Source organism: Protopterus annectens, chromosome 3.part1, assembly GCF_019279795.1.
Source record: "Protopterus annectens isolate FY-2018-M chromosome 3.part1, PAN1.0, whole genome shotgun sequence".
NCBI classification, from domain to species: Eukaryota; Metazoa; Chordata; order Ceratodontiformes; family Protopteridae; genus Protopterus; species Protopterus annectens.
The window spans coordinates 1890634322-1890778500 of NC_056732.1; the positions used below are offsets into that span (position 1 = coordinate 1890634322).

Genomic DNA, 144179 nt, shown 5'->3' on the forward strand with positions numbered 1-144179 from the left:
AATAAAATCACAAGATTCATCACCAGCTCGCCTCACTGAACACACCTCTGGTCTATCTTACAGCAACTGCATTGGCTAGAAATACCTCAGCAACTAACATACACTCAACTCTCTTTAGCACACCAAGTCATCGATCAGCTTGATAAAACTGCTGTCCTACAATTATAATAATAAGAATAAGTAGTGACTCTCCATCAAATCCCTCCTACACATCACCAAATCCCTCACTAGGAGTGGTCACTTTGTCTTTTCAAAGTACATTGCCAAAAATGGAATTCTGTCCCTCAGATGATACACTCCTACCACATCTCACTTAAAAAAAAACTACTGAAAGACTACTTAGGAAACAGCTGGATCTGATCATGTTCTACTCGTGGTTGACAACTTCCACCTACTGTTTCCCTATTCTTGTTCGTTAATCCGTCAGTCTCAATATTATTTCTAATTATTGCCTCTCTCTGAATACCCAGACTTGCCCTAATTGATTACTCATGTCCTTCCTCTCACTGCCTTCTATTTCATTCTGTAGTTGTAACTTTATTCTCTGTCAGGTTCACAAGCACCATTATTCTGCAACTATTCCTAATTGTCCTATTTACGCTTTTCCTTTGTCTACTTTCTATCTTCTCAAGCTTGTCGCCTTTTCCTCAGAACCCTGTAAGTGAGATATGGTAGACTTAACTTAGAACTATCACTTCGTGCATACAGTTGATTTATCATATACCTGCAGATCTAAACCGGTTATGGACTAGTTTGCTCTGGCTCAACCCTCTACGTGTCACCCCACGCCCATGTGTGTCACCCTGCCCCATTGCATAGTATATATGAATCCGTGTTGCTGGATTTCTCCAAAAGTAGTGAAGATGAGTGATGTGGTCGCACACAAAGAGTCTTGTCTCGGCTGTGTCCTGCGGGATATTTTTGGTTTAGTTTTTTATGCTGTGAAATTATGCGGAAACTTACTGCGCTTCATTGGATGGACAGTGAGCGAAGCTGGAAAATTGATTTGTGACTGTACAACGTGTTTTCAGGATTGGTTTAATAAGTTCGTAGATGATCTTATATCTTGTTGCGGCGACTATGGAGGTAAGGAGCTATAACCTAGTATATGTTGTGTAACGCAGCCAACTAATACAGTCTGTAAAGTTTAACTACCTAAAAGGGCTACAACGTGAATTTTTACTTTGCCAAAAAAGTGAAGTTATTTTTTTCTTTGCTGTTTGTGCTATTTAGCCGCAAAACCAGGTATTACTTTAAAAGGCATTGTTTTATATTAGACAATTCGCAATCCATATAAGTAAGTGATATCAAGGAACACGCCATGTATATAGGGGAAAAATGCTTATGTTTGCCTTTATTGAATCAAACCCACATAAGGGAAAATCAAATATTGGCAGGACTACAAAAATGATGCGTGTGTATTGACACATATTTAACAAAACTATTTCAATCGTACATACAACAACAGGATGTATTTACATCTGAATTTTCATTGTTGAATGTCAGGGGAGATAGCCATTACCTTCAGGAAACACAAAGTGTTATCGTATGTGACACATGCATTTACACAATCTAAACAGTTTTTTAGTTACAGAGCAGGTAAAGTTTGACTCTTGGAGTTATATAGGTGATGCACATTTTGAGAAATGTGAACTCAAATGGCAAATTTTATTAGATTTAACTAGGTATCCTAGATTGAATTACTCTTGCTCGATATTTCTCTCTTAAAAGTAAAATGCTACAATACTTAAAGGGGTGATTTTTTAATTATAGTTTTTTTTAATTCATGTTAATTAACGGTGCATTTTAATTGACGTTTTTGATCACATAAATTAATTAATTTACATTTGTTTACCGGGAAATTCCAACTGGATACACGCAACTCCTTTTTCAGTGGAGGCCCTGGGAGAAAAGCTCCACAGAGCAATAAATGAACAGCAGAGTACATGAACAACAATTGAATATTAAGTAAATAATGTGGGAAGAAATAGCCAGTGAATTGTTATGGCTAGGCTTGTATAGGCCCTAGGGCTGATAGCCTAGTACCAACCTATGAACCTATTAACCTATACATACAATAGCAAATACATACTGCAGCAAACATTACATATACATACAATATGAACCATACTAATGAACAGATATACCAGTGTCTAGGTAGAGGCCAGGAATACAGGTAAGATGTGTATACAGACAGTACTAAGTTCAGACAGATACTTTTCTAAACTTTTACATCTATATCATATATACAAGAGACATAGAGGAGCTCTCTGATTATGTAGCCCAGGCCGGTATGACCCTGACCCTGAGCAGCATCTTACCCTCACCAAGAATGATGCCACAGTACAAAGACAAAATGATCAGCTTTAACAATTGGCTTAATTACTGGTGTCATTCTAAGGGGATCCAATGTCTCTCTGCTTGGGATGACATGCTCAACAAGCCACGCTGCTTCGCAAGGGATGGCTTGCACCTGTCACTCCTGGGCTTCCAGATATTGGCCAAGGCTCTTGCCACCCCCATAGTGCATTTTTTAGGCAAGGCTCAAAAGACAAACCCACCTCCCTAAAAAACACAAGTGGAAAAAAACTAAGGGTAATGCTGCTCAATGCCAGAAGTCTAAACCTCAAGATGCACACTCTCGAAGCCCTCCTCAGTATGGAGAACATCGATGTCTGTGCAGTGACTGAAACCTGGTTCAAGGCTCCTGACACCACCCCAGCACTACCACGTTATACCTCATATCATGTTTTCTGGCCCCAAAACTTGGACTGAAATACAAAAGGAGGGGGGTATCCATATTCATCAAAGATACCCACACCTCCAGGTTAGTGGCAATGCACGAAGCATCGGAGACCATCCAGGTGCAACTAACCATAGGCAAAACTGCCCTACAGTTTGTAGCATGCTACAGACCACCCTCTCAAACTCAGGAACCCCACTCAGCCTTCCTGAAGACACTGGAGAGTATGAATGTCTCTCCAAATACCATCATATTGGGAGACTTCAACTACCCAAACATAGACTGGGAACATTACTCAAGCCCAAACACCCTAGCCCAAGGGTTCCTAGAATTCATAAACTCAAATGCGATGGAACAACTAGTCACCACTCCCACAAGAGGAGATAATATACTAGACCTGATCATCACAAACATGGGGTCACAATGCTCCACACCAGAAGTATACCCCTCATTGGTGAGATCAGATCATAAATTAATCTCACTGGAAATCCACATCCCGCCCGCACCCCCTGCACAAAGGACCACAGCAAAGAATTTCTCAAAAGCCGACTTCACACTTCTTAAGACTGAAGTGGTATCTTTCAAGGCCCCTGGGCCAGTGGAAATCACAGCCTACACCGCTGAATCCTTTATAAACGCCTTCTACGGACACCTTCAAGAATGCATGGATCATGCAATCCCTAATAAAACCAAGACCCATTCCCCCAAAGGCAGGCGTCCTGTCTGGTGGACCCCAGCCATTAACAAACATTACAACAGGAGGAGAAAGCTACTACATGACAGAGAAAAATCCCTAAAAGGGAAGGCATCTCTGATCAGTACTAGCAAAAAACTACTTTCACTCATAAAATCATCCAAGGCCAACTTTGAGAGAAAAATCGCAAAAGACACAAAAGACAATCACAAGGCTTTCTTTAGCTATGTTAGAAACTTGGGTGGAAACTCCCAGATATGCTCAGAGTTAGTCCAAAATGACACAAAATACACTGAACCCACAGACATTGCCAGCATTCTGGCAGACAGGTTCAGTGCAAATTTCTCCGCCCCCCCCAAAAGGAGAAATATCTATCCCAGCAGAGTGTATCCTCCCTAATATCTCAGATGCCCAGGTGAGAGCCGCCCTCTCCAAAGCTAAAAACACAGCATCAATGGGACCGGACGGTGTCCTGGGCTGCGTGCTACATGAACTCCAAGAGGAACTAAACCTGCACATAAGGCTGCTGTTTAATCTTAGCCTTACTACAGGATACGTACCCAAAGAGTGGCGTACAGCAACAGTGGTCCCACTCCACAAAGGAGGTGCTTCTATGGACCATGGAAATTACTGTCCCATAAGCTTGATGAGCCTGGTCTGCAAAGCTATGGAAAGGATCATTATGGAACTCATAAACAAAGACATTGGGGACCTACAGACATTGGACCCTACCTAATTTGGCTTTGTCAAGGGCAGATCCTGCCTTTTGAACCTGGTCGACTTTTTTGAAACAGTCACTAAGGCCATTGATGAGGGTAAGGCAGTTCACACAGCCTACCTTGACCTTGCAAAAGCCTTCGACGCAATACCCCACTCGGGCATCATAGACAAGCTCACCAGCTTAAATGTAAACCCGTATGTCACAAGATGGGTTGCAAACTGGCTCAAGAACAGAGCCCACAAGGTCAGAATTGCTGGGGCCATGTCAGACTCTAAGCCAGTCACAAGCGGTGTCCCACAGGGATCAGTCCTGGGACCCCTCTTGTTCGGCATTTATTTTTCCAAGGTGCAAGCAAACATTGGAGGATTGTGGCTGACAAAGTTCGCAGAAGACTGCAAACTGGGTGCCATAATTGATACTCCAGTGGACACAAGCATCCTTCAGAAAGGGCTCATAGAAACGGATAACTGGTGCCAGAGCCATGGCCTTAAACTGAACGCCAAGAAATGTATAGTCATACCCTTTGGGAAAAACAAGGTACCCACTAATTACCACATAGGTGGTAATCAATTAAGTATGGAAGAGGTAATCAGGGACCTAGGGACTCAAGTTGACAGTAACCTCTCATTTGACACTCACATTGCCAAGGTGGTTAGGAAGACCTTCTATATTGCCCACCTTATCATGAAGGGATTCACATCTAGATCAAGAGAGGTCATTGTGCCCCTGTACTCTTCTCTTATCAGGCCCATGATTGAGTACAATGCCCCATTCGGGATGTATCTTACCCGACACCTGCAGCAGTTAGAAAGACCCCAAAAGTTCCTCACCAAGAGGATAAAGGGTCTCAAACATATGCCATATGCTGCCCGGCTGAATAAACTCCAGCTCTATTCAGTCGCATACCGCCTACTCAGAGGCGATCTATGCCTGACGTACAAGGCCATGTCCAATCCCGAATTAATGGACATGCTCCACCTCAGAAAATCCAAATCCATCAGAGCCACGAGAGCGAGAGATTTGAACCTCAACACAGAAATAAATAGGACGTGCTGGAGAGACAGATTCATAACCCAGAGGCTCCCTACACTCTGGAACAGAATCCCAGTCCATGTTAGGCAGAGACCCTCACTGACTCTATTCAAAAGAAATCTCAACGAGTGGATGGGAGATCGTAGGTTTACCCCGGGGGTCATCTCTGTGTCACTACTAGACAGAGGCAAAGTAAACTAAACCCTAAATGGGCTTAGTATTCTCATCCTAAGGGGTGGTAAAAGTCAAACACACTCTGGTTAGGCTTATAAATGCCCTAGGGCAGATAGCCTAGTACGAACCTATGAACCTATGAACAAACATTGCACTAAACTCAAGCAGATATAAAGCAGAAGTTCCACACGAAGATGAAACAAGCTAGAAGGGCTAATGGGATGGAAGGGGAAGACAGAGGAGTTAGGAGACATGACTCATTTTAAATTATTAATTTAAGACTGGTAGTAATGAGCAACACTTCTAATGAAGTTTCATTACTGGGCAGGAACAAGAGAGCTTAACTATTATGTGTATAAGTTAATAAAGAATTTGTGACTTATTTTTGGCAGTCCAGTCATTGTTTCACTGAAGTTTTTTCATCTTTCTTGTATCTTGAAGGATCACTGAATGTGGTTCTAATCCTGCTCCTGTTCACTACCATCTACACCTGCAGGTATATGCTATGCCTTCCCATGCTGCCAGTGCGACCCCCCCCCCCATACACACACAAAGGAAGGCTACCATCACTGGCTTTGGACTGCTGTATAGGTCAGCACACTTTATCTCTGCATGACGTTCAAGAATCTTAAAAGCAGAGTATGAGTGATTCTGTAGCACTAAATTGTATGATTTGCTTTACAATTAAAGTTAGTAGTGCAAGCATTTCTCACAGTGAAAAGGTAAAACACCAGCATTTAGTCATGTAATGTTAACTCCACTGTAGAATTATTAAGCCGTGCCTGTATTGTTTTATAATACAAAAAACAAGTAATCTCCGTGGTATCCCCAAAGTCTCAAAACAACCCATTAAAGTATAGTGGGTCTAAGAACAAAACAGTGTAACAAACTTCTCTGTGTGGAAGATTTTCAGTCCATATTTATTTTATTATTTATTTATTTGCAGTTGGTTTACCAGGATAGTCCATTGGGCCAAAAAGAATCCGTTTTCAATGGAGTCCTGGGGAGAAAAGCTCCGGAAAAATATAGATTACAGTAGGTATTATACATGCTTAAACATTATAAACTTTCTAGTAGACAAGTTTAAGTACAATGTACAATGATTACAATTAATTTATACAGTGTTAAAACTAAAAAGGATTATACTTAAAATCAAATTTCTAAAGTAAAATTCTACTAAAGTTATTTAAAGAGAATTCTCCATGTGAGAGGAAAAGTGTAGAGAATTCTTACACATTTTATGGCTATAGTAGGAATGTAAGAGGTATGTATAATGAGGGGGAGAAATCAACGGTGTAAGCAGGACTAGGAGGAAAAGGGGATGTTCAATGTAGTTAAGTAGGGTGGGAGCAAGAGCATTCCCACTGGGAAAGTAGATGTGAATGAAGAGATTTTTTGAACATGAAATGGTTGAAGATAGTACAGATAGATGGAGGTAGGGAGTTCCAGAGACGTGCTAAGCCATTTGAAAGAAGATGTTTGCCTGGGGGACGGGTTGGTTTATACACTTCTAGTAGATTTTGGTTGTTGGACCTTAAAAATTCTATCAGGTATGTGCATTTTGAAGACAGAAGAGAGGGAGGGACAGAGGGAGGGGTTGAAAATAAGTTTATGAGCAAGGGATAGTTGTGTATAGGTGAGCTGATGGGGTAGTTCTAGCCATTTTAGTTGTTGGAGGGAGGAGCAATGGTGGGTGTAAGACTTTTGGTTGGTAGCAAACTTGGCAATTTTATTGTAGCAGGAGGAAAGTTGTTTTTTCAGGGAGATTTCTAGATTAGTTAGTAGTGGAGCTCCATATAGAAGGGAGGGAATAAGAAAGGAAGTAGAGAGAGTGATTTTAGTGGCAGTTGTAAGGTAGAGCTTTTGTCGATAGAGCATCCCTAGTTTTTGATGGGTTTTTTTATGTTTAGTTGTAGATGGGAGTTGAATTTTAGTTGGTTATCAATTTGGACTCCAAGTAATTTGGTCTCTGTCACTAGTTCCAGTGGAATGTTATTCTCACTAGTAATAGAGAATGTGTTTATTGAGAGAGTTGAGTTTAGTAGGGGTGAAGATCATTAATTTGGTTTTAGAGGTGTTGAGTGCTAGGTGATTTGTTCTCATCCATTTTTCAATGGTTGAAAAGGCATCTTGAGTTAGCTTTATGAGAGTAGGGATAGTTGAGGCAGCGCAGATAATGGTTGAATCATCTGCATATTGGATGATATTGGAGAGAGGGATTTCTTTGTGGAAATCATTTATAAATATATTGAAGAGGAGGGAACCTAATATGGATCCTTGGGGGACACCAGTCGGGGTGTTAAGAAATGAGGAGGTTGCCTTTTTTCCATTTTACTGCTTGATATCTATTAGTTAAGTAGCTAGAGAACCAGTTCAAAGTAGAGGAAGATAGGTTAAGTTTGGTTAGAAGCAGACTATGTGATATAGTGTCAAAGGCCTTAGAGAGGTCAAGTAGAAGGGTAGAGACAGTAAGGCCAGAGTCCCTGGTTTTGTTTACAGTTTCAAGGAAGGAGAGGAGTGCTGTCATAGTGCTGCGATTTGGTCTGAATCCATGTTGTGTAGGAGAAAGTAGGTTATTATCTAAGAGATATGGTAGGAGTTGAAGTTGGATGCACTTTTCCAGGAGTTTAGAGATGGGAAATAGGATACCAATGGGGCGGAAGTTGGAAACATTGTTGTTATTGCCACCTTTATGTAAAGGTATGATGAAGGCCTTTTTCCAGATTTGGGGAACTATGTTTTCTTGAATTATATTTCTAATTAATCACTGTATATTAATCAGATCAGACAATAGTAGTAGAAGTAGCAAACGTAAACTTGTCTTAAGTCAAAATAAAACAAAACAAAATGTAATAATAGAAAATATATAATTGTACAGCATTACTAAGTATTCGAAAGTAATCCAAGCAAGGCAGGCAGTCTGTTTCCAGTCGAAAAACCTTTATTAAGTACAGAGACAAGCGATCCAAGTAAAACAAAAATAGAGTAATAATTTCCTCACAAGCTTTCTAAATATATATATATACTTTTTATCAGGCATGGGAGTGGTTTATTGTGCTGTAAAACAAAGTGTTATTGATGTACATGTTAAATTCACATCCGTTCCCCCATCAGTGTGACATTAGAGCTGGCCCTGCCCTACCTAGTAGCTGTCATAATAATGTATAGCCCTTATGTACTTTAAATAAAATTTATAATAATGTGGTACCTCTTATTTAACCAAATTATTAAGTAGATTATTAAGTCTGTGATTTTATACAAGGCAATATACTACATGGCTGGAAATATATCAACCTTAGTTCATTTGGTGATCAAAAATTATATATAAATATATACATATACATTTTGCATGTAAAAATCAGTTTCTATTTTCATAACCTATTGTTAACAAAGATCGCTTTCATCCTTCTAGACTTCTTCAGGTCTGTGTACAAGAACCCTAAAACCTGTATAATTGTATAATTAGTTAGTATTGTTATTACCATCATTTTGAATAAAGTGGAAAAAAGAACCAGAAAAAAATAAAAATAAGAAAAAATGTATGTATGATGATGGAAACAAAATATAAAGTTAAATTTCAAATGATTTAAAATGGTATTTAAAACCAATTTGTAGAAAACAATAAAATAAAATACAATTAGTCATGTAAACAATGTGACAATTTTCTAAGTTCCAGTGCACTTTTAATTGAACAGTAGTAGTTTAGTCCAGGCTTTTAAAAGAGTTCAGCTTTAATTGCCACAAGTTCATGTTTCTCCAGAATATTCGGGATGTCTCCTTCAAGATCACCCATGTCTATGCGATCCAGGATCTGGAACTTAAAACCTGTCTGTCTTTTATGAAGAGAAAGGTGTTTGGCTAGTGCATTATTTTTAGATCCAGAGCGGATTTCTGAAAGATGACATGAAATCCTTCGCTTGAGTTTATTTACAGTCTTGCCCACATAGAATGCATCACATTCATTGCACTGTGCCCTGTAAATTACTTTTTTAGTGTTACATTCGCCCCCTGCACTGGTTTTAATGATCTTCTTTAAATAAGGGCAATAAAAACTATCACCTTGCTGTATAAATATACAAAATGTACAATTAGTTTCACATCTTTTAGTGCTTTTCTCACATGGTCTAGGTTTAAATTCAACAAAACTTCTAATATTCCTGGCCTTCCTATAAACAAATGATGGGGCTTCACCTAAGATGTTAATCAGAAAAGGGTTTCCTGTGACAATGTCCCAGTTTTCTTCAGTAATATTTTTCATACTTAAATAATCCAAAGTGTATGTCAGGATGCAGCTATTTTTGCATTTGTTATTCTCTGTGGGATTACTTAACATTTTCTACTGGGGAGGTTGAGTGAAGGTGCTTCAGTCCTTTTCAGTTCTATAATGGGTTCCAGGATGTTTTTTAACATCTGACTTTCATAGTCTCTCACTAGAATCTCTAAACAATGACAAGTGAACTAATTACAGAATGTGAAACCAAAACACAGAAACAGACTGCAAGACGGTACCACAAAACTTTAATATGTTAAGCGCTTTTCATTTGTTCGAATGACAAACTTCTTCAGACATAGGAAAACCACTTGACACAGTCTTTAAATAGAAAATATGTTAATTGGTCAATAATTAAGACAACTCATTTAAAGATATAAACACATTGCCTACAAGCACCTCCCTTACAAATCAACATTATACTAAGCAAATATAAATAGATAGTAACAATAATTATAAATAATACTATACTTTAAAGATACATATAAATATTTAAACAAGATATAATATAAAAACCAATCATCTTAGCAGGCTTTTAATTTTAAGGATGCTACTAATTGAGCAACCCTCATTCAAGCCAGGTACGCTATATGCGTTCAACACAGAATGTACTGAGCCCATCTGTGAATTAACACAAGGGAACTTAGCCTTGAACAACAATCCTGTGTATTTCTAAAGACTACCTTTCTTTCCAGATTTGTGTGTGCGTGTGCGTGTGTGCGAGTGTGTGTGTGTGTGTGCATGCGAGTGTGTGTGTGTGTGTGTGTGTGTGTGTGTGTGTGTGTGTGTGTGTGTCCCTGTCTATGTGTGTTACAGAAAAAGACAGAGAAAATACTGCCTTATGTATCAGATGTGGAAATGTACTCAGAATATTTTGTTTCTACCTCAAAGTTGACTTCTGATTGAATAAACTCAATTGTGTAGTGTTTCTGCCATTTTAATTTCTACAAGTCTTTTGGGTTTCTAATACCATGATGGGAATGGACCCCATTCCTAAGTTAAGGTACGATTAAAGTTCATGAAATTATTATTGCTTCACTCTTTGATGTTAGCCAAAAGTGCTCTTCGCAGCACCTGCAATGTGCCCAGTAATTACTCCTTCTGCAATTCGTATGGTGTTACATGAAATGGTAACATATCTAAATACGATTGTAAATTCTTTTTTATAAGACCAGTTGCTCCTATTACTATTGGAACTGTTTGGGTATCTTTCTTCCACATGGCTCTCGTTTCTGCCTGCAGATCGAGTTATTTTATGACTTTGTGTCTCTCAGTACACAAGACACTGCAGTCACTGGGTGTGGTGATTTCAGTGATCAATGCTACTTTTGTCTTCTTTTCTTGGACCACTATATCCAGTTTTCTAGCATCTATCTTTTGGACTGTTGGTAATGGGTGATCCCATGTAAACATAATTTTCTATGAGTCTCTTTGGCTCATGTTTCCAGTGCTTTTCAGCCACTCCGATGCCATAGTGTTTGCACAATCTCCAGTGTAATGATCTTGCCACATTATTATGCCTTTCAGTATACAGTCCTTCTGCCATAAGAGAGTCGCAACCAGCAATAAGGTGTGTGACTGTTTCCAATTCGGTTCCACAAAACCTACATATATCTGTTTCTCCCACATGTTCAATGGACTTAGTAAACCAACGTGTATGTAGCCCACTATCTTGGGCTGTCAATATTAACCTTTCATTTCTTGATGTAAATTTGCCTCTCCTTAACCATTCCTGCATTCATTTTTGATCAACATGAGGCTGTTCCAGAAGTTTTCTATACTTGCAACTATATTTATGTTTTTTGCACATTTCTTGCCTTCTCATCTGGTCCTTCACATTATATTCTTTCTTTTGTTTTTTTAGCACATTCAGTTGCTGCCTGATTTTTATCCACTTCTGGTTTGATTTTCCAGTCCTGCTTGATGTCGATATGCTTCTGCTAAATTAAGCAGAGATGTCATCTTAGATTTATTCTCATGTTTTAAAACTTTCACCACATTTGGATCTTGTGAGGTCAGTAGATATGTGTGGATTCCCACGATTGCAGATCTATACATGTAATCAATTTCAAGGACGCCCATCCCTCCTTCGGAACGAGGAATATATAATCTTGGTATACACTGATTTTTATAAATCATTTGGTGAGCATGGAGCATCCTTCTTGTTTTAATATCCAATCTGTCCAAGACTTTTTGGGGCCAGTCAATCACTCCAAAACTGTAAGTTAGGACAGGAAGAACAAATTGATTTATAGCTTGGATCTTGTTCCTAGGTATCAGTGCTGTTTTCAGGATTAATTTAAGCCTTCTAAAGTACACCTTACTAAGCTTTATTCACACTTGTTCATGTTTTATTGCTGATGCTTCATCAATTCCCAAGTATTTATACACCCCATCTTTTCTTTTATATCACATTCTTGCCCCAAATTGATGTTTTCCTGGTGCTGCAAGTTTCCTTTTTTAAAGGTTGCTTTTGCACATTTATCAAGACCAAATGACATTCCAATATCATCTGAAAAAGTTTTGACAACCTGTAGCTGTGCTTTCAGTTCCTCATCTGATGAGCTATACAGTTTTAGCGTGAAGTGTCAAGCTATGGCGACCCCTAACCGGGATAAGCCAAAAGACACAACAGTTTCAGAATGAATCAGCAGATGTGAAGGTATAAGAGTTCAGGATTGTGGTACATGGCTGAATGTTTAAGGACATTTGTGCCTCACAGAATTTTTTTGCCCAAGTGTATTTTTTTCAGTAAACATTTTTATTAAATTATCATGTAGAGTATAGTCAATCTTACATTTATATAAATGAAAAACAAACATTGAAACCACTTTAGTTGCATACATTATGCATCATTTATTACCAATCCAGTCAGAAGCTTTGCTGCTGATATATAGATGGATGGAAAGGTCTCCTGTCAGCAAAGGGTACTGTCTTCCTGAGAATGCTTGTAGGCATTTCACAACAGAGTAATTCAGCTAATAATATATTATGTGTGCTTGCTGTCTTATAGACACTTCATAATAGGTTCATAGGTTCATAGGTGTTTACTACTCTAACAACCACAAGGACCTTTTTAAGCCTAGCCATGCATCCCAAATTTCTGACAATTTCTGATACCCTTGATAAGTGTAAGCATGGGCCTGAGAGATGTACTGTTTACAGGTTACTTGTGCCCATTAGAGACATATGTGCCAAACCAGTGTTGAATTTCCAGTTTCCCATCCAATTGTCCAAGTTCCACTTGAATTGGGTTAGGGAGGAACACTGCTTCACATGGATGGGGAGCCTGTTCCATAGATGGGGTAGTCTCTGAGATACATATCTCTACAGCAGGCCCTATTTATATCACAGGCAAGGTTTAAGTCTTTAGAACGGTTAATTCTGATGCTGTTTGTTTTGTGGATATGCATGAGGTGCATCAGAGTGGGGTCTGACTTTGCCCTGTATGCCAGGCATAAATCTCCCCTCAAAAGCCTGTAGGAGACATAATACAGGGAAAAGGCCTTGAGGCAGTCTGCATAGGACATTTTACAAATGCCCTGTATTCTTTTAGTGAGGAACATCTGTGGACATTCCAGTTGTTAGGTATGCCTGCTTAGGTACATACCAAAGGAGGCATTGTACTCAAAGATAGTGCTGATGAATGCAAAACAAAGACATGCATTTGGAGCATTTCTGCCTGGGCCTTCGCTGACAATTGGCTTCATTCTAAGTCGGACTTACCCAGTAAACATATGTTAAATAAATAAATAAATACCAAATACAGTGGAACAGTGACTTCCTTGGACTTAGATGTCATGCCTTTGTTTATGAGTTGCACAACATAGAATGATTTCCTCACCGCTGTAGACACGTGATGGTCAAAGGCTTGATTACTCTGCATGTGTGTTAATATGATAATTACTATGGATGGATGACTTCCCAAAGGAAACTATTATGCATTTCTTGGCATTTAATTTTAGTCCATTGCTCTGGCACCATTTGTTTGTCTGTGTCAGACCCTTCTAGAGAACATTTGTGTGAGATTTAATGACAACTCCTAATTTGCAATCATCTGCAAATTTAGTCAGCCAGAGACAAATGACATTGGCCTTGGCTTCTGAGAAGTAAATGCCAAAAAGGAGCGGTCCAAGGAATGATCCCTGAGGGACTTCACTTGTGATTGGCCTCTTTGTAGAGGTGGACTCTCCAATTCTAACTTCCTGGGTCCTGTTTTTGAGCCAGTTGGCTATCCAACAGGTGGCATACGTGTTTGTAGAACAAAGAATTAGCTTGTCAAGAGTAATGAAAACAGGGTTCCTATTATATAATCAAAGACACGATCCTTCAAATGCATCTTGATAGAACTTGAAAGCACGAAACAGCAAAACAGAGAGACGGCATATAAGCGTTTCCCTGGGAAAGAAATTGCTTGACCACCTCCATTACTTTGTTGTTTTTGTCACTGCAGTACAATCTTAGAGTTGGTATATTTAAGTAGGGGGATGTGGGGGGCACAGACCACCCCATCGGGGTGTGTGGGGGTGAAGCCCCCCCACTTTATGTAATGTTTTGAAGTTTTTATTTATTTATTTTTTTGTGGAACAGCGATTTTTTTCCCCTGGGAAATTGCTGTTCTATGTGTTTGGGATTGTAAGCTTTCACTTACATGGGCTTAATAAATCAGTGTTTGCCTTTTTTAAGCATTATCTGATTTTATATAGACCCAGAAAAGAGGGGAGTCGCATGAATGGCTACTGCCTCGCTAATACTAATACTGGTCTCACCGCAGCTTCACTCTGTTGGGATACAATGCTTCTTTGCTTCTTCTCTCATCAGAAGCAAAATGTTAGCACCAATCTCAAGATGAAAAGCAGACCACGGCCTGTTTGGTGATCCATAGTCTTGTCCCAGATGATGCAAGGGTCTGTAGGCTTGTAGCCTTTTCCTGGTAGAACGAGAAACCAGAGCAATTAGGACCATTAAGCACAGACACTTACTGTCCAACCAGAAGCAGTCAGAAATCAATGCAGTCTGTTCCTTTTCTCAGCAGGACCAAAATATAAGCACAGATTCCAAGCTATCACCTATAAATAGGCTCTCTGGTGATCAGCAGTCTCCAGGAAATAATGTCCCTGTACTCCTCCTCTCATCAGGAGAAAAGAGAAGTATTAATCCCAAGATACCTACTGAGAAGCAGGATGTGGGCTGTCCAGTGACTGGTGGTCTTGCCATAGATGTTTAAAGGTAAGATGAAAACAATGGTTTATCCTAAACACTGCAGTGTGCACTAAGCAGTTAGATATGAAAGTGAGCAACTTACGTTTTAGCTAAGTGGAGAGCCACTATTTTTAATAGAGCAAGATAGACTGAAAGGGGTGGGCACTTTTGTATTCTGCTACTATTGAATACAGTTTGATGGCCAATAAATTTCAATAGTTGAAGGGGAGTGATTTCACAAATTGATAATTTTGTGTTTACTTATACCAGTCAGAGAAAGGGGACAGGGAAGGAAATATATGGTCAAATTAACATAAAGGGCAGGCAACTAGAAAGACAGTGGTGTTTAAGAACACAACAGTAACAAGGTGGGAGGGTGGGAACAAATTCTCTGACTCACAAGAGACACATTTGTGGTCTCTTTTCAAGTTTTAATATGCAGTTAAAAGCAGAACACAAGTAAAGCACAATATAAAAAAAAATCACAGTATACAAATAGAAAAAGCCAATAAAATAATAAAAAGCACAAGAAATAGGTTCATAGGTAGGTACTAGGCTGTTGGCCCTAGGGCGTATATAAGCCTAGCCAAAAGGTACCCTGGCTTTTGCCAACCAAGAAAATTATTTTCCTCTCCCACTGTCGAGCAGAGCCGCAGAAGTGATCCCGGGGTGAATTTCCTATCTCCCATCCAATCATCAAGATTTTTCTTGAAGAGTGCTAATGAGGAGCTTTGTTTAATATAGATAGGTAGTTTGTTTCAGAGAATGGGAAGTCTTTGGGACAGGAATCTATCCCTCCAACATGTTCTGTTTATTGTGGTGACAAGGTTTAGGTCCCTAGAGCATGTAGCTCATAGGGATTGGGATTTCTTTAAGTGGAGCATGTCTAAAAGCTCTGGGTGTGACATAGCTTTGTGTGTTAGGCAGAGATCACCTCTGAGTAGTTGATATGCGATGGAGTAAAGCTGCAGTTTTTTGAGACGGTGTGCGTAGGACATCTGTTTGAGGCCAGTAATCCTCTTTGTGAGGCATTTCTGTGGCCTTTCCAGTTGTTGTAGATGTCTTGTGAGGTACATACCAAAAGGGGCATTGTACTCTATAATGGATCTAATGAGTGACGAGTAGAGGGGAACAATGACCTCTTTTTTCCTGGATGAGAAACCTTTAGTGATGAGGTGTGCCATGTAGAAGGATTTCCTGACTACTGTGGCGATGTGATTATCAAAGGAGAGACTCCTGTCCACCTCTGTCCCAAGGTCTCTTATTACACTTTTGGTGTTAAGTAGACTACCACCTATGTGGTTGTTCATGGGTACAGAGGTTTTACCAAAAGGGATGACAATGCACTTTTTGGCATTGAGCTTGAGGCCATGGCTTTGACACCAGGCATCTGTCTCAGTGAGGCCCTTTTGTAGGATGCCCTCATCTTTTGGAGTTTTTATTATGGCTTCATGTTTGCAGTCATCTGCGAACTTCATTAGCCAAAGACCTTCTGTATTAGCCTGTACTTCAGATAAGTAGATACCAAACAGGAGAGGACCCAGGACTGAACCCCGTAGTACTCCACTTGTCACTGGTCTGAAGTTGGATTTGGACTCTGCCACTTTCACAGTGTGGGTTCTGTCAGTGAGCCAGTTGGCAACCCATCTTGTGACATAGGGATTTATGCCTAGTATAGTGAGTTTGTCTATAATTCCAGAGTGGGGGATGGTGTTGAAAGCCTTGGTAAGATCTACATAGGCTGTGTGAACCACCTTACCCTCATCTACTGCTTTGGTGACTGCTTCAAAGAAGTCTATCAGGTTTAGGAGACATGATCTGTCTTTTACAAACCTGAACTGGGTAGGGTCCAGAGTTTGGAGATTACAAGTGTCATTGTTTATAAGTTCCATGATGATGCATTCCATAGTCTTGCAGACCAGGCTCGTTAGGCTAATGGGGTGCTAGTTTCCAGGGTCTGTGGTGGCACCCCCTTTGTGGAGTGGGGTAACCATTGCTGTGCGCCATTCAGTGGGCACATAGCCTGAGGTGAGGCTATGATTGAACATGGTACTTAGGTGGGGTGCCAGTTTGTTCTGTAGTTCATGTAGAACACAGCATGGGATGTTGTCAGGTCTCATGGATGCTGTGTTCTTGGCTTTGGATAGTGTGTTTTTTACCTGTGCAGCCATGATTACAGGAACTTTGCATTCTTCTGGTACAGAGATGGGCCCTTTTTGGGGATAACATGGGGGTAAAATTAGCACTGAACCTATCTGCCAGGATGTTGGCAATATCAGATGGTTCTGTATATTTAGTGCCATTGTGCTGTAACTCAGAGCAGATCTGAGTGTTTCCATTGAGATTATTGACATAGCTATAGAATGCTCTGTGGCTGTCTTTAGAATCAGTGGCAATTTTGTTTTCATAACTAGCTTTGGAGGATTTTATGAGGGATCTCAGCTTCTTAATGAGGCTGACCAGGGAGTTCCTCCAATCATGGGATTTTACTCTCTTTAGCAACAGTTTCTTTCTTTTGTTATAGAGTTAGTTTATGGCAGGGGACCACCAGATTGGCTTCCTTTTTTTTGAAGGATAGCATTTTGGTTCTGTTAGGGATTGCATGATCCATGTACTCATGTAAGTGCTTATAAAGTGCATTTGTGTAGGATTCAGCAGTCATACCTCTATTGTCCGTCAGCATGGGTGTCGTGAAGTTTGCCACTTCTGTCTTAAGAAGCATAAAGTTGGTTTTGGAGAAATTTTTTTGCTGTGGTTTCCCTAATGGGGGGTGAGGGAGGGATGTGGATGTCTAGTGTGATTAGCTTGTGGTCGGATCTGACCAATGAGGAATTGACCTCTGGTGTGGAATACCGGTTGTCCATGTTGGTAATAACCAGGTCTAGGATATTGCTGCTCTTTGTGGGGGGTGTGGATAAGTTGATCCAAGGCATTGGAATTTATGAATTCCAGAAAACGTTGAGCACAAGAGTTGGTACATGAGTAGTTTTCCCAGTTAATAATGGGGTAGTTGAAATCACCCATTATTAGGGTGTTGGGTTGTACCCTAATATTTTGCAGTGTATCAAGAAATGAGGACTGGGAATCCTGGAGCATAGTGGGAGATGTGGTAGCAAGCTACAGTTTGGGTGTAGTCTTGCCCAGATTTAGTTGCACTTGGACAATCTCAGATTCATTATGCTGAGTAACTAGCCTGGAGGTGTGGATATCCTTAATGAATATGGACATGCCTCTGCCTTTAGTGTTTTCATCCAGGTTAGGTGGCCAAAAGGTGTGGTATGAATTATAGCCTGGTAATGCAGTGGTACTCTCTGGAGCCTTGAACCAGGTCTCTGCCACTGCACAGATGTCGATGTTCTCCATTTTAAGGAGTGCCTTGAGTGAGTGCATTTTGAGGTTTAGACTTGTAGCATTGAGTAGCAATACCCTCAGATTCTTCTTGCTTGTACCTGTTATGGTGATGAATTTGTCATTTGAACCTTGCCTAAAAAAGGCACTATAGGGGTGGCTAGAGCCTTAGCCAGTATCCGGAATCCCAGGAGGGACAGGTGCAGGCCATCTTTGGCAAAGCATCATGGTGAAGCAAACCAACGTTACCCTCACATCAAGCTGTGGCAGAGTCTGGGTGAGCCTTTTCCAGCAAAGCTCTTAAATGTTTTATTTTTACCCCTTAAATAGAAGGTAAATGTGTTTCAGATTAGTTATGTTGATATTTTGTGTCGCCTTCTCCATCTGTGCAATGTGTACCTCAGGACTATAGCACTGAACCCTCTAACCTATAGCAATTACCAAAGCCCACCTCTCTTGATCCTGGGGCCACTGGTATAATGCAGACCTCCACTTGTATGGGAGAACCTTGATGTGATTGGGACCACTACCTCTCTCCATCTAAGATGAGCAAGCTGGTGTAAGTAGCTCACTCCCACTCTCCCCTGCCCACCTTTTTAAGCACTCAGGCCACTGTTCAATACAGGCAGTCTATGCTAGAAAGCCTGGGTTGACATGGAGCACAAATAAGCAGTCAATATTATGGACAGACATTTGTGGGTAACAATAAAAGGTTGAAGAGCTCAAGATACACCTATACAGCAAATTATAATTAAAATGCTATGTACTTGGAATTCCTCCCTTACCATCTGGTGCAGAAAGCAAATCTGCTTATGTTTTATTTTGTTGCTAAAGAGAGTGCCTTCAATTTATTAGCACTGTGGCTGCTTCTCAGGACAACTTGGGAGATAAACTATGAAAAATATCTTGTATCTGCTGTACTCCAACACACATACTTCCAATAGTAGTACAAATAGAGCTGCATTTCTATGCGAACTGTAACCACATTAGATACATGTTCCCTGAACATCTGTATTGTCATATACATTTCCCAAGTAAACAGAATTAATCTATTTCTGTAAAAATAACTTCATTGTTTACCCAGAGTGATTTGATAGTATTTGCAGAATGTTGCCAAACATTCTTCATTGCATCATTGTGGAATCATGACTATAAATGAAAAATGATCAAATGAGTGAAAAAATGCATGTCTTATTTTACAAACACGTATCTTTATTTTGTACAATATAGTTGCTAATGAAATACAATAATACATAGAGTTGCCTGTACAGATGCCATGTCCACCTTAAAAGAGCTACTAATAGTGAGGATCACAGAGTCCTTGTCATGAACCACAAACCACAAACAATAATAGAGGCCAGATGTCATCTGTATCAGGATAAAAAATAGAATGTATTTTCTTCCACTAAAAATAAACACAAGGTAATAGTCCATTTTGGCAGTATTTCCTCACAGTTGCATACTTAGAAATGCTCCTAACAATGCATAAATTCATTTCTGAATGGAAGAAGTATAAAATATTTGGTAATGTAACAGCTAAGCTGAATGCAGCACAACAGAATAAGAGGCAGGCATTTAATGAACTGGGGATGCTGTCAGGGTCCTTGTGAAGCACCAAATTGTCATTTGAGTAGACTTAAGGGTAACCTGGCCAAAAGGACACAGAATATTTATTGCTCACAGTGAAATCTTTGGCAGCATCAAGAAACCCAGTGGATTAGTCAGCTCAGTGGCATACAGGGATAGAGCCCTAACTGTGATCTAGGCAGTCTGGTTTGATTATTGGCTCAGGAGTCTGATGCACTGGCAGGGAGGGGTAGGCAGGTGCATAAGTGTTCTGTGACTATCCTCAGTAAAGCCCAGGGATGTTATTGTAAGGCAGGGTGATCAAAAGAAGGGTCAGGGTAGTGGTTGTTGCTGAGCTGTTGTGGAGGCAGGATGAAATGTATCCATTGCATGCCTACTACAGACATGACCATGCAACCACATGGGCAGAGTAACAGTTAGGTCATTTGAGGATAAACCACGTGACAGAAGGTAGATGGCAGGCTCCCCTAGGACAAATCTTAACATCAGTGCTTTCCCCAGCCTGTACTGGAGTAAGTCCAGGTGCTTAGGAAGAGGCTGGCACACCCAGTAATATGCATGGGACACTGAGGTAGATGCCATTAGTATGACTCAGGGGAGCAAAAAGACTCCAAAAAACAACAAACAAACAAACAATGAATTGTTTCTGGTTTATGTTTTTAATTCATAAAGCAAGTTTCAAGTTTGTTATGGCTTTTTCCATTAGTCAAGGAAAAGAGATTGTCATCCCCCAGTTCAGCTGCTTTTCCCTTCAACAATCACTTAGTAAAATGGTCTCTTTAAGTTTTCAGAACTTATAGGCATCATCACAGATTGAATTTTTATTTATTTATTTATTTTAAATTTGTTGACCGGGATAGTCCAACTGGATACATGTCCATTTTCAGCGGAGGCCCGGGGAGAAAAGCTCCAATATAATAATACACATTGAACATTTAGTAAATGCTAGTTTAAGCAGATTACAGTCACAAACAATACCAGCATTTAGCGCATATAGTACTTCACTTTACAAAACATAACATTATTTTCAGAATTAAACATACATAACACTGCATTCAGGTTTAAGACACACTGAGCAGCAGTTATATAGTTGACCCTTCCTGAAATGGAGTGGTAGAAAAAAGTTAGAAGTAGTTGAAGGTAAGGCACCTAAGAAGTAGAGATGTCACCAGTCGGGGTTAGTGCAAGAACATAACCAATGAGTTTTGAAGTATTTCCTGAGTTTGTTTTTGAATGGAGTTAGTGAGGGTTCTAGGGTCAAGTCATCTGGGAGTCTGTTCCATATTTTTCCAACAGAGTTGGATTTGTATGTTTGAACTAGGAGTCTAGTAGATGATCACAGTGGTTGGGTGCTGGTGTAGGGGCTGATAATATTTATTAGTGCAGGTGTATTTTCTCATTGGTAAAGAACTTTATGTGCCACTATTAGCTGGTTGAACTGCAGTAGGTTTGGCAGTTCAAGCCATCATAAGCGATTTAGGTTTTGACAGTAGTGTGTCTGGTAGGCTGTGCCAGTAGGTTTGATTCTGTAAAGAGAGATGAGTTTTTTATTAATGGTTTTGATAGTTTGATTGATATGCGCATCAAACTTGAGGTTGTTTGTGACACCCAGTACTTTAGTTTGGGCTTCTGGGGAGATGATAGTGCCATTGTTAGCAGTTATGTTAACGGCTGGCAGGGGTGCCTGCGTGTGGGTGAGAAGAGGAGCAACTTAGTTTTGTTGGGGTTTAGGATTAGATGTTGATTGGAGAGCCATTTTTCCACTGTATTGAAGGTAATTTGGGTTAATGTGAATAAAGTAGCTGATAAGGTGTCAGAACAAATCAAGGTGGAGTCATCCGCATATTAAATGCAGGTAGCATCTGGGATGACTGAATGAAGGTCGTTGATAAAGATGAAGAAAAGAAGGGGTCCTAGTTTTGAGCGCTGGGGGACTCCTAATGTGATGGGTAGGCGAGATGATAGCTTATCCTGCCATAGGGCTGCCTGTTGCCTGCCCTGCAGGTAGGATTGAAACCATTGGAGTTCATGGTTGTTTATGGAGAAGGCCTTCAAGGTATTTATAATCATTTTGTGGTCAACCATGTCAAAAGCCTTGGATAGATCTAGAATGAGTGCTGAGGATAGTTTGTTATTATTGTGGTTGTGGTTAATGACATTAGTGAAAGAGACGAGGGCAGAAGTAGTATTGTGGTGTGGCTTAAAGCCATGCTGGAATTTGGACAACAGATTTTCTTTGTGAGGTAGTACATGAGCTGTATATGTACACACTTCTCCATAATTTTAGCTAGAGGTGACAGAATAGCTACGGGTCTAAAGTTTGACAGTTCAGTGGAACTGCCTCCTTTATGGAGAGGTATGACATGGGAGATTTTCCATATAGTGGGTACAGTAGCTTCAGATATAGCTCTGATGATCAAGATAGAGATGGGGTAGGTTATGGTGTCAGCAGCCTTTTGCAGATAGTCTGCTGGGAGGAAGTCAGCAGCCAGGGTGTTGGGTCTTAATTTATTAAGTAGGGCATGAATAAGTTGAGTAGGAACAGGTTGGAAGGTAAAGTATGTTTGGGTACTGGGTGTGGCTACATTAGAATTAGAGTCATTGGGAGAGAGTTGGTTGGCTGGCTAGAGACTGGATAGTCTCTGTGAAGAAGCTGTTAAAGTTAATAGAAATGTCTACTGGGGTTTTTTGTTGGGAAAGCTGAGGGGGGTGGAGTGGCGGTTTGGCCTGGGTGGAGTAGTTTGTTTACTCCTGCCCAGAACTTTTGACGTTTGTTTTGCTGTTTTTGCAATAGATGTTAGTAGTGGTTCTTTTTGTCTAAGGTTATGGATTTTTTGGTGTCATTCCTTAGCTGTCTGAATCTTAGTTGATCAAGTGGGGCTTTTGTTTTTCGGTAGGTGGCCCATGCTTTGTTTCTGAGTGAAATTTTGGTTTTGGTATATTTAGAAAGCCATGGTGCAATATTAAATTTGGTTCTCATAGAGCAGCTGGGAGCATGGGAGTTAAGAATAGCAAGGAATTTGGTGTTAAAGTATGCTACTGCTTCATCTAGGGGGAGACTTTTTAGTACTGACCAGTTGCATGCCTTAAGTTCATTTTGAAATTTGGTGTGAATACAATTTTTGTTGTTTCTTAATGTTCTATAGGTGAGTTGGTAGGAGCGGTCTACTTTGAGCTTGATTACATAGATGAGACAGTGGTCACTTAGGTCATCAGGCAAAGTGCCTGATTTATAAGATTGAAGATGGGTATTGACAAGTATCCAGTCTAGGGTACTTTCCTTGTTGTTGGGTTTTCCTGTCCTGGTGGGGGAGGTTATGATTTGAGTAAATCCATAGAGGTTTATGTGGGTTGTGAGGGTTTTACAAGAGCAAGTGTTTCAGTCAATGTTGAAATCCGTAAGAACAATTGTTTATTGGATAACAAATATAAGAAGTCTTCTAAGGTTTCTGTGTTCCTCCCTGGGGGAATGTAGACACAAACAATGTTTACATGTTTGTTTTTGTTAATCTGTAGATTTGAGATAAGAATTTTAGCATTATTGAACTGGGGTGGTTGTTGGGTATCTATGCTGACAGATAGGGTAGACTTGTAAAGTATGGCTACCCCACCACCCTAACTGGTGGTACAGCCTAGTCAAAGCATACTATACCCTGGTGGCAGAATCTCATGGTCCTTGGTGGCAGGCTTCAGCCACATTTCTGTTAGGCATAATATAACTGGGGAATGAACAGCTAAGAGGGCATGCAGGTGCTGGGTTTTTGTTATTTATGCTCCTAATGTTTAGATGGCAGGCCTGCAGTGAGTTAGGAGGTTTGTTTGTTGGAGCTATGGTGGTAGGGGATATAGTAGGGGGATTAGGGCCAACAGGTGGGGATGGACCAGGGTTTGGATGGAGGTTGCCCTCTTTTGTGAGGTTGTAGTATATCTTGAGTATGAGTTTTAAGATTCTGAATAAAGTTTTGTAATAGTGTCTAGGGGTGGACATGGTGGTGCAGTGGTTAGCATTGCCACCTCACAGCAAGAGGTTCTCCGGTTCGATCCTCAGCTGGAGTGCCTTCTGAGCGGAGTCTGCATGTCCTTCCTGTGGTCACGTGGGTTTTCTCCAGGTGCTCCGGTGTCCTCCCACATCCCAAAGTCATGCTGTAGGTGGATTGGACACTCTAAATCGGCTTAGGTGTGCATGTGTGTGCCTTCTGTGGAAGGTTGGGCACCGGCCTGGCAACTCAACACCGTAAAACTCCACTGCCAATTATGAGCATACAGGTGATCCACTGTGACGACCCTTAACTGGAAAAAGCCAAAAGAAGAAAAATAGTGCCTAGTTTTATGACTAATGTAACTAGGTCTAGTAAGATGGTAGTGTTTAGGGGTTAAGGAGGTAAGCATGAGGGGAGTGAGTAAGGGTGCATTATTATCTGTTGTAGATGGGATGGGGGTGAGTAAGGGTGCATTATTATCTGTTGTAGATGGATGGGGGGTGAGTAAGGGTGCATTATTATCTGTTGTAGATGGGATGGGGGTGAGTAAGGGTGCATTATTATCTGTTGTAGATGGGATGGGGGTGAGTAAGGGTGCATTATTATCTGTTGTAGATGGGATGGGGTGAGTAAGGGTGCATTATTATCTGTTGTAGATGGATGGGGGTGAGTAAGGGTGCATTATTATCTGTTGTAGATGGATGGGGGTGAGTAAGGGTGCATTATTATCTGTTGTAGATGGGATGGGGGTGAGTAAGGGTGCATTATTATCTGTTGTAGATGGGATGGGGGTGAGTAAGGGCGCAGTATTATCTGTTGTAGATGGGATGGATGTTTGGAATTTAGGGTAGTGGAAACCTGGGTGATCCTGATATTCGTAGGCAGTTAGGAGATATGGGATGAGTAACAGGGGTAGGAGTAGAGTTAATAAGACTGTTTTGGGTGATAGCATACCTACTGAATGAGACTTGAAACTTAGGCAAAATGAATAGTAGAGCTGGAGGATTGATGGTATCAGGTTGAGGGTGGTGCTGTTGAGTGACAAGTTGTTACTGATTAGTTTAAAAATGTGAGGTGTAGTCAAGTACCAATAAATGTAACAGCACCAGGGGTGGGAGGTATTTGGGGGCAGGGTGGGGTGCGAAGCAAGCTGCAGGGATGAGCCAATGCCTGTACTAAGTTGTAATGGTTTAACCTGTATGAGGAAAGGGGGGGGCAGTAAGAGTGCTTAGAAGAATACCTTGATTGACTGACACCACACCAGAAGTAAGTTGAATGTAAGTGCCTACAATCCGCACTCAGCATTGTAATGTTACTTGCACTCAGCACTTTAATTTTGCTTATGTTTAGCAGGAAAGACAGACCAACAGTATACAAGTTTGAGGATTATTACAATGGTTACTTGTTCAACTGTCAGACAAGTAAGTAAAACTTTCAACAGGAATCTATGTCTTGAGTGTTAGAAAGTCAGAAAGGTATAAATTATACCTGTAAATATTAGGGTCAGAGACAAAAATGTAAGAGTCGGTGTACTTTAGTTACAGAGGAAGGAGGCAAACACTCACGTAGAAAAGAGTCCTATGGCTGACCAAAATGGTGACTCGCTTAATTACACAGCACTGTAAGAGAAAGCTTAACAAATGCTTTTATATGTGTAACCTACTCTGATTAGTTGCTGGATTGAAATGATCCTGTTTTGAGAGTCCATAAAAATCTTCATAGTATTCAGAAACATTTAGCCCTTGGCATTACAGAAAACAAAGTGATTAGCAGGTGCAAAGAGCAAGGAGGTGTTTCGGGTAGATAAGTAGCATGACCTTGCTACAGAGGGGAGATAATGTGAGCAGAGAAGCTGAAATGGGTTGAGATGAGTAGTTCTAAATCTGCATCACTGAACTTGGTATTGAAATGCAATTAAATAAAACAAAACTATGTTGTAGCCATAGCAGAAAAAGTAAAAGATTAAAATGAAACACATAAATGGCCTGCAAGTGTTATTCTTATCTTTGCTTTAAGCATTTTATTAACAAATTCCAGAGGACTTCTTGTGACTAAATTTAATTTCAAAGACTCTCCAATTAAAACTAACAAAACCAACAAGACTTACATGAAGCCATATCACTCGTCAATTAATTTCATCAGTAACATAGCCATTCTGACACAATATGGAAAAGTCCATGTGAACATTGTTAAATCTTCATAACACAACCTGCTGTACAAATAACATCTGTTTTTCCTAGACCATAGTTTCGGTTTGTGTAGTTATTTATTTGAATTTATTTACTAGGGTAAAATAGTGATCATAAGAGAACAATTTCAGTCTCAGCTCAGAAGCACAGAATACAATATAATATACATGGGGTTGTGGTATTGTATTAACTGTCGCCAACTCTCGATTCTGTGCCACACTCCTGCTTTTTTCAACACTCATGCCTGACTGTCACAGATCTTCTTTCACACAATCCATCCACCTCCTTGCTGGATGTCCTCGCTTCCTCTTACCTTCTTCCTGTCTGTCCCAAATCTCCCTCACCAGATTGTCTTCTGCTTTTCTACACATGTGCCCAAACCACCGTAATCTGTTCTCTTTGATCTTTTCTGCAATATATCTACTTTGGCTTCTGCTCTTATGTCCTCATTTCCTTGCCTGTCCCACAGTGTGCATCCTACCACCTTTCTTAGGCACTTCATTTCCATCACCTCTAGCTTCTTCAACTGTTCTGCCTTTACTGCCCAGGTTTCTGTACCATACAGCAGTACTGGTCGCACCACTGTCTTGTACACCTTACTTTTCAGCTTCTTTGGCATTCTTCTGTCATAGACTACACCTGATACTCTATGCTAGTTGACTGCAGCCTCTCTGATTCTAGCTTTGACCTCTTCAGACTAACCTTCTCCTCAACCACCCCTCCCAGATATTTGAAGCTGTTTTCCTGTTCCACTATCTTCCCATCTATCTCTAGTCTCAGTTCTTCTGATTTCTCCAATATGCTGCCTTTACCACTGTCTTACTTACCTGTGCTTAGTTTCATCCCATGTGCCTTCAGATTTGCATTCCATTCCATTCCATTCTCCTATCCTTTGAAGTTCTAGCTCAGAGCCTGCCTGTACTGCCACATCATCTGCATACAGCAGCTTTGTTGCTCTGACCCCTCCAACCTGTTTGCTGATGTAGTCCATTACCAGTATGAACAGCAGTGGGCTCAGAGCTGAACCCTGGTGTACACCAACTCCCACTGGGAACCCCTCAGTGAGGCCAAACACTGTTCGTTCTTGAGTCACTGGGTCCTTGTACATAGCCTGTACTAATTCTACCAATGTTTCTGGGACTTCAGACCACTGCAGTACTGCCCAGATCAGCTTTCTTGGGACCTTGTCATATGCTTTCTCCAAGTCTAGGAAAGCCCAGTTTGACTCTCTCCTCATCTCTAGTTTCTTCTCAAGTATCTGTCTCAATGCAAACATCGGGTCAATTGTGCGGCATCCTGATCTGAATCCAAACTGTTCATCTCCCATCTTACATTCTAGTATTCTGCGTATCCGTTTATCAATCACCCTCTCCAGAACTTTCATGCAATGTGATAGAAGTCTGATGCCTATGTACTACCCACAGTTGTGGATGTCCCCTTTGTTCTTGTACACTGGCATGAGTATGCTTATTCTCCAGTCATCTGGGATACGCCTTTCTCTCCACACTGCAATTAGAGGCAACACAAAGGAAGATCCAAACAAACTACAATATGTAAAATATTTGCAATGATGAACCATATAGTTTAGGGTGAAAACAATAAAATAGAATAAAAATGGAAGATTAAATAAAGAAGCTGAATCATTAGAGGAAAAAGATAATGACAATTAGGTTTTTTTTGGGGATTTTTTTGAGCTCTACCAGACATTTCTAGGGGGGGACATCCCGTACGGCTATCTATTGGGGGATGCTGGCTATGCACTGGAACCTTGGATGATGATACCCATCAGAAATGCACACACACCTACTGAAGAATGCCATAATGATGCACACACACACAAACTAGGAATATCATAGAGCATGTGTTTGGGCTGCTCAAGTCACAGTTCCAGTGCCTCGATATAACTGATGGAGCCCTGCAGTACTCTCCAGCCACATGTGCACACATGTTCACAGTATGTGCCATGCTACACAATATGATCCTGCAGAAACCGCTGCAGCAGGAACATCACAGGGAAGGGACATGGCCCCCCACCAGTACCAAGGTCATCACAGGGGGACTTTGAGGAGAAACCCCCTGAGCCTGTCCCTGTAGCCAGATGTAAGTGTACACAGTATGCCCTGGCCTTGGCAATGGGGCAATACATAGCACATTCACTGACATCCTAGGGACCTAGGGACTGGCACCTCACCATGTATTGCCATGTATTGTAATGCTGTGTATTGCATGCATCTAACAGAGTTAGCCCTGAAGCATTGTTCTCTGAACTGCTGCAGGCAAAAGGTAAGTCACTGTTCTTTACAACAAATGTATGGGGTACTACACTATGGTAGCATATGTATGCACCTGCCACATGTATGCAAGGGAATAGACTGGGCTACTGCGATAGCTGCAGACAGATGACAGCTATGTTGGACAACAGGAGCCATCTGCACAATACTGGCTGCCCCATAGTATGCAGTATCCTCAAGCCAGCAAAACCCACTGCACCGTGTGAGGGAATTACAAACAGCAGGGTTATAGGACAGATGCTCGACTGTCAATGCTATAGTCTCCTACCCCCAACACACCCATGTTCCCATACAACTGCAGTAACAGTATGTTTGCAAGGTAGTAACAGCAGACCACACAATCCCTGGGGTGTCCCAGTCAACCTGGTGACCTGTACCATTTCCCCAATATGCAGGGTTCTATGTGCTATGTATGTCTATGGCTGATAGTGTCAGGAAGTAACCTGCACTGTCTGGTGGCTGTTGTGGCTTAGTGGGCCAAGTACATTGCTATAGTTTCTGCTGTTCATGGTTTGAGACTGGCTGCACCTACTATTTTGCATGTGGGCTACACCTATGGTAGGAGTTCTACAGGCTGTCCATATGTCACTATTTGTTACTGCAAGAAAGCTGAATGAAGCCAGAGAAAATGGAGGAACAGGGTGCCAGAGATATGGACAATACACAGCTCTGAGTAACCTATATGGTGGCTAGTAGAACAGCAGGTTGGAATAAGGCAGTGTAGCACCAGGATGTAAAGGCTGTCACGTAACTGTGTCAGTACTTTCAACAAGTCAGTAGGCACCATCCATACCTCACAAATGTACAGAGTTTTGCAGAGTGTCCACATTTATGCCACGTATAGCTGTATTGTGTGTCCTAACATTGCAGTTTTCTGGCAAACTATTGGTAAATCAATAAAGGTTGTTGTGAGAAAATAATGACAGACAGTTGACATGCAGACTTCATACCCATCAGAAAATGCATGCTAATATAAAACCATTTCTACCAGCTGTCTAAGTTTGTAAGTGCAGTATTAAAAACATGTCCCCATGTTTGGGCCCTTGCCCCACTGTTTTATATTGCTCTGTCCAGATTTCTGGCTGTAAGAGGTTGAGAGGTATGGGCAACATGTAGCCGTATAGCAGTATAACACAAACCATCTGAGAACCAGATCAGACATATGGAGTGCATTGCTGGACATCCTGCAAAAAAGGTACAGTCAGAGGTGTGAAGTCCATAGCCCTGTGTGTTGTGTTACATCTCATACCCCAATCACAGCATACCTACAACTACATGGAGCAGAAATTGTGGACAAAGCCAGGAACTGGAGCAAGACGGCACAAAGGCCTACATATAAGAGGAAGGAGAAACTACTTGCCAGACAAGTGTAGAAAGTGTAGAATAGAACAGCTCGTGCAATAGCATAGGTTCCCTGCAGTGTATGGAGTCAGTAACCCAAATGTCTGTCAGCAGTTCCTCACATCAGTCTATAATGATCTGCCCCTGATGTAGCAAGAAATCACAGTGCTATGTAAAATGTACCAGACATATTATGCAAAACCCTGTGCAATCCAATACGCTCAGTACACACCATAGATATGGGTCAGATATTATGGACAGCACATAGCCAGGAACTCCCTCAGGCATTATATCAGGGAGGTGCTGGACTATGTAATCAGGTTCAGCAGCCAACTGGCTGTAGAAACAAAATCCTGGCCTGGACTACAGGTAGGTCTGGCCTGGAGTCTCATTGTAAGTATCGATGGTCATACTGGGCTTGCTCCTACACTTAATTAATTTCAGCCCATGTCTGAACTCACATCTGATTATAGAACTGTGATGTCCATATATCTCTGTGCATAGAGACAGCAATGTATATGAGCTGTCTCTCCCTATCCCCATCAGACATGATTACCCTTATCTATCCATATGTGGCACATATATATCTGTATCTGCTGAGTTTTATATAGATGCATGTATGTGTGTGTGTGTATATATATATATATATATATATATATATATGTATATATATATATATATGTGTGTGTGGGTGTGTAACACACACACACACACACGCATATCTATATCTATCTATATATATATATATATATATATATATATATATATATATAGAGAGAGAGAGAGATAGTCATATATATATATATATATATATATATATATATATATATATATATAGAGAGAGAGCGAGAGAGAGAGGAGAGAGAAACCCAGAAAGACATAGCATGATGATGTGCTGCAGCCACTTGTATACCAATTGTAACCAGTGGCGCATGCAATTAGTATGGTGAGTTCTATGTGTTTGTGTATATATTCCACATACAGCAGAATACACACACCCAACAGGCCTATGTCTGTGCAGTGGTCACTCATTTTATGGCCCTGTGACTAGTATCCTCCACAACAGTGACCTCCCTGTCATCAGCAGCTACTGATGTCATCCACCCCAACAGCAGTGGCAGACATTATCCAAATGCATAAGCTCTGTGGTGCTTGTGATAAGTATATAGAACTATAGTGTATACACCTAGATAGGGAGTGGTTCTAATCCTAACAACGTCAACTCAGTGAGTGTGTGCATGTGTATAAGTATATCCCATTGCAACTGTGCGTATTTCTTGCCTATGTGTGTAATGTCAATACATTTTAAAGCATGTGCCTACCTGTTAACCCCCATAGGCTTACTTTACAGGGCCTGCTGATGTCATCCACCTTAGATGCACAGTTAGATACTCTCCAGGCACATAATCTCCATGGCTCATGTGATAAGTATGTAGCATTATAACGCATACAACTAGATAGGTCAGAGTTCTAATCTCAAAACTGGCAACTGTGTGTGTGTGTGTGTGTGTGTGTGTGTGTAGTACTGTGGCTGTCATGTGTGTGATGGTTATACCATTTTGAGGGCCTGTTCCACCCTGTTAACCCCCATGGGCAACCTATTCAGGGCCACTGATGTTACTCACCTTATAAGCACAGTTAAACACTTTATAAATGCAATGGCGCCATGGCATATGCAATAAGTATGTAGTTCTATAGTGTACGTAACTAGATAGGTAGGGGTTCTAATCTCAAAACTGGCAACTCTTTGTGTGTGTGTGTGTGTGTGTGTGTGTGTGTGTGTGTGTGTGTGTGTGTATACATATCCCCTTGCAGCAGTATGGCTGTCTTGTCTGTGTTTGGGTGCAGTTTTAAGAGCCTGTGCAAACCTGTTAACCCCCTCCAGTGGCAACCTTTACAGCACCTGCAGTTGTCATCTGCCTAAATAGTAGTGTCCAACACTGTAAAAACATACAAGCTCCATGGCACATGCAATATGTATGTAGCACTATAGTATGTAAAACTTGACAGGTAAAAATTCTACTCTCAACAAGAGCAGTTTGTGTGTGTGTGTGTGTGTGTGTGTGTGTGTGTGTGTGTGTGTGTGTGTGTGTGTGTGTGTGTGTATCCCTTTGCAGCAGGATGAATGTGTTAGGGCAAACACCTGTTCCACCGTGCAGGTTGCAGTCCATTTTTGGCCAAGTGTGTCCTGTAAAAACAACTAAAACAATACATAGGTCCCAATATTGTAGGACAACAAACATTTTCTACGTGTGTAATAGTTGCATAAATCAGTCATTTTACATCAGAAACACCATAAAGTTATGAGACATAGCATAATCTAGGGAAATGCTACAAAAATAAGCTGTCATACTGGCAGACCAAGAGAAGTCCTGTCCTTTGTACTTGCCATGGGTATGGTTTGTCCTGCCAATTCCCACAATACTACAAGAAATGTCCCACATTGGGTATTTGATAAGGTGGCAACCCTACTCTGTGTTGCCTGTATGTGTGCAATATCTGTATATGTTGAGGCCCTGTGAGTAGCTGCTGCCCCTAAATAACCCATGTGTATCTAGGCATGAATGCTAACCGCCACCACCCACATTTGTAGGTACTGACTAAGGCTGTGGTGACTGTAAGTTGTGTGCTGTCTGTCATTGACCCACCAAATGATGTTAACACTCTGCAACAGAGTCTTACATTGGGTATGGACTGGTTCCAAGGTCCTGGCCTCAAGCTAAACATGGTAAACAGTACCATCATAGGATAGAGCAAGGACACAGCCCCACTGTTTCCCATGTCAACAGCAACACCATAAACACACACCCTATTTTAAGAGACCTGGGTAGTCAGGTTGATAACAATGTCTCATTCAACCATGTAGCGGCAGTGGTCAGAAAGGCCTTGTATGTGGTTCACCTCATAGTTAAAGGGAGTGCATACAGATAAAAGGTGTACATTACCTCTGTATAGTCCTCAGTCAGTAGAACAATAATTTAGTACAATGGCCCATGTAGTATGTACCTATCCAGACATCTGCACTAACTGGAAAGACCATGGTAATACCCACAAAGGTAATCCAGGCCTCCAAAACCTTTCTTGTGCAGACAGCCTCTAATCAGTAGTACCCCACTTGGTATCGGACAGAGATGAGTGTGGCATGCCTACAAAGCAATGTTGGACCCTGCCTTTCAACAGCTGCCCCATATATGTGAGTCTACCTCCGCATGCATACCAGCACAACAGGCCTGAATCTGATATGTGACATCAACAAAACCTGCTGGAGAGACAGGTTTGTCTCTCAGAGGCTGCCCTGTCTCAGGAATGCACTTCCCATACATGTCAAAGTACCATGCAGACCCTCATCAAGTGCATCCGTGATGAGTGGATGGGAAACCACAAATCTGTCCCAGGGGTCCCACCTGTGTCCCTCAATGACAGGAAACAGGTGCTGACTGATGATTTTGTTGAGGATAAACTAATGGCTAGGCTTGTAATGGACCCAGGGCCATTACTCTAGTAATCCTGTATGATCCTATGAACCTATGATCCTATTGAACTACCAGGTGATGTATCAAGAGTAACATGCTGTGTCAAGGGGTATGCATGAAAGATTATGCTGTCTTCCCCCATTGCCCCTGACACACTGCTCTACACATACACACATCGTTAACCATGCACATATACAGCAGTAGTTTGGCGATGTCACATTCCTGTGTTGCCACCATGCCATACTGAGCCCCAGTATTGACAGCATGTCCCCATGGCATACACACACACACACACAGGCATCTGTAACAGAAATAGAAAAGGTCTGGGAGACAACAGTCAGTCAGCATTACTAACACCAATGCAGCATTGTGGAACAAAGGTACATGCACTCTGATGTGTACTCATGACACATGCCAGCAGACAGCACCTTACAGAGCATAACACTACTGCACTACTAATTCTCATTAACTACTATTATCACCCTGTGCATTAAACACATATTATCATGTCCCTGCATTGATGGCATGCATGACAGGCATGTGGCACAGGTATGATATGCACAGGGTGTGTTGTGGGGGTTGCCAAAGGCCTAGGCTGCACCACACAGTTGACATCACATGTGTGTGTGTCTGGAGGGGTGATTGTCAGCTGGGCCATGGAGAGGAGCTGTGTGTGTCTGGTGGTGACCTGCATGTGACAGTGATGTGTGATTGTGGATGTACACATTCAAGCCACATGCTAGCCCTACACAAGATATGTTGGACAAGTGTGGCCTGTACATGGCAGAAAGTACAGTTCACCGAGTCCGGCCATGAACATGTGGACTGGTTCTGCCAGATGTGGCACTGGCAGGGACAGATGCAGTACTACTTGTTAACAGTGACTGTTGTCTGCTGGGTCTGTGTCCCTCATGGGACCACCCAGGACCACATGCCCATGGCCTGTCATGTTGTGGTGATGACAGCACCCTCCCTTTGGTGGTACTGCCACTATGGGAGTGTGAGTGGGCACAGCCACTTGACCTCTCAGTTTATGTTGTTTCTGACCTACATCCATGTGTCTCACACCCTACTCCAACCACATTTTCAAGCACCGACATTGCATGGTTAAGGAGTGACAGTGTCTCACCCCGCTGTCTATCCACTACATTGGCAAAATAATGCAAGCCATCACCAATGCCATAGATGGAGACATGGATGCCAGGCAGTGATGCATCCATGATCCTGAGCATCTATCTGGTGTTGCGTTCAGAGCATGCCTGTGCCACCATGATGGACTGAAGCATGCATCAGGTGATATATGCTGTGCACCACTGACAGGTCATGGATGGGCAGCAATCCTCCTTCAATCACCCCTTTCACTCCGCATTTGTGGGACCTCACCAGCTGTCTGGCTATGGCTAGTGTCTGCAGTCACAGAGGCCATATTCACCACACTCTCCTGTTTGATGCCACCTCCCTCTGACTGTCCAGTATCTGTGGCCACAGGAGACTGAGTATGTGTGGGCATGCTGACTGTGTGTGGGGACATTGGGGGAGGAAGTGGGATATCAACACATGGGACAGATTCAGACCACAGCAACCCCACCTGTGCCTCACTATGGCCCCATCTTCATCAGAATCTGATGAGACACTGATAGGTTGTGAGGGAGACAGACTCCAACCCCCTTGGTCACCTTTGAGGAACAAGATAACATGACTACATTCATTCTTGCACTATTATGTCTGCTGATCCACAGACAAACACACACACGCGTGGGCGCGCGCGCGCACACACACACACACACACACACACACCCACACACACACACACACACACACACATATAGGTGAGGTGCCACAAATGCATTTTACACAACACACCTTATTACTGAATCTATGCACAGCATAGCTTCACAGATTAGTACTAGGTTAACTGCCCTTATGGACCATTTTAAGCCTAGCCAATTACCCCATGTCAGAACCAAATCCTGCACCTTGTGTTTCTAAGGTAAGCACCTTAACCATCACGCCAACCTCCCACCACCACACAAGCAGACCACAACAGACACAGACAAGACAGGCCCTTAACAACATGCTGTGCAGCTATGTCCAGTTATTGTTGCTAGTAGTATACACCTGTAAGATAAGTGACATGTTCGTGTATGTGATAGACCTTTACCTAAAGCACAATGCACCTGTTTCCACCATAGTAATGGCCCCTTTTATAGCAGACTGCCTAGACCTTCACAGAAATATGTGCAGATATGTTACAGCTCCTGCAAATATGCTACTTATGATTACTAATGTAATGCACTGCAGTGAACACCTCCACAACTGAGCATACAAGTATTGCAGTATGGCTAAGCTTAACAGTTATGTCCATGGCAAACTGTCAGCCCGTAACATGTTTAGGGTATAGATGAGATATAACAGTTTCCCATTCACAGGCTACAGAATGATGGATCCCAGCCACATCAGTGGTATCTATGGAACTGCGGGGGAGAGGTATTGTCAGCAGACACAAATGTGGCATTGGTACAGGATACTATGTGCATATGTCAACATGGACAGTACAGACTGTGATACTACCCACATTGCTGACAATTCACAATATGTCTGCACATGTGTGCATTACAAACCCTCCTCCCAACTGCAGATTGACATCTGTGTACACATATACAGAGGCTGCCACTATGACTGCTACAGTATTAATGTGATGACCACAGGAGGCTTACCTGGAAGTTCCTCCACTGTGGAAGCTGTGCCACCCATCTCCATGATATATGGTGTGATGGATCTTTGTGAGCTGGTGGCCGAACCCAGGTTTGCCCAGAACTCCTCCATGGCCGAGAGTGGTGGTATTGTTGTAGACCCTCCACCGCTGCTAGCATGTGTCCCTTTGCCATGCATTATTTATAATGTCTGTGGACTGGTGTTGGACCTACCCATAGCTCCTTTCCTATTGCCTGACACGATTCACCAATGCCAAGAGGTCTGCCCCACAGTGCAGTGCATTGTTGCTGATTATGGCTACTCCTTGACAACAAGATCTGGTGATGGGAATCTCAGTGCATCAAGTATAACAACATTCTCTGCTTCTGAAAATGGTGGGTTCCTACATCGGTACATCACTCATGGAAGACAGGAAGAAGGGAACACATCACAGGACCACATACATTGCTGTCCATTATGTACACACCCTGCACATCCACATTTACCAGCACTAGCCACTGCTAATTCCCACATCATACCCCGCCATCTATCACCACTGTATGCATGTGGCTATCTGCAACACATTGGCAATACATCATGCATTGCCCTTCTGATCTTGCCATTTCTTGCTACTTGCTGCATGTTCTTTAAGATGTTCTACTGCATTTCCCTGTTGCACCCATTACTGCTTGTTTATAGCTTGGCTACATTGCTTGCAATGGTGTCAGCCTCCTACTTGTGTGTTAAGCACCTGGACTGTAGGTCCACTCCTTAGGTCTGCCTGGCATTCCTCCCTCAGATTCTGGAATATATGGCTGGACAATATCCTACACTTTCTCCTGCCAGTCCAGTTGATATGGGCATCCTTGCACAGTATAGCAACTGCCACATGTACATGGACAACCATCTACAAACACCAACAAGGAACACAGTTTGTCAAAGATGCAATGACATTAGGAACCTACAGTCCATGCTGTCTCCTGGTCAAGTCTGAATATTTGGCACCAAACAGGTTGTCAACACAATCAGTACACCTCACATACCACCACATCTACACAGTACACACCTACATATGCATAATCAATGGAGACCTCTGAGGCCAGGACACACACGAGCTCCACAGCCCTCCACAACAAGTGCCACACATAGCCACACACCTGTGTCCCACAGTCACGTAGGCATCACCAAAGATCTAACATATTACACATAGGAGACTACATTGTGAGACACACAGATGTGCCTCTCACCAAGCTGTATATGGGGAATTTCACACTTACTTGTCTGTCAGGTGCCAGAGCCTGCCATATCACATACACACTGCTGTCTCTGAACAACAGGTACTGCCATGAATCTGTCACAGTCCATGTTGTTGTGCCTGACTTGAGACATACCTCCCTGGACTATATGCAGTGAGACATGATTGAGCTCGGTCACTATGGGTCCCAGGCAGGTTTGTCCCTAGCCTTATGCAGCATTCCATTGTTACCCAGAATTATGGTGCAATTCAATCAGGAAACTATTTACCTTAATAATTGGCTTGCTATCTTGTGCCATTCCAGGGGAATCTATTATCTGAGACCCTGGGATGACATAATCAACAGAGCACAATGCTTTTCCAGAGATGGTCTCCATCTGTTTCAACTGGCCTTCAGGCATCTGGCAATGGCTCTTGCCATCCCATAGTGCCTTCATTAGGAAAAGTGGTGAGGGTAACACTACCAACATACAATTATCAGCACATCAAAAATTGAAGGCTATACTGCTAAAAGCTAGGAGTCTAAACATGCATGGGCAGTTCAGCATTGCCAAAACACATATTCAAACCATAGCTTAATACCAGCCCCAACATGTGACCAAGAAGCCCATTATGCCTATATGAACCTGATCAGCTGTATCAGGAGTCAGATCTGTACCTTGATCCTGGGTTACTAGAGCAAGCCAGCCATACACTGGGAGACGTATTCATGCCAGCACACACATGCTCAGAGATCCATTAACAGTGGATATGGAAACACCTTGGAGCAGCTAGGTGCTACCACATGAGGTACCACATGAGGTGAAGGTCTGTTGGAGTTGATATTAGACAAAATGGGCTACCACTGCAGCTTCCCTACATTATCATCCTCAGTGGTCAATGCAACCATAAAGCAGTGATGTTTGCAGTCACCATCTCCCACAATGCCCATCTAGCACGGGTCGGACATACATACAACCACAATGGGAATGTAGTCTCCTGATGGATGGTATACACAGCTTTGCAGCCCCCACCCACTCTGTACAAAGAGGCACCATATCCACAAATACACAAAAGTACTATACGTGCATTAGTATACATGCATGGAGTCAGGTATACCTGGAAAGGACTACATCATCCTCTGCAAGGATATGTAAACCTGTCTCGTGGGCATCTGTAATAAATAGTGTCTATAACAGGGATGACATACTGATGTTCGACGTAAAGTAGGAGCAGATGCCCAGTCTGAAGCAATGTCTTAGCCTGAACAAGCAAATAAGATCACTACTGGAATCCTACAAAGCAAACCCCAAGCTGACATTGACGACATCCACTACAGACAATCATCTCCCCTTCTTCACATATGTCTGCAACATCAAAGGAAGCACACAAATCTGCTCAGTAGTGGTGTTAAAGGACACCAGATATACAAGTGCTGTAGGTATAGCATACTTGATGCCTGACAGACTCATTGTGGGCATCACCCGCTGTCCCCCATTAGTACATCAGGACATCCGCAATACCTGCCCCCTTCCCCTTATGTGTAGGGAACAGGTCATCACTGCCATCACAAAGTCATAGTAAACTGCATTCATGGGAGTCTATCACATCACCCCCAAACATGACCCAGCAGCACCATCAGGCACTGTATTCAATCAAGGCCTGCATACTGCATCTGTCCCAACCAAGTGGAGGACACCCACTGTCACCCCTTTACACTAAGGTGGGACATCCACCAATGCGGCACATTATAGACCCATCCAGCTAACTAGACTGATCTGCAAGGCCATGGCACAGTGTATAATGAAAACACAAAACGTCCATCACCAAAGGGATGTAAATCATAAATTTATTGTGGCAACTCCAGCAAATGGTGCATTAAAGCATCATAGAGTACACCATAATACAGGCAAACCAGTTTCAGCAAAAATATGCCTTCCTCAGTACAGTAACAAAAACCAAACTAACATGATGAGCTTAAGTAATTCAACAGTCAAAAACACAGGATTGCATCCAATACACATCAAGTCTCATTGTTTGGGGATAAATTGGTTAGATGCATACCCTCTGGTCATTGCTGTGCATGTAGCCATGTATTGAAGAATAAACAATTTACCAGCAGAAACACATCTAAGGTGTATGATATTCGATGTTTTGGGAACTGTAGCACCGATTGGGTCACATGTTTAACCACTTGCTCTTGTTCTGCTTTTTATGTGGGGCAGACTTCTAGGTCACTTAGGATTTGGATATCCAAACATCTTAGTGACATTAGGAACAAAAGAGTGTCTGATTCTTTATATAAACATACTGTGACTCATACCATAAACATACTGTGACTCATACCACTGCTCAGTTTAAATTTATTATAATCAATCAGGTTATAGGTAATAGAATGAACAAGACAGGTTGGCACTCTATTTTAAATAAAAAAATAATCCAGCTGGATCATCAGGTTGGGGATTTGTTTAAACCTGATGTAAATGAACAATTCTAATCATCCAATGACAAAGCTTGTTTTTGACTAACTTTTGATTTACTTCCCTTTGGTGCTGGACATTTTGTGTTTTGAATTTCCAGGTCTTTGGGTCCATGCACCTGCCATACTTGCAGTTCATCTGCTTGGTTGGACAGTATATAATGAACCTCATTCACACATTGTTGTCCTCCACACACTCCATCACACACAGTTGGGGGTTGTCAGGGCAGGGATCATGCCTGTTACAATTGGTTGACCTCTTTGACACAGCCACCAAAGCCATGGATGAGGGGGTGACAGGGCACGCTTCCTACCTTGACCAGAACAAAGACTTTTGACAGTGTTTCCTACTTAGTCGGTGTCAACTAGGCATCAGTCCATATGTTACCAGATGTGTAACACACTGGTGCACTGATAGAACCCACCTAGTGCACATAGGGGAAGCTACCTGAAGTGGTAGACCAATAACTAGTGGTGTAACCTGGAGCTATGGTCAACAATGTTTGCAGATGACTGGATGTTGGGTGCTGTCACTGGATTCCCTAGTTATGTGGACATCTGCCAAGAGGGTCTCATGCAGATACATCACTGGTGCCAGAAACATGGCCTCAGGCCACATAACACAAAATGCAGCATCATCCCCTTTGGGGAGAGTGACATCCCCACATATTATCTCAGTACTAACAACATCTTAAGCACGTAATCAGTCAGGAGGGTTCTGTTCACATAGATTGAAGGTAACCACCATGTTGCTTCAGTTGTATGAAAAACATTCTACATGGCCCACCTCATACATAAGGGTAAGTCATCCAGGGACATAGGAGTCACGACATCCCTGTATTTTCCCTAATAAGGCCCATCAGTGAATATAATACCACTGTCATCATTTACCTTGCAAAGCATATGTAGCAGCTGGGGAGATCACAGGGGTTCACTAGCAGGGCATACCAGGGGCACACACATATACCATACACAGATTAGCCCATCCCTCTACCTAGTTTCATACAGACTCCTCAGAGGTGACCTCTGGCATACAGGGTGATCACAGACTCCACCTTTATGGGACTGCTGCACAACTGCAACTCAAGCTCCACTGTATTAACACACACACACACACACACACACACACACACACACACACGGACAGACACACACAGACACACACACACCTTCAACCTGGTGTGTGACATCAACAGGACTTGTTGGCAGGTCAGCTGTGTGTCCCACACTCACCCAGCTGTGGAATGGACAACCTGTCCACAGCAGCCAGGGTAGCTATTTACACCTTTTCAAGTAAGACCTGCATAACTGGATTGTTAACAGGGCATACACACTTGGAATACCACCTGTCTCCCTGTTGGAGTGGGGCATTGGGTGCTGACTTGCATATATATGGGTTAAACTCTGGGCTTGGCTTATGAGGGCCTCAGGGCCAGTGGGTATGTAGCCTCATACGATCCTGGGGATATCAGTAGCAGGCTGTGTTATGTGTCCAGATGGGTCAGTATTTCAAGCCGAAAATATCAAAAGTGCAGTTTCTTGAAACTGCACTATTTTAAAACTTTGTTTACTGAATCTGTGTTGCATTTATTGTGGTGTATAATTCAGTGTGTGTGCTTTCACTTTAAAGGTTGTGTGGTATGCAGGGCAATGTTCATTTCTGTGTGGAGATTCAGGTAGGTGTTTCAATTTTAGGGGATTTTAGTGTTTATGTATTAAAGTTTAGTTGCTGTGGGGAGTTGTAGAAGTAGGTTGGGGTAGGTGGGTGAGAGTGTATGTGTGTGAGTGCTGAATGTGATGATTTTTGTACATGTGTAGTGTGTGTGTCTGTGTGTGTGTGTGTGTGTGTGTGTGTGTGTGTGTGTGTGTGTGTGTGTGTGTGTTATTAGTGATTTTAAATATGACTGTCTGCAGTGGGAGTGTAAGGCAAGTTAGGGAAGGTGTGTGTTCCATTTTGTTCGGGTTAATGTGATGTCGGAGTTGGTATATATAAGTAGCAGGGATGTGGGAGTGCAGAGGGCTTTACTCCCTGCAGAAACATATGGTGGTATAGGTTTATTTTTTGTAGTGTTTGTGTTGTTTTGGAGGGAGGTTATGTATTTATTTGTGTTTTTTTAGATTCAATGTTGTTAGTGCTCATAATTGTGGTGTTTCATGTTTGTAAGAGTTTGGAATTATCGGTTTGAAATATTGAAATTCGAGATTTAAGAAGTGGATCCATCCACACCCATGACTGCCATTTACTGTGGTGTGTTCCCTACAGATGACATCCCAATACCATGTCATGCAGCCACCATCCAACAAATAAGTGAGTGGTACTACAAGTGTATGGGGACATTCCAGCAACATCTGTGCTACACAGTTACAAACAGTACTGCAATTGTTGTGTAAGTTATCATCCTTGTAGGTGTCTGACATCCACAGTACACAGATGTTTGCAAAATGTGTACATGTGCCTTATATATATATATATATATATATATATATATATATATATATATATATGTGTGTGTGTGTGTGTGTTTATGGACCCTCTGCCATACACATGTGGATGTCTGGAAAACAGTTGGATAATATGTAATGGTTGCTTGCAGACTGTGGGGAATCTGGCTATCACACACCAGACTCTTCAGAAAACAGTTATGGTACATTGATATCTGGTACTGCACTCATTCCCTTACATTGTATGCTTGAAAGTTACACTGTGCTGCTGAGTTAGAGCTTTGTCCCCCCACTACTACTGGCTATTATCTTCCATCCTGCTGCATGGGATCAACAGGTGTGCTAGCCTTAGCTCTCAGGCAATGAGATATACAGGTGTGGAGTACACAGTGACCTAGCCAGGGTATGTCAGGAACAGTCAGGGACACCTGGACAATGTTTGAACTATGCCTGTGTGACATCCACAGATTGAAAGGAGTACATCATGTAATATGCCAGTTGTATCCACCAGAACTTACTGTCATTATTGTGTAATACACAATCCAGTAGCATTTGTACGTGAGCTCACCATTGTGAGGGGACTCAGGAGCCAGAGCTGTGATCTGTGTCACAGCAGACAGAGACAAAAGGGGAGATTGTAAGTGCTGGACAGCTGACTAACAGCAACATCTCATTTCAAGTTATGTTCTGCAGACCATAGTGTTGTAGTCCCTATATCCAATGGCTACATCCCCCCATCCGCACCCCATTACATGGGGAATTCAATTACATACCTGGTATAGTGCTGTACTCCTTTGTGTGCAAAAATCCAGTGGTATATTCCTTGGATAGCGCAGTCTGTCTTCATGAAGAAAGTCACAGACCTGTTTACCATAGGCAGTGGCTTGCCTTTTGTAGGTAATGCTCATGAACAGGTGATTGCCTGTGCACCAATCTGTGGGTTGGGAGGGTGGCTTAATGGGTAAGGTGTTTGCCTTACAAGCACAAGGTGCAGGGTTTGAGTCTCACAAGTGATAATTGGCTAGGCTTACAATGGCCCACAAGGGCAGTTAGCTTAGTACTAATCTATGAATCTATGACTCGCATGTGCTAATTGTATCCAGAACAGCTAGGTTGCATTTTTATTAGCCAATGGCATGGCAACACAGTGCTATAATTAAGGCCTTCATGTCAGACTTGGCCCTTTTCCTGGCCTATGAGGAGGACATTATCAAGGTGTGGGGACTACACCATCACAGAAGGTAGGTAGAAATACTGTCCACTGTTTGGATTGACGTGGTATGTCCATAGTTTTGCATGCTATGCTTGGTCATTGTTAACAGACTTTCTGATTCTGTGGCAGTTTAATGTTTAGCAATGTGTGCTGGGGTCAGTAAGGAGACAGATGTGAGTGTCATACATCATTTTTATCTAAATATGCATGCTGCTGCAGTTGCCACTGGTCTGTCAGCTTTGTATGTTTGTAGGGGAAGGCTGTGACACAAATGCCTGTCACTTGACCGTTCCCTCCACCACCCCTTTATGTATAGATTTTGTGTGGATGCCATTTTGTAGGTGTTTGGGAGGTATGGTAGGTCTGTAGCATGTAGCTGACCTTACTGCTGCATGTGTTGTTGGCTGCAGCTGCTGCATTCTGGCCAGGAGTCATACTGGGTATTGTGAACACATTGGAGGACAGCAAGCTATATATGTCAGTGAGGAAGCAGTGACAGCTCTGTTGTCACATCATAGCCAGGGTGAGGCTACTCATAGCAATCTAGGTAAGGCATGTGCCTCTATATGTTAAGTAATAGTGCCATCCAGAGAGTGCTAGGTGACATTTAGGACACCTATTCATATTTGTGATGTGTGCCACTCTACAGGCCTTTGACGTGCTAATGCGAGTGGCAGTAACTTTAGTAGCAGCAACCAGTTCTGCTGTACATTGCAGGGCTCAGTTATTTATATGTTGTATTGACAAGCATGTACTTAACGGCAACAGACTGGAATGTAGGCCAGGACTGTGGGTGTCCAAATGTCACACATGCTAGGAATGTAACAGATAGAGCTAATGAGTCATTATTATGGCAGGTGTAGTTGCAAGACATATGTGCATGCATACAGTCTGGTACACAGGAGTCACATGAACATGCGTTTTTGGATGTTTATGACCTGTGACACTGACCTGTCTGTCATGATTTTGTAACCTCAATCTGCACTGACTTGTCAGTACTTATTATATGTAGAAGTAGTGTCTTAGTGGCAATCAGGATATGTTCCTAGAAACAGCAGTTAGTCTTTAGACCTGATTGGCCTAGTGGGCTAATGCACTATGCTGTAGTTGACAGGGTCTTGGGGCCAAAACTTGGCAATTTATTTTGCTGATGTACATCAGTGGAAATCAGGATATGTTTATTGCAATGCCACTCATTATTTAGAGTTGAGTGGCCTAGTGTGCTACTGCACTGTTCTAAAGTTGACAAAGTCCTGTGTTTGAAACTTAGGGTGAATTTTATTCTGATGTGCATTACTGGTATTCAGGATATGTTTAGAGAAACAACTGTGATTCCCCACAGCTGAGTGGTCTAGTGGGCTAATGCACTGCACAATAGTTGATAGGGTCCTGGGTTCGACACTTGGTAGGAGTGATTATTTTGCTGATGTGAATAACAATGTCAGAATGACAGAAGGTGAGTAAAGCAGTTTTAAGCGGGTCTGTGCGGCTCGGTGCACAGCACCACTTAGGTCCACTTAAACCCGTGCTAAATTCAAAAAAAGAAAAGAAAAGAAAAGAAAAAGGGGTGATAGGAAAGGGGTGAAATGGGGGCAAGCAGGGGGAAGAACAATGTGAAAAGCAGGTAGGAATGTGCAGGATGGGTGTAGGAAAGGACCATAGCTCTCCATTTCTTGTACAACAACAGCTCTGCAGGTCATTGGGAATTTTGAATTTGGAGCCTCACATCCTAGAGAGAGGGTTGTGGGCAAAATAACTATATTGATTAATTGCTATATTGATTGATTGTGGGCAGTGTACATGGGGGCAAAATGGAGAGCTAAGGGAGGGGTGATATTTTTTTCTGTGGGACAGAATCCCTTTTGTTTTTTTTTTTGTTTTTTTTTTTGTTTTTTTTAAGGAGAGAGTGGAATTTTGGGGAAGGGATACAGGTATGTGTGGGGTGGTAAGTTGAGTAGACAGCATACAGAGGAGGTGTATGACACATGAGGGGGTAAACACCTTGTATGGGGAGGGTGTTGTGGAATCAGTGAACCATGTGCCCCCAGATGACAGCAGTGGGACTGAGCTCCCCACCCTTGGGCAGTCACCACTGCACCTTCACGGCCCCGAAGGTGGCTGTGCTGAGGGCTGGGCATCTGGATCAGTGGGCCCCTCCAGCTTCACCAGTCTGCCATCAATCTGGTGTAGTTGATTGTCCAAATCATGTTAGAAAATCCTGTGCACCATCCCTGGTAGCTGCTGCAGGGTGACCAATCCCTCCCTGTGCCCACACCCAGGGAAGTATATGCCCCATTTCCTGAGATGGTTCCACCCATAGGTGGTGCAAGACCAGCAGAGAGGACAGCTCCAGGTTGGGTCCTAGATGTGCTGGGACCCAGTACTATGGCCAGTTGAGGTGGGGTAGATGGATCTGCGGGAAACAGCCTACCCACTCATGGTATGGTGTTGAGGGTGTTCAAAGTGTATAGGTTAGTCATGTGTAGAGCATTTTAACATTAGTTATAACAGCATGCAACAGTATTCCAATTAACCCAGAATAATAACATTGCATAGCATACAGAACAGAAGAATAAATGGGATAACAGTCAGTATTGTAACAGCATGCCAGTAAATGTCACAGCAAAAGGCCAACACTGGTATTTCAACAAGATATGTTAGTATGCAACCATTGTAAAATATAACAATAAAACACAATGCCAAACATTTGGTTTTGAGAAAAACATATTTGAAAATAAAACCATACCTGTAGTAGAACAATAATAGGTTATATTGTTTGCCACAGTACTGTTCTACAGACTATAATTCATACCACACCTTTCGGTCACCAAACCTGGACCAAAACGCTAAAGGCAGAGGCGTGTCCATATTCATTAAGGATATCCACACCTCCATGCTAATTGCTCAGCATAATGCATCCGAGATTATCCAAGTGTGACTAACTCTGGGCAAGACCACATTCCAAACTGTGGCTTGCTACAGATCCCCAGCATCCCCCAGGATTCCCAATCCACATTTCTTGATACACTGGAAAATATTAGGGTACAACCTAACACCCTAATAATGGGCGATTTCAACTACCCCACCATTAACTGGGAAAACTATGTACCAACTCTTTTACTCAACGTTTTCTGAAATTCATAAATTCCAGTGCCTTGGAGCAACTTATCTATACCCACACCAGGGGCAGCAATATCCTACACCTGGTCATTACCAACACAGGCAATCGGTGTTCCACACCAGAGGTCAATTCCTCATTCATCAGATCCAACCACGAGCTAATCACCCTAGACATCAACATCCAGCCCCCACCCCCATTAGGGAAACCATGGTAAAAAATTACTCCAAAGGCAACTTCATACTTCTTAAGACAGAAGTGGCAAACTTCACGACACCCATGCAGATGGACAGTAGAGGTATGACTGCTGAATCCTGCATAAAAGCACTTTATAAGCACTTACACAAGTGGATCGATAATGCAATCCCTAACAGAACCAAGATGCTATCCTCCAAAAAAAAAAGAAGCCAATCTGGTGGTTCCCTGCCATAAACAAACTCTACAATAGAAGAAAGAAACTTTTGCAAAAAAAGAGTAAAATCCCATCATTGGAGGAACTCCCTGGTCAGCCTCAGTAAAAGCTGAGATCCCTCAAAATCCTCCAAAGCTTGTTACGAAAACAAAATCACCACTGATTCTAAAGACAATTACAAAACATTCTATAGCTATGTCAAGAATCTCAATGGCAACACTCAGATCTGCTCTGAGTTACAGCACCCCTCTCTCACCCCCTAAAGGGCCTATCTCTGTACCAGAAGATTGTAAAGTTCCAGTAATCACAGCTGCACAGGTAAAAATATCACTCTCCAAAGCCAAGACACAGCATCCATGGGACTTGACAACATCCCAGGCTGCGTTCTACATGAACTACAGAATGAACTTGCACCCACCTAAGTACCATGTTCCGTCATAGCCTCACCTCAGGCTTTGTGCCCACTGAATGGTGCACAGTGATGGTTATCACACTCCACAAAGGGGGAGCGACCATGGACTTCGGCAACTACTGCCCCATTAGCCTGATGAGCCTGGTCTGCAATACTATGGAACGTATCATCATGGAACTTATAAACAATGACATTGGTAATCTCCAAACTCTGGACCCCACCCGGTCTCCTAAACCCAACTCTTTGAAGTGGCCACCAAAGCTGTAGATAAGGGTTAGGTGGTTCACACGGCTCCCTGTTATGCTGTCGCAGATGCAGGTTGTCGAATGCACCTTTGTCAAACTGAAAAGAGTGAAAAGGCAAAATAGCAGTGTGGCTTTTCAGCAAATTCTTTCCCTGGGAAAGAATTAGTTTGGCCGCTTTCACTACTTTGCCTTTTTGGCACTTTAGTGCAATTTTGCAGCTTGTATATTTAAGTAGGGGTGTGGGGGGCACAGCCCTTCATGTCAGGGGTTTGGGGGGGTAAAGCCCCCCACATTGTGTAATGTTTTACGTTTTTTTTTTCTTTTCTTGTTTTTTATTTTTGTTTTTTGTTTCGGAACAGCGATTTTTTTCCCTTGGAAAAAAATTGCTGTCTGAGGTTTCGAAGTTGTAAGCTTTCACTTACATGGGGTCGATTATGTACCGTTCAGTCTTCTGAGCATGCAATATTATAATATAGACCCGGTTCACGCAGCCTATCTAGATCTCGCCAAGGCTTTCAAAACAATCCCCCACTCTGGAATTATAGATAAACTCACTAAACTAGGAATAAATCCCTATGTCAACACAAATCTAAAGGGAATCACAGCTGCAGGAATATTTGTGCTTTGGAAATGACACTAACATTACTTTCATTACTAACATCTAATGTATTTGCATATAAATCAGTGGTGTCTGTCTGATATTGTTGAAGACCTCTTTAATAATCTGTGATTTACTTTGGAAGCAGCAGTAAGCAATAATACAGGTCTTTATGGAAGAAAACATTTCAGAAATTGTAGATGATATATTTTTGCAAAAAAATGTAAATAAACAGTTGTGTTCCTAATGAAGACAATTCTTAATACACAGAAAGGTTTGCATTGATATAGCTGTTTATTTTCATGAAATAACTTTTGTAACATGCAGCTTACATCTTTTTACAGAAAAGATAATATACCAGTATTAATTTTTTCGTACGATGGTTTATAACGAAAGGATATTAGTACGATACAACATTCATTTATGGAAAAATAAAACATTATTGTCGCATAATAGCCTGTGTTATCATCTGACTTTGCAAATTACATCTGGAAATAAAGTGGCAACCAATAACAGGTGGTGGAGCCCTTTTACAAGCCCAAAGCTTACAATATAGAAAAGGATGTAAAGCATACCTCTTAAACTCTTAGCCCAAGAATTAGGGACAAAACAAAAAATAATTAAGAGAAAAAGGCTCAAAATCAAGGACATGCTTTAAGTACTGCTCTTATAAACTTACAAAATTGTTTGAATAGCAAGTTTTATATCGACATGTATTTCCTGAAGGATATGAAGTTTGAAACTCAAAATATATGTCTTTATTTCTGCAGACCCCATGATTTGCCAGAAAGGACAAACCAAATATGATAAATAAAATCTGGACATCCTGTGAAATTCTGGAAAATTGAAAGGTATGATGCAAAACTGTCTTAAATGGCTTAGTTAATTGCCCACAGCAAAGATATCCTTGCCAATCTCAGATTTGTTTGATAGAATCAAGTTTGTTACTGTCTATGTTTACATACAAAGTAACATTAAGTTTTGTCATCATCAGTAACATTAACAATTGAAGTTTCATTCTCAGTGCTGCTAATGGTGTCATGCAATAATATTTATTTATTTTATTTATTTTATATTTGTTGACCGGGCTAGTCTAGCTGGATATATGTCCATTTTCAGTAGAGGCCCGGGGAGATAAGCTCCAAAGTTTAAAATGAATTTAGATAAAAGAAATGCATGAAAATAACAGAGTAAAAGAGAGCATTATAACTGGAGACATAGTTATAAACTGTAAAAATGCAGTAATTATAACATAAATGGTAAAATATTGTGATGAAATATTGTTACAAGTGACATTCTGAGAGAATACTAGCATCGTGTACAGTAATAGAGGGTAAAGGAGATTAAGAGGAATAATATATAAAGATAGGAAGGAGATATAGGTCTGTTGATGTAAATGAGAAGTAGACTTTGGGTTTTAAGGTATAGCTTTTAGTCAGGTGTCAAGAGCTAGAGTTAGTCAGGATTAGTACAGGGTAATATAATATATTATAATATATAATATAATATAAGGTAATATAACTACCGACAGTCCTCAAGTATCCCACCGGTTACTCTCAACATCTTCCTCTAGATCTTCAACCGACCTCCCTGCAGCCTAGAAGAGATGAAATTACAACTGCCAACATATAAAACCTAGTAAGCATGTGACCTGGTACAACTGCAGTAACATAAACTGGTAGAAAAGGTACAACTCCTCTAACTTTAGTTATTTATTCAACAATTACTTATTTCTCTGAGATCTGCACTGATATTGACACTTCCTGCTGTATCTACTGTTAAGTTTCTTTCTGATAAAATAATTTAAGGTTCCCATTAGGAATGTACAGACAAATGTGCTTTTATTACAATACTAACAAAAGATGGCAGATATGACTTCATCTAGCAATGATCACCATTGCTACGAGTTACAGAGTCATGGGTTCTCTTCCAGCATAAGGATGCTCCCTGATTAGATTCAATAGTTCTCCATGATTAAGTTGGGTTTAGTGTAGGCAGTCCTCTTTTCTCACATTTCAAAGACCTGCTGCTTAAGTCGACTGGCCAGTATCATAATGTAACTGTCTCTAGGCTTAAATGTAGAGGTTGCTATAATAATAAAAATGTTGCTATACATGTACTAGTTCTTGCAGTTTAGTAAAGATGACTAAGGCTATGAGCTACTTAGGAGCTTTATCTCATAGTTTTGAGTTTGATATCTTCAGTCTTCATTTGTCTACTAAAATGGCCAAACAGCCCATTATGTAAAATATCTAAATAACTGCTGCAGCCTCATACTGGGAAAATAAATCCCCAATTATAACTCAGATGACTCAGGTTTGATTACTGATCCTAATATTGGAAGGACCCTTGCAGGGTAGGATGAGAGTGGGCAGGTGGATGAGGGAGGTATCTGCCCACATTATTATCACCCTTGGCAAAGTGGAATTCCGTGCTAATTACAGATATTGAAAGTACTCCCCCCTAAGTTCAAACCCAGTGGTGTGAGATTTGGGAACACAGGTACATGGCAATCTGAACCTCAACCACCAAGTTTCCACAGTGGTAAAGAAAGCCTTCTATGTTGCGCATCTCATAAGTAAGAGCATCACATCGGGCTCTAAGGACATTATAGCTCCACTGTACTAGACCCGAATCAAACCATTAATACAGTACAATGCTCCCCTCTGCATGTACCTCACCAGACACCTGCAGCAGCTAGAGAGACCACAGAGGTTTCTCACCTAGATAATACAGCACCTCCAAGCCATGACTTACGTGGATAGACCTAATGCCCTGTAATCTTTATCATTTAGGCTGCTGACAGGTATTTTGTGCCTGGCCTACAGAGTGGTTTCTGACCCTGCCCTGATGGATGTGCTGCAAATCTATGAGTCAAATGGCACAACAATCACCTGCTCTAGGGATCTTAACCTAGCATGTGACATTAACAGAACATGCTGGAGAGACAGATATAGCTCCCTGAGATTCCTGCTGCTCTGGAATAAACTTCCAATTCACATTAAGCAGGGCTGCTCACTGACCCTGTTCAACCACAACCTGAACAAATGGATGGCAGACAACAAATTCACCCCCGGGGTGACACCCATGTCCTTCATGCACAGTGGTAGTCAGTGCTGATCATAGATGTGCTTTGCAAATTATTTCCATCTACCCAAAGACAACGGAGGCAACTCGGGATTAACATGGATAGGCTTGTAAGCATTCTAGTGTTGCTAGACTAGTAACCTCCTATGAACCTGTGCACCTATGTCACAAGATGGGCGGCCAACTGGCTCACTGACAGAACCCACACTGTGAAAGTAGCAGACTCCAAATCCGACTTCAGACCAGTGACAAGTGGAGTACCACAGAGTTCAGTCCTGGCTCCTCTCCTGTTTGGTATCTACTTCTCAGAAGTACAGGCTAACACAGAAGGTCTTTGGCTAACAAAGTCTGCAGATGACTGCAAACTAGTAGCCATAATCAAAACTCCTAATGATGTGGACATCCTACAAAAGGGCCTCAGTGAGACAGATGCCTGGTGTGAAAAATATGGCCTCAAGCTCAATGCCAAAAAGTGCACTGTCATTCCTTTTGGTAAAAACTCTGTACCCATGAACTATCACATAGGCGGTAGTCTACGTAACACTGAAAGTGTGATAAGAGACCTAGGGACACAGGTGGACAGTAATCTCTCCTTTGATAATCACATCACCACAGTAGTCAGGAAATCCTTCTACATGGCAAACCTCATCAAAAAAGGTTTCTCATCCAGGAAAAAAGAGGTCATTGTTCCCCTCTACTCATCACTCATCACTCATTAGACTCATTATAGAGTACAATTTCCCTTTTGGTATATACCTCACAAGGCATCTACAACAACTAGAAAGGCCACAGAAATACCTCACAAAGAGGATTACTGGCCTCAAACAGATGCCCTACGCAGACCATCTCAAAAAACTCCAGCTTTACTCCGTTGCATATCGCCTACATTCAAAGCTATGTCAAACTCAGAGCTGTTGGACATGCTTCACTCAAAGAAATCCCAATCCCTATGAGCTACACACTCTAGGTACCTAAACCTTGTCACCACAATAAAAAAGAACATGCTGGAGGCATAGATTCCTGTCCCAGAAACTTCCTATACTCTGGAACAAACTATCTGTCTTTATCAAACAAAGCTCCTCATTAGCACTGTTCAAAAAAATCTTAATGATTGGATGGGGGGCAGGAAATTCACCCCTGGCATAGCTTCTGTGGCTCTGCTCGACAGGGGCATAAGAAAATAATTTTTTGGGTGGTGAAAGGCAGGGACCTTTTTGGCTAGGCTTATGTAGGCCCTAGGGCCAATAGCCCAGTATCAACCTATGAACCTATACTCTGTAGGTCTGCCCTTACTTTATGTATACAAGTACTCTATAGCTTCTGTAGCACATACATACCTCTCAAGATATCTGCATGGGACAGTATGGGCCAAGCTTTAACATCTACAGGTACACAACTACAGGGGACTATTAAATGTCAGGGGGACATATATGACTACCAAGGTGTACTGTGCACTGTTGTTGTGTGAGTGTGCTACTGACATACTTCAACTGGATGTTGTTTCTGTGTCCAAGGGTTTTGGCAACAGTGATCACTATCCATGACAGTGTGACACTTAAGAGACATGTATCATGCACAGAACAGAGAGTTTTCACTTATCATGCCGTCCTTGGCAGGCATGGAGTTAGACTATCAGCAGACATTCACAGATGCATGAGGCATACAGCCATACCAACAATAAACAGTATTATTTGTCTTATTAAATTGAGGTGGCTGTGGTGGTACAGGAGTTAGCATTGTCACCTCAAAGAAGAGGTCCTCCAGTTCGATCCTTGGCTGGGGTGCCTTCTGTGTGGAGTTTGCATGCCCCCTTTGGTCACGTTGGTTTCCTCCGGGTGCTCCAGTTTCCTCCCACATCTCAAAGACATGCTTTAGGTGGATTAGACACTGTAAATTGGCCATAGGTGTGAGAGCATGTGGGTATGTGCCTTCTGTGGAAGGATAGGAGCTGGGCTGGCAACTCAACACCATAAAAACTCTACTGACAATCATGAGCGGACAGGTGATCCACTGTGGCAACCTGAAAAGCCGAAAGAAGAAAAAGAAGATTTGTCTTATTAACTTGGAATAGTAGTGTACTTATTGACATTTTATTTAATGACGTCTTATCACCTTGTTGAGCAATGCTGTTTACACACTGATACATCCGGACACAGAAGTTAGTATGCCATTCATACAGCTGCTACAGACATTTATTTACCTGTAAGTTCTGTGGGGAAAAATCTGTTAACAATACATAATTGTTTATATAAATATTTAGTAGTACTTGTCTGTTTCTATAAATATATAGTCATACTTGTCCCTGGATTCGAACCACAGTCTGTGTGTGACAAAATGAACAACATACATATTGCATATCAGACTGAGGTAATGAGCCACTGTTGTGAGTTGATTGACTGACTGATATGTGTCTAGAGCTCACCTGATAACAAACTGTGACCTGCTAATAGAGGCAGTGTTAAACTTTGCAGTGACACCTGAGCACACATGCATGAGATTCATGCATTACAGAGATAGTAGGTGAACTGTGCATTAATAAATGAATTGCAGGGGTAGACAATGAACCCTCTAGTGAGTGGAAATATGTGTGAGGTGAACAGACCATATTTGAGTGCCTGGTCGGCTACCTGACCCATATACAGTTGCAGATGATATATTTGCAGTCTGCAGCTATTACAATCTCATACTTGCCTGCAGCAGCATAAGTAAAATTAGGAGCTGAAATACAGTGGTTAACACAAGACAATCCTGAAATACACACTATTACACCCTGGCCATTCCTATTATAGGTTCTGATCTTAGTGCAGAGCAAATATCATCATGCATTATATTTTGTAGTACAGCTTTGCATCAACAGTTTAGCAGTGCTGTTGAAAGAGTTTCTTACCTAACCTTCAGTCACTTCAGTGTTATTATTCACATTTGTAATGAGTAGCATTTGTTATAGTGCTGTTCATGACCAATAGCACAAATACACAGATATTTGAAATAAAAGCTTTATTAGGGGAGACATCGTACAGTGAATGCTACACATATATCACTTTATTGATGTACAATTCCTATAATGAAGGTGTTGTAAGAAAGCTGTGATTCCACACATAATACATTATATACAGGAGCAGCCCTAGGTCAACTGGTGCCCTAGGCAAAAGGGCTCCACGGCGCCCCCACCACCACACTACCTGGTACCCCCATCCTGGTCTATCTACATCAAATAAATACTGGAAAAGTGCCCCTGCTAGACTGGCGCCCTAGGCGGCTGCCTAGTTGGCCTATGCCTAAGGCCGGCTATGATTATATATTTTATTTTGTTGACATTATGACTGCAGTTGAACTTTTATTTCCTTCACATTATAAATGCAATTGAAGTTTCTTTCCTTAACATTACTAATGCAGTTTATAAATCTATTTCCTTAACATTGTTAATTCAGTATAAGTCATCATAACGGTGATGCACCAGCTCACCTGTGTGGGGGATACCAGTCACACTGATGAGATCACGTGCCAGCTGGTCCCAGGCCTCTGATTTGTATTCTGACCCTTGGTACTAGCCTTGCAGCAGCCGGATCTCATGGTCTTTTATGAGGAGTTCAACCATGACCCAGGACTCCAAAATGCCCCACTGATGTGATCAGAAGTGCGTACCCTCTCCAACTCCTGCCATAGTCTCTGGCAAGATCAGACTCCCAACAGATTCTGGCTGTATTCCCACCCACTGCACATAAATAATGTGTTTTCCTGCACTTTGCTGCCATTGGACCATTTTTAAAAATGCTTAGCTTCGCTTAGTACCACACAAACCCGCTGAGCTCAACTGAGATGTGCTTAAACTGGCAGTGCTTAACAATGCTTGGCACTGCTTAGTGGTGCACAAACCTGCTTAGCTGAGCTGAGGACTGCTTAAACGGGCCCTGTTTAAACACTGCTTGGCTTTGCTTAGTAGTGCTTAGCAGAGCTTAGCTAAGGGCAAACTAGAATTTAAAAATAAATAAATTTAAATTAAATAACATTATTTTTCATTCTTGTTAGTTTACTATCATGTGTATGTGTTTTACATCTACATTTCCTGACCTTATATATTTTATTTTATTTATCTTGGTGTGTGGGATTTAAGTATTGTACACTTGTGTGTAACGGAGCTTTTCTCCTTGTGTCTGCACTGAAAATGGACTTCTCGCCCAGCTGGACTGACCCAGTTGCGAAATATCACTCACTGCATCATTTAAAAATATATAAATGTATAACATTATCACATGTAAAAACTGAATGGCCTGTGTGTGCATTTGAACCATGCAGCTACTGCACAAAGGGCAGCAGTTCTAACCATTCAGCTACATAGCCATATGACATACTGCTCTACTTTCACATATGCTCTCTATGTTTAAGCACCGCTGAACATCATAGTGCGCCATGCAAACATGCTCAGCTATGCTTAAACTTGACCTTTATATTCATAATTAAAAGCATCCAGTTTCTATTTTTAGATGTCTGGCATGTGTCCATTGCTGCATGCCATACCACACAAACACAAAAAATTAGTTAAAAAAAAAAATGTATTTAATTTTTAGATTTCAATGCCTTCAGGCAGTTTGACAGTGCAGTGGATGTATTACTCCTCTCCAGACACAGTTACATGCTCCCTACACTGATTCTGTGACTGTTACACAGCTCTCCCTCAGTAGCGGGCCTTCATTAATATGCAAGGTGCACTGCCTAGGAGGAGCCACAGACATGACCATGGTACACTCTGTGTAGGCCTTACACTGTTCTTGCACAGAGTTTATTAAATCCCCATGGAAAGTTTTTTTGTCACAGAACAAGAGTGTAGTTACATATTTTTTATTGTGTTCACAAGATAGAGATGGAGGTTTAATGAGGAGTTAAGTCATATTCCAAAATGTTTGCATGACATTCTCAGTTGGCTTAGTGGAGTGATGAAAGTTGTGTGAGGAGTTGTAAGTTTTACAGAGTTTGTCTTGTGCCAAAGAACATAATTTTAATTTTTAAGGAGTTATGTAATAGATTTTTATTATTAATCCATTTAGTAAGGAAATAGAAATCTACTTTGCGATCTTGTTGCAGTGTTCGGAGTAATTGGTTAGAGTGGAATATAACTATGATATCAGCATGGAGTTGGGGTAGATCACATTGTAGCTAAGAGAAAAAAATGGGGGAAGTAAAAACAGACCCTTGAAGTTCGAGTTTGAGAAAGGGGGATGTTGAAGTTGGAGCTGAGGAGTGGAAATTGACTTGGAAGTGACAACTTGCTTCATATTTATCAAAGCAGGCAATGGCATGAAGGCCAATCCCACTGTTGACCAGAAAGTCTGATAAGATTCAATGCTCTGGTAATTTTAATACAAATTATTTCTGTAAGCATTCTTTTGTCCATACCCAGAAGTATGTCACGTGTCAGAGTCTACAGTGATGTAGTTGTGCAGTGACCAGAACAAAAGAAATGGAGGTGATATTGGCTGATGTACTCTTAAGATTTTACATCAATTCAGTATTTTGGATATTGCATGATGATGTTAAATTAAGGCTGGATTGTCTCCTGTGGGTAGAGATTTTACTGTGACTGTTCTTCCAGATCCTGGCTTAATGGTATGTTCCAAGCAGTGACTGTGAGTGTGATGTACGGAAGTCAACAAAGCAAGGATAAAGACTACTTTGGAGGTTTACTAACATGTCTGTGAGCACGTGTGTAGTACGACTGCAGCTAGTTGAGGTTAGAGTAGGCATTCAGTTTAGGGTAGACAGCAAGAGTTTGAGTTTGTTGATGAAGAGCATAATTGTAATTTTCAAGGAGTTATGTAATGGATTTTTATTAGTCCATTTAGTAAAGGAATAGAAATGTACGTGGAGATCCTGTTGCAGTGTTGGGAGTGATTGATACAAATGTAATGTAACTGTTTTCATTCAGAATGAGATTATTTATTTATTTATTTATTTAATGTATTTATTTATTTATTTAATGTATTTATTTAATGTATTTATTTACCAGATTTGTTGACAGAAAATCTGATGGAATGGTAATTGCTGAAAGAGGGAGGGTGCGTTTCCTTTTCTGATTGGCATTTACTTTTATGATCTCCAGATGATGAACCAAGACCTCTGGCTAACCAAGTCTGAAGATGACTGCAAACTAGGAATCATTGTCAAGTCTCCCCTATGATGCCAGAAACTCTTGGAACAATAACTTGCATTTGTTACTCAGTGTACAAAAATGGCCTCAAATTAAATCTAAAAAGTACAGTATCCCCATATAGGTAAACATCCCTTTTCCCATCATACACAACAGAGAACACCCCAGACCAAAGTGAAAAAGTCATTAGACCTTACAACCTGTGTTGATAACTCCACATATGGCAATCCTCATGCAATGACAGTAGTAAAAAAAAAATCCTTTATTTAGCAAACTAATTGCCAAAATAAGTTATTGTCGTCTTATATTCAGCATTGATTTGATCAGTTATTGAACACAATGCCCCCTTTAGGATGTTCTTCACTAGACATATCAAACAGCTAGAAAGATCCCAGAGGCTCCTAATAAGATGATCATCAGTTTAAAAACCCTAAACTAGCAGAAAAGAAATGCACTGTGTCTTTATCTGTCTTATAGATTTCTGAGGGTAGATCTACACCTCAATTTTCATGCTATTAGGGCCCACTTGGTCTTGTATCTCTTATATCTCCATAAATGAAATAGACACACAAAATACCAGAACCAGGAATCTAAATTTTCAACAGCAAGTAATTAAAACGTGACAGTGTGATAGGTTCATTACAAGGTGCAGGCTCCTCAAGTCTGAAATAGAACCTCACTGCAAATCAAGCGGTGCGATACATTATCTTTCTTTATATGGAAGCTGGCAATTGGATGACTATTAAATTCATCTCTGGCTTGACTGGACTAAGATTCCTTGGAAAAAGGAGGTACGGTCTTAGCGTGGCTAGCATCAAAGGTCAAAAAACTCAGTTGCCTTGGATTACTAATGATTTTTATGATTCCTGTGATGAGATATTGGGGAGAGGTTGTTGTTAATTACCAGATCAAGTAAACTGACGTGGGATGCTTAAGGTTGTCATACTAGCTGTATGAGCTTTAGATTAGATAGAAATTCTAAGAGATCATTGTTGTATTGGACCAAGAAAAAATAAGCCTGAAGTCTCCTAATGTTATGAGATTTTTATGTTGCTTGAATAGGAGATTATGGTTTGTATAAGGCTTTCATATTTATCTAATTATGAGGGTATGTGGAGATATGCTGAGGCTAGATGAAATTATATGCTTTTTGAGCATTGTTTAATTGAGTAAGCAACAAATTAAACAGGATCTGACATGCTACTTGCTTGTGCCAGAAGATGGACTTTAAGATGAGATTTAAAGAGATACACAGGTATTTCCTCTGTTCCTGATTTGGTGTAGTCAGAAGGGGTAGGTGTATCATGGGCAAAAGGGGTACATGGATAGGTTGCCCATGACTGTGTGATTGGTACAAAGTGACCTGACATTCCTGAAAACCTCTCTATTTAAGTAATCTGGACAAAGCCAAATATAATTGGGTACAAAGCCCCAAAATCAAGGACATATTTTAAATACCACTTTTATAACTGTAGAAAGCTCCTAGAATAGGGTCTATATTACATTATCGAAAAGTGTGAATGTCGAATGGCTATAACATCTAAAGTGCCGTTAATCTAAACTGTTCTTGTGGGGGGCTGCGCCCCCCACACCCCCTGCTAATTATATATACCAACTCCAAGATTGCACTACAGTGAGGAAAGGGCAAATTTACTTACCCTCACTGTACCGTGATCCCACAAGAACAGTTTTGATGAACAGAACTTTTGCTGTTATAGCCGTTCGGCATTCACACTTTTCGATAACGTAATATAGACCCCCTAGAATAATGTGATTTGCAACAACATGCATTTTGATAAGGATATGAGACCTTAAACGAAAATGTATATGATTAGTTACTGGCTTGACTGGACTAGCATTCCTTGAAAAAAGGAGGTACGGTCCAAGGGTGGGTAGCATTCCTTAATGTTTTGAAAGAAAAGCATAAATTTTGAGGCTCAGACAAAACATATGCAGCAAAAATATGGACATTATGGACAATTCTGAGGAATTGAGAGGTATAAAATCACTGAACCCACAGACATTGCCAACATACTGGCAGACAGGTTCAGTGCAAACTTCACCCCCCTCTCCCCCCCTAAAGGAGAGATAACTATCCCAGCCGAGTGCAGCCTCCCAGACATCTCAAATGCGCAGGTGAAAGCTGCTTTCTCTAAAGCTAAAAACACAGCATCAATGGAACCGGATGGTGTCCCCGGCTGTGTGCTACACGAGCTAAATGAGGAATTAAACCCGAACATAAGGCAGCTGTTTAATCTCAGCCTTACCACAGGATACGTGCCCAAGGAGTGGCGTACGGCAACTGTGGTCCCACTCCACAAAGGCGGTGCCTCTACGGACCCTGGTAATTACTGCCCCATAAGCTTAACAAGTCTAGTCTGCAAAGCTATGGAGAGGATCATAATGGAGCTCATAAACAAAGATATAGGGGACTTGCAGACATTGGACCCGACCCAGTTTGTCTTCGTCAAGGGAAGATCATGCCTTTTGAACTTGGTCAACTTCTTCGAAACAGTCACCAAGGCCATTGATGAGGGAAAGGCAGTCTATACAGCCTACCTTGATCTTGCAAAGGCTTTCGACACAATACCCCACTCGGGTATTGTAGAAAAACTTACCAGCTTAAATGTAAACCCATATGTCACAAGATGGGTTGCAAACTGGCTTAAGGACAGAACCCACAGGGTTAGAGTTGCTGGCGCTATGTCAGACTCCAAGCCGGTCACAAGTGGTGTCCCACAGGGCTCGGTCCTTGGCTCCCTATTGTTCGGCATCTACTTCTCAGAAGTACAGGCCAACATGGGAGGACTTTGGCTGACAAAGTTTGCAGACGACTGCAAACTGGGCGCCATAGTGGAAAGTGCATCGGACACGGATATCCTTCAGAAGGGACTCACAGAAACAGATAGCTGGTGCCAGAGCCATGGCCTGAAGTTAAACGCCAAAAAATGTATAGTCATACCCTTCGGGAAAAACAAGGTAACCCCAAGCTACCATATAGGTGGCAATCCACTAAGCACAAAAGATGTTATCAGGGACCTGGGGACCCAGGTTGACAGTGGCCTTTCTTTTGACACTAACGTTGCTAAAGTGGTTAGAAAGACCTTCTACATTGCCCACCTGATCATGAAGGGATTCACATCCAAATCTAGTGAGGTCATTGTTCCCCTGTACTCTTCACTTATCAGACCAATGATCGAGTACAATGCCCCATTCGGGATGTATCTCACCCGACATCTGCAGCAATTGGAGAGACCCCAAAAGTTCCTCACCAAAAGGATAAAGGGACTCCAAAATCTGTCATATGCTGCCAGATTGAAGAAACTCCAGCTCTATTCGGTCACATACCGTCTGCTCAGAGGTGACATGTGCCTGACATACAAGGCCATGTCCAACCCGGAATTAATGGACATGCTCCACCTCAAAAAATCCAAATCCACCAAAACCATTAGAGCAAGTGACTTAAACCTTAGCACGGATATAAATAGGACATGCTGGAGGGATAGATTTATCACTCAGAGACTCCCTATGCTGTGGAATAAAATCCCGGTCCATGTGAGGCAGAGCACCTCGCTGGCTCTGTTCAAGAGAAATCTTGACCTGTGGATGGGAGATCATAGGTTTACCCTGGGAATCATCTCTGTGTCACTGCTGGTCAGAGGCACAACAAACTAATGGGCACAGTATTTTTTCATATAAGGGGTGGCGTAAGCCACAAAAATTTGGGCTAGGCTTATAAATGCCTTAGGGCAGATAGCCTAGTGTAAACCTATGAACCTATGAACCTATGAGTCAGGATAGTGTTTGGTTACTAATGCATTCATGCAGACAGTTTTGCACCTTAAGAGTAGTAATGGTAATTATAGGATTTAATTTATACTAAAGGTAATGATGGTAATTATAGGATTTAATTTATACTAAAGGTAATGATGGTAATTATAGGATTTAATTTATACTAAAGGTAATGATGGTAATTATAGGATTTAATTTATACTAAAGGTAATGATGGTAATTATAGGATTTAACTTATACATGTATTTGTGTAATATATACATGTTTCTTGGTGACCATTTGACTCTGCAAAATGTACAAGTTGTGTGTTGTGTTTTGTTGTGTGGCAGATGGGAGGTGAAGGTGGGATAATGGGAGACATTAAGGGGGTTGATGTAGAATGAAGAAAGAAACTGACTGTTTTTAAAAGGAATGCAGAGAGTGCTTTATCTCAATGAATGAAGGTATAAGACGTCCTATGGTGGGCAGTGTTGCTTGGCTAGTGGATGAAGGATGCTCATAGATGTAGCAGTGAGATAAGTTTGATGATAAGCATGTTGAAAAGTAAATAGTAAGGAGGTGTAGTATTTAAAGGAGAGACCATGATTAGTGACAGCTTTGTATACTGATTATGTGAGAGATGAGGCAGTTGTATAAAAGAAATGATTAGTCATATTATGTGAACTATAACTAGTTTAGCATAATAATATGTTACTGTAATTAGTGATGGAAAAATATCATGTGAACAGTAGATAAGAGGGCCAGGGATGTAGATAAAAGTTTTTGTGATGTTTACGAGAAAGTACTCTGCTCCATGATTAAGAGGACAGTGTACAGCATCTGAGTTAAGTGTGGGGGCTGGGATAGTAGTAGGTATTGAACAGTGAAGTTTAAAAGGGTATGGTAAATATAAATAGAAATGCTTGAAAGAAAGTTGTAAGGCAGTTGTAGTGGGCCCAATACAAGCCATGACACTGGTACAAGCAATTCTTTATTAGGGAGAGTAATCTCTAGGAAAGTGCAAATAGCTGAATAAACATAGTCTGTGTGGTATGTTTTTAAGGGGTAATGCTGATGTGGAACAATGTGTGCAAGAAGCATAGAACATAAAGGCAACGATACTGATGTGGGTAGCTGGGGAATGAGGGGTGAGAGGAGAGTGAAGTGAAGTGAGTTGACTTAAGTGTCAGGAGTCAATCGGTGCATGCATGCACTCTTCAAAAGAGCTCGAGAGTGCTGACTAAAATGTTTAGAGAATGCAAAAAAAGAAATAAAATCAATAAACAATAAGCACATAGGAGATAATGTGGATCAAGTGGAGGGGGACAGAAAACGAAGAGCACAGCAAACAGGAGAGAGGAGAAGGGTGAGGATATTTAATTTGTATGTAGTAAAATAATTAACAGACCATTGTCCCAGTGGCTTTATTTATTTGTTTACACTTTCATGACTGGGTTGGTTTCCCTTTTCACTTATCCAGTCCCTTATTTTCAGGGGAGACCTGAAGTGTCATTCATACCAAGTAGGGGAAATTTGGCTGGGTAACTAGGGAACTTCCCCTTCTTGTTTCAATACATGCAAAATGGGATCTTTGCATCCAGCTGAGCTACTACAGACTAGAGGAGCAGGCACCTCCATTCATCTTCCTCACATAAGGATGGCACACTAAAAAGTGCAGAAACCAACTCCATGCTGCAGTGTATCATCAGTGTTGGAAAAGTGGATCCAACTACTTGGTGTAGGACTAGAACCTATAGCCTTCTCCTCCAGAGACAAACTTGCTACCTGTCAAGCTGCTGAGACTTTAACAACCAGACATTACATGATTTACAGCATCCAGGAATACAGGAGATAATAATTATACAAGTTTTCAACACCTGGAGCAGTCAGTACATGCAGCATGACAAGGGAAATATATAGTGCAAACAGTAGTCCAAGCTTTAAATAACTCCATCATGCATTCAAACAGGCAGACATAAAAAAACATTATACAGAGCATAAATGTTATGATGAACAACAAATGCAGAAAATAATACTTTAAGACAAAGGGTTAGTTACATCTTTAAGGTAGTAAAACTTGTAAAAAAAAAACAGAACTAACTATAGGTAGTATTGAACAGAATGAGGAAGGGTCGTGAAATTTGTCTGGCAACGTGTGTGTGTGTGTGTGTGTGTGTGTGTGTGTGTGTGTGTGTGTGTGTGTAACATTAACCTTAAAATATTTTGTTTCTCTGCAGTCATTTTGTAGTTTTATGTCCTTGCATATTGTCTGAGAAATTAAAAAAAAAATTTGCTGAACTTGTACTTTCTGTTCCACAGACAAACAGACCCCTTTATTACCATCAGGCATTACCCCTCAGTTCCCATGTATAAAATAGTTTAGTTGCAATACATCTTCCATATGCATTACCAAAATATGGTGCAGTCTTTCTTATCCATATCCCATTCACTGACACCCATTTCACCTTACACTTACTACACATTTCACGACTTACATACAGAAATATGCTAACTGCTACTTTTTCATGGATGACATTTAAAAGACTTGGCTTGGGTAGTCAGTAAGATGTAAACTTGTTTTCTAATTTATATGCTAAATTGAATGAAATGCTACTTTGCATTTACATGTCACTGTTTATAGTTCTGTACTTCAGACATTTTGCTTCTTATACTTTGTATCTCCAGTGCTTATCATAGGGTGTGGCTGAAGTAAGGTCCATAGCGTTCCACTTGACTTGTTATCAGATGAATATGCAAACACTGTTCTGCTAAACTAGCTATCAGATGATCAGGTAAACATTGGTCCACTTAACTAATCAGATGAATACATTCCACTTAACTAGTTATCAGATTAATAGGTAAACATTGTTCCACTTAGCTAGTTATCAGATGAATAGGTTCCAATTAATATTAATAGGTAAACATTGTTCCATTTAACTAGTTATCAGATAAAGAGGTAAACATTTTCCACTAAACTAGTTATCAGAAATTAATAGGTAAACTGTTCCACTTAATTAGTCATCAGATAAAGAGGTAAACACTTTCCACTTAACTAATTATCATATGATTAGGTAAACATTTGTTCCACTAAACTATCAGATGAACAGGTAAATATCGTTCCACTTACTAGTTATCAGATGACGAGGTAAACATTGTTCCACTTAACTGGCTTGCAGATGAATAGGTTCCACTTAACTAGTTATCAGATGAACAGGTAAACATCGTTCCACAAAACTAGCTATCAAATAATCAGGTAAACATTCCACCTAACTAGTTATCATAGGTTCATAGGTGTGTACTAGGCTAATGGCCCTGGAGCCTATATAAGTCTAGCCCAAAAGATTCCCTGGGGTCGTGCTTCCCAGCGTTAGTTCCTAGTGCCCCTATCAGGCAAGGCCACTGAAGTGATCCCTAGGGTGAACTTTCTATTGCCTATCCACTCATCAAGATTTCTCTTTAAGAGGGCCAGTGAAGTGCTCTGCTTGATGTAGATGAGAAGTTTATTCCAAAGTATAAGGAGTCTCCAGGTTGGGAACCTGTCTCTCCAGCATGTTCTGTTTATTGTGGTAATGAGGTTGAGGTCCCTGAAACTTGTGGCACAGAGGGATTGGGATTTCTTTAGATGTAGTATATCTAACAGCTCTGGGTCAGACATGGCTTTGCAGGTCAAGCAGCGATTGCCTCCAAGCAAGCGATATGAGACAGAGTATATCTGGAGTTTTTTTTTTAGTCTCTCCATGTAGGGCATGTGTTTAAGGCCCAATATCCTCTCCAGTTGTTGTAGGTGTCTAGTGAGGTACATGCCAAATGGGGCATTGTATTCTATAATAGGTCTAATGAGTAGAGATGGATTATGACCTCCTCCTTTCTGGAGGAAAAACCTTTTGTTATGAGATATGCCACATAGAAGGACTTTATGACCACAGTGGTAATGTGGTTATCAAAGGAGAGACTACTGTCCACCTGTGTCGTGAGGTCTCTTATCACACCTTCAGTGTTCAGTGGACTACCGCTGATGTGGTAGTTCATGGGCACTGAGTTTTTCCTAAGGGGAATGACAATGCACTTTTTGGCATTGAGCTTTAGGTCATGGTTTTGGCAACACTCATTGGTCTCAGTGAGGCCTTTTTGTAAAATGTCTAAATCAGTTGGTGAATCAATAATGGCACCCGGTTTGCAATTATCTGTGAACTTGGTAAGCCAGAGTCCGTTTGTATTGGCTTGAACTTCAGAGAAGTAGATGCCAAACAGGAACGGACCTAGGACTGATCCCTGTGGGACTCCACTTGTAACTGGTCGGTAGCCAGATTTGGAGTCCACTATTTTGACAGTGTGGGTTCTGTCAGTGAGCCAGTTGGCAACCCATCTTATGACATTATGCCTAGCTTACTGAGTCTATCTATGATTCCTGAGTGAGGGATGGTGTTGAAGGCCTTGTTAAGATCAAGGTAGGCTGTGTGAACTGCCTTGCCTTCATCCACAGCTTTGGTGACAGACTAGAAGATGTCTATCAGGTTGAGCAGGCCTACCTTTAACAAACCCAAACTGCATTGGTTCTACTTAACTAATTATCAGATTAACAGGTAAACATATCAGATGACTAGGTAAACATTGTTCCACTAAAATTCACCACATAATCCACTAGACCAACCAACGGCAAAAGGATGACCCGATAAAAATATAAAAAATAGGTTTATTAATAACAGAATGTTAGTACTTTCATAGTGACAACCCACTTCAGACATTAAAAGCAATTGTAGCATAAAATATATCCTCCTCGCTATTAAATATTCAAATACAGTTAATCACTTAGATGCAGATCAAACAGTCCTGTTATCAGCTATACTTCAAAACTGTAATGTCACGTGAAACCAAAGTATGTAGCACAGATAACTATATAGCCATATTTATTTATTTATCATTTGTTAACTGGGAAAGTCCGACTTGGAACGTAGCCAATTTGCAGCGGAGGCAAATGCTGCAGATGTATGCCTTTGTAACATGGGAGAGAGCCGGATCACCCGAAGGATACCCACACAAGTGCTGGGAAGACATGCAAACTCCACACAGAAGGCACTCCAGATGAGAATCGAACCAGAGAACCTCTTGCAGTGAAGTGACAATGCTACCGCTGCACCACTGTACTGTCCATAGAAAAAACAGCCATAAAAGTGGTCAATAAAAACATAGTTATTTAAAACATACATTATTTAAAAAGCATTCTGAAGTACAGGTTTGACTGGGACTCTGTCATTGAGTCCTTTCCCCATATCTCTCCTCGGTCTTATAATTCACCTAGTTTCTGATGTTTCTGTATTGTTAACTATGTCCTCTCCCCGTTAATTCTGTTTGATACCCATACATTCAGGTTTTTAGTGACTGATGTTATCACCATATATAGACACATGTTTGGCCAAAGCATTCGTTAAAGTGCGTTCCTACTATTCTGTAAATGATTCCTGATCAAGGTCATACAGGCATTACATACTGCCAAATAGATCCCATTCTGCAAATCACAATTTGCTGAAGTGCTAAACTTCAATAAGGTTCCATAATCTGGATGCACAAAACAGCCTGAACAGCCTGTGGTATTTATATCTACAGAAGTTACATTTGTTACAGGGAAAGGTACAGTATCTAACATTCTGAGTGAGAATCCTTGAACTGTCTTTACAGTAACATAACATCTTTCTGAGGGACTTCTTGTTCATAAACAAAAAAAACTAGGTCTGTCCCCTACCATCATTCTAATTTCCAGATCATGTGCAAATAGTCCAGTGTTTCCTTATTATATCAGTTACCATATTAACATTGCTGGAAAAGTAAGTGGGGACACACACAAACTTCTTATTGTCGCTCATTTTCTGAATAGTGCTAATATTTTTATTTATTTAACATTTGTTGATCGGGAAAGTCCGACTAGTTTCCACAGATCCTGTTTTCAGCAGAGGCCCGGGGAGAAATGCTCCAGAAGCATGTCTTTAGAATGTGGGAGGAAACTGGAGTACCTGGAGGAAACCCACGTGAATGCAGGGAGAACATGCAAACTCCACACAGAAGGCACCCCAGCCAAGAATCGAACTGGAGAACCTATTGCTGTGAGGTGACAGCATTAACTGCTGCACCACTGCACCGCCCCATTGTGTAACAAATATGGTCTAGCTATATCCCTCCACCAAACTCAGACTTCATTAAGTGTATCATGTGTTATACTATCTGTATACACTCTTTCAACAAATCTAGTCCTCAAATGTGATAATTCATTCTGAAAATCCATCTCACCAGCAGTCGACTGAGAAACTCTCCTAACCTGTCCTTTCACAACATTTCTAAAAATATGTCTAGGATGCATGCTTATTCTATGGAGCAATGCATTCCTGTGACATTCCATTCTATAGATCTTAGGAGTTAAACCCATCATATATTTGTTAGATGTTAAGGTTCGTAGAAATTCTATCTCAACTGAGTAGTAATTCATATCAAACTTAGAATGGTAGTACTATTGTTTAATTCTCTAAAGAACACCTCTAACTCTGATATACTTCCATGTCATATCAAAAATAAGTCATCGACAAAATGTTTATAAAATGCTGCCTGATCCCATTGATCTACAAATATTTTACCTCTCCCATGTGGCCATGACCAGATTGGCATAACTATATTAGTGCTTGAGGTCCCCATGGCCACACTGTCTCTTTGTAAATATAACTGATGATCAAATAATGTTATTTTTGAGTACTAATTCCATGAATGGCATAATAAATTAACAAACTTGCATTCATATGTCCCATCACTCATCAAATATGTCTTAAACACCTATCGTGTTAGCGATGGTCATAAATATGAATATACATCCAATGTAAGTAACAAAGATTCTTCATCATTCCCCACTTCCCAATGTGAGACAAAAGCATACAAGTCATTCAAAAAATGTTTATAGAGTCCCTCAAAATATTCTGATCCTTTTCCACTACAGGTCCATCGACCAAGAGTGCCCAGATGCTGCTGGTCTAAGAGGAGGGGTAAAAGAATTTATATATTTTTGGGAGTCCAGGAATCAATGATGCATGAACCTTGAAATAATTATACAAGTCCATACTGATCTCATTTTTATGAAAACATTCATATATAACATTATCAAGTGTATAAATCATTCTATGCATATTTTCAAAACTAATAGACCAAACGATCGTTCAGCAACCCATTCATGGTATTGTAGTAATATTCCCAGTCCATGAACACAATCGGGCCACCCTTATCTGCTAGTTTAATTACAGTAGAGTTTTCCTGTTGTAAAGTCTCTTACTCTCCCTTGGACATATTTTTGTTTTATCTTGCTTCCTTAACATCTCGTGTTATGTCATTTTTACATATTTTAAGAAAAACATCCAACATATGGTGATTAGCTGGAACATATGGACTGGGCTTTCTAAACATGTTTGTATGTTCCAAAGTACTTTTTTAAAATAACATTCACAACATGACATTTCTACAGTGCTTTGGAACAAACAAATGTGTCGAGAAAGCCCAGTCCATATGTTCCAGCTAATCACTATGGGCAGGATTCGGGAAGCCTCCGTGTAAGAGTTATAAGTTAAATGGAGTGATGTCAGCATGCCATGCATATTCATGAGGGCATGCTGACTCACACCTAAGGCTAACACAGTCCGTGTAAGAAAGTAAGGGGCATGCCCGTAGGCCGAGCCCTGTAAACGGACATGCCCCCAGAAGAGTAAAAGTCCCGAAAGTAAACCCCCACGATAGAGTCCATGTAAGTGTGCATAAACACAACACAACACATGCCCCCACAGACTATGAACATAAAGTATATAAATGAACATGTTATATATTTTTTTTAAATTGTAACGATGTTTGCCTGTGAGTGCGCTCGTTTGCGCGGGTGTGCCCATAGCTTAGCCACAGTTAGCAGTCAGTGGAAAAGCATATAAGAACTACATATGCAAAGTAAGCCAAGAAGCAATAGTGTAGTGGTAGAGACATCGGCTGAAGAGCAGGCAGTCATGGTTCAAGCCCCCCCAACATTGTATTTTAATTTTAGTGAAATAAGCATGAAACAAGTCCCTGATATATATGTACACATATAAAATTATATCTTATGTCAAATGTAATGAAATGGGCCACTTATTTTGAAGAAATGTGAGATAAGAAAATAATAAAATATGACAGATGTGCCTATAGCTGAGCTACAGTTTAACAATTTGAGTGCATCTGCCCGTAAGTGAGCAGTGGTTTAACATGTGTAAAATGAGTGCCCGTAGGTGAGCAGTGGTTTAACACGCTGAAACTGTGTGCCCATAGCTGAGCTGAGCGTAATATGAGTGCTGACAGCCAAATGACGTGTAAAGCACCGTAACCCATTTGCGTGGAGCTGCGAGCCACGCCAACAAGCTAACTGACGGGCAACGTTGAGCAAGCTGTAACAAAACTGCCTTTACACAGATACACCTCCTAGCCTGTGTAGACAGTCCTAAGATATAAAAAGCAGTGTCCAGGTTCAAACCCAGGATACCATGCACCATAGTCAAGGTCCTGATCCACTAAGCAATGACAGTTGCACTTAGAAATGCAGTAAAAGTAAATATATAGCAATGAATAGAAAGAGGAGCATGACAAAGCAGGTTGTGTGAAGCTGATACAATTCCAAAATGGCCAATCACAGATAAGTGCGGGAAAAACGGCATATATAAGCCCCATAGGTGGGAATACACAGCATAACCGATTGTAGAACTAACCTGCAGCCAGAATATCAGGTGTAGGGGAAGGTAGTTGCTTTCGAGCACAAAGGTGGGGCATTGAGGAGTCCAAATATATGGTTTGGCTCCTTGTCCACAATCATGAGACCCAGCTAATGCAGGGCCAGGTCCTGTGGGGAGCATATAGGGCTGAGACGTGGGACCGGTTGGCTCATGATCTCACCAGTGCCACAGGGATATCAAGGACTGGTGAGCAGGTCCGTCACCACCATGCGGACCTGAAGAGATGCAAGCAGGACCAACTGAACCGTTGGATTCAGGAGGCCCGGCAAATGCCCAACGCCCCACTACTGAGTAAGTTACATCTAATTATTTATGTAAGAAATTAACCTAGCTGATATTATGGAGATGTGTATTCTAATATTACTTTATTTATATTACAGCTGCAGGTGTACGTTCTGCGAACCGCAAAGCCTATGGCGATAGGCTGGTGCGGTTGCGCCACCAGGCAGGTCAGTAATCCTCTCCCTGTAACTGTAAATAAATATAAAAGTATGACAGTTAGCAAAAGAGTGCAGTGTAGTCACTACATAATAAAATGTGCAAGTAACAGTGTAAGAGGGTTTGCAAGTATTGCTTGATTACAAAAGTCTGATGCAGTGTGTAATCCAAACAGACAAATGAAAAACTCTGAAATAAAGTTTGAAATAAAGATGTCCCACCTGTAATATAATAGTACATAACCTGCAGCAGTCTGAAAAGTACAGCTGCAGAAGCTGAGTAAAACACATGTGTGAAATATATTCCCGTTGGAATACAGAAACATGGCAGAAGTGAGACTGTTGGAAAGGATTGTAATAACTACAGGTAAAATATGTCAATAAAGCCTAGAATTACGTACCATCCTGAATTGTAAAAATAAAACAAGTGAGACACTGTGAGAAAGAGTTATGAATCCACCAATAAAGTAGTAATAACACCTGAATAAAGTATACTGCAGCCAGTACATAATGAAATGAATGTGATAAGCAGAACCAAACTACAAAATGTGTTGAAAATGTTACTGCAGCAGAAAAGTGAATCCCAAAATCTGGATATGTTGCTCTCAGTCTGCAATATGCAGATAGTATGGTTGTCTGAAATACCAAACATCCACAGTTGTCTATAGCTATATAAAGCAAATGTAGCAGGATGATGTAGCTGAACAAAGCCAGATATGAATGTGTATGAATAAAAATGAAAATGTATATTGAAGTAGCAGTAACATTCCTATCACCAACTTGAAGTAGTTATCACATAGGAAACTGTAGGCAGAACTGTAGTGTGTATATATCTGCAGCTATTAGAAATGTACAGCATATGTATTGGTATTTGAAGTTGCTAATTAAATTTCCTTCACCCTACCCTATAACCACATATAATCCATTCCACATGAAATTGGTATGTGCAATCACAATTAACACCCCTGGACATTTGTCCTGTTGGTTCATACATATTTGCATGCACGTTGATGCATGTGCCCTGTTCATACATCCAAACCTGATGGCCTGTTGCCATCAATCAACCCTGCATGTTGTTGTACTGTGTATTGCTGTTCAAAATATGCATGTGTTATGCTTGCTGTTCAATGGTTTTAATATCTGGGTGTTTGGTTAATGGGAATACTAATGCATGCTGTTACAACTAATTGTGAATGGTATTGTATGTTACTAACCCAAACTGTCATGACATAATGCAAAACATAGTACAGGGAAGGCGGGTTCCAGCGGACCCACCTCTCCCTCCTCAGCTGGCGAGTGCACCTGGCACAAGTGCCGAGTCCGGACCCTCCTCTGGTGGCCCTGTGCTACCTGTGGGTGGAAGCGCTGCAGGGGATGGTGCTTGTCCCCCCTCTGCAAGTGTGGCCAGAGGAGAACATCCACTCACCCTCCATAGTGCCCGGGCTGTGGTGCATAGGGAGATCCAGGAAGCTGTTCTTGGACCCCTATGCCAGCTTGAGGCTCAGGTGGCACAACTAATGGGCGTGCCTGCTGCCCAAACTACACAGCCCCCAGCACAGCCCCGTCCTGGGCTGTGAAGGCACAGTGACAACTGCCCATGGGTGGGGATATCAGTTCCACTGTTGCCATCTGTGGGCTCATGGGCTCTGGATATCCAAACATCCGTCCCCATCAATTGTGTAACCCCCGCACATGTGTCATACCCAGCCCCTGTATGCGTCTTGTTTGTCTTGTCTGTTAACCTACCCAACCTATACCGACTTCCCATACCTGACATACCACTCTCACCTGAAAAAAAAAAGGGCACTCTGTTCCCACAAAAAAATGATGCCCCATACATAGCTGCCCATTTCGCACACATGTCTGCTGGACATGGAAACTGTCAGTTACAATTGGCTGTACAACAACTATTATTGTTGTCCTTACACCTCTCTCAGGGGTGGAAGGTATCAAATGTCACACCAAATTCCAAACATATGCACAGCTGTTGCTGCTGAAGAAATGTGCAGCTATGGGCCTGTCCTACATCCCTCCTGCAAAACCCGAACTAGTTTCCCTACTGTATTACCCTCTCTGTGACCCCTTTTTCACCACTTTCCTGTCTCCCCATTTTCATTTCTTTCAAAGAAAATAGCATGGGTATGCGCATGAGTAAGCACTTTAAGCAGTTGTAAGCGGGCGTGCGCTGGTGTGCGCTTAGCTACGCGTGTGTACGTGAAGCTAAATGCCAGTGCGCATGTGTGACCTCCACGCAAACCAGCACAAACCCACTTACAACTGCTTAAAAGTGCCTTAGTCACTGTGATTGACAAGGCCTGTAGTCTGCTCAAAAGCAAAATAAAATCCCACTGTCAGTCCCGAACCCAGGAAACAGCAGTTTGCATGACTTACCACTAAGCCTTGACTGCTATACAAGAACATTGAGCTACAATAAATATATCATGCAATAGTAGGAATTAATGTAAAGGGAATATAGGATGTGTAGTACACAAAGCATGTCATGAATATTTACTGTCAAATGTAGTGGATTTCCACAATAGTAGTGTGTGAACAGAAACAGCCATGCTAGTTGGTAGCTACTAGGTAATAATGTCACTGTAGCACCTTGCAAGCCACACACATACTCACAGCAGGATAATCACTGCCCCTACCTCACAACCTCATACAGCAAGACATCTGGACTAACTAATAAGAACTGTGGAGCCAAGGCCCACAAACAGGGACACGTAAAATATTGCCCCTACAAACCTACACAGTTGCGAGAGTAACAGGTTTTGCATTAGTTAGGATTGTTTGAAGGGTACGAAGTCTGAAACTAAAATGTGTGTCACCATAGTCTGACGTGAGCCCTGAGTGAATTGCCAGGAAAAGCTGTGTTATGAGATATGTACTGAAATATGATGCAGAAATGTGGACATTCTGAAAATATCTGTACACTTGACAGGTATGACACTGCCATATTTGAATAGTTAATAGCCTAGACATAGCAACAGTGACTGAGTTACAGGGATGCCCCACAGACCCCTTGTGAAATGTACAAACAGTAGGCAGAAAGGTGCTACAACACATGCAATGGTGACTATGAAGTACTGAAAGTATGCACCACTTGCACACCAGAAATACTGTAGTGATACACATGCTCAAGATAACCCACAGTCACAACTGCAGAATACCAGACAATTTAATGTGTGTGCCCCACTGATATGTACCATTCCATGAGGCAGATAAAAGATGTACCTGAAAGTCTTTCAGGCCTGCTCAGCAGCATAATCAAATACCCTAATAAATGTCAAGGCACACACCATGGCCAGACCACACTGCATGCAGTAACCCCCTATCAAATATAGCAAGCATTCAATGGTGTGAATGTACATGGAAAATAGGAAAGCCATAGCAACACACTACAGTTAAGACACCTAGCAGGCATACAAGGAGTGACTGTAAAGGACAAATATTTAATCCATAGCAACAAATTGCAAGAGCCACTGCTATATAACAGTTACACCACAAATCCCACAGGAAAGCACACACACCCATATTAACAGTAGTAGTAGTTGTAGGTGTCAGTTTACATACACACTTAGTACAGGAAACAGGAAAAATAAATGGAGAAATGTTAATCTACAACACAGCCTGAAATATGAGAGAGATACTAACCTTTACACTCACAGAACAGTGTCTACAGCATACCAGCATGGTCCTTGCCTTAACAATCTGAAAGGGCAATGCCTATCTCACATACCTTTTTATAGCAGTGTCCTGAAATCTCAGTGAGAACTGCAAGCAGTACACAACTGGCTGCATGCAATCAGCAAATGCTGGCTAACAATTGGTGCAGAAGCCATCACATGGACATATGCAGATACCTAAAAAAGCATCCTGTACTCCCAGTCCACACATGCAATACATCCATTGCAATGTCTGCAGGCAGACAGAGAGAGAGAGAGTGGGAAAGTCATTCCACCCCAAAAAAAAAAAAAATACACTTAGTTAAAACTAAGTATACGCTGTCAGCAGTGACAGCATCATGCTGGACCAGCAGCAGCAGCAACACATGGACATAGTAATGCAATCAGCTGTGAGAAACACAGGTAATGTAAAGTAACAATTTAATAGTCTACATACTGTTTTTCCTCCATATGTGTTATTGGCCTGTATCTATATGTATATGAAGATGTGCATAGGGCAGGGGACATACAGCAACTATCATTGAAGGCACATGTGTACTGATGTATTGCAACAGGTGCCTGTTGACAAAGCCCTGGAGTGTACACCAGTGTCAGTACTGGAGTACCATACCCCATTCCAAGTCACCTACACCAGTAACCACCACAGATGTGCTTGGCTGCCCACCACTGCATGTGCAGACTCCCCATGAGTACATGTCACACATACCCCTGCTGATATACAGATATGAGACACCCTGGAGTCTCTGTAGTGTGGCAGCATATGGCATATGTTGGAGACCCTTGATCCTCTTGGTGAGGTACTACTGGGGTCTCTCCAGCTGTTGTACGTGCCGGGTGAGGTACATAGCAAATGGGCCATTGTACTCAATAATGGGCCTGATAAGGGAGGAGCATGGTGTAGAATGACCCCCTTTGCTCTGGATGTGACACCCGTCATGATAAGGTGGCTAAGGTAGAAAGTCTTTCTAACCAAGTTGTCAATGTGGGTGTCAAATGAGAGGTCACTATCGACTTAGATCCCCAGGTCTCTGTTTAAATTGTCCATACTCAGTGGGTTACTGTCTATCTGATAAGTTTTGTGTACGTTGTTTTTCCCAAAGGGGATGACTATACATTACATGCCATTCAGTGTTAGGCCATGATTCTGGCACCAGTTGTCCATTACAGTGAGGCCCGTCTGTAGGATGTGTGTGTCAGCTGGTGTATTGACTATGGTGCCTAGTATGCAGTCATCTAGGAACTTTGTCATCCACAACCCTCCCATGTTTGCTTTCACATCTGAGAAGTAAATGCCAAATGAGGGGTCCTAGGTCAGAGCCCTGTGGGATACCACTTGTGACTGGCTTTGACTCTGACATGGCTCCTGCAATTTTGACTGTATGGATTCTGTTGTTTAACCAGTTTGCTACCCAGCATGTGACATATGTATTAACATTTAACCTGATGAGCTTGTGTATGATGCCCGAGTGGGGTATTGTGTTGAAGGCCTTAAGCAAGTCCAGGTAGGCTGTATGGACTGCATTGCCCTCATCAATGGCTGTAGTGACTGATTTGATGAAGTCAACCAGGTTCAAAAGACAGGCTCAGCCCTTCACAAAGCCAAACTGGGTGGGATCAAGTGTCTGTAGGTCCCCAATGCTGCTGTATATGAGTTGCATAATGATTCTTTCCATAGCTTTGCAGACCAGGCTGGTTAAGCTTATGGTCCGGTAGTTCCCAGGGTCTGTAGAGGTGCCTCCTTTGTGGAGTGGGACCACTGTTGCTGTACGCCAGTGGTCAGGTACATATACCATAGAAAGGCTAAGGTTTAATATCATGTTTACATGCAGTTGTAGCTCCTCTTGGAGTTCATGTAGCACACATCCAGGGATACCATCAGGTCACATTGATGCTGTGTGTTCTGCTATGCTGAGGGCGGCTCTCACCTGGACATCTGAGATGACAGGGAGGTTACATTCAGCTGGTATAAGTATTTCTTTGTTTGGGGGAGAGGGAGGGGGATATTTGCACTGAACCTGTCTGCCCGAATGTAGCCAATATCTGTGGCATCAGTGAATCATATGTAGTTGTGTACTAACTCTGAGCATATCTGAGGCTTTTGGTCCATGTTTGTAACAAAACTGAAGAAGGCCTTGTAGTTATCTTTAGTGTCCTTGGCCATGTTTTACTCAGAGTAGGCCTTGGATGTTGTTATGTGAGAACTTAGCTTTTTACAAGTGCTGATCACAGATGCCTTCCCTTTATGTGATTTTGCTCTGTCTTGCAGTAGCGTCCTTCTATTGTTGCACAATTTGTCTATGGCTGGGGTCCACCAGACAGGATGCTTAACCTTTGTGCATAGGGTCTGGGTTAGAATTGTGTGTGCATGTTCCATGCATTCTTGGGGATGTCCATGGGAAGCATTCTCAAAGGGGTCAGCATTGTGTGTTGTGTCTTCCACTGGCCCAGTGGGCTGAATGGATACCATATCAGTCCTAACAGGTGTAAATCAGTATATTCACATGTATTTCAAAGTAGTCTACTGTGCTGGTGGTGGTGATGGGATATGTATATCCAGGCCAAGTAGTTTGTGTCCATATCACAGTAGTGGATGACGTTCCACATACAATACCTTGTTACGAACACCTAGAGTGAGGTGGTGCATTGGATCTGTCTCAGTGTGCTGACTGATGGGGCTTGCTACTATTTTGTATGGAATGTGGCAGGTATTGTTGCACAGTCATCGGCTGAGCACTGATATCTGGCCATGTACATGTGTATCCAACAAGAGACACACAGGTGCTACATATGGGAGTAGTATTATATCACTACAGTTGAGTATCATGTATAGTATGTGTGCCATATTTTGCTGTCATACTTTGCTGATATCCTGTTTGTGTTCTCTTTCAGGGCCATGGCACATCACAGGAATCCTGCGTACTCTGCTGCAGAAGATGAAGAGCTACACCAGAGCCTGGTGCGGGATTATGACATCCTGTTGTCCCGCACCAGCCAGAATCAGCAGGAGAGGGCTGCACTGTGGCAAGACCTTGTCCGTAGGGTAAATGATATTGGCACGCATAATAGGACATATGAGCAGGTACGACATCACTGCAGTGATTTAATCAGAAATGTCCGACAACGTGCATCAGATATCCACAGGCAACAGGTCGCCACAGGAGGTGGGGTGGCCACACATCCCCCCCCTCACCAGACTGGAGGGGCTACTCCTAAGTGTTGTGGCTCCAGCCCAGGAACATCCACAGCAGAACACATGCATTATGATGGAGGCTGGAGCCACACACCAACACGGCATGGAGTGTGCAGGTAATATTCCATATGTATACTTGACTGTTCTGTACACTGTTAGTTCATGCATGTGTAAGGTGTGTCCTTGGTATGTAGCTGTCAACATAGTATGTAAGTGTGCAGGTGTGATATTGCCAATATTACCAGCTGACATGTGAAAGGCAATTGTTGTACTACTGAACTGTATCATATGCAGTATCAATGGCACAGTTGTGCCCACTGACAGTAATCCCCTCATTTCTGCAGGTCCCTCTGGTGTTACAGCAAGGCAGCCCATCCATGCTGGTGAGTGTGTATTAACAATACCTATGATAGTTTTGATAGTGCTAGTAATAATAGTGTAACTCAGTAGTGCTCTGTGTGTATACTGCAGGGTGTGCATGTGTGCATGTGTCCACGTGTGCATGTGTGCATGTGTGCACGTGTGCATGTGTCCATGTGTGCATGTGTGCATCACCGGTAACATTGTGTAGACATCGTAAACTATGTTTCCTGTCTTCCTCCCACAGGTTCTGTTGCTGCTCTGATGTCCTGCAGCAGGGAACCTGAATCTGGTGCCACAGGTACTGATAATGATGATATCTGTGTAATGGCACAGGAAGGTGTGTCAGGGTCCGTCATTGGTCAGCCAATTGACAGTACAAAGCTGTTGACCACATCATTGCGCACAGTCATCCTGCCAGTACATCCTATGTCACCAATGTCCCTAGGTGATGGACAGGTTATAGTGGGCAGTGACCAGGGTAATGTGGTAGCTGTGGCACATGCTTCCCCACACAGCAGCCATGGGCAGGGTCCTGAGATGCTACCACACAAACAGTTGCCCATGGGTTCTCGTGGGAGCATCCATGGGCATACTGCCACTGGCAGACGTGCCCAAAGAGGTATGTCAACCTCAACTATGTTTCGGGTTGTCATGCAGGCACAGTCTCGTATGGAAATGTACACCAGACAGGGTCTGAGGGAGCTGAGAGCATGTCGCACAGCCATGACTGACAGTATGCGTGACATTGCGGGTGCTATCCATAATTTCACCGATGTCATAGACAGACGTTGTGAGGACATATTACAGCAGTTCCACAACTACACATCCATGAGCCAGGGCAATGGTGGACGGTTGTGGCGTCGACGTGGCTGTATGCCAGCAACAGCAGCAGCTGGCAGTTGGCATGGATGACAACAGGCCCGCGGCCGCCCACATAGTGCCAGCACCAGCCCCAGCAATGCTGGGTCTGTGCTGTCCTCAGACCACCCCAGGAGACCACGTGCACGTGGCTCTGGACAGTCTCAATGGGGACCTGTGTCCAGTCAACAAACACCTGCTTCTGATGACAGTACCCAGTCTGGCTTAGTACCGGATATGGACCGTAGCACCCCTGGCAGGCACAGGTACCATGTCCGTGGCCACAGACACTGATCTGTATGACCTGGCAGGTGCAGTATGTGGCTGTCCACAAACTCTGGTATATGGCAGCCATGAGGTGGAACTGTGTGCATGCATACACACATGCGAAATGTTAACAAATAGGGCTACCGCAAACACACACACACTGCATCAACAGTGCCCCACCCTGTACGTCTGTCCCTCACCAACACACATACACATACATGTCAATTGTTGGTATCAGTGGCAGACTCAGGCATACCTAGTTCACACCCTGTGCATATGATGAAACTGTGCCACCTCCTGCAATCTGTAAATCAGTGCAGGAACAGGTAAACATGGTGCTGATGCACAGGGTGACTACATAGAAGTGTAATAATAGTATCATGTTGGTAACAGTACAGTATGCTGACATGATTGTGTGTATATCCCAGCATGCCTGATGCAGTAACTGTATGACTGAATCGTTACCTACACCCATAGTAAGTACCATAGTGTATCAGCTGCACATCTTTGCATACTGGTGGTAAGGATGTCAAGAGATAGCCACATACATAGGTAGCACAGGGGAGAAGGTAATGGAAGTAGTGATACGCAATGATGGACATGTACACTAATGGTGGCATGTTGGCCACAACGGCTATGCAATGTGGATGTTTGCACATGTTGATATGTGTGCAGTACCAATTTATTTCAAATTAAATTAAATAGGTGATAACTTCTGTGTTACCATGGACATCTGAGCTGTGCATTCCTGTGTACATGTTTATAGTGCCTGCATATTTCCACTGTTACCTACTGGAAGTGGTACCCCTTCTTTGTTGTGCAATGGACTACTTCCAGCCATGCATACTGTAGCTTTGTTTGCATGCATGTTTGCTTGAGGTTCCTTGGAACACTGATACCACCTGCAATGCAGATTTACAAAGCTTCTGTGGGTTCATACTGACATCTGCATAGCTTACTATACATATGTCGATGTCTCCCTTGACAGAACATCACTGTATGTCCTGTTCGCATGTACATTGCCTGTGACACATTGCGTATGACTTACTTGGCATTTGCCCATGTGTGCAGACATACATGCCAGCGCTATAACATCAGAGGAACTACACCCACACATACTCACCTTCAGTATGTTGATCCCCATTGGCTCTATGTGTTGGTAATCACCATGGCAATAGCACTACTATGGTAGCATGTGCAAAGGTAACTTGTGAATCACCTCTATGGTCCAGTTGTGGGATATGTCAGTCATGTGTCAATGTCACAGCTGCCACATGTCTACAGTCAACACTCTCCCCTGGCCAGGAATGTACCACACATGTGTGGGATGCAAACACATAGCCAATCTGGGGACTGAGCACTCTGGACCCAGTACTGGCATACCCTGTCAGGTGGCATGACATACTACAGTGACTACAATAACAGTCTGACATAGACCTGCACTGACAGCAATCCAAACACATGAACACACTGGGGCATACTTGGAGCCTCAGAATTGCATCCTGCCTGAGCATCACTCACCTCCGCAGCTGGCACACAGGCATACGTTTAGTTGGAACCGAGCACATGCCACACATGGCACACACATCCTGTGTGCCAAACACTCACAGCCTGTAGGGCTAGACAACACACTTGCTACAGATGTGTTGGGTACCACTCTTGGCCGGTGCAGTGGTGTCCCGCTCAACAGGCTGTACAAGGTGAAGGTCACAGTGATATGCACATGGGCCACTATGGTCCACCACAGAACACATGCATACAGGTCAGTCAGAGGCATGGACACATGTGACTCAATCATTGTCCATGCCACTATGGATGACCTGTGATGTACCTCCCTGTACCACCTGATAGGGAACATAGAAGGGCTCTCTCTGCATATGGCACAGGCTGGTATGGGCCTGACCTTGGTTGTCAACATGCCCTCACCACGTATGCATCCACAATATGTAGGAAGGGTGTTCTATGTGTACATTTTGCTCACTCTCCAATGTCAGCCATAGGGTATCCAATGCCTGTCAGCGTGTGCTTACATGCTAGGGAAGCCACAATGATTTGCGAGGGGCAGCTTGCACATGTCACCCATGGGCCATTATATATTTGCGAATCCTCTTGATACACACATAGTGCCTTTTGATGCAGGGCTCAGATTACATAGCCACCTCCGCAGGTATCACATGGGATAGGACACTTACAGTAATGCTACACAACACCAGCAGTGTACGCCACAAGATGTATGCACTGGACACTGTCCTCAGCACAGTGAACTGCAGTATCTGTGCAGTAACCGATTCCTGATTCAAGGCTCACAGGTGCACCCCATCACTGCCAGGTTATACCTCATACCATGCCTGTCATCCCCTACACATGCACCACACATGAACAGGGGTGAGGTATCTCAAGGCACCACAGATACACACACCTCCAGGTTGTTGGCACAGCACAAATCATCACGGCCTATCCATGTGCAGCTAACATTGTGCTGGACTGCCTTCTGGTTCATAGCCTGGTACACACAACCCTCCCATACACAGGGAACCCACCTGTCCTCCCTGACAACACTGGGAATATGATGGTCTCTACATATGTCTTCATATGGCTGGACTGCATCCAGCCAAACATTGTGTGTGAGCATTACTGTAGCGACAACACACTAGCTGACATGTTCCTAGCACGCAGTCACTGAATTGCAGTGGAACAACATGTTACCACTCCCAAAACAGCTGGGAACATGCAGCACCTGTTCATTGACTACATGTAGACTATATGGCCCAGATGTGTATCCCTCGCTGTTAGGATGATACCATATACAACTCACACTGTATATACACATACTGCATGCAGCCCCTGCACAGTTAGACACAGTCATAATGTTATGCAGTGCAAATACCATTTAGTCACTTGAGGCACGTGTCACACATGTGAACTATTTAAGGTCACAGGTATATATGTGTATGTGGCACACACATACATGATGTGTGCATTGCCATTACTGGTTTATGCAATGTCATGCATTGTTATGCACAACAACCCACACATGTGCATTTTGTGTGACACAGACACACGTGGCATTTGTGTGTTTCCAAAACATAACAAACTGTGCTCCGACAGTAGTACGAGACCCAGTAGTGGAGCGCACTGTATGCATTACTGGGCAATTCGCCCTGTTTGGCTGTACATATAGTGTGGTAACATCACCTGTGTTTACTGGGGGAATATGCAGCATCTGGTGTATTGTAGTAGTTTCCAAAAGGAACTGTTCTCTCACACTTACAATTACACACACCCTACTATCCCCCCAGACACACACACACTTGCAGGATTTAAACCCCTATCTAATTATGTTATGACACCTGAGAGAGACGCATTAGCAGAGCGCGCTATTTGAATTGCTGGGCGGTGCACCTTCTCTGGCTGTACTTATAGGGTGCTGACATCATCAGTGTTTGGAAAGGGGAATGTGCGTCATGTTGTGTGTTCTCCTAATTGCCAAAAAGGCACTTTTCTTTCATATAGAATTACACACACACGAACTCCCCTCATCAAAACACACACTTACTAATTGCTGGATTCAAACCCCTACCTAACTATGTTATGACACTTGAGAGAGATGCATTAGCAGAGCGTGCTATTCGAATTACTGGGAGGTTCACCTTCTCCGGCTGTACTTATAGGGTGCTGACATCATCAGTGCTTGGAAAGGGGAATGTGCGTCATGTTGTGTGTTCTCGTAATTGCCAACAAGCACTTTTCTTTCATACAGAATTGCATACACATGAATTCCCTTCATCCAAATACACACTTGCTGGATTCAAACCCCTACCTAATTATGTTATGACACTTGAGAGAGGCGCATTAGCAGAGCACGCTATTTGCATTACTGGGAGATATGCCCTCTTCTGCTGTACTTAAAGGACGCTGACATCATCTCTGTTTACAAATTGCAATATGCAGCAGCTGGTGTGTTCTACTGTTTGCCAAGAGGGACAGTTCTTTCACTCTTGTAATTGCACACACACTACTACCCCCCACACACACACACTTGACGTTTTCAAACCCCTACCTAACTATGTTATGACACTAGTACAAGACGCAGTAGCGCACTATTCACATTACTGGGAGATCTGCCTTCATCTGCTGTACTTATAGGGTGCTGACATCATCTGTGTTTAGAGGGGGAATATACAGAAACTGGTGTGTTGTTGTAGTTCCCAACAGGGACAGTTCTCTCACACGTGTAATTGCACACACCTTGCAAGTATCTGTTGCTCTGAAAGTGTTTGTGGTACGTTATTGCCATAGCTTTCCCTGTCTCTATGAACAACTTGTGTACTGCGGCAGCTGTATGCATGTGAATGGGATCCAGTACTGTAGTTATGTGTCTGTTGTGATTTCACTGTGTGCAGTGGACAGATATCTGTATTGTGGGATTTCCTGTAGTAACACAAACACATGTCAGATATGTGTGTTCAACTGCTGAACTGTGAGATGGCCTATGTGTGTGAGCATGCCGATTTCACAGTTGATATGGCTTCTTGACTGACAAGTCTCATTTATCTAAGTGTGTGAGCATGCCCAGTGTGTACTTTCCAGAAGTCCTAACCTCAAGATGCACATGCTCCAAGCTCTCCTCAGTATGGAGAACATCGATATCTGTACAGTGACAGAAACCTGGTTCAAGGCTCCAGAGAGCACACCAGCACTACCAGGCTATATCTCATATCATGCTTTTTGGCCCGAAAAACCCGGACAGAAACACAAAAGGTGGGTGAGTTTCCATATTTACCAAGGATATGCACACCTCCAGGTTAGTGGCATTGCACGACGTATCGGAGACCATCCATGTGCAAATAACAGTGGGCACAACTGCATTTCAGTTTACAGCATCCTACAGTCCACCCTCTCAAAGTCAGGAATCCCACTCGGCTTTCCGGAAAACATTGGGGAACATTACAATGTCTCCCAATACCATTATATTGTGTGACTTCAACTACCCAAACATTGACTGGGAGCACTACTCAAGCCCCAGCACCTTAGCCCACAGGTTCCTGGAAATTATGAAATGAAATGTTATGGAACAAGTAGTCACCACTCCCACAAGAGGGGACAACATAGTAGACCCGATCATTACCAACATAGGGACTCTATGCTCCACACCAGACGTATATCCCTCATTGGTAAGATCAGACCATAAATTAATTCCAGTGGATGTGCACATCCCGAACCCACCCCAGCCCAGAAAACCACAGTGAAACACCTATCAAAAGCAAACATCACTTCTCATAACCGTAGTGGAATCCTTCAAGGCCCCAGGGCCAGTGTCAACTACATACCACACTGCAGAATCCTATCTGAATGCATTCTACAGACATCTCCAGGAATGCATGGATCATGCTATCAGAAACAAAACCAACACACAATCATCCAAAGGCAGGCGTCCAGTCTGGTGGACCCCTGCCATACATACACTGTACAACAGAAGGAGGAAGCTACTACATGATAGAGCAAATTCCATAATAGGGAAGGCATCTGTTATCAGTACTAGCTACATATTACAACCCCTCATAACACCCTCCAAGGCCAGCTTTGAGAGACAACTTGCACAGGGCACCAGAGGCAGTCATATGTCTTTTTTTCAGTTATGTTAGGAACCTGGGATGCAACTCCCAGACTTGTTCTGAGTTGATTCTAAATGACAAAGCATACACTGAACCCACAGACATTGCCAATATCCTGTCAGACAGGTTCAGTGCAAACTTCCCCACCCCCTCCCCCACAAATGGCCAAGTATCTTTCCCAGCAGAGGGCTCCATCCCAAACATCTGTGATGCTCAGGTGAAGGCTGCCCTCTCCAAAGCAATAAACACTGCTTCCATGGGACCAGCTGGTGTCCCGGGTTGCGTCCTACATGGACTCCAACAGGTACTAATCCCTCAAATACAATAGCTGTACAATCTCAGCCTCACTACAGGATACATGCCCACAGAATGGCATACAGCAACAGTGGTCCCACTCCACAAAGGTGTGGCCTCTACGGACCCTGGCAACTATCGCCCCATGAGCCTGACTAGCTTAGTCTGCAAGGCTATGGAGAGGATCATCATGGAGCTCATAAACAAAGACATTGGGGACCTACAGACACTACATTCTATCCAGTTCGGCTTTGTCAAGGGCAGATCATGCCTTTTGGACCGGGTTGATTTTTTTCACAACAGTCACCACAGCCATTGATGAGGGCAAAGCAGTCCATACAGCCTACCTGGACTTAGCTAAGGCCTTTGACACAATACCACACTCAGGCATCATAGATAAGCTCAGCAGAATAAATGTAAACCCATGTGTCACTAGATGGGTTGCAAACTGGCTAAAGGACAGAACCCATAAAGTCAAAATCGCAGGAGCCATGTCAGACACAAAGCCAGTCACAAGTGGTGTCCCACAGGGCTCTGTCTTTGGATCCCTGTTGTTCGGCATGTATTTCTTGGATGTTAAAGCAAACATGGGAGGGTTGTGGATAACGACATTTGCAGATGACTACAAACTAGGCGCCATAGTCGATATACCAGCTGACACTTACATCCTACGGAATGGCCTCACAGAAATGGACAACTGTTGCCAGAGTCATGGCCTTAAACTAAATGCCACTACATGTATAGTCATTCCCTTTGGGGAAAGCAAGGTACCCACAAATTATCACATCGACAGTAACCCACTGAGTACGGATAATGTAATCAGAGACCTGGGGACTCATGTCGACAGCGACCTCTCATTTGACACCCACGTTGGCAAAGTGGTTAGTAAGACATTCTACCTTGCCCACCTTATCATGGAGAAATTCACATCCAGATTAAAGGAGGTCATTGTACCCCTATACCCCTCCCTAATCAGACCCATGATAGAGTACAATGCCCCATTTGGTATGTACCTCACCCGCCACCTGCAGCAGCTGGTGAGACCACAAGAGTACCTCACCAAGAGGATCAAGGGTCTCCAACATCTGTCTTATTCTGCCAGACTAAAGAAACTCCAGCTCTATTCAGTAGCATACCACCTGCTCAGAGGTGATCTGTGCCTGACATACAACGCCATGTCCAATCAGGATCTGCTGGACATGCTCCACCTCAACAGATCCATATCCATAAGAACCACAAGAGCCACACACTTAAACCTAGGCACAAGTATGAATAAAACATGCTGGTGGAATAGATTCATAACCTAGAGGCTTCACATGCTCTGGAACAGAATCCCAGTTCATGTTGGCCAGAGCCCCTCACTGACACTCTTCAAGGGAAACCTTGATGAGTGGATGGGAGATCGTAGGTTTACCCCGGGGGTCACCTCTGTGTCACTACTAGACAGGGCCACAGTAAACTAATTCATTTATGTAAGGGGATCTTCACTGCATCACTACTAGACAGAGGCACAGTATTCTACATCTATTCTGTACCACTACACTGGGTGGTGGAAGACATATCACTATGGCTAGGCTTACAAATGCCCCAGGGCAGACAGCCTAGTACTTAACTATGTAACTATACAGTATGGATGGGGGGTCGTAGGTTTGTCCCAGGAATTACTCCCATGTCTCTCTTAGACAGAGGCACAGTAAACTAGACCTTAAAATGGCCACAGTATACTCAAATCAAGGGTTAGCATCAGCCATACAGACTCAGCCTAGGCTTATAATTCCACCAGGGCAGATAGCCTAGTATGAACCTCTGAACCTAAATGTTGGGATCTGTGGTCCACCAGATTTGTGTTTGTGTATGGACCTCATCTACATTTCACATGTATAGTTCAGTGTTGGACATCAGGTTGTGTTCTTACTGGCCAACTACTTTGCGTGTGAACCTAACTGGCATTATGCTGTGCCTGCAGGGTTGCCATGGGTTAGTTTGTATACAATTGTGTACATCCTGTTTGACTGGCCAAACTTTGTTGCTGCATAGTGTACTAGTTCAGTACTTTCACAGAGACCTGGTAGTATTATGGTGATATTCTGAGCCTTGACCCAGGTTTCTGTTGCAGTTCAGATATTACCATTCTCCATGCTGGGATGTGATTAGTCTGCATGCATCTTTGTTGGTCTGCATGGATGTTTGTGTTTCCAGCCTTGCCTATTCAAGGCACTGTGGGCGTGACAACAGCCTTTGCCAGTATCCACACAGCCAGGTGTGCTGTGTGAGTGCCATCTCTGGCAGGTGGTGAATTCTGTCTTGGCCAGCATGTCATCCCAGGCTGTCATTTTGCTATGACTTGCGGAACTACTTCTGGCAACTATTGTACTTGGTCTTGTTATCTTCATAGTGAATTACTGGGAGGTGCACCTTCTCTGGCTGCACTTATAGGGTGCTGACATCATCAGTGTTTGGAAAGGGGAATGTGCGTCATGTTGTGTGTTCTCCTAATTGCCAAAAAGGCACTTTTCTTTGATACAGAATTGCACGCACATGAACTCCCCTCATCCAAATACACACACTTGCCATTTTCTGGATTCATACCCCTACCTAACTATGTTATGACACTTGAGAGAGACGCATTAGCGGAGCACGCTATTCGAATTACTGGGAGGTTTACTTTCTCTGGCTGTACTTATAGGGTGCTGACATCATCAGTGTTTGGAAAGAGGAATGTGCGTCATGTTGTGTGTTCTCCTAATTGCCAAATAGCAGAGCGCGCTATTTGCATTATTGGGAGATCTGCCCTCTTCTGCTGTACTTAAAGGATGCTGACATCATCTCTGTTTACAGATTGCAATATGCAGCAGCTGATGTGTTCTACTGTTTGCCAAGAGGGACAGTTCTTTCACTCTTGTAATTGCACACACACTACTACCCCCCCCCACACACTTGACGTTTTCAAACCCCTACCTAGCTATGTTATGACACTAGTACAAAACGCAGTAGCAGAGCATGCTATTCACATTACTGGGAGATCTGCCCTCATCTGCTGTACTTATAGGGTGCTGACATCATCTGTGTTTAGAGGGGGAATATGCAGAAACTGGTGTGTTGTCATAGTTCCCAACAGGGACAGTTCTCTCACACGTGTAATTGCACACACTATGCAAGTATCTGTTGCTCTGAAAGTGTTTGTGGTATGTTATTGCCATAGCTTTCCCTGTCTCTATGAACAACTTGTGTACTGTGGCAGCTGTATGCATGTGAATGGGATCCAGTACTGTAGTTATGTGTCTGTTGTGATTTCACTGTGTGCAGTGGACAGATATCTGTATTGTGGGATTTCCTGTAGTAACACAAACACATGCCAGATATGTGTGTTCAACTGCTGAACTGTGAGATGGCCTATGTGTGTGAGCATGCCCAGTTCACAGTTGATATGGCTTCTTGACTGACACGTCTCATTTATCTAAGTGTGTGAGCATGCCCACTGCGTACTTTCCAGAAGTCCTAATCTCAAGATGCACATGCTCCAAGCTCTCCTCAGTATGGAGAACATCGATATCTGTGCAGTGACAGAATCCTGGTTCAAGGCTCCAGAGAGCACACCAGCACTACCAGGCTATATCTCATATCATGCTTTTTCTCCCCAAAACCCAGACAGAAACACAAAAGGTGGGTGAGTTTCTATATTTACCAAGGATATGCACACCTCCAGGTTAGTGGCATTGCACGACGTATCGGAGACCATCCATGTGCAAATAACAGTGGGCACAACTGCATTTCAGTTTACAGCATCCTACAGACCACCCTCTCAAAGTCAGGAATCCCACTCAGCCTTCTGGAAAACATTGGGGAACATTACAGTGTCTCCCAATACCATTATATTGTGAGACTTCAACTACCCAAACATTGACTGGGAGCACTACTCAAGCCCCAGCACCTTAGCCCACAGGTTCCTGGAAATTATGAAATGAAATGTTATGGAACAAGTAGTCACCACTCCCACAAGAGGGGACAACATAGTAGACCCGATCATTACCAACATAGGGACTCTATGCTCCACACCAGACGTATATCCCTCATTGGTAAGATCAGACCATAAATTAATTCAGTGGATGTGCACATCCCGAACCCACCCCAGCCCAGAAAACCACAGTGAAACACCTATCCAAAGCAAACTTATCACTTCTCATAACCGTAGTGGAATCCTTCAAGGCCCTAGGGCCAGTGTCAACTACATACCACACTGCAGAATCCTATCTGAATGCATTCTACGGACATCTCCAGGAATGCATTGATCATGCTATCACAAACAAAACCAACACACAATCATCCAAAGGCAGGCGTCCAGTCTGGTGGACCCCTGCCATACATACACTGTACAACAGAAGGAGGAAGCTACTACATGATAGAGCAAATTCCATAATAGGGAAGGCATCTGTGGTCAGTACTAGCGACATATTACAACCCCTGATAACACCCTCCAAGGCCAGCTTTTAGAGACAACTTGGACAGGGCACCAGAGACAGTCATATGTCTTTTTTCATTTATGTTAGGAACCTGGGATGCAACTCCCAGACTTGTTCTGAGTTGATTCTAAATGACAAAGCATACACTGAACCCACAGACATTGCCAATATCCTGGCAGACAGGTTCAGTGCAAACTTCCCCACCCCCTCCCCCACAAATGGCCAAGTATCTTTCCCGGCAGAGGGCTGACTCCCAAACATCTGTGATGCTCAGGTGAAGGCTGCCCTCTCCAAAGCAATAAACACTGCTTCCATGGGACCAGCTGGTGTCCCGGGTTGCATCCTACATGGACTCCAACAGGTACTAATCCCTCAAATACAATAGCTGTACAATCTCAGCCTCACTACAGGATACGTGCCCACAGAATGGCATACAGCAACAGTGGTCCCACTCCACAATGGTGTGGCATCTATGGACCCTGGCAACTATCGCCCCATGAGCCTGACTAGCTTAGTCTGCAAGGCTATGGAGAGGATCATCATCGAGCTCATAAACAAAGACATTGGGGACCTACAGACACTACATTCTATCCAGTTCGGCTTTGTCAAGGGCAGATCGTGCCTTTTGAACCAGGTTGATTTTTTCACAACAGTCACCACAGCCATTGATGAGGGCAAAGCAGTCCATACAGCCTACCTGGACTTAGCTAAGGCCTTTGACACAATACCACACTCAGGCATCATAGATAAGCTCAGCAGCATAAATGTAAACCCATGTGTCACTAGATGGGTTGCAAACTGGCTAAAGGACAGAACCCATAAAATCAAAATCGCAGGAGCCATGTCAGACACAAAGCCAGTCACAAGTGGTGTCCCACAGGGCTCTGTCCTTGGACCCCTGTTGTTCGGCATATATTTCTCGGATGTTAAAGCAAACATGGGAGGGTTGTGGATGACGATGTTTGCAGATGACTGCAAACTAGGCGCCATAGTCAATATATCAGCTGACACATACATCGTACGGAATGGCCTCACAGAAACGGACAACTGTTGCCAGAATCATGGCCTTAAACTAAATGCCACTACATGTATAGTCATCCCCTTTGGGGAAAACAAGGTACCCACAAATTATCACATCGACAGTAACCCACTGAGTACGCATAATGTAATCAGAGACCTGGGGACTCATGTCGACAGCGACCTCTCATTTGACACCCACGTTGGCAAAGTGGTTAGTAAGACATTCTACCTTGCCCACCTTATCATGGAGGAATTCACATCCAGATCAAAGGAGGTCATTGTACCCCTATACTCCTCCCTAATCAGACCCATGATAGAGTACAACGTCCCATTTGGTATGTACCTCACCTGCCACCTGCAGCAGCTGGTGAGACCACAAGAGTACCTCACCAAGAGGATCAAGGGTCTCCAACATCTGTCTTATTCTGCCAGACTAAAGAAACTCCAGCTCTATTCAGTAGCATACCACCTGGTCAGAGGTGATCTGTGCCTGACATACAACGTCATGTCCAATCAGGATCTGCTGGACATGCTCCACCTCAACAGATCCATATCCATAAGAACCACAAGAGCCACACACTTAAACCTAGGCACAAGTATGAATAGAACATGCTGGTGGAATAAATTCATATCCCAGAGGCTTCACATGCTCTGGAACAGAATCCCAGTTCATGTTGGCCAGAGCCCCTCACTGACACTCTTCAAGGGAAACCTTGAGTGGATGGGAAATCGTAGGTTTAACCCGGGGGTCACCTCTGTGTCACTACTAGACAGGGGCACAGTAAACTAATTCATTTATGTAAGGGGATTTTCACTGCATCACTACTAGACAGAGGCACAGTATTCTACATCTATTCTGTACCACTACACTGGGTGGCAGAAGACATATCACTATGGCTAGGCTTACAAATGCCCTAGGGCAGATAGCCTATTACTTAACTATGTAACTATACAGTATGGATGGGGGTTCGTAGGTTTGTCCCAGGAATTACTCCCATATCTCTATTAGACAGAGTCACAGTAAACTAGACCTTAAAATGGCTACAGTATACTCAAATCAAGGGTTAGCGTCAGCCATACAGACTCGGCCTAGGCTTATAATTCCACCAGGGCAGATAGCCTAGTATGAACATCTGAACCTATATTTTGGGATCTGTAGTCCACCAGATTTGTGTTTGTGTATGGACCTCATCTACATTTCACATGTATAGTTCAGTGTTGGACATCAGGTTGTGTTCTTACTGGCCAACTACTTTGTGTGTGAACCTAACTGGCATTATGTTGTGCCTGCAGGTTTGCCATGGGATAGTTTGCATACAATTGTCTACATCCTATTTGACTGACCAAACTTTGTTGCTGCATAGTGTACTAGTTCAGTACTTTCACAGAGACCTGGTAGTATTATGGTGATATTCTGAGCCTTGACCCAGGTTTCTGTTGCAGTTCAGATATTACCATTATCCATGCTGGGATGTGATTGGTCTGCATGCATCTTTGTTGGTCTGCATGGATGTTTGTGTTTCCAGCCTTGCCTATTCAAGGCACTGTGGGCATGACAACAGCCTTTGCCAGTATCCACACAGCCAGGTGTGCTGTGTGAGTTCCATCCCTGACAGGTGGTGCATGCTGTCTTGGCCAGCATGTCATCCCAGGCTGTCAGAAATTTGTTTTGCTGTGACTTGCGGAACTACTTTTGGTAAATATTGTACTTGGTCTTGTTATCTTCATAGTGTGGCATCGTGCTTGGTGCGGGTGGGATGTTGGCAGGGTTGTCATGCTTGCATATACTAGATGGTGTTACATGTCTTAACACATGGCAATCTTGCCTCAGGTGGTGCTGCAAGGCTGACTATGTTGGATGCATATACTACACTCCCTGTACATGTTTGGCTGCAGGTTGTGTCATGTTAGGCATCCCTTTTACTATATTTGTGGGATGGATAGGGGTATCATTCCCAAGGTTCCTACTGTGCCAGTGTATGTGCTATGCATTGCCTCTTTGCCAAGGCCAGGGCATACTGGGTACGCCTCCTTCTGCCTACTGAGGCAGGCTCAGGTTGTTCCTCCTCCAAGTCACGCTCTGCCTGTAGTGGCCTTGGCAATGGTGGGGGGCTGCTTGGGCCACCCCTATGCTGGTCCTGCTGCAGCTGTTTTTGCAGAATCATGTTATGTAGCATAGCACACACAATGGCAATTTGGGTACATGTAGTTGGTGTGTACTGCAAGGCTCCACCAGATGTGTCCAGACACCAGAAACATGACTTGAGCAACCCAAACACATGCTCTATTACATTTCGTGTTTGTGCGTGTGTCTCATTATGGTGTTCTTGTTCGGGTGTGTGTGCATTTCTGATGGGTGTCATCCGCCACGGCTCCAGTGCATATCCAGCATCCCCCACTAAGTGACCATGTGAGATGTCCCCATTGGCAAATGTCTGGTACAGCTGCATCAGATGCCAGATATGGGAATCATGGTAGCTTCTAGGGCAGCCAGCACACACATTTGTTATTATGCCCTAGGCATCACACACGACCTGGCAGTTGATGGAGGGGAAGCCCTTGCGGTTAATGTAGGCCCTACCCCACTCACCAGCCGGTGCCTTGATGTGTATATGCATGCAGTCAATTGCACCCACTACCTCTGGGTATTCCGCTATTTGCTGGAAGAGACGCATATATCTGGCCAATGCCTCACGGGAATTGGGGAAATATACATGGTCTCTGACATGTGCTGACATGGCATCCAGGAACTGGTGCCGTACCCTGGATGCTGATGCCTGTGAGATCCCCATCATATCACCAGTTGGTCTCTGGAAGGTACCTGTTGCTAGTATTCTTAGGCCAACACATACCTTGGTTTCCACTGGGATGGGTTCCCCTCTATTGGTTCTGTGTGTGAGGCGTGGCCTGCACAGCTCAACTATTTGCTGCAGGAGGTCTCTGTCCACTCTATAGTGCTCCACTATCTCCAGCTCATGTAACCCCTGGTAGGTGACCCTGGGCCTGTACACTCTTCTCCGTCTCCTCACTGTGGGTTGTCTGGCAGCATTTGCATTGTCACCACCCTCAGCAAGTTGCCTATGTCTCCTTATGACAGCTATGGCAGCCCCTAGCATTTTTTGTCTGAGTGAAGGGTTTTCAGTTTTCACTTCCAATAGCTTACTCCTGTATTGCAGTGTCTCTTGAGAGAAACATACTGCACTGCTGTTTGCAGAGTTTTAAGTGCTGGGCTGGGCTAGGATTCTACCTGTGCAATTGCCTGCTTCTAATTGTTTTCACCTGCTAGCTCCTGCAGTATTCCCTGCTAGCTTCCTACTACTTCTGTTGCTTCCTTTTTCCTTTCTGTTTCCTCCTGGTGGAGCAACACGCATACCAGCAAAGACACGCTCACAGTGGCTTTTACGTGCGCACACATGCTTCCACAGAGTAGAATCTGCTTATTCGGGTTAAAACATGCGCACACCAGCGCAAACAGTCTGAGAAGTCTGCCAACAGGCTCCCACATGCTCACTCTGCCTTACACGTGCGCACTAGCGCTTACACGCGCACACACTGCCCTCCTCGCGCCTCCTGGTGTGCACACACGCGCATGCACGCCCAGCAAGAAACTTTGGTGTAGGCAACAGTGTACACCTTCCATTTCTTGGCTTTCCCATGCTTATCTTGTGGCACACCTCTTTTCATGATGTGTGTCTGACATCTCTCACATTACACTGTCCTCCAGTACACTACATTTCTTTCTGACATTCCCCCCCCTGTGATGCCACCTATCTCTTAGTCTGTTCCTCCCCCTTATGTAACTCTTACACTACTCGGAATGTGCTCATTTCCTATGTGACAGTGGGATTCAGTATCCTAACACTCATTTACATAGGATTGCCTACTAATGCTTAGTTACATGTCTTAGACTTGGCTTCCCCCCTTAGCAACCACTACACGGTGGCCATCTTGTTTTAGATCTCCTAGTCCCTGCATTGTAAATCCATGTATTGCATAAAACCCACATTTGTGGGTTTATAACCTTCATTTTTATGTTTTATATAGCGCACCCCATTTGTGCGGGGTTGCGCTGGGTTCGTCGAAAAAAAAAATTATATTTTCTTATTTTTGCATCAGGATACCTTGACAATGGCCACATATTTAGCCATTGGCATGCTGCCTGACTCATATGCACGCTTTATTTGGAGCTGACATGGCTCCATTGTGTTATTTGCAGAAACATACTCAGTTGTCAACTGAGTACATTTCTGCAGCTAACACGTCTCTTACACAGGCTGGTTTCTGCTTCGTGAATCAGTAATATACCTCATTTAAATGCCTTTTGGCTGCAAGTGGGGTATTTAGCATATCCACACCCAGTCCGTGTAAGAGACGTTTTAGCTGGTCTCTTACACGGAGTTTCGGGCTGTTCCTGGATCGCGAGGCTTGCATGGAGTCTTACACGTCTCTTAGACTCCGTGCAAGCGTTCATGAATCCTGCTCTATGTGTTGGATGTTTTTTCTTAAAATATATGAAAATGACATACATGAGATGTTAAGGAAGCAAGATAAAAGGAAAAAGTTTGGGGATATGTCCAGGGGTGAGTGTGAAGGCTGCCAGCCTAGCTAGACAGAATTTTGTAAATAATTCTATGTCATTGTAAATATTAATATGATCCACAAGCTTGTATTTACAAATATAAGAAAACTGTGTATGTTCTGAGCTTCAAAAATGTAACCACAGTGCACCCTGCTGGAAGAAAGCTAAAGCATTATATGACTGTGTGATCTTAAGCTCAGAGACAGGATGTCTGGGCTAGCAAATTATTTCTATTGTTTTGAGGCAAGAGATAATTACTAGGTTTTACATGTAAAATGTCTATTATTGCTGTGGTTTCCTGGCAGGTGCAAGATTACAAAGATATGTTAAATTTTGATTTTCTGTTAGCCTGGGAAGTAAAGGAGAAGTGATAATAATCAGGTAATCTAAGATGAGTCAGCAGTACTGTGTATTATCAATTTAAGACTTTCTCAGAGAGAAAGACTGTCTGATCTTGACCTGACAACAACTCACTAGGCACCTTCTTTGCTCTGTAAGTAAAGTTATTTAGAACTTAGTATTTCTTAGAGTTAGATAGGAATGTAGCCAGATTAGTCTAGCTGTTTTATATGTTTCTCAGACTATCCTACGATATTGTTTACATTTTCCTGTGATTTCTGATCTCTCATGTCATTGTGTTGAAGTAATAAGTACTGTCTTGTGTTTTTATTATTAAATATTTTAAACCTTTCAATGTGGCTGTTCTGTGTAGAGATAATTTAAGATCTTGGAGTACATTGCATGTATTTGGTAATACTGTCCAAGCCACTCCAATAGTCTTGCTATTCGACACACTTACTAATTGGATGATAATAGTGCACAGTGAAATTGGACACCCTTTGGTAAGGGCCTTATTAGTAGCTGATAAATAATGGTTGGTGGCAGTGAGTTCTACCTTATAGTTTGGAGAGAAGGGGGCATAGCTGGAGAACCTGTGCCAGCCTTCCCCAGGAGTGTCTGTGTGTTTGCATATAACTCGTATCTCAGTGTTTGTGTGTATCAGCTACTTGGGGCAGGGACCAGAAGCACTGGTTGGACAGAGAGGGTGCTGGAGGTTTTAGCTTGACCACTAGACTGAGATCTGGACCCTATAGCTCTGTCAGTGGGGAGTCTTATTGGGGATCTGGAAAGAAAGGGAGAAACCAGTCCCAGGCTGACTGTGATCTCTGTGTGCTCTTAAGGGAAATTGTAAATCACTGTGCATGTACTTGTTATCCTTTCCAAGGTGCACGTCCCTCACTGGTACTAGTGGTGAGGATTGAGGCTTCTCATCACTAGCACCAGTGAGGGGAGTGCACAGGTGCTAGTGGTGAGGATTGAGACTCCTTGATTACTGGGTCAGTGCACAGGCATCACAGTGAGTATGAGGCTTTAAACAGTTTACAACAGGATATCTATATTGTAATTAAACCAGCAGATAAGGCTGGCCTGATTGTGGTCATGGACCGGGAATATTATTACAATACCACAAAGGGGGTGTTAAATGATGTCGTGATCTTTAAGATGATTAGTTTTGAAGATATGTATAGAATGTTTTCTAGATTTGATAATGTTTTATATGAATGCTTTCTCAACAATGAGATCAGTATGGACTTGTATAATTATTTCAAGGTTCATGCACCATTGATTCCTGTTATACAGGGACTCACAAAAATACATAAAAATTCTGTTACCCCGCCTCTTAGACCAATAGCATCTGGGAACTCTTGGTAGATGGTCCTCTGGTGGAAAAGAATCAGAATATTTTGAAGGACTGTCAACATTTTTTGAATGATTTGTATGTTTTTGTCTCAGATTGGGAAGTAGGGGCTGACAAAGAATTTTTGATAGATACATTGGATGCACATTCATAATTTATGACCATCCCTAACATGATAGGTGTAGAAATGTTTAAGACATATTTGATGAGTGGTGGGACAAATGAATATGTTTGTTAATTTATTATGTTCAGTCATGGAATTAGTACTTGAAAATAACATTATTTGATCATCAGTTATATTTACAAAGAGACAGTGTGGCCATGGAGACCTCTAGCATTAATAGTTATGGCAATATTGTCATGGCCACATGGAAGGGGCAAAATTTTTTTAGATCGGAGAAATGGGATCAGGTAGTATTTTATAAACATTTTGTCAATTTATTTTTGATATGGCATGGAAGTATATCAGAGTTCGAGGTGTTATTTAGAGAATTAAACGATAATACTACCATTCTAAGCTTGATATGAATTACACCCCACGAGAGTTAGATTTTTTAGATGTTAAGGTTCTTAGAGATTCTATGATAAGTTTAACTACTAAGATCTATAGAAAGGAATGTTACAGGAATTCATTGCTCCATAGAACGAGTATGCGTCAGAGACATAAATGTTGTGAAAGGTCAGGATATGAGATTTTCTTAGTTGACTGCTGGTGAGATGGATTTTATAGCTTCATAGCTGTGTACTAGGCTAATGGCCCTGGAGCCTTTACAAGCCTAGTTCAAAGAGTAACCCTGGCATCATGCCACCAGATCTTAGCAGGAGTGGCCTTAGGTCAGCTGGTGCCCTACGCAAAAGGGCTCCAAGGTGCCCCCCACCACACCACCCGGTGCCCCCATTCTGGTCTACCTATACTAAATCAGCACTGGAAAAGCACCCCTACTAGAGCGGTGCCCTAGGCGGCTGCCTAGTTGGCCTATGCCTAAGGCCGGCTATGGACCTTAGTTCCCAGTACCTCTGTCGAGTAGAGCCACTGGTGTGATCCTCGGGGGAATTTTCTATTTCCCATCCACTCATTAAGATTTCTCTTAAAGAGGGCTAGTCAGGTGCTCTGCTTGACATGTAGGAGAAGTCTGTTCCATAGCATGGGCAGTCTCTGGGTTATGAACCTGTCCCTCCAGCATGCTCTGTTGATTGTGGTAATGAGGCTGAGGTCTCTGGAGCATGTGGCATGGAGGGACTGGGATTTCTTTAGATGTAGCATTGCTAACAGAGCTGAGTCAGACATGGCTTTGTAAGTCAAGCAGAAATTGCCTCTAAGTAGTCAATATGAGACAGAGAATAGTTGGAGATTTTTTGAGTCTGTTCATATAGGACTCTGTTCATATAGGACAAGTGTTTAAGGCCTAGGATCTTCTTTGTGAGGTACTTTTGCGGCCTCTCCAGTTGTTGCAGGTGTCTAGTGAAGCACATGCCAAATGGGGCATTGAACTTGATGATTGACCTAATGAGGGAAGAGTAGAGGGAGACAGTGACCTCTTTTTTCCTGGATGCAAAACCCTTAGTAATGAGATTTGCCACATAGAAGGCCACAGTGGCAATGTGTTGATCAAATGAGAGGTTACTGTCAACCTGTGTTCCCAGATCTCTTATAACACCTTCTGTGTTCAGTGGACTACCATCAATGTGGTAATTCATGGGAACCAGTTTTTTTCCAAAGAGGATGACGACACATTTTTTGGCATTGAGCTTAAGGCCATGGTTCTGATGCCATTCGGTCTCAGTGAGGCCATTCTGTAGGATGTCAGCATCACTTAGGGAGTTAATAATAGTTCCCAACTTGCAATCATCTGCAAATTTTGTCAGCCAGAGTTCCTTCGTGCTTGCCTGGACTTCAGAGAAGTAGATACTGAACAGGAGCGGACCCAGGACTGAGCCCTGTGGGACTCCACTCATGAATAGACAGCACCCAGACTTGAGTCAGCTTCTTTCACACTGTGGGTTCTATCTGTGAGCCAGTTTACAACCCACCTAGTGATATAAGGGATGATGCCTAGCTTAGTGAGTTTTTCTGTGATTCCTGAGTGGGGAATGGTATCAAAGGCCTTGGCCAGATCAAGGTAGGCTGTATGAACCACCTTGCCTTCATCCACAGCTCTGATGACTGACTCAAAGAAGTCAACCAAGTTGAGCAGGCATGATCTACCCTTCACAAAACCAAACTGTGTAGGATCCAGAGTTTGGAGATTCCCTATAACCTTGTTTATTAGGTTTGTGATAATGCATTCCATAGCTTTGCATAGCAGACTCGTCAGACAACGGGGCGATAGTACCTAGGGTCTGTAGTCGCGCCTCCTTTGTTGATAGGGATGACTGTACTGGTGCACCATTCGGTAGGGACAAAGCCTGAGGTGAGGCTGTGATTAAACAGGGCACACAGGCAAGGTGCCAGTTCACTCTGTAGTTTATGTAGAACACAGCCAGGGATATTGTCAGGTCCCTTAGAAGCTGTAGTCTTGGCCTTGGACAGTACTGTTTTAACTTGTGCAGCAGTAATACTGGCTGCCTGGCAATCTACTGGTATTGTGATTGGTCCTTTGGGGGGAGGGGTAAAGCTGGCACTGAATCTGTCGGCCAGTATATTGGCAATATCTGTTGGCTTGATATAGGAGGTATGATTGTGCAGTAGCTCAGATTAAATCTGGGTATTGCCGTGGGGATTCTTTACATAAATATAGAAGGCCTTGTGGTTGTCTTTACTAGCTGTTGCAATTCTGTTTTCATAGCTAGCTTTAGAGGATTTGATGAGGGATCTCAACTTTTTGTTGAGACTGGTAAGGGAGTTTTTCCAGTTTTGGGACTTCATCTTATTCCACATCAGTTTCCTCCTCCTGTTATAGAGTTTATTTATTGCAGGGGACCACCAGATTGGCTTCCTTTTTTTGGAGGAGAGCATCTTGGTTTTGTTGGGTATGTTGAGGTCCATGCATTTCTGTACGTGTTTGTACAGTGCATTGATGTATGATTCAATGGTCATGCAATTATTCTCCATTTGCATGGGTGCTGTGAAGTTAGCCACCTCTGTTTTTAGAAATCAAAAGTTGGCTTTGGAGAAGTTTTTCATGGTGATTACCTTTATGGGGGGGGGGGGGTGGGAGGGATGTGGATTTCCAAAGTGATTAGTTTGTGGTCAGATCTAACCAGGGAGGAGCTGACTATTGATGTAGAGCAACAGTCGCCCATGTTAGTAATGACCATGTCAAGGATGTTGCTACCTCTAGTAGGGGTAAGAACGAGCTGGTCCAGGGCATTGGAATTAATGAACTCCAGGAAACGTTGGGCAAGTGTATTGGTACATGAGTAGTTTTCCCAGTTAATGGAGGGGTAGTTGAAGTCGCCTAGTGTGAGAGTGTTGGGTTGAACCCTAATATTCTCCAGGGTGCTTAGGAACATGCTCTCTTCAAAATGAGTTATCATATTTGGGGGACTAAGTTTTTTGAAAGAGGGTATACAGATAGTGTAACACATGGTATACTTAATGAAGTCCCAGTTTGGCGAAGGGGTATAGCTAAACCATATTTCTCACACAATATTAGCACTATTCAGAAAATGAGGGACAATGAGATGCTTGCGCATTTCCCCACTTACTTTTCCAGCAATGTTAATGTGGAAACTGATGTAGTAAGGGAACACTGGACTATTTTGGCACATGATCCAGAAATTAGAACTATACTAGGGGACAGACCTAGTTTTTTGTTCAAGAGCAAGAAGTCCCTCAGAAGGATTTTATGTTATCCTAAAGATAGTTCTATGATTCCCACTCAGAATGTTAGATATGATACCTTTCTCTGCAACAAATGTAACTTCTGTAGATATATATTTACTTTGGGCTGTTTTGTGCATCCAAATTATAACAAAGAGTGGGAAGGTCACACTGAAAAACCAGTCAGTAAAAACTAAATGAAAACTCCAGCCAAGCCAGAACTTCCAATGAGTAGCCTCCCAAACCTCCTGTAAAAGAGGCACATGAGATATATGCAAATAACCCTTATGAACACCAGGTGTTTTAGCTAAATGGCGATTCTGATTGCCCATGACTTTTACGTTTGAAGTTGTTTCAATGGACAATCTCAGTCCAATAAAGCCAAACCCCACTAGCTATGGATATGTATATATTGGCCTTCTTATGACCTCTTCAGCATAGCACAAGCAGAGTGTTTGACTAAGCATAAGAAACACAGGGTTGTTATACCCAGCTGATGTCCATTATCATTAGGGTGACTGCAAAATATCCCAACTAACAAATTAAAACAAAGAGTGAGAAGGTCACCCTGAAAAAACAATCAGTAAAAACTAAATGAAAACTCCAGCCAAGCTAGGACTTCCAATGAGTAACCTCCCAAACCTCCTGTAAAAGAGGCACATTAGATATATGCAAATAACCCTTATGAACATAAAGTGTTTAAGCTAAGTGGTGATTCTGATTGCCCATGACTTTTATATTTGAAACAGTTTTAATGGACAACTTCAGGCCAATAAAGCCAAACCCCACTAGCTATGGATATGCATATTTCAGCCTTGTTATGACAACATCAGCATAGCACAAGCAAAGTGTTTGACTAAGCATATGAAGCACAGGGTTGTTATACCCAGCTGATGTCCATTATCATTAGAGTGACTGCAGAATATCCCAACTAACAAATTAAAACAAAGAGTGAGAAGGTCACACTGAAAAAACAATCAGTAAAAACTAAATGAAAACTCCAGCTAAGCTATAACTTCCAGTGAGTGTTTTCATTTTGTTTTTACTGATTGTTTTTTCAGTGTCAAGTACAGATGCTTGGGGTTGGTAAAGAGAATTATATTAGAATTATATATTGGCTTTCCAACACTCAGGATCCTGGATATATATTATAGTTTAGGAACAATATTTGTGGTTTAGTAGTGTGGACAGTGTTGGTTTGGTTGTAAACTAGTTTTGGTCAGTGATGGATATGGCAACTCTCATTAAGGGTCTTTCTTTGGACTCTGATGACTTGCGCATTTTTGGCCTGGGGTCAGGTAACATCAACAATGGTTCTGGAGTTCAGGACCCTACTCAGGATTGTAGATCCGCTTTTGCCAAGTTGACCAAAAATTTGATTACTCTTAGGAAAAATGTTTGGCACCTCAAACTTTTTAGGGCATACCAATGGAGCAGAATAGTTCCAAGAGGATTAAGATCTAGGCTGCTGCTTATGGTTGCTGAACCAGATGAATGCCTTTTGGCAAAATGGTCTGAGGCACAAGAACAGGTCTCTATGACCTTTGTGAATATATTGACTAGTTATTATGAGAGGAAGGTGGAGGAACAATCTGCTTATGTCTGGGGGGCCAGCAAAACATTGGAAGATTTTTTGACACTTCCATGTTATAAGAATTGTACTGAAAAACTTTGCAAGTATTTGTTAGAATCGGACTCTGTTCTTAAAGAGAGGAAATTTAAGAAGTTCACTCATGATGTTGGGGATTATGACAGGGGTAAGCCCTTTGAGGTTCATCCTAGAGTTAAATTTGTGATGCCTGTTCAAACCCCGAAGAAATCAAGAGCCTCACGGCCCAAATCTATATTGAAAAAAAGAAATAGGGAGTCTGCCACATCTGGTGAAGATTCATTATCAAATACAGATTGGGAGGATGGCCATACCAGAGTCTCACATGTTCCCAAGAGGAATAATTTTGAGCAGAGTTTGGTAGGGGGAATCCCTTTAGGCATAAGTCTCCAAGACGAGGGGGCAGGAAGCATAATATATCATATGGATCTTGGGGAGATTCTTCAAAACATGAGCTAAATTTAGATAATCAAGTGAATAATGTGCACAATGTATCTTCTGTTAGATTGGATGAGCAACAACTGGAGGTGCTAAATAAAGGTTTAAACTTTGTGCCAGGTTTTGTTGTCCAGGAGTATCATTTTGCACAAGATATTGTGAATTTCTGTCGTAATCTTAATTTAAAATATTTTTTTCACAATTCTGAGGGGAGTAAGATGTGTTCTTCTAAATTTAGAAACTTTCGCTTCAGGTCTTCAGTATTTAAGCCACCTATGCTACCCATTGTACAAATTTTTCAGAATGAAGTTCTTAAGGATTTGCATTTACATTTGAATAAACAAGATATGGTGAAACATCAAAGATTATGTGTTGAAAATCTTGTTAACAACAAGGAAATTGTCATCGTGTCTGCGGACAAGGGTGGAGCAGTGGCGGTTCAAAATTTGGTGGACTATGAAGAGGAGGGTGAGCGCCAACTATATAATAAATCTCATTATCAGGAAATGGTTGTTGATCCAACCAATAAGTTTAAACAGGATATTGATCATTTCCTCAATCTAGCAGAAGATGAGGACATTATCACCAAGGAAGTTTGTTTTCATCTTAAGGTAGACCATCCTAAAAAACTGTATATCTATTTTTTGCCCAAGATCCATAAGGATTACAATAAACCACCCGGTCGACCGATTGTTTCAGGCAGAGGCTCTTTGACTGAGCCTTTGTCAGAATTCCTTACTTTGACCCCTGGATTCATGAAGCTCGGTGCAAGGCCGGTGTAAGGCTTGCGCCGGCCGTGCGGTGTATATATGGAGTAGTAGCGCCATATGCATATTAATTAAGGTGTGCAGCCGCCACAGCCATGTGCATAGGAAATGTGCGCGAGTGCATGGGGCGTAACGAAGTTGCGGAGGGAGGCATGTCAATGTCAGCTGTTGATGAGCAACCTAAACTGCTGAATATTATATTCTGCCTGCAGTAATAATCGCACCTATCAGTGTCCATGGAGACTGAAACGTATGCAAAGCATGCAAGATAGTCGCTGCGAACAGAAAATGAAGAAGCAAACACAAATGCACAGTAGGGAATAACAGGTCCCTACCCTTGAACAAATGACAGAAAAACTGTGTGCCCATAGTCCAATGTAGTGTTGATAGGTATACCATGTGGAAGTGAAACGTATCATATGTTAGGGCGCTACCAGGAGGTACGTCCAGCCCAATGGAGAGGGCCACTAGCTGACCCATAATGTGAGGGAGGGCACATAGCTGTGCAGATGTGTCCATAACAAAATACATGAGGAGAAATGTAGATATATATGTAGCGACTGTAATAGTCATATACAAAAGGTATGTCTGTATCCCATATAAGAAATGTGATAGGGAATAGAATACACATGTAAACGAATCAGGAGCATAGGAACAGCTACAACAATAAGGACACATGTAGGCCGAAAGGAACAGTATGACCTGTACCATTGACTAAGAATACCACCTGTCCAACTTTGCAAGCGACAGTACCTCTGTGGCCAGATGTGTCCTGACACAAGCTTGCAAACATGGCAAATGTGCAGAGATTATAGGACATAATCATCCCTCAGACGTCATGTAATAGTTGCATTAAACAGTTGTTCTCCACACGTATATTACATAAATGTCATAAGAAAAAGAATAAGCCACCGAAATGCTACAAGACTAAAGCTTAGATATAGGCAAGAGTTGTAAGTTCGATCTGCCGAACTGACCATGGGTATGTGTTGGCATGTAAAATGTGTTGTGTTCACCGCAAATGTTACACTGTGGCCAATTGAAAAGGTGGAAACAGTACCGTAGACTGTGGGGAGGCATTGTCCACAACAGTTGGATATGTGGAAGGAATAGCATGGACATAGGAAAAGGTGTCATCCCCCCAATGAGTACAACAGGTCTGCAAAACCCGGGAGTCAGCGGTAGAAGCTGAACATGTATGTGACACAGCCGAACGGGTAGTACCCGGGTATACCAACCAAGTAATGAAAGTGAAGTATGGGCGTGTACCTATGTGCGTGAGGTATAGCACATGGAAAGCAAACATGGCAGGGTAGTCCACACAACCATAAAGGTACCCAACACTTGTAGGGTAGTCAGTGTGCTACTCTGGCCATGTCATGGCCCAACAACCAAAGTAGTGAGCTATCGGATGTGAGGAATTTGCATGTGAGGGGTGGATGGGTAATGGTAAAATCCGCAAAGGCGATACTGTGTCATATGCAGAAAAGGTGAACCAGAGGTATAGGAGGGGGCAGCGGGTGAAGTGGACATAAACACAAACACATGGAGAAACAGCTGCAAGACAAGCAGACAGGGCATAGTGTAGAACACAATCCCACAAACATATGTATATGGAAATGTGCGATCCAAATGTATAGATATGTCACAGTCACATACCCACAGGTTGGTCCTGATATAAATGGCCATAACAAATGCAACACACCTGGCTGCATAATGGGCTACCCAGCATACCCTCCACATCACACAACCCACCCCCGTAACAGAATGTCCACCAAATCCAGCCGTACTTGGCCTACTGGTTCGTTGCAGACACAGCTACACATAGTGACTCCTACGCATATGTAGTAGGTATTGTCACCCTAGGCAGTTTCAGGATTGCAAACCATGTATCCCCTGCATGTAAAACCCCATGCGCGTTCTCATAAAGCCAAAAGAATCTTCGATATTGGTCTTGTCCAATTTTTGGGATATCCCTCACGGGATACCTAACTTGTGTAAATAGTAGAATGGGTATGATGATAAGATGTCCAATCCTGTAGATATCTGGACACAAGTCAGAACGTGAAGTAGAGGTCCATGACACTGTCCAGACCTAAGTGGTCATGCATAACCTACTATCCAAGATAAAACACCTTCCCGTGATGCACGTGTCCCGACACGAATAAGCGGGAGAATATATTGCACACATTCGCATAGTGGTAAATGGCATAAGGGTGAGGAAGACACTGACGTAAACAGGATAACCCTGACCAAGTGTGAGGGATACTTACTGTGTGCAGGCATGACTGACCATACCTGTCAACCTGTGTGAGCTAGATATGTAGACAAAGCCGTGAATACAAGTGAGACAAAGGTCCAAAAGCAGGGACAATTGGTAAAGATAGCTTTTAGAAACATAGAAATATGATAGAATAACAGTTGGCACAATGGCATCAATGTCCGGAGTATGAAGTCTGAAACCCAACTGTCTGCCAGCACGTTCTGACTTCAGTCTTTAATGCAGAGCTACTGCTGTGCTAGAACACAACAGCGTATTACAAAGGTCCATACCATACCACTCAACTGTCCAGATATATGCAGAATGACCAGAGTTTTGCCTCAGATTGTCGTTTTGTGCCTCCGATGATCTGCATCTGTCTGGTAAATAGCTGAGGATTGATGTCACTAAATGAGGATTATATTGAGTTTAAGACTCCACATCCTGCAGAAAAGTCATGCTAATGCAAAACCTAGTATTCTAGCAACGTTCTAAGCTTGTAAGAGCAATAATTAAAATGTGTCTCTATTAGTCCCCCCATCATGTAGGTTTTGCGCAGATTTGTTGCTCTAAGAGGGTGAGAGGTATGGTCCATACATATTTACAGTAACAACCCTTCACATTTGTGTAATGTACAACTGCATACCTGTGGTCACTTTATGTCCGAGATAATAATCCCCCGTATGACTGAATACAGGTAACAGTCAAATGTGAATGGGAACACCCCTCACCGTGGAGTATGGACTGTAACAACCCCACCAATAATATTCATTGCCAACAGAATAAGCTGCTGACAGGTTCCCAAACACCTGTGTCTATAAACACAGGTAAAATTTCATAATAGGGAGAAATTCCCTGCCCATATGCTTCGTCTGACATTTGAACTCGGCCAGGGGAGTTCGTTCACCAGGTGGACAAGCCTAAACCCAGACCACTACATGAACACCCTGACAATCAAAGACCTGTATGTGCCAGGACTATATGCCTTGGTGTTCTGCATATCCGTGGAGTGATTAACAATGCAGCTGGGGTCAACAGCAGTAGACAATAGAGAATGTGTAATATGTAGTACCGTGTTTTTCCCAGCAGGAGAATGGATGCCTGTGTCTTAAGTGAAGAGGTGAGGCGTATGTTGAGGTAGCTAAGTACTATGGGTATGCATATCAATGAGGCAGAACACCAATATAATAGTGGTTCCGGCATCCGGCCAACGTGAATGCAGCCCCGGTTGACCTACCACCTCTGCACATAAAACTTTAGAGTGTAATGAATGCATTCGTGCTGTACACACATTTAAATATGTAAAGTTGAAAGTGTGTTCCGCATCAGTTCGTAAACCGGAATACAGATATATAACTGTTACGGTCAGAAGTATGAAAGGCCATGTAAGCACAAATATCTATTAAACATATGTAACCCGCAATAAGGATATGTAAGTGCGCCTGCACGAATGTAACCCACTCACAGCATAGCAAATGAATGCTGTTTTCTCCACGTTATATATACATGGCTCATACCTGTTAACCCCGTAAAGTATGAAACCGGACAAAGCCATGAAAACAACTGGTAACAAATAGGGACAATCTCCACATATTGCCCTAACTGGGTGGTGACTTGATTTGTATGTGCGTGCAGTCTATCGCACCCAGCACCTCCGGGTAGTGTGCTACACGGTGGAAGTGGCGCATATTGCTGGCCAACTCCTTCTGAGTTCGGGGGAAGTATATCTGCTCATTGGCATGTGGTAACATGGCATCCAGGAATTGGTGTAGTACCCTGGATGCCGATGCCTGTGAGATCCCCATTATATCTCCAGTTGGCCTTTGAAAGGTACCTGTGGCCAGTATTCGCAGGCTTACACATACCTTCGTGTCCACTGGGATGGGTTCCCCTCTGTTGTTTCTGGTTCTCAGGCATGGCCGTCACAGTTCCACTATTTGCTGTAAAATGTCCCTGTCCACCCTGTAATGCTCTACTATCTCCAGATCATGTAGCCCCTGGTAGGTTACCCTTGGTCTGAACACTCTTCTTCTCCTCCGAGGCCTGCGGTGGTTGTCGGCATCATCCTTCACAACAGCGTCAGTCTCTAACACATGCTGATGAATCACAGCTATGGCAGCTCCCAACATGTACATGTTAAAAGTTCCCTGTGTGTTTACACTTATGGTGCAGTGTTTTGGAATACACAGGTGTGTGTAGGGTGCTTTCACACTTTATACTATTGTGCTGTGAACACCGATGTTGTCATAGGGTGTGTATGTATGATTGTAGCTACAGGGCATCTTATGTGTTTTACTACCGGAACTACTATTGTGGGGCCTTTGGTGTTGAATTACATTTGGCTGCTGTGGATTACCTCTTGACCTTCCCTTTACATTTCTGCACGTTCCACCTAACATTTTCTGGCATGCATCCAGCAGCCTACTTTCATTTGTACTTTCCTGGACCTGGCGTATCTTGCGTTATGTGTGCTATTGCCGGTCTACTGTCAGTTTGCTTTGCTCTGCTATGACAGCTCTCCTATCTTTGCAATCCAATGCCTCCCCTCCTTTCTTTGCATTCCAATGCCTCCCCTATCCTGTTTTGCAGGTTTCTGTGAGCAAACTTGTCAGCTGCTCTCGATTGGCCGCCGTGAGTTGATTGGTGTTGATTGCTCATTAGTACTCCAATTACCCTACTTCAGCATTTCCTTCTTTTCTTCCCCTGACCTTCCTGTTTGTGCTATTGTTCATGGCGCATGCATCTGATTACTGGGTTTCGGGCACGTTTTCATCCCCGTACACATGCGCTTTTGGGCACCATGTGTGCTGTCAGCTAAACGATTCTATACCTTCCTCCCCACCCCTGTCCTGCAGCTTTGCTTAGCAACGGACAGGCCAGATTTGCATTGCTCCAATGTGCTTACTGCTATGGTGGCACACCCCTCTGCTGATGTCATGCATCTCCTCTGAGCCACTCCTCGGTGTTATAGCGCTGCACCGTATGGTACAACCTTCATCTGGTGAGACATTTGCGATTCAGTATTATCTGCCTCATTTGCATGGCATTGACTACTAATTCATAGTTACTGCGCCGAACACTGTCGCAGGCCCTTAGCAACCCTTGCACCTTGGTTGTGGTGTTCCATGCCTACCATTGTGTATTATGGTGTAGACCTGATTTCTATTCCATTGCGATTTTATGACATTTTTATATTATTTCTTTATGTTACAGTTTGCGCACACATGCCCTGCGGTTGTACTGTGCGTTACTGTGGACATGACATTAAATGTTGTTTTTTAGGTGTTGTGCATCTTTTCTTATGCCATTGGCTGTGTATTTTGCCATTGGCATATGTTAACTTTGTAATACATGAGTCTGGCCCGCTTCCATAGCTCCGATGTTCTGTTTGGGAAAATGTAAACCGTGTTTTTTGGTTTACATTTCCGTGGGCTTGCGCTACGCCTGCACCACTTCATGAATTGCTATATGCCTTCATTTGCATGGTGCGACACTGCGCATGGGGTGATTAGCATACCTAAGCTGAGGGCTGTGCAGTTCTGGCATACGCCGGTAGTGCACGTGGAATTGGATCGTACCTGAATCGCTCGGCGGCCATATTTGGTGTTATACCGCCTACGCTACGCCTGCGCCTGGTGCAAGCTTCATGAATCCCGGGGTATATTTAAAACCATTAATATAATTGATACGGTCTAGAATACAGGACACAACCCAGTTTCTCTCCATTATATCCGATATGCAATTGGAGTCCAACTGGCTCTTATGCACTTTGGATGTCACCTCCTTGTACACCAACATCCCCCATTGGGCAGGACTTATGGCCTTGCAGTATTGGATAGATCGAGCCAATATGTACAAACCAGGTTTTAATACTCACCTAATTTGCATGGCAGAAATGGTTCTGACCCATAATATTTTTTTTTATTTTTAAAGATAGGTGTTTTTAGCAACTTCAAGGTACTGCTATGGGGGCTTCTTTTGTCCCCATTTATGCAGACCTATTTATTGCGTATGTGGAGGAACAATTGATATATGACACTAGTCATAATATATATATGTATGGTTCTACCTGACATAATCGAAACCCCAGAACACTGACAATGAAATTACCGACACCACATAACCGACAGTGTAAAAACACGAAACCTCACAACCCCGACAACGAAATAACCGATGGTACACAAACACGAAACCTCATACACTGCACACACCACAATAACAACAATCAACAAACAAAACACATCCCCTGTCCAAAAACCACACACACAACACAAGCACACCAAAATCCCTACAAACCCACACTAAACCACACATACACAACTATCTACAACCCTAACCCAAACCCTAACCCTAAGGTCCGTCACTATCGCATACTCAGCTAACCCGCGCCCTAACCCTAACTCACTTAACCCACCCCTATCCCCACAGACCATCAATATCCACACTTACCTTACTAGCACCCTAACATCCGTCACTACCGCATACTTACACAGCCTTTTCCCATGTCGGCATCCTCGGCGTCAGTGTTTTCATCCATCGCGTCGGTCTTCTGCTTGTCGATCTTCTGGCACTCACGATTCGCTTGTCGGTGTTTTCCGCTGTCGATGAAGTCAGGTAGACCCATATATATATATATATATATATATATATATATATATATATATATAAACAAAATGGATATTTGGAGGAGATATGTTGATGACTGTTTGGTGTGGAGAATGGATGAGGAATTCCTTTTGGAATTTTTGGAATATTTGAATTGCAATATGTGGGGTGTCGAATTTAAGTTGAATTACACTAGATCAGATATCACTTTCTTGGATATGTCAGTTAGGAAAACAGATTTGGACGCTTTAGAGAGTGAGGTATTTAGGAAGTTTCCACAATTCAACACCCTACTAATGCTACAAGCTTCCACCCACAACAAGTCATCAAGAATATCCCCAAATGCTACAAGCTTCCACCCACATGTCATCAAGAATATCCCCAAATCACAATTTCTCCGGATTAAGAAAATTTGTTCAGATTCTTCCACGTACGACCATCACCAACGAGCTTTAACATCTAGGTTTAAGAACAGGGGATAGCAAGTGGGTGACATCACTAGGGCCAGTCAATTTGCCAATCAACAGGATAGAGCAGAGTTGTCATATCGGGTTCGGGATACTGAAAAATCACAGGTACTCAGATTAATTACAACTTATGGGAGAAACACCAATAGTTTTATGAATATTATTCATAGACACTGGCATCTATTAAGATCAGATGACACTCTAAACAACTATATTGGTGATCAATGTTTCTATTCTTTTCAGAAGGGGCAGTGTTTGGGATCCTTATTTAGCCATTATAAAAGGGTTTAAGACAAAGGTGCAGGTTCAACCAAACAAATGACAATGACTGGTCAACTGATATTGGGTTGTTATCCATGTAGCCACTGTATTTATTGTCCAAGAGTGTTGAAGTCAAATAGTTTTACATCCCAGAATTCTCCACATGTATATAATGTCCTATTTTTTGCCAATTGTAACACTACTTGGGTTATTTATTTAGCCCAATGTAGTTATCTGGCATTTTATGTGGGACAAACATCCCGGCCCTTTAAAATAAGGGTTGGGGAACATTTAAGTAACATAAAAAACAAGAAAGGTTCAAGTTCTCTATTTAAACACATGCTTAAATATCCGACGGGATTTTTTAGTTTTATGGTATTGACGATATTAAGTTTAGGAACAAAGAGGCTCACACACTACATGAAATGTTAACAAACAAAGAGAAAATGTGGAATATTAAACTGGGGGCCCTTTTTTCTCATCGTTAAATGACCAATTTTGAAACATCTTCACACAAAATTGTATATTTGTATCAACACAAAGTGCTCTTTGTTTTGTTTAGTTAATTATGTTTGTAACATGATAATAATTGTTTAATTTATATGATATATATTGCTATTGATACGGTAGTATTTCTTATGTGCACTAGAGGGCTTCATTAGACACCATTTATAAGGGAGATATTAATGCTAGCTACATCTTTTTACCTTTTCAAGGTTGGTTGCTGAAGAAGGCTTTTGCCGAAACCAGTATAAACATACCGGTGTATTGTTGACTATTGGTCATGGAATAAAACTGTTTTGTAACAAGCCACAGGAGATGTTGGGTGCTAGCTTTTTCCTTTTTCATTGGATATGACTGCAAAATATCCCAACTAACAAATTAAAACAAAGAGTGAGAAGGTCACACTGAAAAACCAATCAGTAAAAACTAAATGAAAGCTCCAGTCAAGCTAGAACTTCCAGTGAGTGTTTTCATTTAGTTTTTACTGATTGTTTTTTCAGTGTGACCTTCTCACTCTTTGTTTTAATTTGTTAGTTGGGGTATTCTGCAGTCATCATAATGATAATGGACATCAGCTGGGTATAACAACCCTGTGTTTCATATGCTTAGTCAAACACTTTGCTTGTGCTATGCTGATGTTGTCATAACAAGGCTGAAATATGCATATCCATAGCTAGTGGGGTTTGGCTTTATTGGCCTGAAGTTGTCCATTAAAACTGTTTCAAATATAGAAGTCATGGGCAATCAGAATCACCACTTAGCTTAAACACTTTATGTTCATAAGGGTTATTTGCATATATCTAATGTGCCTCTTTTACAGGAGGTTTGGGAGGTTACTCATTGGAAGTCCTAGCTTGGCTGGAGTTTTCATTTAGTTTTTACTGATTGTTTTTTCAGGGTGACCCTCTCACTCTTTGTTTTAATTTGATAGCTGGGATATTTTACCTTCCCACTCTTTGTTTTAATTTGTTAGTTGGGATATTTTGCAGTCACCCTAATGATAATGGACATCAGCTGGGTATAACAAACCTGTGTTTCTTATTCTTAGTCCAACACTCTGCTTGTGTGATGCTGACAAGGTTATAACAAATCTGAAATATGTCCATCCATACTTAGTGAGGTATGGCTTTATTGGCCTGAAATTGTCCAATAAAATGACTTCAAACATAAAAATCATGGGCAATCAGAATCACCATTTAGCTGAAATGCCTGATGTTCATAAGGTTCAATTGCATATATCCCATGTGCTTCTGTTACAGGAGGTTTGGGAGGTCACTCATTGGAAGTTTTAGCTTGGCTGGAGTTTTCATTTAATTTTTACTGATTGGTTTTTCAGTGTTACCTTCTCACTCTTTGTTTTAATTTTGCAGTCACCCTAATGATAATGGACGTCAGCTGGGTATAACAACCCTGTGTTTCTTATGCTTAGTCAAACACTGTGTGTGTGCTATGCTGACGGTCATAACAAGGCCAAAATATGAATATCCATAGCTAGTGTGATTTGGCTTTTTTCTTCTTTTGGCTTTTTGCAGTTAGGGGTCACTACAGCAGATCACCTGTCTACTCATGATTGGCAGTGGAGTTTTACAGTGTCAATTTGCTAGCCGGAATCCATCCTTCCACAGAAGGCATGCACACACTCATGCCTAGGGCCAATTTAGAGTGTTCAGTCCACCTACAGCATGTCATTGGGAGGAAACCCACGTGACCACAGGGAGGACATGAAGACTCCGTACAGAAGGCACCCCAGCTGAGGTTCGAACTGGAGAACCTCTTGCTGTGAGGCAACAACACTAACCACTGCACCACCATGGCCACTAGTGGGGCTTGAATTTATTGACCTGAAATTTTCCATTAAAATGACTTCAAATGTAAAAGTCATGGGCAATCAGAATCGCCATTTAGCTGAAACATCTGATATTCATAAGGGTCATTTACATATATCCCATGTGCCTCTGTTACAGGAGGTTTGGGACATCACTCTTTGGAAGTTCTAGCTTAGCTGGCATTTTCATCTAGTTTTTACTGACTGGATTCATTTTTCAGTGTGACTTTCTCACTCTTTTTTTAATTTGTTAGTTGGAATATTTTGCAGTCACCCTAATGATAATGGACATCAGCTGGGTATAACAACCCTGTGTTTCTTATGCTAACACTCTGCTTGTGCTATGCTAATGAGGTCATAACAAGGCTGAAATGAGTATAGCTAGTAGGGTTTGGCTTTATTAGTCTGAAATTATCCATTAAAGCAACTTCAAACATAAAATTCATAGGGAGTCAGAATTGCCGTTTATCTGAAACACCTGATGTTTATAAGGGTCACTTTTGTATGTCCTATGTGCCTCAGTTACAGGAGGTTTGGGAGGTCAGTCATTGAAAGTTCTAGCTTAGCTGGAGTTTTTATTTAGTTTTTACTGATTGGTTTTTCAGTGTGACCTTCTCACTCTTTGTTTTAATTTGTTAGTTGGGATATTTTGCAGTCACCCTAATGATAATGGGCATCAGCTGGGTATAACAACCCTGTGCTTCTTATTCTTAGTCAAACACTCTGCTTGTGTTATGCTGACAAAGTCATAACAAGGCCAAAATATGCATATCTATAGCTAGTGGGGTTTGGCTTTATTGGTCTGAAATTGTCCGTTAAAATGACTTCAAACGTAAAAGTCATGGGCAATCAGAATTGCCATTTAGCTAAAACACCTGATGTTCATAAGGATCATTTGCATATCACATTTAGCACTTCAGCAAGTTGTGATTTGTAGAATGTGATGTATTTGGCAGTATTTAATGTCTGTATAGCCTTCTATGTTGGAAAAAACAACAGAAGGTTTAGGTTTAGGAGCAGGGAGCATTTACAGAATATTAGGAATGCAGTTTTAACAAATGCTGTGGCCCAACATGTTTCTATATATTATGATACCCATACAATTCAGGTTTTTAGTGATTTGAGGTTATCAAGCAGTACGAATGGGGAGGGGGCATAGTTACCACTCAAACCTGTACTTAAAAACAGAATGCTTTTAAACTAATGTATGTTTTAAAAAATGTTTATTTTTTTTATTGACCACTCTTATGGTTGGTTGTTTTTTTCTATATGGTTATATCATTTTTATTTTTTATTTTTTTTGTCTCTGTATTACATATTCTTGGTTCCATGTAACATTATAGTTTTGAAGTATAGCTGGTAACAGGACTGTTTTTTTAACATGATTGATTTGCATCTAAGTGATTAATTGTATTTGAATATTTAATAGAGAAGAGTATTTATTTATTCCATGTTACAATTGCTTTCAATGTCTGAAGAAGTAGTGGCTTGTCACTATGAAAGCTCTAACATTCTGTTATTAATAAGCCTGGTTTTGATATCTTTTATTGTGTAATCCTTTTGTCGTTGATTGGTCCAGTGGATTCTGTGGTGGATTTTTTATTTACTTTATTTATTCTTCGCTGGACCATTCATTTGTGGTGCCAATGTTGGTTTTAGTTTTGGACTTCTATTGTTCCACTAAACTAACTATCAGATGATCAAGTAAACACTGTTCCACTTATCTGGTTATCAGATGACCAGGAAAACATTTTAATGCACTTTATTTCTAGAAACAGAGGTAATATAAATCTCAGTTTACCTTCATATGTGCGTTCTGCACACAGGCGAAAAGCAGATGTTCAAAAGGAGGTTTGCAAAGTTAGCAAACGTTGAATGCAAAATGCTTCAAATGTGCAATAAGTGAATGCACAGTGACATTCGTTAATTGCAGATTCGGCATTTTGGGGCAGATTGCACTATAGTGGGTATTGGAAAATGAACCCTTTCCCACTGTAGTGCAATCTCAGAGTTAGTATATTAAAGTAGGGGGAGGGGTGCAGCCCCCTGCATTACTCTTCATTGCATTAAATATTTGACTTTTGTGTTCGAAAATCAGTGAATCTGCTTTACGATTTGCTGATTTTTGAACATTGGAAACTGTTGTGGTTTTGTGTTTCATGCTTACGATTCACTCATATGAGCAATTGCACAAGTGATTTTCATCCATGTAAAGGTAAACCATAAATCTCATCTCCTCAGCTTACACTTTTATTACCCATAAATACGTACTCTCTGGAAACCTGGAGAATTTCATGAAATTAATTAGGATAAACTTAAGTAAATATTTAAGAATGATTTGTCAATCAAATGTTCTTAAGATGCAGTTTCTACCTACAAGTTCATATAGCATTAATGTTGCAGTTGACTGAAACTAGAATGCTGACATTTTTGCTTTCCTAGTGGTGTATTATATACTAATATTTTTATTTATCTTATTGTTATAGATTCACATCTGAACTGAAGTTTTCTCTTTAAATACACAATTCTTGAATTTACAAAAGGTTTGCATGAGAGAAGTATCTTCATCCTGGGAAAGTCATGAGCTACAGATGTTCATTCTGCAAAACTAAATGTATACGGTGGAGGACTTTGACCATCACATATTTTCTACTTTGCATTTTACCTATCAGTCTGGGAAGAAACTGGTTGTCAGGGTAGTCTGTGAGATATTGCTTAATATATTATTGCCAATTGCAGTTACCTTAGTAGCGATGAAGTGTATCAAAAACAATGGTCAAGAATCACATAACATCCTGCCTAACTGCTACATTTGATCCTTTGCAATTCACATAGAGGCCAAATTGTTCTATTGCAGCTCCCATAGGCTAAACACATCATCACACCTTGGACCACCTGGAAAATAGACTGTTATGTACGCATGCTGTTCATAGACTTCATCTCTTCCTTCAATATGGTAATTCCACAACAGCTGCTGTTCATGTTGAGTAATCTAGGCATAGAAAACAAGTTATGCAACTGGATCCTTGAGTTCCTGACTGAAAGGCCACAAATAGTTTGAGCAGGAAAACATCACTCAAACAGCATCACCCTAAACACCACGGTCCCAAAATGTTGTGTACTCGGTCCATTTCTTTCACAGTTCTAACACATGACTGCACAGCTACTCATCATTCAAACAGAATCATCAAATTTGCAGATGACACCACAGTAATTGTCCTCATCAAGGAGGAAGATGAGGGGAGCTTACAGGCAGGAGGATGAACCAACTCATTCATTGGTGCACTGACAACAACTTGGCACTAAATGTTGGGAAAACCATGAAAATCATCAATTTTAGGAAGGATAATAAGCCACACACTCCTGGCATCAGTGGTGTTGCAGTGGAGTGACTAAATCGCACCAAATTCCTAGAGGAATATTTCTCCCAGACTTAAGTTGGACCACAAACACTTCCTACCTTATAAAGAGAGCCCAACAATGTCTCCACTTCCTTAGGTGACTTGGTAGAGCTAAACTCTTGCCACAGGTACTACTTACCTTCTACAGAGCCATGGCTGAGTGCCCACTGACAAACAACATGATTGCCTAATGTGGAAATTGCTCGCAGGCCGATCAGAAGCCACTGGATAAACATTAAATGGGACACAAAAATCATTGATTCCAGCCTTCAGTCCCTACAGGATATATTCACAGAGATGCTATGGGAGAGTCCGAAAACAATTGAGGGGTATACACCATCCAGCTCATGGACTGTTCAAACTCCTGCCAACAAGGAAGTGCTACAGAATCATTAGATGCGGGACGTCCAGATCCCATAACTTCTTCCCACACACTATCAGACTGCCAAATAACAAACCCATAGCTTAATACGCTACATGGTAATGATTCCACCACCTCCTCCCCCTACTGTGTCTCCTCCCCGTTTCTCAATCTCTGCCTACTCTGCTTCTTCTCCCCCCTCATTCTGCCACTATGTCTCACTAGTACCTATACCTGTTTGTATTACTAGACTCTTCCGACCGTTCCCTTCCACAACACTCCAGTCTTCAGTCTATACTCCTACTTCCAATATCTCCCTCCTCTTTCTGTACCCTGCCTCTTCCTTTCACTGCATGCCTGGATCACTCTCTTCCATGTGCCTCACCACACTTGTACATATATTAGTAATTTTCCCTACCAATGAATTGATTTTCAGTCTGCATCCTGTGCTTATAAGATGCACAATAGTATATTTCTGTTTGAATTTTGTACAATGTATGAGGAGGAACAAAATGAATCTATTTCTGCTGCATGTACCTCCTTTTGATTTTTAAATGCTGTATTGATTGCATGTGTAAATACTTACTTTTTTCTTTACTGTTATGGACCTTTTCTCCTTGAGTTTCTGCTGAAAAATGGCACCTGTCCAGCCAGACAACCCAGTTAACAAATGGCAAAGAAATAAACAAATGGCAAATAAATTATGTGTGTGCAATATGTCATTGCTGTTTACATAACTATCTACATAGCTCACTTTATATTGAGACTGAGACTCATATGTCTCCATCTGCAGTAGGAAAATTGTAAGTTTATGGCATATATTGGTGATGGCTAAATTTTTACATGTGTTTCTTTAGGGTCTCTATTATAACAACGGACAATCAAATGATTGAACGTTGTTCCTAAACACTGAATTCACAAAACATCGAACAACCAGAACAGCGATTATTTTTCCCAGGGGAAAAAAATTGCTGTTCCCCCAAAAAAAAAACATTAAACATAGTGGGGTGCTTCACCTTCCACACCCCCTACTTAAATATACCAACTCCAAGAATGCACTACAGTGGAGGAAACAGCAGAATCCAGACGGCCGGCCCAGCACTTTCTTTCCCTGAGAAAAAAGTTGCTGTTCTGGCCTTCGCTATTTTGCCGGTTCGACATGTAGTGTTCGAACAAATGGCATTCGATCATCTGAGCATTCACTTAAGTAAAGGAGACCCATTTCTTTATCTATTTATAGTACTATTTTTTTATATATTTTTATATTTCTACCAAGACTATTCCTGTTTTTGTATTCATTTTGTTTCTGCTGTGAAATGCTTTCAAATGTTTTTACTTTTATTTTTAGTATCGCGTTTTGATTTTTTATTTTTAGTGTTTTAAATTATTATTAATTTCACATAACTGCCATTCTTCTAGTATGAGCCTGAGTATCGAAATTTCATGCAGTGATGAGCGTTTTTTCCTCTGTGCTAATCTGTATGAAAATAAAGTTTACTTAGACTATCCCCGGGATTCATGAAGCTCGGTGCAAGGCCGGCATTAGGCTTGCACCGACCATGTGGCATGTAGATGGTGCAGTAGCGCCATATGCATATTAATGAAGGCGCACTGCCGCCACAGCCACGTGCATAGGAAATGAGCGCAAGTGCATGGGGCATGTCGAAGTGCAGCAGGGAGGCGTGGAAATGTCGGCTGTTGACGTGCAACCTAAAATGCTGAATATTACAGTCTGCCTGCAATAGTAATCACACCTGTAAGTGTCCACAAATACTAAAACGTATGCAAAGAATGCAAGATAGTTCTTGCGAACAAAAGAAGCAAACACAAATGCACGTTAGCGAATATAGAGTCTCCATCCCTCGAACAAATGACAATTAAAACTGTGTGCCCGTATTCTAATGCAGTGTAGATAGTTATACCAAGTGGAAGTGAAACGCATCATGTTAGCGCGCCACCAATAGCTACGTCTAGCCCAGTGGTCAGGGTTACCACCTGTCCCACATTGTGAGGGATAGTACACAGCTGGGCAGTGTCCATACCGAAACCATTCTAAGTGTAACATATCCTGCGACCGTATGACATAATTATGTCCCACATTGCATGTAATAGTCACGTAAAATAGTTATATCCATATGTAACATACCAGGTTACAAGAAATAGAATAAGCAAGTATACAAAACAGACAAAGCATATAAACTGCTACAACAATAAGCTAAGATGTAGGCATAAAACAAAAGTATTATCCATAGTACAGCCCATGGGTATGTGTTGTCCTATAGAATCTGATTGGGGTCCGGAATTTATCCCATGCTGGCAATATGAAAAGGTGGCAACCCTACCAATGGTCAGAGCATTCGGCTAGAAATCCACCCATATGCAGTCCAAGCCATTTTTGTCAGGATGTGTAAAAGGTGAATGGGTATTACCCGGGTGTACCTACCATGTCATGAAAGATAAGTATTTGTGTGTATCTATGTATGTGATGTACAGCATGTGGAAGGTGAAAAATGTCAGGGTAGTCCTCACACCCATATAGGTACCTGACATATGTAGTGTATGCAAATGTGTTCCCTTTACCATGCCATGGGCCATCAACCAAAGAAGGGATGGATGGAGTGTCTGGAATATGTGCATTGGGGGGATGGCTAATGTTATAATCCACAAAGGTGAGACTGTGTTGGATGCACAATAGGTGAACTTGAGGTGTATGAGGGAGAAGCGGGTGAATCAGAAAGAAACACATAGAACAAGCATACACATCCTCAATACAACCTGACAGGCCATACTGTAGAACACAATCACACAAACATGTGAATATTAAAATGTGCGATACACATGTACAGAAACGTCACCGGCCCATACCCACAGAATGGTCTGGATGGAACTGGGCCATCCAAATGCAACACACCTGGATGCATAATTGAATAACCAGCATCCCCTCTACAGCACACAACCCACCCCCATTCTTGAACGTCCACCAAATCCAGCCATACTTGGGCTACTAGCTTGGCGCAGCCATATCTGCACATACTGATCACTACTCATATGTAGTAGGCAGTCTCACCCTAGGCAGTGTAAGGATTGAAAACCATGTATCCCTTGCATGTAAAACTCTAACACATTTTTGTAAATCCAAAAGAATGGACGGTCATTGGTTTGTTCAATTTTTGGATATCCCTCATGGGATATGTATCCTGTGTAAACATCAGACTTGGTATCACGCCATGATGTCCAGTCCTGTAGACATCTGGACACAAGTTGTATGTACAGTAGTGGTTTACGAAACTGTTCAGCCTCTAGACGGTCATACAGAACCTACTACCCAGGATCAAACACCTGCCCGTGATGCACGTCTCCCCACATGAATTATCGAGAGAATATATTGTACACATTCACATAGTGGCACTTGGAAATAGGGTGATTAAAGCACTGACATAAGCAGGGTACCACCTGACCCACTTTGTGAGGGACAGTCACTGTTTGGGTAGGTCTGTCCTGACCAAAAATGATACAATGCCAAATGTCCTGTGATTGTAGGAAATAACTATGTACCATATGTCATGTAACAGTTGCCTAAAACAGTTATTTCTGAATGTAAAATACATAAATCATACAGGAAACAGAATAAGCAACTAAAGTGCTACAAGAATAGGCTCTCATCTAGGAAAATAATGAATGTTCTAAACTGTGTACTGACCATGGGTATGTGTTGGCCTAAACAATCTGATGTGTCCAGAATATATCCCATCCTGTACATATGAAAATGTGGCAACCCTACCAATGGTCAGAGCATTCACACAATAACTGGCCAGCCTCTTAATCACCTACAAAACCAATGACCTTTGGAGGAAAGGTGTTGAATGACACTTGAATGACAAATGACACTTGAATGACCAATGACAATAATTAAGGGTAATGCACACTTTAAACTGCAGAAAAAAAGTATTAATACATATGGCTCTGAATCTGTCAACGCGTTTCAAGTTAATAGTACTAATATTGTAGAAGTGTCCGTGATTGTCCCTGATTTGTCATTGCCTTGTCCCTGTCACTATTAGAGAGGTCCATGCACATATGTACACCAACCAACTGTCACATTTGTAGACAGTACTATTGCATACGTGTAGTGAAGTCATAAGTGATGTCCAGAATAATAATCATATATATATATATATACATATATATACATATATATATATATATATATATATATATATATATATATGAATGTAATAGTCAAATCTGAATGGAAACAATGGTGGAAACACCCCCCACCCTGTATTATGCAGTGGAACCACCCCCACCCTATATTATGTAATGCCAACATAATAATCTGTTGAGAGGTGCCCAAACCCCTGTGTCTGTAAACACAGGTAGAATGTTAAAATTAGGACCACCTATGTCCATGCACTGTCTGACATTTGAACAGGGTCAGGAAAGTTGTGGTCACCAGTTGGACAAGCCTACACCCAGATCACCGCATGAACACCCTGACAATCAAACACCCGTATGTGCCAGGACTATAAGCTTTAGAGTTCTGAATATCCTTGGAGTGAGTAAACATGCAGCACGGGTCCATAGCAGTAGCGAATAGGGAATGTTGCATGTGTAGTACTGTCATTTTCCCAGCAGGAGAATGGATGGCTGCTGTGTAAGTGAAGCGGTGAGGCGTATGTTAGGGTAGCTATGAACCATGGGTGTACATATAAATGAAGCAGAACATCAATAGTGTAGTGGTTAGAGCATCCACCTAACGTAATTGCATTCCTAGTTCAAGTACGACTATAGTACATATCATTTTCTTGTGTAATGAATGCCTCTGTGCTGTAAAGCCAACATTTGAACACGTAAAGGTGAACGTGTGTTTTGCATGGGGCCGTTAACCGGATTCCATCAATCAAAGTGGAACTGTCATAATGAATAAGGCACACCTAAGCACAAAGAAGTGGCAGTAAACATATGTAACTCACAATAAGGATATGCAAGTGCACCTGGTGGCTGTAAGCAGCTCCCAGCATAGCAAATGTATGTTGTTTTATACAGATGTAACTTGTATATGTATATATAGATATATAGATGTGTGTATAGATATATATCCACAGATATAAAATAAAGAAATGCATGAAAAAAATATAATATATATATCTATATCTATATATCTATATATATATATATATATATATATATATATATATATATATATATATATAATGAACACCGAAAGAAGAAAGCATACACAAGGGTTGTGAAGGGAATCTAGAGCAACTAAGGTATTACATAGTGCTTGCAGCGTATGTCAGATAAAGCTGCACAAGCGTGAGTAGAACATCGCTATTCACACCAGAGGCAGGGTTATACCAGTGGCCATAATATCGTTGAACTGCTACATCAACATTACACACAGACGGAATGTAGTTCATGTTGTGATCACCTACATTTGTAACCCACAAATGTTCGGAATCCATAACACCAGGAAAGGCACGTATGTGCAAATAATACACGAGGTGGTACAACATGTGTGTAGGGCACCTAATGCATTGAAGAGGGCAATGTGTAAAGGTGTGTCATGGCTGCGATATCAGGTGGATAATGGCTGTTATGCATGGAAACTCAACACAGGTGGGTTGGAGAGACTATGGCTATGTGATTATGGAAACAGGAGTGCCAGGGTTGGTTGTGACGGTTCCAATGAAGCGGCCTGTGTAGGTCAGCTAGTACATAGGTGCAATTCTCAGCTAGAGCGTCTTCTGCATGAAGACATGCATGAATGGGCTTACCATCGTTGAAGGTTGTGCGTCAGGGCTGGCAACTAGGCACATAAATGTCTATCAGCCAATTATTAGCAGACAGGAGTTCCTCTGTGGCGACTCCTAACCAGGAAAAGCCGAAAGACACAACAACATGCAGACATCAATATGTTGACGTACATTCTCTGTAACACATGCACTCCATTTATTGACATAAATAATATGAATGTGCACAGAAACAAATACAGTGGCAGGAATACTAGGCTGTGCAGACGAGGACACTGTATCACATCACACTTATCAGCGGTACTCCATACATGAACAAAGTGCGACATCTATCTGCTGTATAACGTGCAACATACTGATTACAAGTTAACCGGAGTGAAGTGTCGGTGTCATAATGAATAAGGCAATAGTATGCTGTTGAAGCAGAGATAAAACTCAATATGCATGTGCAAGTGTGTTTGTCCGGCAAATGTATTGGTCAATGGACACACAGATATGTGTGTGTGTGTATATGTATATATATATATATATATATGTATATATATATATATATATATATATATATATATATATATATATATATATATATATATATATATATATATATATATATATATACTCTATATATATATATATATATATATATATATATATATATATATATATATATATATATATATATATATATATATATATATATATATATAGATATACATACACACACACATACACACACACACATATATATATATATATATATAGATATATATATATATACACACACACACACACACACACACACACACACACACACACACATACAACATATATTGATATATACACATATACACACAAAATAAAGATATATGTCATTGTAGATTTACACATGTACATAACTAGTTTACTGTACAGCAATTACGGGTAACATATGTTCAGACCGGGCATATGTTACTGGGGGGGGTCCAATAAACTAATGTTCACCTCCCACACCACCCAGCTAGGCTGGGCATACATACAGACACGCAATAAAGGTAAATACACTGCTGCTTCCCAAACCACCAGTAGGAACGTACCAGTGGGAGAGGTCTGCAAGGTCTATACTTTAAACATGTATAACGGGGTCCCTTGCGGGACACCAAAAATTCACAATACAGGCAACCTGTTGTGATTGACGTGAGCAGGATGTAGCTGTACACGGAACAGTAGGTTGTGCAAGTGTAAGAACACATGTGTTGGCAAAACATACGACGTGTCCCGAGACAGGGAGAGTGGGCAGTGTGTAGGGGTGTGTTCATACCCCAGCTGTGCTCACAGTAGGTATTTGTCATGAGTGCTGTAGAGGGGTATCAGGTAGGTGAATCATGGGTATGCAATAATGGGCCTAAGTGTGCAGGTGTTGGTTGGCAGAGATGTAGTAGGCACACCCAGTGGAAGTAATTAATATTGCTATGTGGGCATTGCTGATGCTCATAACTCCCAAACATAAAGAGCATATCTACTGGATAGTCCATAAGCTATTTGGGGAACACACAGGGACTATATCACTGTCCTGTACCGAATGATCATGGACGTCTGTGAATACGAATCAGAATCTAACACAGTCCTGACTAAACCCTGCCAGAACTAGTGATATTACGTTAACAGATGGCGGAATAGACGTAATGACTGAAAGTATATATATATATATATATATATATATATATATAGATATAGATATGCCGACACAGAAAAATATAAATATAATATTATATATATATAAATATAAAATTATATATATATATATATATATATATATATATATATATATATATATATATATATATATGTTACTATAGATATACAGACCGGGCATATGCTACTGGGAGGTTGAATAAACAAACGTTTACCTCCCACACTGCCCAGCTAGGCCGGTCAGATATACAGACCCACAATAAAGGTAAATACACCTCTGCTTTCCAAACCACTGGCAGGAAAGTACCAGTGTGAGAGATCTGCAAGGTCTGCACTTTAAACATTGATAACGGGGTCCCTTATACATTGCTGCTTTCCAAACCACCAGCAGGAAAGTACCAGTGTGAGAGATCTGCAAGGTCTACACTTTAAACATGGATAACGGGGTCCCTTATACCCTGCTGCTTTCCAAACCACCGGCAGGAAAGTACCAGTGTGAGAGATCTGCAAGGTCTACACTTTAAACATGGATAACGGGGTCCCTTGCGGGACACCAGAAACTCACAATACAGGCAACCTGTTGTGATTGATGCCAGCAGGAAGTAGCTGTACATGGAACAGTAGGTTGTGCAAGTGTAATAACACATGGGTTGAGAAAACTTACAACATGTGTCCCAAGATGGGGAGAATGTGCAGTGTGTAGCCGTGTGTTCATACCCCAGCTGCGCTCACAGTAAGTATGAGTTATGGGTGCTGTAGAGGGGTGTCAGGTAGGGGAATCATGGGTATGAAATAATGGGCCTAAGTGTGCAGGCATTGGTTGGCAGAGATGTAGTAGGCATGCCCAGTGGAAGTAATTAATATTCCTATGTGGGCACTGCTGATGCTCATAGTTCCCCAACCTGAAGAGCATATCTACTGGATAGTCCATAAGCCATTTGGGGAACACATAGGGACTATATCAGTGCCCTGTACCCAATTATTATGGACATCCGTGATTACGAATCAGAGTATAACAGTCCTAACTAAACCCTTCCAGAACTAGTGATAGTAGGTCAACAGCTGGTGGAATACACGTAATGACTGACAGCATATATATATATATATATATATATATATATATATATATATATATATATATATATATGTACACACACACACACACACATATAAATGTAATATTATATATACATATATGTTACTGTAGGTATATACATGTACATAACTAGGTTACGTTACAGCAATTACGGGTAACAGATGTTCAAACCGGGCATGTGTTACTGGGAGGTCCAATAAACAAATGTTTACCTTCCGCACCACCCTGCTAGGCTAGGCAGACATACAGACATGCAATAAAGGTAAATACACCACTGCTTCCAAAACCACTGGTAGGAACGTACCAGTGGGAGAGATCTGAAAGGTGTACACTTTAAACATGGATCACAGTGTCCCTTGCGGGACACCAAAAATTTGCCTTGTAGGCGAACCTGTAATGGCTGAAGTGACCAGGATGTAGTTGTACACGGATCAGTAGGTTGTGCAAGTCTGATAACACATGATTTGACAGGATGTATGACATGTGTCCCATGACGGGGAGAGTGTGCAGTGTGTAGGGGTGTGTTCATACCCCAGCTGCTCTCACAGTAATTATGCGTTATGGGTGCTGTAGAGGGGTGTCAGGTAGGGGAATCATGGGTATGCAATAATGGGCCTAAGTGTGCAGGTGTTGGTTGGTTGAGATGTATTAGGCATGCCCCGTGGAAGTAATTAATATTCCTATGTGGTCATAACAGATGCCTATACCTCCCAAACCTGAAGAGCACATCTACTGGATAGTCCGTAAACCATTGGGGGAACACATAGGGACTGTATCAGTGCCTTGTACCCGATTATCATGGACATCCATGATTATGAATCAGAATGTAACACAGTCCTAACTAAACACTTCCAGAACTAGTAATATCAGGTGGACAGGTGGCGGAATACACGTAATGACTAATGACAACATGTACGAGTCATAAACAGCATGTACCTCAACAAATGTAAATGAATACAAATGCCCTGTGACTGTCAATGTGTCAGGTTAATAGAGCCAGTCATCTAAATGCATCCCTAAGGGTGTTATGTAGTGTCCCTGATACAGTGCTCATTCTCCCCCATTCGCTTGTGAGGTCTGCTAGTGACGGAAAGCGCATATTCCGCTGACCACATAAGGTAGATGATAGCATAATAGTTTTGGATTACCACCTGTCCGCCTTTGTGAGGGACACTCCAACCTGGCCAGTTGTGTTCTTCAAAATGAATGTTATGACACATGGCCTGTGATTTCGGGAAATGAGTTCATATATTGTGTTTAGTGGTGTCATAAAATGATTTTGTTGTATGTGAAACAGGTACATGTTCTAGGAAACAGTATTAGCAACTATAATGCTACAAGAATAACCTTAATGTATGCAAACCGGTGAAGTAGTCAGTTTACTACTGGCTGTGGGTATGTGTTGCCTTGCCAAATGTGACAGCTCTACATATAGGTCCTATAGGGCTGCCTCCTTTCCAAATGGCCAAAGTGGGACCTGCTCTGTAGAAATGTCAGATGTACCAGGTCAGAACATACCTACAGCCATGCATAGTACAGACATATACATAGTCACACAAATCAAAGCTTAGCCTAGCAGCAGTCAAGTTGCTTATGCTACTTCTCATAACATATCGACGTGTCATTTATACAATAATCATTACATGCAACTATTACAGAGACGTAGAATATAATATTGTCCTCTAATCAGGACATTAGCTATGGCTAGAGTATTGTCGCATGACACATATGCCTAATGAGGGACTGTCCCATGCAAAGTGGGAAAGGTGTTACGCCTAGAGTGTGGCCAATCTAAAAGGTGGAAAACCTACAGTAGGTATGCAGTAGCATGACCCGGCTGATAGATGCATTTCCCAAAACACATTTACATGTCAGCATTGCAGAGTATCGGTTCCCATGTATCAGCCAGATGGAAGCAGATTGTATGAGGAAGATGCATATAATATGATTTTGTCACTGGACAGGCCGCTGAGTCCGTACAGTTGAACGCCTGCCATCGCCTAATGGTTAGCCATACCTGATACTGTGATCATGTAGTCCAATGTAATAGGCATCACAAGGGATCGCGCCCACCCAGCGTGAGTGACAAATGGAAGCATCAATGTCGGTGTACGTGCAATTGAGTAAGCGAGCGGGTGTACGCGTGTTTGTCTATCAGTATGCGAGTATTGCAGTGTTAAAGAAATGTGGAGTCTAAACAAGTATAAGGAGCTGTAACCAGAGGTCAGCAGTGCTTAACAACATGCAAACATGCACAGCTGCTCAAACCTGCAGGAATGTGCCTTACCCACTCCCTATCCAAAGGCGTCGCTCTGGCCAAAATCAAAGAACTGCACTTTGCACGTGTTGGTAGCAATACCCTGCACACACAGCTCATGTGAATTACCAGTACACCATGGCATATATACAGACAATAGACAGCACCACACACATACCATACAGCACAGTCATCCAACAGTATAGCAATGTACTGGCAGATATGTCCGGATCACTGGTGTTTGCAGACCTGGCCATTCTGTGTTTCAGAGTGTGAGCATGCCCAGTATGACTGTTATGCATGTTGTTGAATGACAGTACCATCTTATTGCCATGTGTTTGAGCATGCCCAGTATGGTCAACTGGATTGCATGTGTCACATGTCCATATAGTCAGTACTGTGGTGCCGACCCCTGTGTTGTACACCAACAGGTGGCATGCTGTATTGGCAGGGTAGCTAATGGTCATGTGGCATTGACTGTTGCTACATTGCTGCACAGTGTGGGGGGACATCCAACTGCATCCACAGTCCTACACAGCACCGGGGGTGGTGCACATGACTCTTACATGTGTACGTTGGAAGGGGGGCACAGCTGACAGGTTTACACATTTGCTACTACTGTACTGGTATGCCAGGTACTCCATTTCAGTGTGTGGACCTACCTAAATTGCTGGTTGGAGGCATACTAGTGTACATCAGATCCTAGCTTGAATTACCAGCATAGTGGTTTCAGATGTCCTAGCCTTCACAACCTGCATCCAACTGCCTGGCCTGCTGTAGTCTGTGTGTGTGTCTGTGGGGGTTGGGGTCATCCATTGGGCATATCCAGAGGCTATTGTATAGCATTTTTCTGTATTGGTCTACACCTGTCCAGCTGTATGAGACTTGTGTGGGCTGTATGGACAGACATGATGTTCAGCCCATACCCTGCAGTGGGTTAGGACACCCTGTGTACTACTGGCTACTGTTATGACTCCAGTATGTGCTACAGATGTCATGGTGCCACTGTGGGCATGTACTGTCTGCTGCCCTAACAGTCGGCCACCAAATTCCCTTGTATGCTCACATCCAAACCATAGCTACAGATAAATACACATTCTAATACAACTGCCAATTGATAGGTTGATTGACGTACCTTGGGGGTGTTCCAGGCCTGAGGATGGTGCTGGAGGGCTACCTATGTCAGATGCACACAGTGCACCTCCTATACATGTCTGAGCACAGGTAGTGTCATGTTTGGCATCCCTTGTACTGTCTGTGCGAGGCAGAGAGGGTGACATTCCTTGGGTACTTACTGTGTCAGTGCATATGTCATGTGTTGCCTCTTTGCCAAGGACAGGTCATACTGTGCATGCCTCATTTTGCCAATTCGTTCCAGCTCAGGTAGTTCCACCTCCAATTCACACTATGTCTGAACAGGCCTTGGCAGTGGTGGGGGGCTGTGTGGCCCTGCCCCATGCTGTTCCTGCTCCAACTGTTACCGCAGGATTGGATTGTATAGCATAGCACATACCATAACAATTTGGGTGCATGTAGCTGATGAGTACTGGAAGGCACCACTGGATGTGTCCAGACACCAGAACCGTGACCTTAGCATCCCAAACACATGCTCATTTATAAGTCTTGCCTGTGCGTCTGCCTCATCATGGTGTGAGTGTTCAGGTGTGTGTGCATTGCTGATGGGTGTCATCAGCCACAACACCAGTGGTTACCCAGCATCCCCCACTAGGACACTGTAGGGGATGTCCATATTGGCAAACATGTGGTACAGCTGTGTCAGATGCCATATATCAGAATCATCAAAGATTCCAGGGCAGACAGCACACACATTCAGTTTAATGCCCTGGCCATCACATATGGCCAAGCTGTTGGAGGGTATGCCCCTGCAGTTGATGTAGGCCCTACCCTGCTCACCGGGTGGTACTTTGATTCATACATGCATGCAGGCTATAGCACCCAGTACCCCAGGGTAGTCTGCCATTTGGTGGGAGAGACGCATATTGCTGGTCAACAAATCACGTGTGTTGAGGACATGTACGTGTTCACTGGCATGTGGTGACATGGCGTCTGTGAACTGGTGCAATACTCTGGACGCAGATGCCTGTGAGATCCCCATAATATCCCAGTTGTGCATTGGAAGATACCTGTGCCTAGTATACCTAGGCCAACACATACCTTGGTATCCACTGGGATGGGTTTCCTCAGCCTGTTCGATGTGTCAGGTGTGGCTGGCACAGCTCAACAAGCTGCTGTAGGAGGTCTCTGTCCACCCCATAGTGCCCCATCTTCTCCAGCCCATGTAGCCCCTGGTAGGTTACCCTGGGTCTGTGAAGTCTTACGTCACCTCACTAAGGGTTGTTCGGCAGCATTCACATCCTCACCACCTTCAGCCTCTTGCACATGTTGGTCTATGTTGCCTGCTGCAGCCCTTCTCATTTGGTTGGATTGTGTCGAGAAATGTCCCTGCATGTATACACCGGTGGTGTAGAGTGTGGAAGAAACCTGTGTGTATGGTGCTTGGTCACTTTACTGTAGTGTTCTGGGGTGGGCTGGGCCTGTAATCTGCTGATTGTGCTGATTATCACCTGTTTGTGCAACTTGTTCACCTTGACTACTCCACTACTGCTGTTGTCCCTCCCAATTTCACCAGGCAGGTATAGACACACCCTTAGCTTAGGCGTGCTAAGGCAGGAGCAATCCTGAAGCACAGTGCTCCAATGTACGTACAGTATGCCTAAAACCCATCCCATGCCTTCACCTATACTCCAGTCCTGCACCCGGCTGGCCATACACATACACTCTTGGGATCTGCATCACACCCTGGGGATAAACGGGAGTCACTATTGTCAACCTCATTTGCATAGTATTGTCTTCTAATGCATAGTTATGTGACCCATACTGATCCTCAAAATTAATAACCACTGCTTACTGTCACTCAGATCCGCACACAACTGGTTAAAGGTGCCTTACTATCACCGTATGCAATGTCCTTTGTTCTTCCCAACAATATAAATGGTCTTTGCATGACTAGAACCCTGCACACCACAGATGATGTGCTTTACCACTAACCCATGGCAGATATACATACAACTGAGGTGATCACGTACAGATCATCCAGCACAGACATTCATTAGTGCTAATGTCCACATACATATATGTATATATCTATATACACACATGTATACATACACACACACACACACACACACACACACACACACACACACACAGACGTAGATACTGAATTTATATCACAACAGCAGACCACATGACACCAAAGCATTAGACAAGAATGAAAGAGAAACCACATGTGCCACCTGCATTATGTAGTGGTGTTACTGTCAAGGCAAGTGTGTTATGTTGCATCACATGGGTCAGACTGTAGTAAGGGTAAGAGCAGGGCTGCTGACATTTACCCACCAGACCTATTGGCGAATGTATGTGTATGTGCTGACAACCCAGTCTCTTTGGTGAGTATGACATCTATGGACACTGTATAGGAATGCAACAAAACACACTCAACACATCCTGGAACTAGCCACTCACAGATACCAACATATAGAATATGTCTGCTAAACACACACACCTGTCATGACTTGGAATCAAATACCTACCTGTCTATTCTATCACACTACAGCACTACGCAGTTACAGAATGCGCTACCAAGATTACTGGAGCACAGCACTACCAGAGGCATACTTCTAGGTGGGTGACATCATCAGCAAAGGCAAAGATGCCAATAGGGAATGTATGGAGAGTGAGCAGTCTAAAAGCATTACTTTGTCCCCAGGCAGGTGGAAACACACGGACACACTTGACAGGGCGGGGATTAGAACATAGACATGACTACCTTATCACACTACAGAATTATGCAGTTACAGAATGTGCTACCGAGATTACTGGAACACAGCACTCCCAGAGGCATACTTCTAGGTGGGTGACATCATCAGCAAAGGCAAAGACACCGATAGGGAATGTATGGAGAGTGAGCAGTCTAAAAGCATTACTCTGTCCCCAGGCAGCTGGAAACACACACACACTTGGCAGAGCTGGGATTAGAACATACACCTAATTACCTTATCACACTACAGCATTATGCAGTTAAAGCACACGGTACCGAGATTACTCGAACACAGCACTCCCACAGGCATACATCTAGGTGGATGATATTATCAAGAATGGAACAAATGTTGATAGGGATTGTATGGAGTGTGTGAGCAGTCTAAAAGCATATCACTGTCCCAAGGCAGACTGAGACAAACACACGGCAGTGGTGTGAGCAGGACAACTGCCCATCTATGGAGCAGTATTACAACATTAAATAGATACGAGGTGTGCCATAGACAGTACACCTTTCAAGACATTCAACCAGTGTTCAATGTAGGAATCTGTCCTGATGTGGGGTATGGACATCTGTTGCCTGGATGACCACTATCGCTATACAGGATTACAATGGTCATGCCCATACACAGAGGCACATAACTGACACAAGGTGCCACTGGGCATGCTTACACACTTAGTCGCACACGGCCATTTGGAATGTACTATGTGTCCATCAACACAACGCCATACTGGGCATGCTCACACACTTAGTATTAGCGAAGGGATGTCTTGTATGCACACAAATTCTAAACATGGAAGGGGACAGTGTGTCAAAAGTCATCATTGTTAGCACCAACGCTGCACTACATATATCTGACACCAGTCTTCTACACTACATCTGCTGCTGTACATCATCTTAGCTGTACCAATCTATACCTGGCACAAACACCTGTGGTGATGTCCTGACACAACAGCGTAGTGGGCATGCTCACACACTTAGCAGTATCGAAGGGCTGTCTTGTATGCACACAGATTCTAAACACGGAAGGGCACAGTTTGTCGATAGTCATCATTGTTAGCACGAATAATGCACTACATATATCTGACATCGGTCTTGAGTGCTAGATGTGTATCATTCGTAATCACAGCTGACAATCCAGATCCAACAATGGGAAATACGGACATCTCTGCAGTGAGGAACACCTGGCATATGGCACAGTTGTGCATAATAGCACTACCACCGTATACCTCAGATACAGACTTGTGGGCCATAAGACCGTGATGGACCTCTCCAGGTGTTAGTGTCCCCACATCCATGCAGGCCACTCACATGTACTGACCAGTATACATGCAGGAGCCATCACAGATGTGTCAGGTGCAGATCACAGTGGTAAATGCTGCATTCTACTATGTAGCCCTCAGACATCACCATGTCCTTGGACCAGCAACACACATCCATACATTAGTACAACACCATGTTACTCATGACCAGTGGACTGTACATAGCTCTACAGCAACTGTGCAGACTACACATGTACTGACAGGGTTCCATCATGTGTTATGCAATGCAATGATACCATTGTTCATAACCAGGTTGGCTCTACACATAACAGGGGCCCTGTGTCTTATACAGCTGTAACAGATAACTGTTGCTGTACACCGGAAAGCACACTCAAGTTTGGATATGACATACATGTAATTGCCGTGGATATGTATATGGCCCATACACACAACACATATGTATATAGCATAGCTTCTGCTGTCCTCCATACAGACAAGTGGCTACAGCAATCACACACATACACACTGAAGGTAGGTCCATGGCTGTTGAATGCTAACAGTACATAAGGTAGCAATGTTGACTGAGGTAACATTCCCTCTGTACTAGTTACCCATGACAACTATCATATCATACAACAGTCCATGTGTCATGTATGTCATCACACATGTCCACCAATTGCAATGCATACAAACATGGCTACATGACAGGCATGTAGGACCAGGATCAACACACATGTACATGTAGTGGTGTGCATGCAGCTACTATGCATGTGCAGTAGCTGATGTATGTTATTCATCTGTGCATAACTACAACAAGCAGTTGCAATGCAGCCCCATCATTGACACCTGTATATGGTGAAATACTGACAGTATGGTAGGATGTACATCAGGTATGGATGGATGTGTGCACATAAAGTGGTGATCCACCTTTGCAGATAGATGTTTGCTGAAGACAGCTCACAGGTGTGTCACAAGCCATCCTACCATAACATGTGCAAACAGTATGCTATGTTACTGTTTAAGGTGAAGACATACAACCTACACAGCAGTCAGGGTGTCACTGACTGTTAATCACTTGACACCTGTAACACTTACATCCTCCCGTGTGCATATAGCAGCACAATTGCCAAAGGTAGCGTCGGTACATATAATGTGGCCAATACTGCAACATGTCTGTCAGACATATCATCAGATAGCAGGTGTTTGATTCACAGTACTGCCATGTGTGTTTGCTTGTGTGACCATATATGCCACATATGGTGGGGAATGCATCCCAATTGTTACACACCCCTGTACACTGTTGTAGAGATCTGTACATACTGCAGTGTAGAAAGCAAGACATATGAGGGGGTGGTGTGTGTATCACACACATGTTAGCTATCTGTATGTGAATGACATTTGTGGACTCCACAGTGTGTGAAATGTATGCATGTATGGCTGCCTGGTGCATGGTGTGAGGGTGTATGCTACCATGCAGAACAGATAGGATTCCTAACCCCTCATGGTGATGCTATCTACTACCCTGTTGATGCCATCAGTCTATGACATATCTACTACCCTGTTGATGCTGTTGGTTTCAGGCATTACTGCCTACCTGTACATGTTCATTCTCTGTATCGCGTCATGTGGGTGCACAGTACTGTGATGGTGATCACCACATAGGCAGGGGTCCCCATCTCAACACTATCAAGTGTGCATTATAGTGTCGTTGACCCCATGAGTGTGGGTGTGTTACTGTGTGTGTCTGTGTGTGTGTGTGTGTGTTCTCAACCTGTAATGTGAAAGTGTATTACTGCTACACAGTGAGGCCTCATGCTATCAACTGACCTCTGCCCTTGACATCAGCTAGACCACTGTGTAAACACCCTGCACCATGTCACTGTACCTGTGATGTGACCCAGTATGGATGTCACGTCTCTAGCCAATGTAGGCTAGTACACAGCTCACATGCTTCTGGATCAGTAGATGTGTGGACATCTGTGGAATGTTAGCCTTTCTAACAGTGAGGCTGAGGCTACATATAGCATGCTGGTATTGCCATACATGCCTGTGACTACTACACATTTACACATGGGAAACTGAACACACTGGTACTTATTGGCACATGCAATTAGACCTTAAGTAGGGAAGCAGGGCATCATTACCAACATGCTGTTACTGTTGTTACTAAGACACATATTGTGAACATAAAACAATGCATTCTAACTGCAAACACTATTACATAATGGCACATGCAATTGGACCTTACGGAGGGAAGCAGAGCATAATTACCAACATGCTGTTAGTGTTACCAAGACACATACTGTGAACATGTAACAATGCATTCTAGACCTGTACTACATGGTATGTGTGCTGCGTGTCAACATTACACAACAAATGTAATATACACTTATCTCACTATTCTCTTCACCCTGTGCATCAGACCATATGAGCATGTCCCTGCACCGATGGTGTGGATGACATGGATGCGGCACAGGCATCATCATATGCACAGGGTGATAATGTTTGCCAGGGGCCTAGGCTGCACCAGTGGATGACATTATGTGTGTGGGTTAGGGCCATTGATCTAATTGGACATGAGTGGTTGTTATGCATGTGGGTGTTGCGGTGCCCTACAGATGTTTCTGATGTGTGCGTATATGTGTGCACACAGTTCTGCCATGTGTGCAGCCTACACAGAGGTATTATTGACAGCTCCAGATTGTACTGACCAGGATTTACAGCTCACTGTGTCCGGCCATGGCCATGTGACCTGTGCCTGCCAGGGGTTGCATGGGCACTACCAGGCAGAGGTACAGATTGGCTACTGTCTGATGACACATGTCCACTGGAACTGTGTCCCCACTGGGAATGTCCAGGGCCATGTTTACATGATCTGCTGTGTCCTGGTGTGGACAGCACAGCACCAGCTGCACTGCTACTGCTACCGGCACTATGGGAGCAGGCATGTGAGGTAGCTCGTTCATGTAGATCTGCACCAGGTGGTTTAGCTGGCATATGTCCACATGGCCTATGACTCACACCTACCAGATGTTCCAGCACAGACAGCTCATGCTCGTGGATTGCCATGCCACGGTCAAGGATTCCGACCATGTCACCCAATTGCCTGGCCAAAATGTCAGCAATCTGCTGTTGAGGATTTGCCAATGCCTGGAAGTTGTCATTTAATGTACAGATGGCAGCCGTCTGAAGCCTCTGTCCTTCTCTGTTCTGCCATTCAACACGTGCCTGTGCCATTACAGTCTGAAACATGCATCTGGTGACACCAGCTTCTGTGCTCTGTCCTGCAGGTGCATGTCTGCCAGAGGTGCTCCTACGAGCAGCACTGGCCACATGCCTGTGTGGCACACATCTGCAGTCATTTCACTGACACCATGGTATGAGGACGCACCTTCTGTAGCCACCACACATTCCTGTTCCAAGCTAACACACGCTGACTGTCCTTCCTCTATGACCACTGGTGATGGGGTATGTGTTGGCATGAGAACTGTGTGCAGGGAAGAGGGGTGTCATTCTAAGGGGATCCAATGTCTGTCTGCCTGGGATGATATGTTGGACAAGCCACGCTGCTTCGCAAGGGATGGCTTACACCTGTCACCACTGGGCTTCCGGATATTGGTTAAGGCTCTTGCCACCCCCATAGTGCCTTTTTTAGGCAAGGCTCAAAAGACAAACCCACCTCCTTAGAAAACAAAAATGGAAAAAAAACTAAGGGTAATACTGCTCAACACCAGAAGTCTAAATCTCAAGATGCAGGCACTTGATGCACTCCTCAGCATGGAGAACATCGACGTCTGTGCAGTAACTGAAACCTGGTTCAAGGCTCCTGAGAGCACCACAATGCTACCAGGCTATACCTCGTATCATGCTTTTCGGTCCCAAAACCCGGGCCGAACCACAAAGGGAGGGGGAGTGTCCATATTCAGAAAGGACATCCACACCTCCAGGTTAGTAGCAACACATGAAGCATCAGAGACCATACAGGTGCAACTAACCATAGGCAAAACTGCTATACAACTGGTAGCATGTTACAGACCACCCTCCCTATCTCAAGAATCCCACTCAGCCTTCCTGAAGACATTGGAGGATATGAATGTATCACAAAATACCATCATACTGGGAGACTTCAACTACCCAAACATAGATTGGGTACATTATTCTAGCCCTAACACCCTAGCCCAAATGTTCCTGGAATTCATAAATTCAAATGCACTGGAACAACTAGTCACCTCTCCCACTAGGGGAGATAATATACTAGACCTGATCATCACAAACATGGGGACAAAACGCTCCACACCAGAAGTATACCCCTCACTAGTGAGATCTGACCACAAACTAATCACCCTGGATGTACATATCCCACCTCGACCCCTAGCACAAAAGACCACAGTGAAAAACTTCTCAAAAGCAGACTTCACTCTTCTTAAGACTGAGATGGTATCCTTTAAGCCCAATGTGCCAATGGATATCACATCCCACAATGCCGAATCCTTCACAAATGCTTTCTATGGACATCTCCAAGAATGCATGGATCATGCAATCCCAAACAAATCCAAGTCCCTCTCCACCAAATGTAAGCATCCTGTCTGTTGTACCTCAGCCATAAACAAATTGTATAACAAAAGAAGGAAGCTACTGCACGTCAGAGCAAAATCCCATGAAGGGAAGACATTTCTGATCAACATTAGCAGAAAACTACATTCTCTCATAAAAACATCCAAGGCAAACTTTGAGAGAAAAATCGCTAAGGACACTAAAGATAACCACAAAGCCTTCTTCAGCTATGTTAGAAACCTGGGTGGAAACCCTCAGATATGCTCAGAGTTGGTTCACAACAACAAAAAATACACTGAACCCACAGATATTGCTAACATTCTGGCTGACAGGTTCAGTGCAAATTTCTCCTCCTTCACCCCCAAAGAAGAAATACTTATCCCAGCTGAATGTAATCTCCCTGTCATCTCAGATGTCCAAGTGAGAACCGCCCTAAACAAAGCAAAAAACACAGCATCAATGGGACCTGACGGTATCTCGGGTTGCGTGTTACGTGAACTCCAAGAGGAGCTAAACCCACACATAAAAATGCTATTTAACCTTAGCCTTACTTCGGGATATGTACCTGAACACTGGCGTACAGCAACAGTGGTCCCACTCCACAAGGTGCCGCTACAGACCCTGAAACTACCGCCCCATAAGCTTAACTAGCCTGGTCTGCAAAGCTATGGAAAGAATCATTATGGAACTCATAAACTGAGACATAGGAGACCTACAGACACTTGACCCCACCCAGTTCGGCTTTGTAAAGGGCAAATCCTGCCTTTTAAACCTGGTTGACTTTTTCGAAACAGTCACTAGAGCCATTGATGAGGGCAAAGCAGTCCATACAGCATACCTGGACTTGGCTAAGGCCTTCGACACAATACCCCACTCAGGCATCATAGATAAGCTAAACAGCTTAAAAGTAAACCCTTATGTCACTAGATGGGTTGCAAACTGGCTAAAGGACAGAACCCATAAAGTTAAAATCGTTGGAGCAATGTCAGACTCAAAGCCAGTCACAAGTGGTGTCCCACAGGGATCTGTCCTGGGACCCCTCTTGTTTGGCATTTATTTCTCAGATGTTAAAGCAAACATGGAAGGGCTGTGGCTGACAAAGTTCGCAGATGACTGCAAACTAGGTGCCATAGTCGATACACCAGCAGACACACACATCCCACAAAAAGGCCTCACTGAAACAGACAACTGGTGCCGTAGTCACGGCCTTAAACTAAATGCCAAAAAATGTATAGTCATCCCTTTTGGAAAAACAAAGTACCCACAAATTATCACATAGACAGCAACCCACTGAGTACGGAAAAAGTAATCAGAGACCTAGGGACCCAAGTAGACAGCGACCTCTCATTTGACACCCACGTTGCCAAAGTGGTTAGAAAAACATTCTACCTTGCACACCTCATCATGAAGGGATTCACATCCAGATCCAAGGATGTCATTGTACCCCTATATCCTCCATCATCAGACCCATGATTGAGTACAATGCCCCATTTGGTATGTACCTCACCCGGCATTTGCAACAGCTAGAGAGACCACAAAAGTACCTCACCAAAAGGATCAAGGGTCTCCAACATATGTCTTATTCTGCCAGACTAAAGAAACTTCAGCTCTATTCAGTAGCATACCGCCTGCTCAGAGGTGATCTCTGCGTGACGTACAAGGCCATGTCCAATCAGGATCTGATGGACATGCTCCACCTCAAAAAATCCAAATCCATCAGAACCACAAGAGCTAAAGACTTAAACCTCGGCACAAGTATGAATAGGACATGCTGGAGGGATAGATTCATAACCCAGAGGCTTCCCATGCTTTGGAACAGGATCCCAGTTCATATTAGGCAGAGCCCCCCACTGACTCTCTTCAAGAGAAATCTTGATGAGTGGATGGGAGATTGTAAGTTTACCCCAGGGGTCACATCTGTGTCACTGCTAGACAGGGGCACAGTAAACTAATTCTATTATATAAGGGGACCTTCATTGTGTCACTACTAGACAGAGGCACAGTATTCTAGATTTGTTCTGTACATTTTTGTACCATTTCATGGGGTGGCAAAAGCCACATCACTATGGCTAGGCTTACAAATGCCCCAGGGTAGATAACCTAGTACTATACTATGAAACTATATAGCTGGGATGGCAACCATGTGGCACAGATTCAGCCCCTGACAACCCTGACTGTACCTCAAGCATATATTCATCACTGCTAGAGTCTGTGGGGATACTAACATCAGATGGACCACAGGAGGGTAATGCACCTACATCACCTGTGAATGCAAACAAAGACTCTACATTACAGTAGAGACAGACAGAGACAGACAGAGACACACACAGACAGAGACGCACACACAGAGATGCACACACAGAGACGCACACAGAGACGCACACACACACAAAGACACACACACACACACACACACACACACACACACACACACACAAGCACACGCACAGACCATGCATATGATTTGACAGAAGGCATGCAACATGCATGTGATACAGCAGACGGCATGCAGCTCAGACATTAATAGTGATATTTAGCATACATCCCTGGGTTGCACACAACAGCAAGCAGGTGTCATATCAGACGCCATGCATTTCACACAATGGTAGTAAGCATGCATCCCTGTCATACACCATGTGGACCAGCACAGGTTAACAGTACACATGGCTGATGTGACCTTGACATTAACATGTGGTATTACATATACTCTGCTGACATGTGCATTGACATGCATACATGTTTGACACAATGGTGTCCTGACACATGTACAGCGGTGTAATGGTATCACATTGCAGTGTTGTCTTTATGCCCTACAGATAGAATGCACTTTTAGCAGATGTGCATGAGCATTGAAGGGTAGTATGAGGTGTCTACATTGCTATACAGTGTGAAGTACAGACACAGTGCCATTGCATGGCATCATGTGGCGTCTATATTGCTATACAGTGTGGAGTACACAGACAGTGCATAGCCATGACTGCGTGCGTACACATTACATAAATAATGTGGATTGTGACCCACATCGCTGAAGTGTATACACACTAAACCATGCTGTGTCATGTGACAGATCACCAGAAGACTTATGGATGACACCCCTGCACAACTGCTAAAATGTCTTAGCTGCCTGGCAACCATGTCCACACATGGCAGACTTGTCAATACACCATGTCCCACATGACATTTATGTACCACACACACACACACACACACACACACACACACACACACACACACACACACACACACACGAGGTGCATGGCTGACAGCGATGTCCAAAAGCAGCAAGGGAAATATACAGTATCTGTGGCCTGATGTGGTGTCTATGTATGTGGAAGCTGTACAGGTGACTACTGTTGTGCTGTGACACAGTCATGATGTTCAACACATCTTATGTGGTTGAATTGACACCTCCACAAGCTGTGCACAGGCTTTTAGGATGTCCAGTGTTCCACATCTACTATATAACCATTCAACAAAGGCTATAGTTGGACCATGTGTGGACAATGTGCAACAGAGTGTACACACATCACATCTACTGTGTGTTGCTACATGTCTCTGGCCATCCTCCATGGCCATGTGTGAACATGTGCTGGCCAAATGTTCGTGATGGCCATCTATCTTACATGTCTATGTTGTCCCATATAACAAGCACCCTTAGATGTCAGATACTTCACTGTTCACAGGGTTATGCAGACAAAGGGTTGTATGTTTGGCATATGGGGTATGTTTTATGGGATAGTGAGACAATGTTGTGGCCGGACCACTACATATCTGGGACATGTCAGATGGCACATCACAATGTGTGCACTCATTGCAGTGGCATATTCCACAATGGTGAATCCTGTGAGCTGGCCATATCCCAGCTCGCTGTGTGGTACTGTTTACATACCACACATGTTGCTCCAATGTATAGTACATATTCCTACATTGAGCAACACCTCCACCATTGTATGCACAGCTGTCCACACATCTAGCAATGACAGATACTGTGGTATCATGTCGGTGTTTCATTTAGTTTGTATATATTGCTCATGGGTAGCCAGTGTGATTGACAGATGCGACCTGTATATCATGACTGGACCATACATTCTGTGTACATGTGTTAACTGGCCACATGGCAAATAGATCTGTGCATTAACATGCCTAATACTGATAACTGTCTCACCTGCAATGGATTGCTGTCTGTGCGGCACTCCAGAGGTACCTGTATAGGAGTGACAGCAGTTTGATTGTTATCCATGACTGTATGACAGCTACAGGGTGCACTGTGCATGTTAACATGTTCGCCTGTACAATAGCATATAGTATGATGTATGCACAAGTGTGCATACACAGGGCAGCATACTATAGTATGCGGCATATGTGTAAACATACCTTGCATATGATGTTACATTGCATATTGTACAGTGACACATGCAACTAAGTGGGATATAATAGTTATATGTGCAATAGTGACTTACCAACTGATAAAGGAATGAAAATCGCCAACGAATAAAACCAAAACACCAGTTTAAGGCAAACACTGAGTCAGAAACACGTAACTGGAACAGCAAAGCACAACAGAACAGCCCGTTAAAGCTAGTATCTCCAAATCAATCGTTGTATCCACAAATAACGCCAACTGCTAAAATCTTCTTTATTGTGATGATAAAACAAACTTTGAACTGACATAAACCATAATCCACTAGTTTAGCGCTTTCATCTGCTCAGCGCAGACTTCTTCAGAACTAGTGAATAAGACAAAAAACAACATTTAAAAAACTTTTTTGGCGCCAATACTATAATCATCTCTTAAAGGAACATAGTATTCACTATAACAAAGGAAACATACTATTCTCAGTGCTGAAAAATGTGGATACTTAAAATATGGATGCTTAAAATAACATTTTGACTTTCTTTTCTGCTTGTACCTTTATGCACTGCAACAGATTCAAACAATATCACCAGCTATTGATCATAAATATACAAAGCTTTAAAATTAATGATAGTACTTGAATTCTTAAAATCTCAATATAAAATGTTACTGGTTCTTAAATATATGAATGTAACATATATACATATATAAATATTAATATAAATATATAAAATATAAATACATATGTATGAAATATTTAAATAAAATTAATATTTGCAATGATTTTGGTGTACTATGACTTATTTTATAAAAAACTGCAACTGCTAAAACATAACTTATGTATACCTGAATTACTATGTATAATTATGTGTTTTGGTAATATATTAATTGATTTATACTTAAGAGTCCAATACCAAAAAAGGTTTGATACTTATATATTCATTGATACCTGGACTCCTAGTAGAATCAGTGAGCATCTGCCATTTGCTTTCCTTACGGGCTAATCTTGTTTTCCAATCACCACCATATATGATGTCTTGCTCCTGATCTATAATAAAAAATAAAAAAGTGTGATTCTCCCCATATTCCTTGATGTGATGATATAACGCATTTTTGCTATCTTTCTTCTGAATTCTGTAGTAATGTTCATAGATCTGCTTTTTTAGCTGCCTTTCTGTTTTGCCTATATAATAGGCTGAACATATCTGACATAAAGCTAAATACACTATGTGCTTACTACTGCAGTTTCCACCTATACTTCTAATAACTGTCCTATTTACATCACCCAGGTGGACATCTGCACTAGTATAAATATATTTGCATTGATTACATCTTTCACATCTCTTCGTTGTAATCTTCTCTTGTTGTTTTCCTATCTTCTTGTAATTCCCTCCTTCTAACAATCTTTTGATGTTGGGACCCGTTTTGTAAACTATTCTGGGAAAACTACCCAAAAGAGTTTTGTGTGTATCCACTACTGTAATAACGTCCCAATATCTACTAATTATTTCCTTGATCACATTACTATATGGGGTATATGTGATGACACATACTCTATTCATGTTGTTCTGAGTGATATTACTTGTTTTATTAACTTCTGAAATTTTATCCAATATAGGTTGATACATATTTCCCCATTTGTTTACCACATATTTTATCGTGTCCTTAATCATTTTAATAGGATAACCTCTATTTACAAATAAATCACTAATAAATTTCATTTCCATTTCGATTGATTCTTTGCTAGATGACATCCTTGCTCCTCGAATACATTGTCCTTTGACAATGTTTTTAAATATGTGGGATGGGTGTTCACTATTGTAAAACAAGTAATCATTGGAAAATGTACTTTTTCGATATACTCTAGATGAGAACCCATCCTTTGTTAAATTAATATATGAATCCAAATATGCAATACCTTGATTACTAATTTCATAGGTGAACTTAAGATAATATGTTGTTCCATTAATATAATCTATAAATTCTTTAACTTTGTCTTTTGAACCATTCCATAAAATAAATATATCATCGAGAAATCTAACATAGAAATTAATGTATGGATAATATTGACTTTTAGTAATAAACTCATTTTCCCAATCAGACATGACTAGGTTGGCAAAAATGGGTGCACAGGAGGCACCCATGGCTACCCCCTTACATTTTCTAAAATATTCTCCTTCAAATTGTAAAAAATTGTAATCAAGAACCAACCCCATCATGTCCATTATTAAATTAATTTTATCCCAACTAAATTGGGAATATTTCCTCAAACTATTTCCAAACCTCGCAATTCCTTCCTCTTTGGGTATACTGGAAAAGAGGTCACATACATCAATAGTAACTAATATTAAATGGTCCAACCACAACTCTGGGGTTAACCGCCTCAGAAAATCCCAAGAATCTTTTATTATGAATGGAGTATTGCTATAAATGTGCTTGGTCCATCTATCAACCGTCATTCCTATATTGAATGTTTTCGACTTGGAACCAGAAATGATAGGTCTAAAAGGAGGTTTCTCCACAGACTTATGCACTTTAGGTATCCCCACGATGTGTGCCATAACTGGGGTCTCTACTTTTAAAAATTTATATACTTCATGAGTAATTTGGTTATCAATCAAATATTCCTCCAGTGTCAAGTCTATTCTTCTAAAACCTATATTAATTTGGTTGATAGAGACTGTCTCATAATTACCTGTATCATATAAAATTTTGTATATTTCAGCTTTGTAAGATAGACTTGAAAATATTACCACTCCCCCACCTTTATCGGGTTTCATAATTCTTATATCTTTATTATTAATAATTTCATTTAAACATGTTCTTTCTTCCGTGGTAATATTGTCCCCTGAATATCTCTTCTTTCGTTTCGTTTCATGAATTTCTTTGTTAAAACAGTACACATCCTTGCAAACCATTTTTTCAAAAACACTAACTTGACTGTTGCTTATTGGCATGTAGGTACTTTTTCTCTTTAATTCTGT

General features: G+C 42.3%; 1 long non-coding RNA gene across 1 annotated transcript; it reads left to right on the top strand.

The window, feature by feature from the left end:
• Positions 1 to 840: 840 nt before the first annotated feature.
• LOC122798807 lies at positions 841 to 117105 on the top strand. Its single transcript, XR_006364307.1, has 3 exons — positions 841 to 1086; positions 48663 to 48743; positions 115129 to 117105. It is a non-coding gene; the product is annotated as an uncharacterized LOC122798807 (long non-coding RNA).
• The last annotated feature ends 27074 nt before the right edge of the window (positions 117106 to 144179 follow it).